Source organism: Quercus robur, chromosome 5 (genome assembly GCF_932294415.1).
Source record: "Quercus robur chromosome 5, dhQueRobu3.1, whole genome shotgun sequence".
Lineage (NCBI taxonomy): Eukaryota > Viridiplantae > Streptophyta > Magnoliopsida > Fagales > Fagaceae > Quercus > Quercus robur.
The window spans coordinates 68,963,138-69,107,316 of NC_065538.1; the positions used below are offsets into that span (position 1 = coordinate 68,963,138).

The 144,179-nt window shown below is 36.0% G+C and overlaps 9 protein-coding genes across 9 annotated transcripts; 3 read left to right on the forward strand and 6 right to left on the reverse strand.

The window, feature by feature from the left end:
- Positions 1–8,660: 8,660 nt before the first annotated feature.
- On the reverse strand, positions 8,661–10,716 carry LOC126728616 (uncharacterized). The gene is made up of 2 exons (XM_050434412.1): positions 10,279–10,716; positions 8,661–9,107 (listed from the first exon to the last, which is right to left on the reverse strand). The coding sequence occupies exons 1-2, from the start codon at positions 10,714–10,716 to the stop codon at positions 8,661–8,663; spliced, it is 885 nt and encodes a 294-aa protein (XP_050290369.1).
- A 12,621-nt stretch (positions 10,717–23,337) lies between these two features.
- LOC126726836 (chaperone protein dnaJ 11, chloroplastic-like) lies at positions 23,338–24,422 on the forward strand. The gene has a single exon (XM_050432224.1). It carries the CDS (start codon positions 23,499–23,501, stop codon positions 24,051–24,053), a length of 555 nt encoding a protein of 184 aa, XP_050288181.1. The 5' UTR covers positions 23,338–23,498; the 3' UTR covers positions 24,054–24,422.
- Positions 24,423–24,758: 336 nt separating this feature from the next.
- LOC126726835 (enhancer of mRNA-decapping protein 4-like) lies at positions 24,759–36,735 on the reverse strand. The gene is made up of 12 exons (XM_050432223.1): positions 35,934–36,735; positions 34,511–34,560; positions 34,275–34,431; positions 33,910–34,128; positions 33,064–33,192; positions 31,255–32,883; positions 30,182–30,541; positions 29,668–29,772; positions 28,214–28,384; positions 27,136–27,300; positions 26,920–27,045; positions 24,759–25,234 (listed from the first exon to the last, which is right to left on the reverse strand). Exons 1-12 carry the CDS (start codon positions 36,621–36,623, stop codon positions 24,926–24,928), a joined length of 4,110 nt encoding a protein of 1,369 aa, XP_050288180.1. The 5' UTR covers positions 36,624–36,735; the 3' UTR covers positions 24,759–24,925.
- A 1,434-nt stretch (positions 36,736–38,169) lies between these two features.
- Positions 38,170–41,357, reverse strand: LOC126726837 (ras-related protein RABB1c). The gene is made up of 6 exons (XM_050432225.1): positions 41,130–41,357; positions 40,386–40,525; positions 40,064–40,146; positions 39,345–39,549; positions 39,137–39,205; positions 38,170–38,599 (listed from the first exon to the last, which is right to left on the reverse strand). Exons 1-6 carry the CDS (start codon positions 41,173–41,175, stop codon positions 38,507–38,509), a joined length of 636 nt encoding a protein of 211 aa, XP_050288182.1. The 5' UTR covers positions 41,176–41,357; the 3' UTR covers positions 38,170–38,506.
- Positions 41,358–48,326: 6,969 nt separating this feature from the next.
- On the reverse strand, positions 48,327–54,860 carry LOC126726838 (probable galactinol--sucrose galactosyltransferase 2). The gene is made up of 14 exons (XM_050432226.1): positions 54,438–54,860; positions 53,510–53,754; positions 52,936–53,026; positions 52,647–52,695; positions 52,427–52,518; positions 51,613–51,720; positions 51,407–51,541; positions 50,751–51,161; positions 50,019–50,160; positions 49,874–49,941; positions 49,411–49,545; positions 49,117–49,331; positions 48,874–48,962; positions 48,327–48,802 (listed from the first exon to the last, which is right to left on the reverse strand). The coding sequence occupies exons 1-14, from the start codon at positions 54,791–54,793 to the stop codon at positions 48,521–48,523; spliced, it is 2,418 nt and encodes an 805-aa protein (XP_050288183.1). The 5' UTR covers positions 54,794–54,860; the 3' UTR covers positions 48,327–48,520.
- Positions 54,861–72,178: 17,318 nt separating this feature from the next.
- On the reverse strand, positions 72,179–76,453 carry LOC126728617 (subtilisin-like protease SBT5.4). The gene is made up of 11 exons (XM_050434413.1): positions 76,346–76,453; positions 75,993–76,102; positions 75,817–75,914; positions 75,557–75,727; positions 75,149–75,248; positions 74,134–74,668; positions 73,946–74,043; positions 73,572–73,817; positions 73,373–73,487; positions 73,057–73,270; positions 72,179–72,726 (listed from the first exon to the last, which is right to left on the reverse strand). Exons 1-11 carry the CDS (start codon positions 76,451–76,453, stop codon positions 72,179–72,181), a joined length of 2,343 nt encoding a protein of 780 aa, XP_050290370.1.
- Positions 76,454–87,038: 10,585 nt separating this feature from the next.
- Positions 87,039–94,464, forward strand: LOC126729161 (cyclin-D3-2-like). The gene is made up of 2 exons (XM_050434854.1): positions 87,039–87,657; positions 93,901–94,464. The coding sequence occupies exons 1-2, from the start codon at positions 87,178–87,180 to the stop codon at positions 94,300–94,302; spliced, it is 882 nt and encodes a 293-aa protein (XP_050290811.1). The 5' UTR covers positions 87,039–87,177; the 3' UTR covers positions 94,303–94,464.
- Positions 94,465–118,695: 24,231 nt separating this feature from the next.
- LOC126729162 (uncharacterized) lies at positions 118,696–120,509 on the reverse strand. Its single transcript, XM_050434855.1, has 2 exons — positions 119,491–120,509; positions 118,696–119,409 (listed from the first exon to the last, which is right to left on the reverse strand). Exons 1-2 carry the CDS (start codon positions 119,554–119,556, stop codon positions 118,711–118,713), a joined length of 765 nt encoding a protein of 254 aa, XP_050290812.1. The 5' UTR covers positions 119,557–120,509; the 3' UTR covers positions 118,696–118,710.
- A 15,828-nt stretch (positions 120,510–136,337) lies between these two features.
- Positions 136,338–142,744, forward strand: LOC126729163 (cyclin-D3-2-like). Its single transcript, XM_050434856.1, has 2 exons — positions 136,338–137,034; positions 142,127–142,744. The coding sequence occupies exons 1-2, from the start codon at positions 136,555–136,557 to the stop codon at positions 142,526–142,528; spliced, it is 882 nt and encodes a 293-aa protein (XP_050290813.1). The 5' UTR covers positions 136,338–136,554; the 3' UTR covers positions 142,529–142,744.
- Positions 142,745–144,179: the final 1,435 nt, after the last annotated feature.

Below are 144,179 nucleotides of genomic sequence, written 5' to 3' on the forward strand. Positions count from 1 at the left end.
AATCTGTTTTCCTTTGAAACAAATACAGTTATTTGGTTTGCAAGCTTTTTTCCTGAGTGTTCTTTGTGTTTTTCTCTATGTTCCGCTCTTTTTCTGCATGCTTTTCTTTCATGTTATATACCGCCCTCTTCATACCATCTTCACCACACACGTATAGGTTGGGTTCAGGGGATCTCTTTCTGTCCCATCTAACACCTTCTGGAACCTCCTTCTAGTAGCTGTAAGGTTACTTCATCACTGTTTAGGCATCACTTCCACATTAATGCGGTCAGAGAGTTGGTTGAGAGGCAATTAATGCGAAGGCAGCTGTTGCCATAGATATTTGTTTGCCTTCTCTCTCTTACCTTTGGCCCCTTATCCCATCTTTAGTGGTGACGTAGTTTCGAAGTATGTTTATAACAAGATGGCGTCTTGATCGTCCTCGGACTCATATTGCTGAGAAGGATTTTGTCCTCGGACGAATACTAAACTCACCTTTCGTAATATTCACTCTTCCTTTCATTTGGTTACCCCTTCAATCTGATATGGGTCTCCTCGGACAGGTTTGCATCCTTGGATGGGCCACAGGCCCAATTAACTTGACTTTAATAATTTTAGTGACCGATCGGCCTCCACAATAGCCCCTCAAAATCTTGTTGTTCGACTCCTCGGGAGAAAAGATGGATTTTGACGTCATAAGCCCATACCCACTCATGTTTTGGGGCATGCTTCTGACGCTTCAGCGTCCCGATCTTGGCAGCATTAAATTTTGGCGACGCCCTTGTCTCCCACGTTCGATGGTGAGATGCAAATCGAACGGTAGAGGGCCTATCCCGTTTAGCGAGCGGGAATTTTACCGCTCACAATTCCTGCATGACTACAAAGGCGTTCTCAAATCAATTCTCTTTCTTATCTTCGGTGACCACACAGTTCCAGAGCTCATACACTGAACCTGCCCTTCTCCTTTTCCATCATTTCCCTGGTGTCTACAAACAATTACATCTTGTCCGAGGTCCCTCTTTCAAACCTGTAAGTCTTCTCAAAATCTTTACCACTTTTATTTTAAACTCGTTACTTTTTTCTACTAAATCCTTTAGAAAGATGGGGAAAAAGAAGAGTCAATTTTGATGTCTAGTTGAGTCCGAGGAAGGTATCAGAAATTTCCGCTCTAAGTATAGGATCCCCTCTATGGTGGGTATGAGGTACGCCGCCCAAGGGGAATGGGTCGACGCTAGACAAACAGGGGAAGTGGTTATTCCCATGATTGCTTTCATAGAAGGTGGGATGACCATCCCTATGGGTATTATTACTAGGAGCTACCTTAATTTCTTTAGGTTATCCCCCACCCAGTGTGCCCCAAATATGTTTAGGGTCCTAGGAAGTATAGACGCTCTGAACGAGAGAATGGACCTAAAACTGACCCACCATGACGTGAATTGGGTGTACAATCTCCATCACTTGACCGGGCAGGGGTATTACCTCAGGTCGAGATATCCCGAGGTAAGGCTGATTCAGTGCCTTCCCACTTCGAACAAGAATCTAAAGGAGGATTTTCTTATCTTCTCTGGGGAATGGCACAATGGTCTGCCATGCCCCATGGTGGAAGGAGTATCGGGTGGGAGTGTAGTCATAGATTCATAACGTTTGGTTTACGCATACATTTTGTTTTTTTGTTTTTTTGTTTTTGTTTTTGTTTTTGTTTTGGTGTTCCTATCTCTAACAACGCTTCGCTTCAATTCAATGGTTTTGCAGATAGACGTTACACAAAGCCCAACATTAAGTTAGTCAATAAGGCGAGCCTGGACAAGGTATTGAAAGCTGAGATATACGTGAATGAAGCTGATGGCCAACTCCGTACAGCACATTTAATCCTCGGCTATACCCCTTTATCATTTGCTTTCCAAGCACCGAAGTGCGTGATTAGAGCCCGCGATCCTCGGCTTCACCTTATCAGTGTTGCCTACAAAGGGTTCGTTGTTCCAGAAGGTATTCCACTTCCCCAATACACATCCCGTACCGAGCCTCTTTTTGTGGCCAACGTCTCGACAGGAGCCTTTTCATCCCAGCTTACCCTCAGAGAAGAGGAAGCAGAAGGGAGAGAGGAAGAAGAAGAAGGAGAGGAAGAAGTTGTAGAAGTCTCTGACTCCTCGAACGACTTTGGGATTTTTGATCAGTCCATACACTCCAGAGAAGGTCTTGATCAGATGGGGATACAAAGGAAGCCCCAAAGAAGCTTGTTGGAGTTGATGGAAGGTCAGCCCGGGGAGAGTGTGCCGGCAAAATCAACACAATCCCAGGCTCCATCTCTTCCCACTAGGTCTCCTCCTCCTGCTCCTCGCTAGCCTTCTCGTTAACCTCCTCAGCTAGCCCATCCAAATGCTGCCGAATTAAAAAGGCGCAGGGAGTAGATGGGCAAGGAGGTGGTAGACGTTGGCAAGTCTCGTCCTGCTCGCGAGGAGGATGCCCAACGAGCTGCAAAGCAGCAAAAAACCAGGCACCAAGCTCCGCGGGGCCAGGAGAGGTCTGATTCCCAACTTTCTGAGCCACAAGCATGGTTGCCAGCACCTATGCACGGCGGGGAGCCCCTGCGAGATGATGCATCTATAAGGGACTTCAACGGCGGCATAGGGTGTCACATAACCTCGGCCATAGAGAAGGCTTTATTGCTCCCAAAAGATATGGCCGAAATAAAAAATATGAGGAAAAATGAACTCATCCTCGATAATAAAAGATACTTGGGCATGGTAAGAAGCTGACTCTTTTCTTCTTTCTTTTTACGATCATTACTCACCAATATGCACTTTTCACTGACTATAGTGTTAACCTCTTTCCTACAGATTATCCAAAATACTTTCAAGCTGGATGAGATGCTCAATATCTGCTCCAATCAGCTAGATGATGAAAGGAAGAGACGGGCAACGGCTGCGCAGACCTTGTCCAAATTTGAGCAAGACTTGGCTGATGTGAAGAAAAAGTTACTTACTGAGGAGCAAGCTCGCAAGAGCGCCGAGTCGGCCCTAGAAGGATATCAAAAGCAGGCCGAGGACTAGGGGAACCGCTTACGTGAGGCAAATGCCGAACTGAAGAAGGCTCAGGAACAAGTCCTAGTTCTTAGGAAGCATTCGGAGGAAACCCAAAAGCTGAGGGAGCAAGCTGAAAAGTCCAGGGAGGAAGCTGAGAAAGCAAAGACCGAGGCCGAACGGGTAATGAATGAAGCTGAGCAGAAAGGTTATGAGATCGGTATAGCTAAGACTGAGAAGGCTTTGAGAGCCGAGGTTCCAGTGGTGTGTCGTATTTACTGTGCAAAAACTTGGGATGAGGCCCTTAACCGAGCCAGGGTTGAGGCTTCATCTGAGTTACGGAGGCCAGAGAATGTATTCTATCCTGAGGCGATCCATCCCTCAGCTCCTCCACCCCCTCAAACTGAAGCCCCTCCTTCAATCGTTAATCCCAGTGCGGAGGTTTTGCCTCAAACTCTTCCTCCTTCTGGTTAGCCAGAACCAGCTAAAGGGGGTATTGCCTCTCCAGGAGCTTCCTCGGACAAGCCTGCAGCTGCTTCTGAGGTAGGGGTGGCCTCCCCAGGTTTTCAACAGGATCTGGCCTCCACAGTCTTGCCAGCTGGTGGAGCCACCAAGGATAAAGAGGAAGTCACTACCTTGGAGGCAGACAAATCAGCCAGCCAGGCCCCGAAGATCCAACTTAAATTGAAAAAGTAGGATTTGTTTTGTAATCTGACTATAAATTTTGTAAGGACTCTCATGTTTATTTTCTTACTGCCCTTGCTGCTTTATATTATCTTTGTACTTGTTCGCTGTGTTACCGCAATTTGGATGGGTTCATTTTGACTATTCTTTGTTTGCACTTTGCATGGGGAAGTTTTACTTATAAACATTACCAATTGGAAATTACAAATGGATGATAAGCATTAAGACTGCGAGGTCTTAGGGAGACATTTTAGATACGCACGTATTCTTTACAATCACTTGAAGCTTTATAAAAAAAATTCAAAAACTAAATAAAATTAGGTCTTCAGTACTTCGATTGTACATTAGACAACGTTCATAGATTCCTCTTTGATACTTCAATAGATGTTATAGGGTATTAATTTCCACTAAATTTGTGATCCGAGAACCTAACATAACTTAGTTTCAGTTTAACACTGCAATACACATCATAGGGTGCTAATTTCCACTAAGTTTGTGATCCGAGGACCTGACATAACTTAATTTATGTTCAACACTTCAATACACATCATAGGGTGTTAATTTCCACTAAGTTTGTGATACGAGGATCTGACATAACTTAGTTTCTATTCAACACTTTAATACACATCATAGGGTGTTAATTTCCACTAAGTTTGTGATCCGAGGATCTGACATAACCTAGTTTCTGTTTAACACTTCAATACATATCATAGGGTGTTAATTTCCACTAAATTTGTGATCCGAGGACCTGACATAACCTAATTTCTGTTTAACACTTCAATACATATCATAGGATGTTAATTTCTACTAAGTTTGTGATCCGAGGACCTGACATTACCTAGTTTCTGTTTAACACTTCAATACATATCATAGGGTGTTAATTTCCACTAAGTTTGTGATCCGAGGACCTAAGATAACTTAATTTCTGTTTAACACTTCAATACATATCATAGGGTGTTAATTTCCACTAAGTTTGTGATCCGAGGACCTGACATAACCTAGTTTCTGTTTAACACTTCAATACATATCATAGGGTGTTAATTTCCACTAAGTTTGTGATCCAATGACCTGACATAACTTAGTTTCTGTTTAACACTTCAATACATATCATAAGGTGTAGGAATGCAGGATGCATGGTTAACATAAACTAGAAGAAAAACTCAAATTGAACTACTTTTATTAATAATAATACCTCTTGAGATTATTTACATTCCAAGGATGAAGTACAGCTTTTTCATCTAGGTCTTCTAGATAATAGGCTCTTATTCCGGCTACTGATGTAATCCGATAAGGCCCTTCCCAATTAGGCCCCAGTTTTCCCCAATTTGGATTCTTGGTGGTCCCCAGAACTTTCCTCAACACCAGATCTCCTACAGCTAACGGTCTCAGTTTCACATTACTATCATAGCCTTGCTTGAGCTTATGCTGGTAGTAAGCCAATTGGACCATCGCGCTCTCCCTTCGCTCCTCGATCAAGTCCAAACTTTTCTCCAACATTGCATCATTATTGTCCGAGGAAATGTACTAGTCCTTAACGTTGGGAATCCAGTTTCCAGGGGGATGACGGCCTCGGCTCCATAGGTCATGGAAAAGGGAGTTTCCCCTGTTGAACGTCGGGGCATTGTTCGATACGTCCAGAGAACATGTGGCAATTCTTCTACCCATTTTCTTTTTGCATCATCCAGCCTCTTCTTAAGCCCATTGACTATTACTTTGTTAACAGTTTCAGCTTGCCCATTTCCTTGAGGATAAGCCGGAGTAGAATATCTGTTTTTTATACCAAAGTCTGAACAGTATTGCCTAAAGGCATTGCTATCAAATTGAAGTCCATTATTCGAGACAAAAGTGCGTGGAGTTTCGAATCGCATGAAAATATTCCTCCAAATGAACTTCTTAACATCTACGTCTCTGATATTGGCTAAGGGTTCAGCTTCGACCCATTTAGTGAAGTAATCTGTGCCAACCAACAGATACTTTTTGTTTCCTAGGGCTTTAGGAAAAGGGCCGACAATGTCTAGCCCCCACTGAACAAAAGGCCAAGGGCTGGAGAGCGGGTTAAGAATTCCTCCTGGTTGGTGGATATTTGGAGCAAATCTTTGACACTGGTCACACTTTCTAACATACTCCTGCGCTTCCTTCTGCATATTTGGCCACCAATATCCTTGTGTGATGGCTCGGTGTGATAGAGACCTTCCTCCTGTATGACTTCCGCAAATGCCTTCATGCAGCTCTTCTAGGATTAACTCTGACGTCTCAGGAGGTACACAGAGCAAGTACAGCCCAGAGAAGGACCGTTTGTATAAATTTTTGTCCTTAGATAACTGGTACCGAGGAGCCTTCCTTCGTATTTTCTCAGCTTCTACTTTCTCTTCGGGCAAGATGTCACTTTCAAGGAATTTCAATATGGGATCCATCCAGCTCGGTGCTAGACTGGTTTGATAGACTTGGCAAACGTCCTTTTTTGGTGAAGTGGGGGTACGCAAGTCTTCAACGATGATCAACTGGGGAAAATTCCGTACCGAGGAGGTGGCAAGGGTTGCCAAGGAGTCGGCGTGAGTATTTTTGCCTCGGGGAATATGTGATAAATCGAAAGACTCGAACTTCATTTGCATACGCCTAACTTGGCTCAAATACCCCTGTATCCTTAGATCCTGGGCCTCCAGCTCTCCTTTCACTTGGCCGACTACCAATCTCGAGTCCGAGAATACTTCTGCTATCTTTCCGCCCATTTTCTGGACCATACTCCTTCCCATCAACAAAGTTTCGTATTCCGCTTCGTTGTTAGTAGCCGAGAATCCTAACCTCAAGGACTTCTCGATGATGACCTCTTCGGGGGATATCAAAACTAATCCCAATCCTGCTCCCCGTTGGTTTGCTGCCCCATCCACATACACCCTCCAAGAGGATCCGCCTTGTGTGGATATTAGGCCAACCGATTTTTCATCCATGTTGTCTTGCTTCATATTAACCTCTTCTGGGCACTCGGCGAACTCGGCCACCAGATCGGCAAGGACTTGGTCTTTCACAGAGGTGTGAGGCATGTACTTGATATCGAAGGCACCCAGAATCGTGCCCCATTTAGCAATTCTTCTGGAGTAGTCTGTACTTCTTAGTATGGACTTGAGAGGTAGCTGGGTCAAGATAACCACAGTATGGGCCTGAAAGTAATGCGGAAGTTTGCGTGTTGCATGGACCACTGCCAAGATGGCCTTTTCTAATGACAAGTATCTCACCTCGGCCTCATGAAGGGACTTGCTTACATAGTAAACTGGCCTTTGGACGCCGCTGTCCTCTCGTATCAAGACGAAACTAACTGCATAAGGGGTAACTGCCAGATAAGCAAACAATACCTCATCCACCTCAGGACTAGACATGATAGGCGGCTTGGACAGGTATTCTCTCAACTGTTGGAATGCCACAGCACACTCCTCGGTCCATTCAAATCCTTGCCACTTATGCAATAGACGGAAAAAGGGACGACACCTCTCGGCTGACCTGGAGATAAACCGGTTCAAAGCAGCAATCATTCTAGTCAGTTTCTGCACTTCTTTTGGATTCTGAGGTGCTTGTAAATCGTTAATGGCCTTAATCTGATCTGGGTTCACTTCAATTCCTCTATGAGTCACCATGTACCCTAAGAACTTCCCGGAGCCTACACCAAAAGAGCACTTTGAAGCATTCAAGTGTAACTTATGTTCTCTCAGTATCCTAAAGATATTCGTGAGATCTTCCACATGCTCGGACGTCACTTTACTCTTCACAACCATATCATCGATATAAACTTCAATACTTCTACCAAGTTGTGGTTCAAACATTTTAGTCATCATGCATTGGTAGGTAGATCCGGCATTTTTCAAACCGAAGGGTATCACCTTGTAATGGTAGTTCCCTATTGGGGTGACAAAAGCAGTCTTTTCCTGATAGTCCGCGGCCAACAGTATTTGGTGATATCCTTAGAAGGCATCCAAGAAACTCATTCTAGGATGACCCACGGTGGCATCCACCAACTGGTCTATCTTCGGCATGGGAAATGGGTCCTTGGGGCAAGCCTTATTGAGGTCCTTGAAGTCCACGCACACCTGCCACTTTCCAGTCTTCTTTTTTACCACCACCATATTGGCCAACCATTGAGGATAAAAAACTTCCTTGATAGCCCCAGCCTGTTTGAGCTTGGCCATTTCACTCCTAACAGTCTTGGCATGCTCCTTCGATGGTTGCCGAAGAGGCTGTCTCTTGGGAATAACGGCGGGATTCACATTGAGAATAAAATTTGGGTCCACACCTGGGGCTTTATACGGGTTCCATGCAAACACGTCTACATTTGCTCGGAGGAATTCCAGCAACCTCTCCTTCTCTTGCAAAGGCAACTTAGCCCCAACCTGGAAGAATTTTTCCGGATCATCAGCAACAGTTACCCTCTCCAAATCTTCACACTCTACCTCATCGGCTGGTACATCCAAGCGTAATGCTGGGGGCTTTAATTGCTATAATTCATTATCGGCCGTAGCTGAGGTCTCTACCTCTGGCCGATGCTGTATAGCCGCTACTAGGCATTGCCGAGCGGCCGCCTGACTTCCTACTATCTCCAACACTTGGCCTCCGGAAGGATACTTCACTTTCTGATACAGAGTAGACGAGACCGCTTTCAAGGTATGAAGCTAAGGTCTGCCCATAATAGCCGTGTATGGAGAGAAAACGTCCACGACAATAAAGTCCACCTCCACCACATCCGTACTGGCCTGCACAGGCAGTCTGATCAATCCTTTGGGAGCGACCATCCTTCCCTCAAAACTTACTAGAGAGGAGTTGTAGGTTGTTAAATCCTCTAGCTTCAGACCTAGCCCCTTATACAAGTCTGGATACATTATATCCACAACGCTACCTTGATCTACCATCACCCTTCTGACATCGTACCCACCAATTCTCAGTGTGACCATCAAAGCATCATCATGGGGTTGTATGGTTCCAACCATGTCCTCATCCGAAAAGCCCAGAATTAGGGGGACAGTCACCCTGGCTCTCTTCGATGCTTGGGAATGATCCTCGGCCGGGGGTCAGAACACCGATAGTACCCTGGAGGGGCGATCCAGTCCTCCCTGGGGCAGCAAAAATAACGTTGATCGTACCCAGGGGAAGTCTTGAAGAAGCGTCCCCACGCATCTCTGAGCCTGCTTGACTTGCCCTACTGCTGGAGTGATGCAAGATTTGCTTTAATTTCCCTTCTCGGACCAACTGTTCCAGGTGGTCCCATAAATTCTTGCAATTTTCCATCGTGTGCCCATGATCTCGATGGTAGTGGCAATATAAGTTCGGGTTGCGTTTCCTAGGCTCTCCCGCCATCTTGTTCGGCCATTTGAAAAAGGGTTCATTCTTTATTTTCTCCAAAACCTGCTGCACCAGCTCTCGAAACACTACATTAACCACCTGGGTGTCCGCTCAGTGTCATCAAATAGCCCATGACCCATGGGCTGGCCCAGTAGCCCGCTAGCCCACTAGGCTAATGGGCAGCCCAGCCCGGTAATATTGAAGCCCGTGGGCAGCCCAGTAGCCCAATGGGACAGGCTATGGATTGGTTTCTTTACCCATGGGCACCTGATGGGCCAGTCCATTAGCCCAGCCCCGTAGCCCGACCCATTAGTCTGACTCATTGCCCAAAATTTATAACAAAATAATTTGGGGGTTAGGTGGGTGAGGGATTGAACTTTAGACATTATAAAAACTTTAAGACCACACACCTAACCACTAAATACTTGGAATGATTGTGATACAATATGCATAATAAATATATATTTTGGTATTAGTCTAGTAGCTTTGATTTTTAAAACAAAGTTACTAAGATGACTGTTGCCCTACCTCTGTGCCTCTGGAAAGAAAGTCATTCTTTCCTTTGATAAATTCCAATTCTTTCCTTACAAGTTACAATTATAGAAGAAATTCCTTAAAAAAAAAAAAAAAAAAAAAAAGCTTACCGTTGGTTGGAAGAAATTCTTTCCTTAATGAGTTGATATTTGATTCTTCAAATATTTCCTTTAAGAATTGATATTTTATTCTTCAAATATTTCCTTTAAGAGTTGATATTTAATTCAATGTACTTATTTATTCTTATCAATAAAAGTTAATTAATCTTATTTTAGTACCTTTCTAAGAGGTATGTCTTAGTATTTTTTTTTAATAGAATCTTTTTGGTAGATTTAATTGTTCAATTTGATAGTTTGTAATAATATATAATTATAATTTTTTTGGTTAAATTTTTATAACCCCATTGAAGACTTGTTAAAAATGCCCATGGGTAGCTCATTAAACCCACCTCACTAGCCCAGCCCGCTAAAGCCCAAATGGGCATTGCCCATGGGTAGGGCCATGGGCTAGGGTTTTTCCATCCAGCCCGGCCCGACCCAGCCCATTGACTAGTCAACAGCCCGTTAAGCCCAGCCCATTAGACCCATGGACCAAGTAAAAACAGGTTGGGCCGGCCCGGCCTGGCCCATTGACGAGGCTAAGTGTCCGCAGAACCCGACTGCCCGACGAAGTCCTTCCGGGGTCGGTTACTGTTATAACGATCCGGCCTGAAATCCCTCCTCTCCTGAGGGATTACCTTGGCCTTTCCTTTTCCCTGAAGTTGATCCTCCTCTACTCGTCTGTACTTATCAATCATATCCATCAACTGGTGTACACTAGTAACAGGTTTACCCGTCAGGGATTTCCTTAAATCGTGATCGGTTGGGAGGTCAGCTTTGAAAGTACTTATGGCGACATCATCGTTCTTTCCTTCTATTTCATTAAACATTTCCCAGTACCTGTCTGAATAAGTTTTGAGAGTCTCGCCCTCTCGCATAGACATAGTAAGCAAAGATCCCAAAGGCCGAGGAACCCTGCTGCACGTAACAAAACGAGCACCAAAAGCCCGAGTCAGCCTCTTGAAGGACTCAATAGAATTGGCCCTTAAGCCGTTGAACCATCTCATCGCCATCGGACCCAAACTCGACGGAAAAATCTTGCACATCAAAGTCTCATCCCTGGAGTAGATAGCCATTTTCTGGCTAAAATGGCTTACATGTTCTACTGGGTCCGACCGGCCATCATATAGGGAGAACGTAGGCTGGTGGAATCGCCGAGGAAGAACTGCATCTTCTGTATTCCTCGTGAAGGGTGATTTGAAAATTTGACTCAATGCTTTGTTCATGGCATTGTTACCCAAGCCCCTGCTAGGCGGACTTCTGTGCCTACGTCGATGGCCGTGCTCCTCTTCATAGGAGAAAGTCTCGCTAGGCGAGGTTCTTGATCTCCGCCTATAACTCGCTCCATCTGACTCCTCGGATGATGGTTCGGAGCAAGGTGGGGAGCGTTCTCGCCGGCATGACGCAACTCTCTCTTCAAATCGGCAATTTCACATTGTAGATTCCCGTCATGCTTTGCATGGGAGACGTGACTCTTCCCATGAGAGTGACTTTTAGCGGTATGAGTTGTGCGCACACTCCCCTCACGGCTTTCTCTCCGTTCAAGACTCCGATGGGGATCACCATGCTAGGAGCCCTTTGACTCTGCCTGGTGTGGGTTGGCATCTTCCTGATGTGGTCCTACCACGTAGTGATGTGGAGCTGCTTCCTCCATCATAAACGTTGCACGAGAGTTCTTTTATGTTAAAACAAGCTCTTCCCACAAACGGCGCCAATTGTAAGGACTCAATTTGTAACGATCTCAAACTGGTCTTGGGTTCATACGCTAAAAGGCTCAAACAATAAAATTTGTATAGCGTGGGTGTTCAAGAACTAGATTAACTTCTTTAAAAGTAATAAGATTCAACCTCACGTTTATAGATGGATTAGAACCGATATAACAATCTGTTTTCCTTTGAAACAAATACAGTTCTTTGGTTTGCAAGCTTTTTTCCTGAGTGTTCTTTGTGTTTTTCTCTATGTTTCGCTCTTTTTCTGCATGCTTTTCTTTCATGTTATATACCGCCCTCTTCATACCATCTTCACCACACACGTATAGGTTGGGTTCAGGGGATCTCTTTCTGTCCCATCTAACACCTTCTGGAACCTCCTTCTAGCAGCTGTAAGGCTGCTTCATCACTATTCAGGCATCACTTCCACATTAATGCGGTCAGAGAGTTGGTTGAGAGGCAATTAATGCGAAGGCAGCTGTTGCCATAGATATTTGTTTGCCTTCTCTCTCTTACCTTTGGCCCCTTATCCCACCTTTAGTGGTGACGTAGCTCCGAAGTATGTTTATAACAAGATGGCGTCTTGATCGTCCTCGGACTCATATTGCCGAGAAGGATTTTGTCCTCGGACGAATACTAAACTCACCTTTCGTAATATTCACTCTTCCTTTCGTTTGGTTACCCCTTCAATTTGATATGGGCCTCCTCAGACAGGTTTGCAACCTCGGATGGGCCACAGGCCCAATTAACTTGACTTTAATAATTTTAGTAACCGAACGGCCCCCACACTAATAATTTAAATATTTTTAAATAAAAGACAAACAATCATTCAAATTTCAATATATAAAAAAATAGCTATAACTACAACCAAATACATGTTATATTATTCTATATATAAATTAAATGATAAAAATAATATATTTTAATCATATACATTTATGATGTTATGATACATTGATTATTTTAATATTTTAAGAACAAATAAAAATATGAGAAAGTGAGAGTAGCCTATACAGCTGCACACCTGCTTTTGCAGGAAGTATTTTAACCACACACATGGTTATGCAGTGGAGGAAAATAATTTAAGTACTACCTCTACAATATTTTTACAACAATTTCACAATAAATCCTAAGTGGTAAGTTGTTATTAGTTCTAATTTTAATCCACAACTTAAATAACTTTTTTGTGCACATGTAACAGCTAATAATAACTTGTCATTTAAGATTTATTGTAAAAATATTGTGAATATAACATTTCTTTATTAAAATAACTCTACTATATATATATATATATATATGCTAATTTTTTCAAATATTTGGGGGGGCCAAGGCCCCCTTGGGTCCCAATGTGGCTCCGCCATTGTCTTCCTGAACTTGAGCTCTGGAACGCTAAGCATATACACACACCAAAAAAAAAAAAAAAAACCTTTTGTAGTCATGGCAATGATTGACAGTTGTTTTTAAAGAAGAATTGTAAGGCAGCAAGTGGTTCGTGAAGAAGATGATACAGATGAAGATTAAAGGCTGAGGCCAAAACGCACCGTATCATTTAGTCATCAAGTCCAATACGCAGCATTTTGGCATCACTTAATGTTTAAGTTCAAAAACACATCGTTTACTAAATTTTTGTTATTAGCACGTTTGTTTAGTAGTTAATCTGTTATAACAGATTTCCTTATCTTGCGCGGAGTCTCTCTCTCTCTCTCTCTCTCTCTCTCTCTCTCTCTTATGTTAGTATATAAACAAATCAAAGACTCTCAATGTAATTGTCACACATTTTATAAAAGATCTTTTCCTTTTAGATTTTCTTCTAGACTTTTCTCTTCATGGTATTACAGCTCTGCTTCCATGGCTTCCACTAGCTCAACTTCATCTTCTACCTCCACCACAGCCACAATGGCTAATCCACTCATACAGATTAATCCATCACTGCTCCTATTATCAAATATGTCTTCAATGGTGATAGTCAAGCTAGATTACTCCAACTACATTGTCTAGAAACACCAGATTAAAGTAATTCTAGAAACCTATTCAATGATTGATGCAATAGATGAGACTACTGTGGCACCAGATCAGTTTTTGAAAGATTCCTCTGGGAATGTTACTACTGAGATCAATCCAGCTTTTTTGAGTTGGAAGAATTGTGAGCAGGCTTTATTCACATTTCTTAACTCAACACTCTCTCCTTCTGTTCTTGCTCTCACTGTTGGACAGGAATCAGGTAGAGGTGTGTGGAAAGTTTTGGAAAAATGTTTTGCTTCTATGTCTAGGTCTAGTGTAATGAGTCTTAGAAATGATTTGAACAATGTGAAGAAGGGCACAGATTTAATTGATGTGTATTTTCAGAGAATTAAGCAGATCCGAGACAAATTGGCTGCTGTGTCAGTCATACTTGATGATGAAAAGCTTCTTCATGTGGCACTTGATGGTCTACCATCAGAATATGCCTCCTTTAGTCCTGCTATAAGGACTAGGAGTGATGTTCTCTTAGTGGAAGAGCTTAATACTCTCCTTAATGCAGAAGAGAGAGCAATCAAGAAGAGATCTGGTTTTGTTGATGTTAATACTATGGTAATGGTTGCAAATTTTCAATCTCAAGGGTTTGGTAGAGGAAGAGGCAGAAATAATAATCAAAGAGGTCGTGGTGGCAGAGGTTTCAATGGTGGTAATCATAATACCAGCACTAATATTTTCACTGGTGGGAATGTCTCTCAGTTTGGTCAATCTTGTCAGGCTAGACCTCCAGGATTTCAGGGGCAACCAAGTCAGAATCAAAGGCCACAATGCCAAATTTGTGGAAAGAATGGCCATACAGCTCTTTATTGCTATCATAGGATGGATTTTTCCTTCCAAGGTAGACATGCTCCATCAAAACTGGCAGCAATGGTGGCTAATTCATCTTAGATTCATGGGGCTAAAGGTTGGCTTATAGACACTGGTTGTTCTAATCATGTGACACCAGATTTAGCCAATCTTTCACTTCAACAGCAACCTACCTCTGGTTCAAAGACTGTCACTATAGGGAATGGTCAAGAGCTCCCTGTTACTCACATTGGTAGTGGTGAGTTATGTACTTCCTCTCATAATTTTAGGCTTGATGGTATACTTAGAGTTCCTAATCTTGCATCCAATTTACTCTTTGTTCATAAACTTTGCTTGCAAAACAATTCTTGTTGTTATTTTGATACTTATAGATTCTCCATTCAGGATTTACCTTCGGGGAAGATCCTCTACGAAGGATTGAGTAAAGATGGTGTCTACCCTATTCCATCACTCTCTTCTCTCAATCCTACTGCTTACACTACTTCTCAGGTTTCCAAATCATCCCAGGACTTTTGGTCTGTCAACTGGTAGTTCTACTCAAATTCTGCTTTGGCACCAAAGACTTGGACATCCAAGTGCAAAGCTTCTTCATCTTGCTATTCATTCTGTAAATCCAAAGTTTTCTTTTAATAATGTTGATGTCTGTTGTTCATCTTGTAAATTCTGTATAAGTGCTAAGATGTACAAACTTCCTTTGAACAAACATGAAATACAATCAACTTCTATACTTCAAATTGTGCATTCAAATGTTTGGGGTCCAGCACCTATCTCTTCCTTATTTGGTTATAATTACTATGTTGTGTTCATTGATGATTTTACATGTTTTACATGGTTCTTTCTTCTTAAACAAAACAATGAGGTGTTTCAAGCACTTTAAGAATCTTGTTGAGAATCAATACTCCACCAAAATTAAAGTTCTAAGATCTGATAATGGTGTATACTTCATCAAACCTCTTGCCCCCATACTTCTTCACAGAATGGTGTCTCTGAAAGAAAGCATAGACACCTTGTAGAAACTGGTCTAACCATGTTGTATCAGTCTCATCTACCTCTTAACTACTGGTCCTATATCTTTTCCACAACTTCTTTTCTCATAAATAGACTACCCTCTTCTGTTTTGGGTTTTATTTCTCCTTAGGAAAAGATAAATTCTGTTTCTCCACCACTTTCAGCCCTTAAGACTTTTGGTTGTACTTGTTATCCCTATCTTAGACCCTATAATAAGCATAAACTTCAACCTAGTTCAGTAGAGTGTGTGTTTCTTGGTTATCCTCCACTCTCAAAAGGATATTTGTGTTTGGATCCCACTGCTAATACTGTGTATACCACTTGCTCAAAAAGTTTAGTCTCACTAATCCACATATTCCTTTTTCTAATTCTAGTATTGATTCTGCTTGGTTTCTTTCTACATCTCCACCCACTGATTCCACTTCTGCATCTTCTTCTTCTCCACAAAAGTCATTTTATGAGTTCATTCCTTTTACATCAGCTTTTTCCTCTTCTGATACTATTTCATGTCTGCCTAGTTCATCTTCATCTTCTGCTCCTTCAATTCCTAGTGTTCCTATTTCTGATCCTATTTCATCTTCTTCATCTACTATACTTGCTCCTAATGCTTCTGCTTCTCATAATCCTTTACCTATTGTTAATCATCACCCTATGGTTACAAGATCAAAACTTGGTATTCATAAGCCTAAGGTTTTGAAGGTTGGTTCTGACTACACTTACCAAGAACCTCCCTCTTACCATGCTGCTATTAAATACCCTCAGTTGGTTGCTGCTATGGACTTAGAATTTCAGTCTCTCTTAAGACAGAATACATGGTCCCTTGTTCCTCCACCTGCAGACAAGAACATAGTTACTTGTAAATGGGTTTTTAAGCTAAAAAGGCACAGTGATGGGACTATAGCAAGGTATAAAGCTAGATTGGTGGCAAGGGTTATCTCCAATAGTATTGCTTGGATTATGATGAGACCTTTAGTCCTGTGGTAAAACCTGCTACTATGAGATTGCTTCTTGCTTTGGTAGTCAACTATGATTGGGATCTTAACCAATTGGATGTAAGTAATGCATTCCTTCATGGTTTGCTTAAAAAGGAGGTATATATAGCTCAACCTCAAGGTTATGCGGATCCATCATGTCCAAACCATGTTTGCCTTTGTTAAGGGTCATTTGTGAGAATCCAAGTAGGAAGAAGAAAGCCCAACGACAAGGGCAGCAAAGAATTGGCAAACAGATGGCAAAACGATTAGGCCCAAGCGGCAGAAATAATGGATTACAGGCCCATGAAATAAACAAATGGGCCTTGAAGAGGCAAGTGGGCTTAAAGAAGCCCAGAAAGAGAGAAATAGCATACCCATGGGCAGTATATGATGTAGAAAAGTGAGAAAGGACCACCGCAGGTCCAAAGTAATGCAAACAAAGAAAGTAAGGGGTTAATGGCAGGTCCATGAACCCCAAGGATGAGAATAAAGTAATTGGGTCAGGGAAGCCCAATGAAGTTAGTAAAAGCCCATGGGAATGTAGAGTTAGTAAAAGGGCCTAGGAAGCCCAAAGAAAGCAAGTGGGCCAAGGATGCCCAAAGGGACACAGGAGCCTATAAGTAGGAAAACCAATGGTCATACCAAGCCACTGGGGGAAAGAGTAAACGGCTGGCCTAAAGAGGCCCAGTAGGATTAAGTCATTACAGCAGGAGTGACAAAGTAATATGGCAGGAAATGAGGGTAATCAAGAAATAGGCCGAAAGAAATGTAAAACCCAGTATCAAATAAAGCCCAGCTCCTCTGGGGAGCGGGAAATCGAAAAGCAGCTCACATAAAAGGTCGAAAGGAACGAACGATAGACTATGCAGGCAAGCCTCCAGCCTACGGCAGGCGAATGACTAGCAGGCAGATTTTGGACACACATGGAAGGGAGGCACGCACAAGGCCCAAGCACCACCAGCCTGTACCCAGCCAATACAGGGCATGGTGAGGTCGTGGGTCAGAGATTCAGAGGGCATGGTTTGGTGGTAGGGAGAGGGGAAAAATCTATTTTTGAGGTTCCAGCTCAGGTTCTTTCAGGGAGGTGTCCTGCTGGGATGACTTACTACCCAAAAGAAGCAAGCTGAGTTGGAACCACTAGGTGCATGCCATGAGGGATAGGGAGAGAGAAAGAACCCAGACCGTAGCAGAAAAGAGTGCCACGGCAGACAAACAAACAAAATACCCTTCTTTGTCTGGTGATGGGGGGTGACACACAGACGAACCAGTGGTGGTCGGCCAGTACACCCAGACCAGACAAAGGAGGTTAAGGGCTAAAACAGTAAAATCCGGTCACGGCAGGAACTATAAAAAGAGAACCTTGTCGTGAACAAAAATAGGGTAACAACAGAAACCATAACTAAGAAATAGGGATTCGAAAAGAGATCCCAGAAAATAGAAAAGAAACGAGTGGGAGAGAAAGAAAGAAAACAACTAGAAAGAAAATAGAGAGAGAAATAGAACGGCAAGCATGCACCGGTAGATTAATTCCCTCTCTCCCTCACGAAATCCTGCTCTCTGTCAAAAAACCAAAAGGAGCCCTTGTACATTAACCATTCAGGTCCGTTTCCCTCAAGGCAGTTAATCTCCACGGCAGGATTTTCCTGAAAGATTAATTGCATTGAGAAGGAACGTTCTTTCCTCTCTGGTTTTGCTCCTGCAGACCAGATTTAAGTTGATTTCTTCATCTTCTGATTAACCCATACATATTACTGTTTGCTTCCTTTCATTCTTTCTTTTTTGTAAAAGTTATTATTATTGTTGTGATTGTGTTCGGGGATCATTTGGTCATTTCCTACTAAGTAGCCAGATATTTTATTTTTTTGTTATTATGTCTGTCTGTCACAACTTTTCTGAAACAGCTCTGTCTGCCGCAAGCACGTTTCTAGCAAACCAAGCATAGTTTGCGCACAAGCCGGACTAAATTGAGTTGCAGTTGGACCGGTCCCAACTCCCTTATCCAGAAAACTTGGGCCTAGTGCAACAGGAAGCAGCCCAACACTACTAGCACAACCCACCACTTTACAACCTTTTACATAAGGCCTTATATGGCTTGAAACTAGCCTCTCGGGCCTAGTTTGAGAGATTTAGCATTGAATTACTTCATGTTAGGTTTGTGGCTTCAGGTGCTGATGGTAACTTGTTTATTTCTTCTTCTATATGTAGATGACATCATTATTACTGGTAACCATCCTTCCTTTATTTCTTCTTTGATTTATTCCTTAAGCCAAGAGTTTGATCTTAAAGACTTGGGTAGACTACACTACTTCTTGGGGCTTCAAATTAATTATACCTCTGCTGGTTTGTTTGTTCATCAATCTAAATATGCTTTTGATCTTTTTCACAAGTTTTCCATGTCAGAATGTAAACCTTGCAAGACTCACTGCTCTCCTAATACTCATCTTGTGCCTCATAATAGTCCCTTACTACCTGATCCTACCTTGTATAGAAGCATGGTAGGTGCTTTACAATATCTTATCTTCATACGGCCTAATTTATCCTTTGCTGTTCAACAGGCTTGTCGGTTTATGGCCAATCCCACTTCTAATCATCTTTAAGCTGCTAAGAGAATCTTGCGTTATCTTCAAGCGACTATTCATCAAGGCTTGGCTTTTACCCCTGGTCCTCTTGTTCTCTCTGCTTATAGTGATTTAGATTGGGTAGGTGATCCTTTGGACAGGAAATCCATCTCTAGTATCTTAGTTTTCTTGGCAATTCTCCCATTACATGGTCTGCTAAGAAGCAGCCCACAGTCTCTCGTTCTTCAACTGCAGTTGAATATAGAGCTTTAGCTTTTCCAGCTGCTGAACTTTGTTGGATCCGTATGCTTCTCAAGGATTTGGGGGTTTTTCTTCGTGCTGCTCCTATTCTATGGTGTGGTAATGTGTCTACTCTTGCCATTGCCTCTAATCCTATGTTCCATGCTTGTACAAAGCACATTGAAGTTGACTATCATTTTGTTAGGGAACGTGTTCTTAGGCATGATCTTCAAGTTAAATTTGTTGCTTCTCAGGATCAGTTGGTTGATCTCTTGACTAAAGGTCTTGCTTCCCACGTTTTCATCTATTGAGTTCCAAACTCATGTGGTCATCTCCTCTGAGTTTGAGGGGGGATGTAAGGCAGCAAGTGGTTCGTGAAGAAGATGATATAGATGAAGATTAGACTGAGGCCAAAACGCACTGTATCATTTAGTCATCAAGTCCAATACGCAGCGTTTTGGCATCACTTAATGTCTAAGTTCAAAACGCATCGTTTACTAAATGTTTGTTATTAGAGCGTGTATTTAGTAGTTAATCTATTATAATAGATTTCCTTATCTTGCGCTGAGTCTCTCTCTCTCTCTCTTCTGTTAGTATATAAACAAATCAAAGACTCTCAATGTAATTGTCACACATTTTATAAAAGATCTTTTCCCTTTAGATTTTCTTCTAGACTTTTCTCTTCAAAAAAGGCCACACATTTGACCTTGTTTTGTGTGCAATTCATGAATTCTCAACTTTGCGTGGCTTTTCCCTCCCGTGAGCCATTACATATGGGTGTCAAAGTCAGTTGTCCTTGTGGATGCTTCAAAGGGTTCCTTGGCCTTTACAAACAAATAATATAAGCCAAAAAAAATAATGCTCTTCCTAATTCAATTTTTGTATTTTATCTCATCAAGAATTTGGTACAGCCAAGTTAAAACCTAAGAAGTACTAACATTTTGTTTAGAGTGTTATACTTGTGTCGAATATGAGATATGCTTAAGATATTTTTGCACTTGTATCCCAGGCATGTCTTTTTTTTCTTTGAAAAATTGCCGGATATAGGAGGGACATTTATCTTTGATTTCATTTTAGTTTTAACCTTGAAAACTTATGTTAATTACTCTTTCATTTTTTTTTTTTTTTGGGAGAATGTACTCTTTTAGATCTTGTTCTTCATTTGTATTCTAATTTTTAAACATCATATATGATTTATGAATTTATTTTATTGTCCTTTATCTCTCTTAATTTGATATGTGTTTAACATTATATGAAAAAATGAATGCTTAACAACATTTAAAAATAAATTTAATAATTAATTAATATATGTATCTCTGTTATACCCATGTCCAAATTTTTCAAAAATTGTTGTATCACAGTATCATACCCTACCTGTACTCGTACTTGTGCTTTATATGTTAAAACTTAAAACTTAAAACTTAATAATTCATTGCTATGCCTATGCCAACTCAAACCTTGAAGAGCTAGAAGTTGGTGACTTTGAGGCTTTTTAGAACAAGCACCAAGCAATGCTTTCCAGACTAATATTGTGGGTTCAATGGGCATTTTCTCTTGCTCTCTTTCTTTGATCTCTCCCTTTCCCAAATGGGTGCATTTGTTTTGGAACTTGTTGTGTAGAGTATGGTCAACTTCAAGAGAACTGTAACTAGGGGTGTAATCGGTTCGATTTCGGTCGGTTTTCTAAGTGTTGGCCAACCGAAATTGAAATTTTTGGTTTGTGAAATTCTCAACCGAAACTGACCGAAGTAATTGGAAATCAATCGGTTTCGGTTGGATTTCAATTTCGGTGGGTTTTTTCGGTTTCGTTATCATTATTTTCTAAGAAAAAAAAAAGTTAGAGTAAATTGAAAAAATAAACAAACCTAGAATATAAACAACCAAGCACCTAGGTTTTTTCAAAATCCTAACTTTAGTTGCACATAAAAATTGAAAAAATAGCATTATTATGGAGAGAGAGAGAGGGTCACCGTGAGAATGAAAAGATTAGGTCGGCGTAGGGAGGTCGACGTATGGAGACTGGTGTAGGAAGGCCGACGTGTGGAGGCGGCATGTGGAGCGATGAGAGAAGAGGAGGGTTGAACTCTGAAGAGTGGAGGTTGTGAGAATGAAAGTAAAATATGTAGGCTGTGGGTAGGGTTTTTAACTTTTGTTTTTATAGTTAAATTAGATTAAGTTTAATTAGGTTAATTAGATATCTAATTAGTAATTAGTTTAATTATACTTACTTATTCTAAAAATAAAATGAAAACATGGAAAAGGGAAAAGGGCTGGATCTAATTCCTATAATTCATTGATTCCTATCAAAAACAAGAAAGGGCCAGATCATATAAAAGAAAAAAAAAATAAAAAAAGGCCGAAATGGTTTTAAAAAAAATGAAAAGGCCAAACATGTATGGCAGACCCAAATATGTATATGAGGCCTGATGCCCAAATATTATATATTATATATTTTATGTAAAATATATTATAATATATTCAATTCGGTTTCGGTCGGTTCGGTGTATTCAAACCTAAAACCAAAACCGAATCGAAATTTTCGGTTTTTAAAAATTAAAAACCAAAACCGAACCGAAATAATTGTAACCACACGCATAGAAAATGAGGCTATGTAGAGGAATGCAGGGTCTGGCTCTTGTGGAGATGCAACTGGTCTAGAGAATTGAAAGTTTTTCTCCCAAGAAGCTTCTCTTTCTTGGAGATTTTCTTAGCACAGTTGGGAAATGTTTCACTTAGATAATTTGCTTTCTTTGAAATTTCAAGAAGAGATTGGTTTTCCAGCTTTCTTGAGGTGAACATAATTTCGGATTTTTTAATTTTATTTTTTGAGACTTTGTTTTTATTGAATGAGGAAGTATCATGAAGGTATCCATGTTGAATTCTTTGTTGTTCATAATTAGGCGTGGACGAAGATTTGGAAAGGTTGAACAATTGCATCAACATGGGCTTTTTGTTCAATGATCTGATCTGTCTAGACTTGAGAAATTAGGTGAAGGAACTGTGACTCTGTAAATGGGTAGGTACAGGTTAACAAATGGGACCGGGTTGAGAAGGCACTAGGATCCATTGGATTGGGCCCAATGAGACACTGAATGTGTATCTGCAAAACAAAACAAGAGGTCCAACTTAGTAGCTTGGGCCAACCTAGTGGGGGTTGGCCGAAGACAGTCTGATGAATAAGTCAGAAAAATATTGTTCTTCTTTTGGGCTGAAAATATCACATACCATCTCAATGGATGAGCATAGCTCATATAAAGAGGTTTTACCATCCTTTTTAGCGTGAGTTAAACCCCTAGATCAAGTTTTTCAATGTGTTTGAAGCCAGTTTCCTCATCTATTGATTGGGTGTATTTTTATTTTAAAATTGTGTCTCTGAGCAGAGAAAATGGGACAAGTCCAATTGCATTAAATGTGACTGAAAGTAGGTGAGACACAATAAATACTAATGTGAGACTGGTTTATTGAAAGCTCAAACAACATTTCTATTGTGAAAATCTGATCACGAGACCAATCGAAGTGCCGAATTTAGATTGCTATTGAAATTCAAATGTTCACGAGACCAATCGAAGTGCCAACTTTAGATTGCTATTGAAACTCAAATATGTCACTAACTAATGACGAATAAAAGAACTTATAGGTCTAGGGTGGTGGTGTGAACAATCAAGATAGACAAGGTTGAAATATAATGTCTAAATCAATCATGGCTAGGAGTTCACTGTTCTTGCTTAAGTGACCAGGAAATTAGTGGTACTGGTAGGGGGTGATTTGTGTACTGTTATTTCATAATAATATGGTTGACCCATGTTGAAAAAAGATAATACTTTTACTTTTTACCTTTTGTTTTTTCAACAGCTTGCTCTAAGGTAACCTCAAGACTTTGTAACTACAAGTCCATGTTTCAATTTAACAGGGGAGAATAATGTGTAAAATGCCCTCTTCGAGACAGACTAAGGAGGTTTTCATGTTACTTATTCTAATTGATATTTGTGGAAGAATGTCAAATTATATACACACTGTGAAAGATCCTGTGTTTTTAATAATATTAAAATTGAAAAAAAAAGTACCAATAAGTTTCTTATTTTAATGCTACAGTCAATGCAAGAACGTGAAGTAGAGCATCTTCTGGAAGATCAAACTCAAGACACCATGGGTGTATGAAGTGCAAGCACATGACTGAGTTGTGTTCGGTGAACGTTACCTACTAAGAATCTCTGACACACCCTTTGGTTGGATGGTTGGTACGTGTACCTCCACAATCTTTAACAGCACAGTGTGCTGTAAGCTAAAAACTGTCAAAGCAAAAACGTAGGCGCCCACTGCCTCACTCTCTCCCTCAAAAGGCCTCATAATATTAATAATTAGCTATACTTATATGCACTGTCCAAAACCAAACCCAGAAGCTAGATTCTCCAGTCCCCACCCCAATATACTCCTCCATTTCCACTTATATTCCATTACATAAGCTTTCTACATTCACGTTGGATTTTGTCATCAGTTTCCTTCTACTTAACACATTTAGAGTCAGTAGCAAGAACTGAGGAAGGACATGTTAGGAAACTCCACCCTTGTCACACCAAAATCCTCACTTGGTTTCAAAATATCACACCCAAACCATGAAAATGATCAGGGAATATGGCCTTCAAAGTCTTGTATTAGATTCAGAAGAACCCAATTTAAGACCATTATCACACTATCTGATGCCACTGCAACTGAAAGTACAGTAGCTGGTTCTGAGAGGACAATGAAATCATCATCATCATTATTGTCAGCCATAACTGGCACTGCTACTACTACTACTACTACTACATTGTACCAATTGCTACGTGTGAAACAAACTGCTTCACAAGCTGAGATCAAAGCTGCATACCGTGGTTTGGCAAAGCAGTACCACCCAGACGCTATGAGTTACTCCAATCCCAATGGCCAAGACTTCATAGAGATTCACAAGGCGTATGCAACACTTTCTAACCCCATTGCCAGGGCTCGCTACGATTTGTCAATTGGTGTCACTACTACTACTGCTGCACGTCGAGGATATAGGTACACAGCAGCAGGATTCCCAACTCCCACAAGGAGGTGGGAAACCGATCAGTGCTGGTAGAACCTGCAAAGAACAAGTTGAGGGTTGCACGGCTAAGGCAAATTAAGGTCTAGAGCAATGAGTCATTTCCTTTTTTTTTCTTTTTTTTCTTTTTTTTCAATTTCCTCCGGATCATTGTTTTTCAAGTTCAGCAATCAAAGCTGACAGACAATCCAAATGCCAGAATGTATCACTACTAAAAATCAGCAGCTGGGTTTCTCTCAATCATTTTCCACAATTCATGAGACCTAAAACTTTAATTTTTTTTCTTCCAAGTTTGTGCATAGACACGATGGAACACGGGATATATCCCCTTTTCTAGGCTTCACTACAATTAATAATAAAAGAAAGCACACACTCTTAAAACAGCTATTTGAACTTGATGACTCTAGAGATGCAACACATTTCACAATTTTTTTCACAAAGGTTGAAGTAACAAGTTATATGATGTCACATTATTCAAATGTCATACATATTAAAACTTGTGTATGTAATATTGTTCAAGCTATAAGTAAAACATTTTAACTACTCATTTCTGCTGTCTCCACGTGCACTCAACGACACACCATCGTGTGTTGGCTAAGAATTTCAGGAGGGTAGAAGTGAACAAAAGGTAACAAGATAAAAAATAAATTAAAAAATGAAAAGTGCAGCTCTTTCATATGATGTATTTAAAAAGTGAAAAAAATAGTAATAAAATGAGAGAGATGCAGGACTGCAAACATATACCAAAAATTTAAAGGGACTAAAAAAAACTATTTCACACTTGTCATCAAAATACTAACTTGTTACATAAACTATGCTTTCTTTCCTGGACCTTCCTAGATTTCTATACAACCCAATGTTCCACTTACAACTTGGCACAGATTACAGAAGAGACAAAGTGGGAAGAATCATTTACAGCTCATTAACACAGAGTTAATAACATGCATAAGAAGGCGGAGGCTGTTTGCTTCAGAAGCAGAGGTTGTTGGTAGGTTCCGATGATGACCCAGTAACTGATATACCTGCTCAAAGATAGGACGAACGTGCACTGCAATCATCGGATCTGCTGGGTTTATGGCAACAGCTACGTCCGTCATCCATGCCAATTTTCTAGATGTTTCATTGCTAATATCACAAGCAAGTTGCTGGAGAAGAGCCAGCAGAACTCCTTGGCTTAGAGGGAGTGGCATTGTCGACAAAATTCTTTGTAAATCAACCTGGCGGAAGAGCATAAAATATATGAATGTCGTTGACTTCATACTATATAAGCCTTGTCATTGCATAGCAAAAGCCAGTAATTAGCGTACACAATACAACTCAAATCCTTCAAACACCAAATGGACTCCATATACACACACAAAGGACCACTCCCTCACCCACCCCAGGTCCTGGAGCATTCATACATACACCAGACCAGAATATTTCGAGAAATTTTAGGCCTAATCATATACCAACTATTGATTTTCAAGTAATAAGTCTAAGAGACTCTCCACATTCATAACTTTCTTAACTATGCATTATGCTAGACATGTAAATCTATATCTACATGTATCTGTACTATACTATTCTATATATAATAATCGAAGCTTAGCAATTAATTTCACTCATATCTCATTACGCCACATCAGCCACCTCTTTCCAAACCTTTCTCTCCCCTTTTTGGCTCTTTTCCTCCCTATTATTCCCCATCTTACCGTTACACTTCCGCCAACCTTTTGTTCCCCATTTTCTTTCTATAAATCTACTATTCTCTTTCTCGTTTAGTATTAACATATCCTTTTTTTTTGGAAGTGAGTTTAATTCTTTTAAAGACAACTAAACTTAATATATTATCTTCAGTAAATTTTAGAGAACGAATTATACATGATATCACATTAACAAATAATTATATATTTCCTGCACAATGCGTGAATCTGCGACTACAACAACAACAAACAAAGCCTTAGTCCCAAAATTTAGGGGTCAACTATGGATCCTTAAAAGGTTAGCTAGGGTTTTTTTTTTTTTTTTTTTTTTTTTTCATTCTACTCTATTTATAGTCATACTCTATTACTCCATTAATCGCCATTTCGTTTTTTATAACATGCATAATTTGTGACTAGTTTAACTAAATTTGCAGATAGTTTTTCTTTGTTCAAAAGTAATAAATTTATTAGAGAACAAAAATGTGCATCATAACCCTAGTACATAGGAAGTATACAAGACTACCCCAAGAAAAATAAACTCAGATTAATATTTAAGTTTAGCAACTCTAGAAGATCCATCATATTTGACATTTTTTTTTCTTACTTTTTATCCTCTATTAACTTTTTAATTGTGGCAAGAGAGGGAGGGACGGTTGTTCATGTTGCACTTGCAAGTCACAATTTCAATACTTTTAAAAAAAAAAAAAAAAAAAAATTGCAAATCCAAAGCCATATCTAACTCAATGATACATAGCAAGAACAGTACTTAAAATCATGGTAGTAAGGAGTGGCATGGTTCAACATGGTATTATTGAAAGTATAAGGGAAAACCCAATAACTGTATATTATAGGCATGTCCTACCCTCTACCCGTCAAGTTCTAGATATTAGAGATTGGTGGAACTTAAAGGACTTGTGCGGTAGAACCAAATAAATAAGAAAAATCTCTGTTTTACAGTGCTTATTCATATCAACTCCTCACTCAGAACACATTAATATGGATGTTGGTCTTTGATGAGGAATATTCAGTCCCATATTGCAAATATTGCTCATATTCAAACTAAAAGGCATTTGTTGGGTCCTGAGGGACTTGAGAAAAGAGACTTGCATGCAACAAATGTTTAACACTATATGCAGCACATTTAATCTTCCACTAGCAATCTTCAGCTTTGAAATGAGAGTAACAATATGCGGTGGTGTGTGCAGAGCAGAACATACCTGAGAACATAACCATGAAACTATTGAGACATCACTTCTCTGCAGGGCTCCAGTGAACGCTTCCTCAAATTTGCACTCAGCTATCAATCTAGATAGTTCTTTAGTTGGATCCACAGGTGCCTCAGCCTACAGACATGACCCTCTAAATGTTATAAAGCCCAAAGAAGGGTAAATGGACAAAAATGCAGATTAAGAAGGAAGCTTATATGCAGGTACCATCTCATGAAGACCAGCCAAAGGTCCATTGCTCAACTGTGTTACCAAGGGATTTACTGCTTTTGGGTTAGCACCTGCAACTGCAATGGCTAACAGCTTTCGCTGGCCATCAGCCAATTCTCCGCTCAAGGTTTGAGTGATTGCTGATGCTGAAGTTATTGCATCCTTTGAATCCATACATAGCATCATACTATCAGTATATATAGTTTTACAGGTACATAGCGACAATCAAAGCTTAAAACAAATGCCCATGCCCATAATCACAAAATAAAATCTCTGACTCTACTTTTGTTACTTGTTGGAATTTGCATCAACTATCCCCCAGAATTACTCTACACTATTATATCAGTTTTTTTTTTTTTAAACAACAACAAAACAAAACAAACCAAAAAGGAGCATTGATAATAACATGAAGCACACTCAAATGATCAAAACATCCAAATACTGTTAAAGGAGCAATAGCCTACATTCAAGATACACCATGAACCAGATTAGGAATTAGCTGTTGCAACAGAAATTTTGATAAAATATGGTTGAAGTTTATTATAGAGAACGTCCATCACATTTTTTTCTTAGTTCTTACATGGATCACTCATATTATACCACAAAATTAATATTTTAAAAGCATACTGATGACAAGAAAAAGTTCAAGAATAGAAGGACGTAAGCATGGATGAGAGTGAGACCACTGTTCATGCAGTAAACTTCAAGATTATCTATTAAATGAATCATATGGGTTACGTCCTTCACACGTTTCAATTTCAAAATGCATATCATTATTATAAATTACACACTATTTCTAACTAAATAATACAGAATTCCACCCCCCCCCCCCCCACCCCCGCAGCCCCGCCTGCGGAGAAGGAGCAAATCAAAGTCTTCTGAACACATATAATTCAGAAGATGAAGATTAGGTGCTGTTGAGAGATTTGTTTCACATCCAATAAATATGCCATCCAGTGAGAAATATTCCCAATTACTCCAGCACAATTTGCAAGAATGAATGGTGATCAAGAAAATAAAAATAAAGAAAAAAACACCTGCTTCCTACTAAATCATCATGTTAAGCTATATTTACCCTTAAAGCAACGGCTAATGGAGAATGTGTGGACTCAAACTGCTGCTGAGTAGCAGATGTATGTTTGACAAGCCCTTTCTGGAATGTGGTATCAACTTGCTCAAACATAGTTTTGCATGACATCTCAAATGCAGGGATTATTGAAGCTTCCAGACTAGACCTCAGTGCATCCTGCAATGTACAAACCATTATCAATCATCAGAACCAACCTGAATCCACACACACAAAATACGGGTATGTGACCATTCATTTCACAAAATCAACAAAACAACCAAGCTAAAGAGAAAAAAACAAAATAAGAAAAATGTTAATTCAGTAAACCCAAAATAACACCATAAGGAAAAGCAAGGCTTTTACAGATCCTCCTAACTAATCATATCCAACATTAGTTGAGATATTACATATGAGATATGAATAGACTAGTATATATACAGTTAACTCAAACAAGCTCTGAATGAATGAGCTACTAAAGGGTGAAAGGCTTGATTCGATGGAGACTCAGGTGACTTGAAAGAAAAATCCACTGATGCTATGGTCGATCTAATTATCCAGAACCAGGGTATGCTTAGTATAACCCATAGAGCACAGGCAATGAAATTGGAGTCTATACTAAGGCAGAAAGAGTGAAAGTTCTTCATGATTTATGAATGGCAAGTCCAATGAGTTAGGACTAAAGAAGATGACAAAAAAAGAAAGCCATGTAAATGAATCCAGACTTTTGACAAGACCAATCAAGATATGCACTTCTTAGAGAACTGTATCAATTAGATCTTTATATTTATTTTTTAGAAATTATTTTAGATATAAATTGATTCTCTAAAGTAGTCATATCTGCATAAAATTGATTAGTGATGAGTTGTATTTTTTTTTTTTCAGTAAAACTAGACAAATTATCTAAATTTTCACCCATGCTTCAACAATCATAGGGTTTTGAATTGATTAATGATGGGTTCTACTGCCCTATTGCTACAGAATTTTGGTCTATGGTGTTGGGTTTATTTGGAGTTTGTTGAGTGATTCTGAAGATTGTTGTTGAGTCTATGCCTAATCTCAAATTACTTTTCTTTATAACTTTTTTGGATTGGATGTCAGTTTTGCATAATCAGTCCTTATGGTTTGTTATTGATTTGATAGATTTATGTAATTTGTGTGATTGATTTTTTGGTCCCTAGTCATATACTCCCTGTATATTTGGGCAACTCTATTTATTAATATCAATAAAACTTATCAAAAAAAAAAAAAATTAATCATCACTACATCCTGCTCAATGGTTCTAGCTTTCCAACACATGAACATCCATGCCTTGGATAATTTACAAAAACACAATCATGAGCATAATTGTAAGATTCTTAACATGTACAGTGAGCTATATTAGAAGGTTCAGGTGAAGAAGATAGAGTTCACATTATAGCTCTAGGGGATACTATTTATATATATACCAAACTTAAAATTACCTGAAGAGCTTGCTTCCCAGAAGTTTGAAACTGTGCTTGAATTTGCCTAGTCATGCTACCTTCAAGTTTTGAACTAACTGATCTTTCAAGTTGGTTCACACCTTTCTGCATGGTACGCAATATAAAGCTTATTCAGCCACATTCGTTTTTCAGACAAATTAAGTTGTGTTAGTGCAGCCTATTGTTAATTTAGAGGCTATATTGTGCTGCATTATTTGAAGCAAATCCATTGTTCAGAATGAGCCCATTTAGCAATTACTGTCATAGCAATTTATAAAGCATGCTCCATCAGAGACTTTTATCTACTGATTTATAACAATAATTAGTATAAATGAAGGGTGTCACGACTTCAATCCTTATGCCATTTTCTATTATTTGTGACACTTACTATATTTCATGTAATGGTTCCATTCATAAAGGCAGATTCCTCCAATAAAAACAACAGAAACATAAAACATGAACATTCAAAAAGCCAATAAGACATCCAAATTTTGACAAATGTAAAAATTAGAACCTGGAATGACTCCATAATAGCCGATGACATAGTTTTATCCACAATTGGAGTAATTGCACGAGCTACAGCTGGTCCAACCAAAGCTATTTCCTTCTTTAAAGTTTTCTCGAGCATGGTTGGCAAGTCCTTGTTCATATAATTTGTGATTAAGTTTGTTATCTGCTGCATACGGTCTTGTTCTAGCTTCTCATGCTTTGCATTTTCTTCCTGGAAACGAGCCCACAAAGCTTCAGTGTTAGCCTTGACAACTTTCTCCATGCTCCGGCCCAAGGATCCCTCTAGTCTTTTACCTTCTTTGGTAACTGAGCCAGAAACAATCACATTCATCTGCTTCTGCATTTCTTTTTGCGTGCTCATTAACTATGACATATGAAAAATCATTAGTCCAAGAGTATATAACATGTGAGAAATATCTACGGAAGACAAATTATCTGTCAAAATTATAATGTGATCAGTATATAATCTAATATCATAAATCTTATAAGTATCCAGTTCATTGCGTTATAAAATGACATCCTTAACTACTAATATTTGTTACATGAAAGGAAGCATCCAAAGCAAGCATACCATATGATATAAAACATCATGACTTTCTCTCTTTTTTTTAACTTACCAAAAAATGATATTCAACATCAAAACTGATAGTAGGAGAAAAACACAGAGATATCATAAATATCAAGAAGTGGAAGTAAAGGATCTGTCTGCAGTTTGCATGACAAGTCATCTGTTTCAGGTTGTAATATGATTAATATAAGAAGCAATCTGGCATTTTTATTATAAAAATAAATAAATAAATAAAAATAAAAACTTCTGAAAAAGCTACAGTATTTAACATGGAAAAAAATGTCTACAGATGAGGTTAAATGCCAAAATCAACATGAATTCTAACATACACAGGAATAAAAAATAATCTCCCAACAACATGAGACTAACCAAGTTACATGATTTAAGCAGAACTCTTCAAAGTCAACCCAGAAAAAGACATGGCCAAAAATATCATACTGGTTAAACGATCTCAGTGAATTAAACTCACCAAATATTACTTACCATACATAAAAATTTAAAGCAATCACCTGTTCAAGCATCTCCTGCATAGCCAGTAACTGGGGCAAAGCAGTTTCTAAAGATGGGGAACCTGAATCACCACTTGGTTCATTTAACGAATCTGTAGAGTTAAAAGGACTTGGAGAAGGAGAAGATGCACCAGACACTTGAGAATTTTTCCCCTTCTGTCTTTTTCCCTTCAGCACTGGGGCTGGAGACTGCAAAACTCCCATAGGAGTTTCTGATTCGCCAACCTTTGCAGTTATATCTTTCATCATATCTTGAGCTTCTTCAGCACAAGGGTTAGGAGGTTGGTTTGGTGCTTCAGTAATACTAACATCATTAGCTTGCCGAAATTTATCCACACCATAATTTCCCACACAACAATCTCTGGCCATCTGAATGCCAAGATCTGATGCCTGGGAATAGAAGGATTTCTCCTTTTTCTGAGCAACCATAATGTGAGAATCTCTCTGACTGTCAAACTCATTATTTTGACTGGTTCCTGTCTCACCAATAACTTTGACCTCTACTTCAGTGCTTTCTGCATCATTGCTGACAACCACATCTTGAACTTTTGCCTCTACCACATTCACACCAAGATTAATTTGAGAATTCTCAGATGATGATGGAGCTGAAGATAACAACTCTGATGGAGTAACCAGATGTGTTGGTTGTTTAAATACCATAGGAGGACTGGGAACATTGGAAACGTCACTGTGTACAGCATTTTTATCACCCTTACTCAAATTGTCAACCGAGGGAGGCACATTAGTCATGCTATCTTTCCCAGTGTCCATTCTCCGATCAGACGTATATTCAAGAGGTGATTGATCACCCCCATAATCAGTAAGAGGTGGACTAGTCTCAGAGCTATTTGATGGACTTCTAAAACCACGAAATTCACGAGATAAACCTGGACTCAAAGGAAGAGGTGGCAATGCAGCATGGATATTTTCGGCACTACTATGAGAAGGCAAATCACTTGCAACTGTTTCCATGCCAGAAATAGCAACTTCTGGCAAGTTGGTAACCTCAGAAGAAGCTAAGTTTTCAGGACGGCTTGCTTCTGGGGCATTTTCAGAGCTGCTTGAAAGAATAGGTGCTATGGTGGTTGCATTAACCTCGGGTATCTCAGTGGGTTTAGTTCCAGGAGGTGATTCAAAAGTTGCAGAACCATCAGAAGCATCAAAAGCTCGAGAAACATTGGAGTCTGATTTCTCCAACCCCACATTGTCTAGGGGCGGTGGCAGGCACTGAGATAGGTCCAATGCATACTGCTGAATGGCTTGTGTTTGGACGCAGTAGACCTGTACAATATGTTCTCCATCTGGTAAACTGTCACTAGTTCCAGTAAGAGACAGAATAGGCATTGTGACTGTAAACTCAGCAATGTAATCCATGCGGGTTGAAGCTGGATTAGGCCCATACTCTATATGTATAGCATATATAGCATTTTTCTTTGCATTTGCAAGTAGAAATAAGCCTGCACGAGGCAATGCTATGACTTGATTAAAGAATGCTTCCTCAACCTTACGTTCAGAGGAACTCTTTACATCCAAAGTCTGAGTACACCGCCATGATTCAGTATCACTAGGCAACAACCAGCCCTCCTCACTCATAGAGGCCCATATCTTCACTTCCCGATTAAGTGGCCCCTGGAAAAAGGAAAAAAAAAATACAGATGATTATACATCTATTTTTAAGTGGATCTTCAATACCAGACTAACAAGAAGTGAATGCTAAAGGAGCTACATAGCAAATACTCCAAAGACACCTGAAAGTCTAGTATAATAATGCACCCATGTCAAATAATGGGAAAGATTAGGAGTAGATACCGCTGTAACAAGAACAATGTGGTCCGGACGGTGAGGGGCAGTCAAAAATGTCACAGAATTAACAGGATTGCCATCATGTGGTTTCAATACTGCAAGTGGCGATGCCTTACGGTCCTCCCAAATCTTCACCTGTTGCAGAAGAGGAATAATTAATAAATAAAAATAAATAAAGAAACTATGAAAAATGAAATTCCAAGCCCACATAAATCAATGATTCCCAATACCAGACTAACTGGCTCATGAATCACATTCTACTTAAAAGGGTAACCTTTAGGCTCTATGAGGCATTGTACAACAGCAACAAGACTGCCACTCATTAGAAAATGGGTCTTCATTATTGTCATTGTTAAATTATTGATTGTCCCAAAAACTTAAGCTATTATGAAATGGTGAATTCAATTACCTAACCATAATTCTAACACTTCACCTCACATGTGAGCCGAAACTACCCCTTAATAAATGGAGCCCAACATGTGAGATTTTTAACATTTTAAATGGGAGGTAGAGTGAAGACAAGGATCAAACTTAAAATCTCCTACTCTGATACTATGTTAAATAACCAATTGTCTCAAAAGCTTAAGCTACTAGGAAATGGTGAATTTAATCACTTAACCATGATTCTAACAATCATAAATTGCCATGTAATGAAAAATATCACATAGAGTGAGACAAGTGCCCAATTTTAGGGCACTTCCCCCTTCTATGTCATCCTATGAGTAATATGGGTGAATAAGCATGTGACAAGCACACTTTTTTTCATTAACGTTAAATTTCCTTATGGAAGGCACCAAAAGAGGAAAGATAAAAACTGGAAGACCACAAAGCCAATCGGGAGAGAATACAGACCGTGCCATCCATTGATGCTGAAGCTAAACGGCTGGTCATCCATTGGCACATTGACAACTCAGTAACCTCACCATCATGTTTACCAACAGATTGGACCCCGTCAATTAGTTTATCAATGAGACATTTAAGAGGTTCCTCTGCTGAGAACACTACACCCTTTCCAACTTTTGTGGTGTCGATTTTAAGGACATGGTTTCCAATTGCAACCATCAAAATTTCCTGTAAAGCAATTCTTGTTAATCAACTATGAAGACCAATAAAACTAAAAACCTAGAAAAACAAGGAGAAAATGCACAATTTAAAACAACTTTAGAACACTTTAGGGGATAAATATTTGATGAAATAAAACACAAATTCATGATTACTTGTTTGTGAGGATGCCAACACACTCGTGGGTGGACTGACTCCCCTGCTCCCTCTATCTGAATAGAAAGAACAATTTTTCCTGTGATTTGAGGTTTGTCATCCTCATCTGAACCTTCATTGATCTTCCAAATGAAAATCCGTCCATCAACGCTAGCACTGCAGAAAATGGAAATTAGAACTTTCCAGAAGAAGAGTAAATGAAAGGGCCAAATGAAAAATCAGGACAAAGATCTACCTAGCCAAAAGGTGAACATCTTCAGCGAAGAAAGCCATATCAGTTACTCTCTGCATAATAAATACTAATATACATAAACGAGAGATGAGGGAGGAGTTTTAAAATATGACTGAATATTGAATGGTGCATCAGTAATGTATACATAACAAGTAAGAGAGTAATATTGATAGGAAAAAATTATATATAAGATCCAAATTCCATACAATCATAGGGAAATAAAAATAATAATAAAAAATCAAGTTTAGCCCCAAAATTTTGGAGTCAGCTATGGATCCTCAAAACAAATTAATCAGGGTCAGAAATGTGTATTCTTTTTCGCCATTCCATCCTATCTAAAATCATACTCTCTATCAACCCTTAATTGACAACTCCTTTTTACTACTGCCACTATTGTTATTTTAGGTCTTCCTCCAATTTTTGGTTCACTCGATTTGAATCAACTTACTCTTACTCATTGGTACATTAATTATTCTCCTCTGCACTTAACCAAACCATCTCAAGCAAGTTTCTCTCATCTTTACATCAATAGGGGCCATAGCTACCTTTACTTTCGAATCCTATTTTTACTTGTATTTCCACTTATACATCTTAACATTTTCATTTAAGCTACACTCATTTCATGAATAGGTTGTTTCTAAATAGTCCAACGTTTAGTATCATAGAGCATAGTTAGTCTTACAATAGTCTTATACAATTTTCCTTTTAACTTGATATGTATTCTACAATCACACGATACTTCTAATGCGCTCCACTTCACCACCTACTCTTATCCTAGGATTCACGTCCTCTTCAATCTCTCAATCCTTACGAATTGTTGATACAAGATATTGAAAGCACTCACTATTTGGTATCTCTTGATCATCAAGTCTTACAACCCCTTTATCCCCTTCATCTTTGTTTCTACTTTTACAGAGCATACAATTTATAAACTCTATACTCAAATTTAGGCCTACCTAAAGGAAAAATATAAATAGGCTACCCAAATTTAAGGAACACCAGTCAATTTTTGAAATTTAAATTAAAAGTTTCACCCATGTAATACAACTGCATCTTACAGGCAATGCCACTTGAATTCTTTTTACTTGTGCCTTAAAAATGTGAATTGATAATAAAAGTCGAACATTTCTACAATAATGTATAAAGAGAAGTTCTAAATACAAATAGTGGTAAACCCAATTGCTGCACTACATAAGATAAAAGTTGGAGATTTGACCAATAAAAATGTGACCTTTGAACAAAAATTAATAATGAGAAGTTGTAATATCTAAATCCCAGGTTCTATTATCAATGCCTGGCATGCAGTTACAATCTATGAACATGAAAGATTCAAACTTGCAATAGCATTGAATGAAATGATGGACACTGAAATAGCAGCAATAATTCAAAAACAAATGAAAAAACGAAGAGTCATATCAGACCGTACCTGGCTGTGGCCTCGGAGCAAAGATCTTAGGGCAGTGTTAATGTTAAGGACACGGATATTACCCATCTTGAGGCCATAGCAAATATAAGATCTATTAACAGCAATCTGACGGCCAAGCACAAGGCCAGGATCAGAGGCATACTTAGTGATAGGAGTGACTTCAAGCTGTGGCTGAGCCTCATCTTCCAAGCGAACATCAATGTCATAGACAAGTTTATCACCTATTAAATGGCGACCCCTTGGGAGTTTTGTGCTGAGAAGCCTCGTGGGAGGCGTGGAAGGCGTAATGGTCAAATGGGTCATTGAGAAATCAGTGGCACTAGTTGTTGTTGTTGTTGCTGTAGTGGTACTAGTTGTTGGAGTTGGGGAGATGGGTCTGAGAGGGGCATGGAGGTTAGGTTGAGGAAACTGGTGGACAAAGTGGTCGAGGGGCGTTGGTGGAGGAGGGTATGGAAGAAAGTGAGGGTGGTGGAAAGGGTATGAAGGACCAGTTGGTGGAGGATAAGAAGAAGAAGGTAAGAGATATGGAGGTGATGAAGAGGATGGAGAAGAAGCCGGAGTTGGGAAAGATGGAGAGGTGTTTAGATTACCAGGATTTGATGAGGGTTTGAAGAGCTTTTGCAAATCAAATTGTGTTCCTTGTTGATTTTGATTTTGGTTTTGGAGGTTGGGATTTACAGGGGAAGCCATGAGAGAGAGAGAGACAGAGACAGACGGAGAGAGAGGGGGTAAAAGAAGAGAGCTTGCCTTTCTTATGGCTTTTGACGAGGCTGATGATGAAACATATACAGATATAGGAATATAGTATTATTAGTCAAAATATTTATAATTGATATATAGAAAGAATATACATATATTATATACAGCAGTTAGTTTTTTGTGAAAGATGGATCATCAACTCATTAAGATCTATCTAGTTATTGTCTTTAGCAGAAGGAAAAGATTGTATTATTGATGATTGATCAAGATTTATCTCTTATCTTCTTCTTTGATCCATTTATATGATAATCTAAATTAACAAGACTCTCTTAAAAAAAAATTTTAATAAATACTAGACGATAATAATTAATTATTGTTAATAAAACCAGCACGTCAATGGGGCAGGATTGCACCAAATGAAATGCCCCACTAGTCCAAAAACCGAAACCCTATGTGACAGAAATTATTATTAAAATCTCAATTTAATACCAGTTCTTTTGCAACAGAGACGGCTTGCCAGATTGAAAAGATTAAATTAATTAAATTGAAATTAGCGATTTTGTAGTTTTCTTTTGTATTTTTTTTTATTATAAAAAAACTAAGATAAAACGTATAAATTGATGTGATATTTACTATTAGCATCTCGTCATCCATCACTCTTTCTTTCTGTAATTGGCGGAGATGGATGTTTTTGTTTTCATTGGCACAGGTTCACCACTTAGCTGCTCACTTGCGTTACTGTTTGCACACCTTTCGTTTTAAAAGGATCTACAAGTTTTCAATGCAATTTGAAAACAGTAATCAACCACTGCTTTCCTGTTCAATTAAAAAAGTGGGGTAGTGTATTCAGATTTCTTACATTGGGTGTACGTATGAGTAGGGATTAAAAATTAAAATTATTTTATTATTCAGTTTATTTTTACTACTATTTATGAACTTCATTGTATTTTTTAACATTATTTATGGATCTCATTATACTATTTCAACTAACTTTTACCTTTATTTACAGTAATTTTAATAATAATTTTCAGTTTCAGCAAAATAAATGGTATCCAAACACACTTAAATCAATCAATTTTGTGTTTTGTGTAACATCACTCTGATAGACTAAACTCGCACACATGTTAGCTTGCACAATGAACTTAAGGGAATGGTGCACAGACGCTTCCACCAGTTCCCATACCGCCAGGGAGGTAATCGAGGTTTGATCAAGAACAATTTTAAAAAAAAATGAACCCTATTGGTGCTTAAGATAAATTAGCTGCTCCAATTCCAAAGACCAAAAAGTGATGAATTTCAATACACCAAGGCTAGGCTGCAATGTGTCAAAATGAATCTCAAATGCTATGAAAGACATTTTTCAAAACGAACCATTATAGCACAAGACCACCAACAAAATCAATTGACTGCTAAACAATTTTCTTTCATAGTCAAGCCACCAGTTGAATGAATTTTTCACAAACTCTTGACAGGACCAAAACAGATTAACCATCTATACTAGCACCTAAGTTGCCCTTTCATAGAACACATGAGAGAATGTGTAAATGCAACCCAACATACATATATAGATCATCAGACAAGAACAATACTCACTACTTACAGTTATCACAATTTGTAATCCTCTTCAACACAACTAATGACGAATGAAATAACTGTTAAATTTACAATCAAATACCCAAGACTTCAGAAAGGATTATACAAATATCTCATATTTTGAGCATGGATGTATTATAGGACAAGTTGCAAAGGAGCAGGGGGGGAAGTCGTAACATTCAGACCCATAAAAAGGAAAAAACAAGAAAAAGGGAAGAATGAGAAAGAACAAGTAGACACTAGACAGGATGCTTTCAGTTTAGCAGGTGAGATCTCAGACTTCAACTGCAACAGCCTCCACCTTGAGCAGAACCACCATCTCTGCCTCCTGATGGTCCTGGTATGCCACCATATCCAACCTTTATTCCATAAGACTGCAAAATAAGACCAGGACAAGAGCATCAGCAACACCATCTATACCTCTCATCAATTCAACAAAACTATATTTCTGTGTAATATGTACCATTTCCAATGCTTTCAAGTTTGAACCACATCATTGGAAAAGGTAAACTTAATCTCAATACAAGTCAGAATATCACAAAAAAATATTATATACAAACAACAATGTGTCTCAAATAGGAATTAACGTATCATCGCTTCAATATCTTTTATGATAAAAATCTGAAAATGCACCAATGCTAAGTGAAACTGGATAAACATGCATTTCTCATCCAAAGGAACTACTCACTGCTATATAATGTAAAAACTACAGTGTGTTTTGATGAGCTTACTTTCATAGCTTATTTTGTTTATTGTGCAAAAATACAGTTGTACCTTGAAAAGGGCGACACTTTAAAAAGTTATTTATTGCTGTTTTAAGATGAAAATAAGCTCATCCAAACAATCCAATGAAATTCCTGAATTGGAAAAAACAGTAAGGGATGGGGGAGAACAAAAGAACAAAAGCTAACCTCATTTGACACATCAAATACTCCATCCTGAATCTTCTTGTAAATGGTAGCAGCTGTTTTTATGAATGCCTGCACAAAAAATTATTTACTACTTAAAACTGAGAAAGGTAATGGCAAAAAACCAAACCTCAATTCACATATATAGTTGAAGAATCTGAGGATTTTGTTACAAGGCACTTTCCAACATATCAGCAATATTTATTCTTACCTCCTCAACATTCTGAGCAGTTTTAGCAGAGGCCTCCATAAAAATCAGACCATGCTCCTTGGCAAACTGTTCCCCTTCCTCTGTGCTCACAGCCCTTCTGTGGGCCAAATCACACTTATTACCAATAAGCATTATTGTCATGTTTGCATTTGCGTGTTGCCTTGCATCTTCCAGCCAGCTAGCCAAATGATTAAAAGTTTCCCTCCTACAAATACAAAATCGAAATTGTCATCCTAATGACTTTCTCAACTAAATGGAACAAAATGATACCAGATAACTAAAAAATATAAATAATTCCCAATAAGTACATTCATTAGAAAAATTCAAAGCTCCTTTTATGTATGCTTCTACAGATAACATATAGTCAGCCACTAAAATCTGCCAGAGGCAAGAACCTTTTAGTTTCCACTAAATTGTGGAATTTTTGTTCAACTTTCTTTGGCAATACCGATTTTGTTTTCACTAGACATTGATTTGTAGAGTCTTTCGAAATGCAATGTAAAAGTTCCGATGATTTACTAGATCAGAAATGATTACTGGAATGTTATAAGGGTACCACACAATGATGCGTTCCTAATGATGGTAAGGTGTACAACAAGATAAAATAAATTCTCTGGTTATGAGTGAAAATCCCGCTTTATAGAACAAAATCATACAAGTAATTTTTTCTGTATAAGACTATAAGCAAACGAATGATCAAATTTAAATGAAAAAAGTACCTGGTTATATCATAGACAAGCAATGCACCAGCAGCCCCTCTGTAATAGGACCTCGTAATAGATCTGAAGGATTCTTGACCCGCCTGGAATATTTCCAAGGAAACTTTAGCATCTACAACTTTAGTCACTTAAGGTACAAAATAGAATTCCTCCACAAGCTCACAGAAATTTAAGGAAATGCACTTGATAAACAAGCAACCCATTTCATAATAATCATCAAGCCATATTCTGATGACGAACTAATTAAAGTTATATTGTGCTTGTTCTCAAAATAGAATTCAGTGTAAATTGCAATACAGAAAGGAAAGAAAGCGAAAATTACAGTATCCCAGATTTGAAGCTTAATGGGTTTGTTGTCGATGGTGATCATCCGAGCCCCAAACTCGACACCGATGGTGAGGTCATGGACTGGCTGGAACCGCTTGTCCGTGAACTGAAGAAGAAGACATGACTTCCCAACTCCTGCACAACCATAAACCATAAATTCACTCACTCACTCACATCAAACTCATAATAACAAAACCCTTTCCTAGAAGCCAATCAAGTACAAAACCCCATTTGATTCCAACCAATATGTTCAAGTGTTAAAGTAAATAACTACAGAGTCCACAACTTTTGCCACAACGAGGAACAGAGAAAAAAGTGGTGGATCCATCATTGTCCAAGACTCACAGTGACTACTCGTTATTTTATTAAACTCAATAGTCTCAATTAGTTAGCTACAATTTCAATTCAATTCAAAATTCAGGGATTTCGTTTTCTCGTAAAATTAATAAAAAAAGTCATGGTAAAAGAATTCCATTTCCACTTGAAAATATGTCCGCCACGGTGGAATATAAAATAAAGCCGAGAATCACATCCAAAAAAAAACATAGAGAATAAGTACAAAGTCAGAAATCCTATCAGAGTTGGTGATTGGATAAAATTAAACAGAGAGAATTGAGAAAAGATCAACAACGAAAGTAATTTCGATGCGATTGCAAGGTAATAATTATTGAGATCTGAATTCAAAAAACAAAAAACAAATTCGAATTTAACAAAGAGAGAGAGAGAGAGAGAGAAGTACCAGTATCGCCGATGATGATGTACTTGAAGAGATAAGCGTATGACATTCCCAAATACTAAAATCTACGAATGAATGAAACCAAACAAAAGGCAGCTTATAGTTTTGAATTGAATTTCCGAAGGAAGCAGAAAAAAGTAACGAATGGAATTGAATAGAATTGAAGTGAAAGTGAAAGAGAGAGAAAGAAGAAAAGAAAAACCAAGACGAAGGAAGTTACAGCAAGGCAGACGCGTTCCTCTCTTCTCTGCTATTTATATTTTCTTTATAATATAATACAGTATTTGTTTTTGTATTGTGTACGTATTGCGTAAAATAAACATTCAAGTTTAATTATATTATCCTCTCCCAAAAAAAAAAATATATATATATATATATATATTTTAATTGTATTAAAATATAAAATTATGATAGATTAATTATAATAGTAACTACTACTATTAAATTTATGATAAATATCTTGAAATTTTGTGTGATAAAATTTTATTTTGAAACTATTTTTTAAGAAACAAGTTTTTTGAAACTGTTTTTTTTTTTAGATACAAACACATAGAAGGGAGAGAGAAAGAGGTTATAACACAAAGGTACACTATAAACTCCACTAAAAAACTATGGTAACTTTTAAATTATAAATTTTTACCTAAATTAAATTATCTTAATTTTAGGGTTACAGTTTAAGGCTTAATCCCAAAATGTATGGAGTCTTGGTCCAATAAGCCCAATACAATGAATTTGTAGAGAATGGTCAAAGAACTAGGTCTTAATGAGTTGGATAATGCTAGTATTGAATTGCATGGTGATCAAACACAAATAAAGGATGATAGTATCAATAAACTCTCAGTCCGAAGAGGTTAAATCTGTATATAATGATCACTCTAGGATATCAAAATAATTTAGATTGATATACTATTTTTTTTTCTCTCTCTTTTCTGATCCCCCTACCATGAAGAGTTTTTCACCTTATATATCCTTTTTTGAATCATCTTCACTCTTCACTTGTTGATCATTTGAACCCTTACTTAAGTACTGTTGAGGGCCATTTGTGGAAGCCCAGGTAGACAGAAAGAAAACCCAATAATGAGAGCTACAAAAAATTGACAAAATAGATAGCAAAAACTCATTAGGCCCAAGCGGCAGGAATAATGGATCACAGGCCCAACAAATAAATAAATGGGTCTTGAAGAGGCAAGCGGGCTCAAAGAAGCCAGGAAAGAAAGAAATAGCATCTCATGGGCAGTATATGAGGTAGAAAAGTGAGAAAGGGCCACCGCAGGTCCAAGGCAATGAAAACTAAGAGAGTAAGGGGTTTATGGCAGGCCCATGAACCCCAAAGATAAGAATAAGGTTATTGGGTCGGGGAAGCCCAATGAAGTTAGTAAAATGCCCATGGGAGTGTGGAATTAGCAAACGGGTCGAGGAAGCCCAAAGAAAGCAATCGGGCCGTGAATGCCCAAAGGGACATAGGAGCCCATAAGTAAAAGTAAAACAGTGCCCATGACAGACCACTGAGAAAAGGGATAAACGAATGGCCCAAAAGAGGTCCAGCAGGATTAAGTTATTGCGGCAGGAATAACAATCCAACGTTGCAAGAAATAAAGAAAATCAAGAGTGGACCAAAGAAATGTAAGGCCCATCATCAGACAAAGCCCAGCTCTTGAATGGAGCGGGAAACCAAAGAAAAGCCCACATGAAAGGTCAAAAAACACAGATGAAGAGCCTCCAGATCACGGCAGACGCATGAGCAGCAGGCAGACTCTTGGACATATCTGAAAGGAAAGCACGCGCAAGGCCCAGGCACTACCAGCCTGTATCCAGCCAATATAGGACGTGGTGGGGCCATGGACCAGAGGTAAGAGGTAAAGGGGGTATGGTTTGGTGGTGGGGAGAGGGGAAAAGATCTATTTTGCGGCTCCTACCCAAGCCCTTTTGGGGGGTACGTCCTGCTGAGATGACAAACCACCCAAAAGAAGCAAGTTTGAGGGGGAACCGTTGGGTGCATGCCTTGAGAGTAAAGAGAGAAAACATTTATACCCTGGCAGGAAAGAAGTGTTACGGTAGACTGAGGAATGAAACAAACCTGCCTCTATTTGGCAAGGGTGAATGTCGCACAGACTTGGTGGTCGACAAGTACGCCCAGACCAGACAGAGGCGATTAAGGGGCAAAATGGTAAAAGATTGGTCACGGCAGGCACTATAAAAGGGCCCTTGCCGTGCCCTGAAAAAAGGATAAAAAAACAGAGCATTTACGGAGTAGAAAGAAAAACAGAGTAAAAAAAGAAGAGAAAAAAGATATGAAAGAAAACAGAGAAAGAAAATAGAGAAAATTAAGGAAGAATGAGAGGTAATACGGTGGGCATGCACCGGTAGATCGGTTTCCCTCTCTCCCCCTTCAAATCTTGCTCTCTTCCAAAACGTAAACAATGACTCCTTTTTTGGGCAATAACCATTCAGGTTTGGCTCCCTCAAAGCCATTAATCCCCACAGTAAGATCTTTTTCCTGAGAGATTATTTGCATTGAGAAGAGGTGTTCTCCCCTCTTTGGCTTTGCTTCGGCAGACTAAACTTAAAACTCGATTTATGCCCATTTGATTAGTTCGTATTATTTTCTTTACTTTTCTGTGATTGACATCATCATGACTGTAATCATGCTTTATAAGTAGGGATTACATAGCCATTTATTTAAATAATCAGATACTCTGTTTTGGTTATTATTATTATATCTGTCTGCCGTAACTCGTCTACAACAGTGCCGCTTGCCGTAAGTTTACTCCTAGTAGATAAGGCATAAGCTTGTGCACAAATCGGCCCAAGTTGAGTTACAATTAGACCAGTCCCAACTCCCTTACTCAGAAACATTCGGGCCCATCACCACAGGAAGCAGCCCAGCAGGAAGCAGCCCAGCCCAATACACCATACACAAAAAAAAGGCCCCTACAAGTACTTGTCCCATCAGACACCCTCTCTAACTCTCTGTGAGTTGCGGTAGCTAAGGTAACACTGTTCAGAGGTCTTTTTCACATAAATGCGGCTAGAAAAGTAGTTACAGTGCATTTAATGCGGTGGTGTCAGCCTTCCTTTAGATATTTTTAGGTTTTCTTCCTTCTCATATGTCCATGAAATGTCCATGAAGCACGTCCCTATCATTGAACCTTCCTAGAAGGTCACTTTAATTGCTGGATTATATACTTTGAACCATATTCATTAAGTCCGAGGAGGATATACTCCTTGGACAACCTTTTGTTTGCTCTCTACTTATGGAACTTGGTCTGGGGATATTTAATAATTATTTTCTTCTCCTCGGACCCATTTATATCCTCGGATAAAGCCTAAGACCCAATATACGATCTTGGGCCCTTTCCCCTACATTAATAATTAGCATATGATTAATAGAATTTTAGTTGGAGTAGAATTTTTATTTTTATTTTTATTTTTTGCAATTTAGTTGAGTTATATAATAACTAATTTTATTTTGGGATAAATATAAGGACAAGTTTAGCTACAAAACTGATTAATAAAAAAAAAACATTACTACATAATTTTAAAAATCTAACAGTTGAATTGCATGTTCTTTAAGCTCTTAATACACATGTCAAATTTTGTGTCAATTAGATATTATTTACTATATGATTTATAAGTTTATATTTTATGCATAATTTTAAACTACAAAAACTTAAAATCTAAACAATTTATTGATGACATAGCTATTGATATTTAATTTTTTAAAAATTTTGCAAGCATGGAGGATATAAGAAGAAAATGTAATCCAATTATAGATTTAAAAATCTAATAGTTGATTTGCATGTTCTTTAAGCTCTTAATACACATGTCAAATTTTGTGTCAATTAGATATTATTTACTATATGATTTATAAACTTATATTTTATGCATAATTTTAAACTACAAAAATTTACAATTTAAACAATTTATTAATGGCATAGCTATTGAACTTTAATTTTCTAAAGATTTTGCAAGTATGGAGGATATAAGAAGAAAATGTAATCCAATTATGGATTTATCAAAATTTACCTTCAATAAAAAGATATTGAGTAAAGTTGTAATTTTAGTCTATAATAAATTTTGTAGTTAAACTTTATCTAAGAGCATTCTCATCAACAATTGTAAAATTTTTAGCATTTACAATCTCAAAACACTACTTTTACAATTTTAACACCTCATTTTAGTTTACAATACACCAAACATCAAACATTCTTTTTTTTTTTCTTTTTTTTTTCTTTTTACAATTTCATTTAAATATTCTTTCTTTAATATTTTTATTTTATTTTTTAAAATTATTTCTTACTCTCCCTCTGTCTCTCTCTCCCACTGTCTCTCCATCTTTCTTAACCCACGGCACAACCCGCACCCAAGGCTAGCCACTGCCAGCCACCACCGTAGCTTAGCCTCACCCCAATACCAGCAGCCACCACAAAACCCACCACCCACCCACTCCGATCTTAACCCCAACCAAAACCCACCACCCTGATCTCAACCCCAACCAAAACCCAACACCACCCACCCACCCATCTCGTTCTCAACCCCAACCAAAACCCACCACCCCAATCTTAACCCCAGCCAAAACCCACCACCCTAATCTCAACCCCATCAAAATCGTTGCTGAGCACCACTGATACCCACCAAATCATGACCACAATCGCTGACTACAAACCCTTGAAGCTTAACGAAGAGCAGATGAGTTTCAGAATGGAGGCAGAGTGATGAAAAGGGAAGGGAGATTATGCTTGGATTGTGAGGGAGAACCAAAGAACGAAAGGGAGAGTTTGAGAGTCTGAGGGAGAATTTGAGAGTTTGAGGAGAGAGAAAATTAGAAATAATAAAATATTATACAATCTTGCTACAATGCGCTCTCAAAAATAAGAGTGCATTGTAGCAAGATTGCAAATTTTATAGCATATACAAGTTTTGATGGAGTGGGTTTTTTGGGTTTCAGATGCTAAAAAATAACATTTATAGCATTTACAATTGTTGACGAAAATGCTCTAAGTATAATAACTAAATTAAACTCATTTCCATGTAGCAATATTTTTTTTCCCCAAAGCCCATCCAATGGATTATTGGGCCTTGCCTCGCCTTGCTTGTCCTTTTTTCTAACCATCACTTGACATAACATTTTTTTTTTTTTGGTCCCTGAACTCTCACTATAAGAGGCCAAATCGGCCGTAATTACCTCTATGAATTTTGATGTAACATCTTTCATCCACACTAATTTGAAGTTTAGAAGTATGTTTGGGAATAGTTAAAAAAAATTTACTTTTTGTTTTTTGTCTTAACTTTTTGCAAATAGTCAAACTTTTAGATTTTTATAAATAAGCTAATTTTTTGTCATAAATTTAACACAAAAGTTATTAAAAACTATATTTTCTTAATAAATATTAAATACTATATAAATAAGCTACCAGAAACTACGGATACTTGTGTCCATCATAGGGATCACTTGACTTAACATAATTTATTATTTTTCACATGTATTTGTCACTCAAAACTTTTCTTAACTAATCTTTCGTGTTTTTCATGTTATTTGAAGACTATCCATTGACTAATGGAGGAATATGTACTATGCTATTTTTTCTTCCACAAAAAATATTGTCAAGTTACATGTTGTAATTGACCCTCATAATAAAAAAAAAAAAAAAAGCTACATGGTTGTAATTAATATCTTTTTATTTTATTTTATTATATTAGTAAGTTACAATAATGGATCTTGAATCCCCTTTCTTTATGCAGTTAAACGAGGTAATGTGCAGAATAGCTGTGTAAAGGGGTTGTATATAGTTAGTTAGGCAACATTTGAAATAATAAAGGAAAGTAGCATATCGAGTTTTAGAAACTCGAGATCCATATTAGAACTCGAGTCCAAAAGACTCGCTTTGCAAGTGTGAAAATGCCACGTAGATCTCGAGTCTTTAAGACTCGAGTTTTATGCAAAAAAATTTCACCTATAGTAGCGTTTTTAAGCCTTACAGTGATGTTTTAAAGCCCTATAGCGGCGTTTTTCTGCAAAATTTTTTTTTAGTACCAGGTTTAGGGAGCCCTATAGTGGCATTTTTAAGCCCTATAATGACGTTTTAAAGACCTATAGCGGCGTTTCTTTGCAATTTATGTAAATCGAGTCTTTAAAACTCGATTTTCAAGTCAATTTTTTCTCACTTTAAACGCATCCTCTTACAAATCAAGACTTAAAAACTCGAGTTTTATCTTGGAACTCGAGTTTTAGACACTCGAGATGCTAGTTTTCAACATTATTTTAAAACGTGACAACTAACTAAAATTTTTAATATTTATTGTTATTTAGAAAAAAAATTCCAGTTAAACAGGGAGAAGGTGTCAATTGAACTAGAGCTTATAGTTATGAGAAATGATATGTCTACAATATTTTTACAACAAATTTTAAGTGCCAGGTTGTTATTGATTATTATTGATGGGGCAAAAAAGTAATCTTAATGTTAGGTTCAAATTTGAACCAATAACAACTAACCAATTATGATTTGTTGTGAAAATATTGTAAAAATATTGTGGACGTAGCACGTAGCACCTCTCGTTAGTTATAGGTAGCTAGATGTAATTACTATTTTAAAGCTCTTTTTTTCAAAATGCTTTTTCCACCTAAACTTATCATTTCATTTCATTATGGCTTCACATTTGAAAAAAAGAACAAGCCACTTTAAAAAAGAAAAAAAAAAAGAAAAAGCCACACGATTGTTCACTTGATGTAATCATCAATTGTCATTTTTTAATATATTTCACTTAATGAGAAGTTATAAGAATTATATTGTAAGGGTCCAGAGCATCCTCAAAATAAGGTTATAAATATTAGAAAAACACAACTTCCATTTTGAGAGTCATTTGTTAATAAATAATAAAAAAAATTGAGGAAAATTTCCACACCCCAAGTACACACCATTAGAACAAGAACAACATAAAATACACAAAACTTAATGCCTGAAATTAGACGACACAGTCTAACTAGCAATAATAAATAAGCCAAAAAAAAAAAAAATGCAACACAGCAACAGTGTTTAGAAAGTCTCTCATGGTGCAGCCAAGTTACACCTCAAGCTGGATATCTAAACCAGAAACAAAAATCTGTCACCATCCACCATCTTGTAACATGTCTCATGTGCAAGCAAATTCTATTCTTTCTTTATTTTCAGGCTAAACAATTAGAACAACTCCACATCAAACTTTTCTAATAATTCTTTTTTAAATGTTCTTCAACTCAAACAAAAATCTGTCACCATTTTCTCAAATGTTGCAGAAGAAAACATTTAGTTCAAGAATTACATTTTCGTTTATTGACTATTTCTCTCTTTTGTTTATTATAAATTTTTAGAATAGTAATAATACTGAAGTGAGAGATTGCATAAAAAAATAAGGCCTCAATAACATATAGCAATGTCCCAAGAACTGGTTCTGTCAGGAACTATTAATGTCAAAAGATTGTCTTCATCTCTGAAGTCGAAGTCCTCAATCTTTGAGTTTATCGAGCATGACTTCGGCTTTGTGCTGGAATATGCTCCAAAATTACCTGATCCTCTCCCCTTGACATGTATTTCACAACTAGAAGAATCACTAAAGAAGTCAATTGCTTCAATGGCTCCACCAGAATTGTACATATTTATCAATCCAACTGGTGCAAACTGAATCTTTTTATTGTAGACCTGCACAAAACCCAAAAAGATTTCATATTTCATATCTCATAAATAATGATGAGCCAGTAAAAGAAGCTAACCTTAATTGGAGATACAGTAAAGACATCACATTGCAGAACTTTCAATGTGACATCAAACTTTTCTTCCTTTGGTAATCGCAGCAAAGACCCTGAAATTGTAACAGATGTATAGGAAATAGACAGACTGATGAGAAATTGTTCTATCCCTGTATGTACTCTCTGTGTTTGTTATCTCCTATCTAAGAAAACTAAGAATGGTATGAGTTGCATGTATAAAAATGTTGTTTGGAAAAATGAAAGAACCTGTGCTGGAGGAAAATACTGCACAATCTCCAGTCCAAAGATTCCCAGAGACCTCTTCAAAATACTCTATATCTGTAGGAGAGACCTTGACAGATAACTCAGAGCTAAGATCTCCTTGAGCATTACTTTTTGAGCAGGGCCAGATTCCTGCTCCTTGGCAGTTGAATACGCCTAAAACTCCAGTGCATTTGTTTAAATTCCAAATCTTCAGAAGACTGATCAGAATTCACACAAGCTGGTCAGGAGGAATGATATATTATCAAATATTATACAACTTAAGTGGAAGGTAAATACCTTTTCCCGTCCATAACTGGGTCATCGAATAAACAATCACGTGTTGGCCTACCGGGGTATTTAGCTCTGAGCACCGACCCATTAGGAAGTACCAGCCTTTTGAGTACCTTGAAATCATGCTGACCAGGTTTGTCACTGTTATCAAATTTCAAATGTAGTAAATTAGTTGTTGCAAAACCATTTCAAAGGAAGAGCACAGATAAAAATACACTTCACCCCAATAATACATGCATCAATACAATGTAAAGAGACATGCATATTACATATATAAATAACAGAGTAGGGTTTGACTGTGGGTTTCTCTTTGTGCATTATATGTAGTGATTGGCTAGAAATGACATTCATAAATCCTTTACAATAAAAAGTTGGAAAAAAGGAGGGTGGGAGGTGGTTGTTCTCATATAGAGGTGCCTTGTATATTTCAACAAGCATCTGAATCTCCATGGTAATCTTTCTTACTTACCTAACATAGACTCCGCAACCTCCCACAGCCCTAGCAACTGCATGAAACTCGGCTGCATCGTGTTTGCTCTGATAGTTGAAAGATAAAGTCATTAAAAACTGGATAATAAAGCAGTAGATAAAATGATGTGAAGGCTAGGCCATACATAGAACATGTCCCAATCTGGGACAACAATTTCACCAAGAAAAATGCTGTTGAAAGCCACAGAAGCTATGTGTAGTGTCTGAGTGGTTGGGTTGCTTGGGTAGTAATCATCGGATGCTCTTGTAATAGCACTTCTTTTTGAACTACATTAGCAAATGCGGAGAAGAAATTATGTTGTATGCAGAAATATTGGCATATAAAATAATCTCCTAAAGTAGCACTCATAAGATGGCATAATATTTATAAAGAAGTGATATGCCAAGATGACTGAAAGGTTCACTTGGTCCAATTGGAACATAAATTACATTATATTGGTTAAAATACCTACACTAAGATGAAATTCAAGGTGTCACATGTGCGGATGCTTGAGGAAATCTTACCAAAACCCTTTCAGGTTAAGTTGCACACTTGTAATGATTGATATCCCATTATTTAATTGTCAATGCTGGAAAAATATCTCCCAATGCAAAATTTCATTGGCTCATATGATTGTAGTAATCTACTCTCAAGTCTTAAATTGCTTTATACATATAGTCTCCTAAATTTTATGGACGTGTGTAACTTGTTAGATTGCTATAGGAGAGGCCTATTAAATGATTTGCATAGTCCCTCTTATTTGGTCCATGCATTTTGCAATTCATGAAATTTAATGTGCACGAGAAATTTTCAGACTGCACTTTGGTTTGTTTAAAAAATAAATTTGGCAGGACATTGTAGAGAAATAGTTATATACTGGTAAATGGAGTCTGTGCTCTGACCCATGCAGCAGATAATGCTGTTGTCTTGAAAGTTGGCGGCTATAGACTTCTCAAGTGCTTGTTGGAAACGTCTGGTAAGAGAAACTCGACCTCCTAAACCACTTGAAACAGTTTCCAGTATGTTCTGAACATCAACCTTAACTCCATCCACATCCTGTGAAACAAGATATTTGTGTAGATCATCATAAAACTGAGATATCTTAGCAGGATCTATTGTACCAACGCCATACTTCTCCATTGCATCCATAGATCCATCCCTCATGTTTGCCAAATTCCCTGGCGACTGTACTGGGTATCTTAATTTTGGATTATACTTTTTGGTTCCTAATGCATTTGGCTGAAGCCCTCCCCAGTATCCCATCAGGGCATGCCATACATATACATACCTGAGAATTTCAAGAAAGATAAAGAAAATGAAATGTCCAGAACTAAAAAAAAATGTATAGAAGAAATTAAGATACTTGTAAGGAAGACAATCAAATATGGAGACCACACTGGTAGTTTTACACCTGGTATTTGTAGATGGAGTTGAGGATGAGCTACTCTTCAACAACCTTATGCTACAATCTTACTTATTGAAGATTTCCATCATAATTAAAAAGGGGGGAAAAAGTCAGTCTTGGAACCTTACTTAAGGCCAAAAGTTCTCTTAATATCTGTAACAAAATCCTTTAGACCACTTGGTGCCTGTGCCTCACTTTGAGGCTCATTTTCTGATCTCCGAAACTTATTATTTTCTTCAATGCTGAGTAATCTGCCACCATGCCTGCAATTTCAAGCAATACGGAAGGTAAATATGCACTCTGTCATGCGCAAGAGAATAATGAGTAAACTTACTGTGACCCTTCAACAAATGGCTCCCCTTCTTTTTGGAATTCATTAATTGTATCTTGCCAGCCATCATCTATTATCAAAAACTTTGCTGGAGTGCCTCCCTGGGATAAACTGGGAGATACAGATATAAAATTAAATAAAAATAGTTTCCAAGCAACCCACGGAGGTAAGTGGAAAAGAAAAAAGAAAATATGAAACAGCTAATCCAAAAAAGTACTTCTTAAGGGCAAAACAAGCTTCCGCGCAAGCTCATAGAAGCAACTTTTGATATATGGAGAAATAAGTGAATCATGGACTGCAATGCTAATGTGAGAATCAGATATCATCACTTCCTCCTTATATTTGTGTGGCAAACAAAGATGATATATAATAGACACATCTCACTTAAGAGATACGTGAATACATTATAAGCAACATCCTTATGATAGCATATCAGTAGTTTCCTTTTGTAAGGCGCAAAACCATCCAAAATGCTTATTTTACTTGATTTTTCCATTCAACCTTACATATATGGGAATATTTAAATCCTACACAGGATCCCCAAAAATGATGATTAATAATTTATTTAGAGTTCAATTTCATCCCCCTCAAAATTTTTCATCATAACTCAATTCCACACCTGGGAGGCTGGGATAATCAAGTATTATTTCATTACAACTCAATTCCTCACCAATAGGCATATGTCAACATCCCTGACTATGTAAGTGAACAATCCTGACATACATATAATGAAAGAACTTGTAATAAAGAGCTTTGTTTTGCATATCATTGTAAATCCCTGAATATAAAGAGAAAATGTATGAGAAACTGAACTAACCTTTTAAGGCCATCTTTGATTCCTCGAGGATGAACTTCCTGGTAGAAGGCGTCCCAGGTACACCAACCAAACCAGTCTAACATTCCAGGCAACTGCATCATAAAATCATAACAAAGAAACGAAAGTTATAGAGGACTCTACTTTTCTTCTTTTGTTTCTTGCAAGCACAAGTTGACTAAATTTACTTGGTCTGCTACACAAAATTGGTTGGCTGACTTGCCTGTTTGGTTTCCCTAAGTGAAAAGGTTCCAAACTGCTGCTCCAAAATCCTGCATATGGTCCAAAGTGCATATGAGAAGAGTGATGATAAATAGATTACCAGCTACTAACGAAAACATACAAACTTAGATTTCACAATCTCATATGGTTTATGTCCTCTGTCTGCTGCTTGAATTCATAAAAGTCAGGAGCTGCCATGCTACAAAGCTAACATTAAGTGCCATAGTCCTAAGTAATTTCAGAAATTTACTTAACTTGAAACCTAAAGCTTTCTTGGAGGGCTAACCTACTTCATAGATTCCTTGACCAAATCAAATGGATGGTTTCCATAATTCACAAAAACTGCTTTTAGGGATTCTGATGTAACTATTTCCGGGTCACCTGTCAAAATACATATAACGTTCTAGTCATTAGAATAATAGAATATGAGAAACTTGAGAAGACAATTGGTGAGTAGGAAAAAATTGGTTTTCTTTTTTTCTTTTGTCTCCTCTTAGAAGGGACAAAATGTTCGTCCTTATCAACCTTCAGACATAATATACCCGTGGCTGCATACTGTTTTTCTTCAAACCCAACTGAGTGCAAAGCCTTAACCTAGCTCAGCTGAATTAGATGGTCCTATAACATAATCTATTGGTTTTTGGTACATTATACATAGTGAGATTAGTGCAAATGATAAGTCAGACTTATCCAGTAGCATCAACTTCTCTAATAAATTTTCTCAGTAAGTTTATTTGACATTATATGGCACAACGAGTGCTGGACGCAAAAAAAAATTTACACCAGATTTCCATTATGCTTCATATCAATAACAAATGTGATAAAAATTAAAAAAAGGGGATAAGCAAAACTTTGAAATATTACCACTTTCAACACAGAACTGGAGCTCATTTAATGAATTCCCCTGCAAGCTACTTCTAAATTCACCATCTAGCACAGGCAAGAAAATGATATAAGAAGTTGCTTTATTTTTTGCATCAATTTCTGGTCCTTCCCTTGCTTCCAGGAGCAACATCTGAGTTTCAATAGGAATGTCACTGCCTGAATTCCCCACTCGAGGTATCATCCACCATATTTTAAATCTAAATATACACAATAACCTCACATCCCTGCATCAAGAAAATATCATTAGGAATTAATTCTAATTGGATCTTCAATGGACATGATTGAATGTGAGATAAAAGACATTTCCGTGGCCAAACACAGTATAATATTTAGTGAACCCTTGCTGATATCATTTCTGATTAAACAGAGGATTAAGAAATGAACCGGTTAAAGTTTAAAGCTTGAGACACAAATTAAAGACCAATTTCAAAACTAAGAAAACACTAAGAGCATCAAAAGACTAATTATCCAATTGTATGCCATAAAGCTGTGTTTTGGTATCCACAATTATCAATAGATGTAAAAGATGGAACACTTATTGATGGCATTTTTTATTGTAGGTGGGATTCAAACGCAGGTCACTTATTCGACTATAAGAGTAGAATTATTTTGCTGTATCCAGACTAACACCAATCCAACCCATTTCATGAATAAAATGTGATCAATTAACCCACCAACAAAACTACTTAATGAGTCAAGGTAACTGCAATGCACAACTAACTTTGATGTTTAGAACGAAAATAATATGTCTCACTTTGATTTGATTGAAATAAAAATAAGCACATACTAGAATACAACACTATATTTTCCAAATGGGTGAAACTAGATAAAGTAAAACAATCCGATTGTAAAGTTAAAAAGCTACAAATAAAAAACAAAAATAAAAGGAAATAAAGAACATGCTTACTCGATGACTCCAAGCTTGAAAACAAGTCGGGAACTAGCATCACCAGTGGAAGTGGCACCAACAAATGCTGATGAATCCGTCAATGGCGTGATAACCACATTGTCAGGCACACCCGTCAATGCTTCCTTACCTTTGATATTAAGAGTACCATCTTTAAGGACAGGTTTTGTATTGAGAAACATGGAATGTCTACATGTCTGAAGCCGACCAAGGCGGCGACCGCTGTGGCCATGATAGAGAACCCTTTGGTTTGAAGGTAGTAAGAAGGAGGAGAATGGAGAGTTGAGTTGTAGAAACCTCGTAGTCGTAGGTGGAGAAAACATGGTGTTGGTGTTGGTGTTTGTGTTTGCTAGCATAGCAAATAGCTCTAGCAAGCACTGTTTGATATGTGAATTCGACCGTTATAAGGAAACCATAATAATATGTGAAGGAGAACTGTAGAAGTATATGTGGATGTGGGTTGGTTCCAAGTTGATGGGGTGATGAGGTTAGCCTTTAAGCCTTTGCTTATTGACCACATTTTTAAATTTGGTAGTGACCTTTTTCTCGTTTTGTCATTTGCAATCTTGTATCGATCGATTCAATTTCAAACTAAGATAATGAGATATATCAAACTTTATTCAATTGGACAAGATTATTTATCGGTCCTTTTTTTTTTTTTTTTTTTTGAGAATCTTATCAAATGAGTCTTTTATTTTTAACTTTTTAACACCCCCTAGTCCCTTCTAAACCATAGTTCCTTAACCTTGAACCAATTAGCCTTTTAACGTTGCTTAAGGTCTAATTAGGGATAGCTATGAGCTGGGTTTGGAATTTGGATCCAGTGTACCTGAACCTGACCCAAAATCTTTATTTGTGGAAGCCCGGACCTTGAAACCCAATTATTGCTTATACCTTATCCCTGCTTGAAATTTTTGCATGCGGATACCCAGGCTTGACCTGAATGGCCGGACCTTTCTTCTTCTTCTTCTTCTTTTAAAAAAAAAAAAAAAAAATTTAATTAATTAATTTAATGTTAAGACATTTTTTTTTTTTTGAGAAATAATTTAATGTTAAGACATGATTTTGCATATAAACCATTTTAGACTAAAAACCTAATATTTTCAGTTTTTTATTTATTTATTTTATTTTAAATAGATGTATGGATTAAAAATCTTGTTTGCTAGACCTCACAAGAGAGCAAGTACATCTATTTCATATAAAAAAGATGATGAAAAGTTGATTCCTTTTTGTTTTGTTTTTTTTTTTGTTTTTTGTTTTTGTTTTTTTTTTCAAAAAGTAGTTTCAGCTATCTTTCTGCCTCTCCAATCCATAATAAACCATATCCTATCCGAATAAGCAAACCTCACTCTTAAAATCCTACTCCCTGCAAAGAAGTCTGCTTTGATAGTGCAACACAACAGAGGACCAAAATAACATGAAGGAAAATCATCTACTATTCATTAAGAAAAATCAATATTGATTAAATGACTTAAGTGATTGATGTCTTGATCTAATGATAAAGAGCTATCATCAGAAGCGGATGCCATAGATTGAAATTCTCTCTATATATAAAAAAAGTGAATTAATAAACTCAGTTTTTTATCCATTGACATTGGTTTATTTATTCATTTTAAAATTGAAAATAAAATACAAGTAATAATATCTTTAAATAGTATTAATTATTTGAAAATATCTTAAATATGCAAAATGTCTCAAAGACGCATTAGATACAATCTTATTAGTTTTTCTCAAAAAAAGAAAAAAGAAAAAAAAATATAATCTGTGGGGCCCGAGAATTTATGGGCCCGACCCACTTCATAATAGGGCTCAGGATCCAAGCCAAGGAGAATAATTTCCGAGGACGCAAAGTATAAATCCGGACAAGGCCCAAATATATGGCCGAGGACGATTTTATGCTCGGCACCTCACAAAACGCCTGAAGGAAAGGACAAACTCAGTATAGGGGCAGGGCAAGGGAAAAAGCTACCAATATCGTAGTACAGAACCCTGCATCTGACAGGCCCATACTCCAAACCATGCTATTTAACTTTTCTAGCCACCTCCAACCACTCTATGTACAGATTGATATGACAGGTCTATACCCCAAAAAAGTGAAACTGACAAGTGGACACTAAAAGAAAAGTGAACACTAGTATAAAAGGGGAAGAGAGCCAAGGGGAAGGGGGTCGGGGCAGAAGGATAAAATCCTACAAAAGGGAGAAGGGAAAGGATACTATGCTCCTCGGACATAGTCCGAGGACTTAAACCCTACAATCCGCACCAATGGAAGGCTTAGCTAGTCAAGCCAAGTCCACGCATATATAAGCTTCCATCAAAACCATGACTAAACCGCTGACCTGTGACCAAGGTCCTGCCTTTCAAGCTCACTTTCTACAAATCATATTGTTAGGGCCCTTTATATACGAGCTCAATGTCATTCTTGGGTCGTTAAATAATCGTGTCCCTACACAATCTTATTAGTTGGCGAATTCAATGCTAATTGATTAGCATTTTTTTTTTTCAAACATTGGTGATTTTTTTAAACTATCAATTGATACCACCGCAAACCCTTGGTGCGATGGTCACTCCACAAGTATAAGTGCTTGTGGAGTGTAGGCCCTGTGGGGGGTAAGGATCGGGGTTCAAGTTTTCAAAAGAGAGGTTCACACACATATAAACTTAGATTATACTAGAGTAGAATTCTATCTTATATCAAAAAGAAAAAAAAAAAAAAACTATCAATTGATATCTTTCCTTATTTGACATTTTCCATGCCAAACACTTTAAAAAAATTTCCATGTCAAATGCTTTAAAAAAATGCGAATATCAATGACATTACTATATGTTGCACAAAGAAATCAATGACAATTAGTGATTAATAGGAAGATTCATGTAATATGTGCTTGTTTAACATGTTCCCTCGGATTCTTAAGGAAATTTTGTGAGCAAATTAAGTCAATTTGGCCCTTTTTGGGAAGTAATGATACCAATGACATTAATATTTTCCATTCAAGTGAAAGTTAGAATGATGATATAAGAGATTTTTATTTTTTATTTTTTGAGAATGATGATATAAGAGATTTGACTTTACAAAATGGAAAATTCTTAGGTACTTCCGGAATATGAAAAAATTGTGCTCCATCTTCTCACATTCATGATGAACTCTATCATGAATTTAATAAGTGAATTCCACTATGAATATGAGATGATGAAACATCATTCTTTGTACTCCAAGAGTACCAAAGAATTACTCTTTCAAAATTACAAACCAAAATTCAAAAAAATAAAATAAAAGAACAAAAATTCAATATGCAGTAATTCCTTTGGGTGGTTTATCTCCTTTGCTTAATTTTTTTTTTTTTTTTTTTGAAAAACAAACAAACTGTTAAACACATATACACATACATAATTACACTCTCTTACTAAACTCAAACACATTACTTAACCCAAAGTATTGCTACAAAAGACCACTTCTTTGCTTAAATTAAAATATCTAAGTTACTGCTAAAAAAAAAAAAAAAATCTAAGTTACGTTGACCTAAGCAACGACGATTTCCAAGGGATTCACATCCCAAATATGATAGTCCAATCCATCGTGGATGTGTTGGACTTGGGTTATTCTACCATTTACAAACAGGTTTTAACCCTTAGGCCATCTATATCAGATTGGACCTTGTAGCGTAGGGCCCAATTATGAGCAGGATTTCTAATTTTGTAATCTAAATGACCCAACTGCACATTCAGTCTTTCTAATTGTGTTCAAGCCTGAATGTTGGTTATTACCTAGACTGCCTTGATCACCATTTGGACCAGCCCATGTATAATGGGTGAATGTGTCCTTTGATTAGTTGAATTTTGTCCCCTTCCATTCCTTGAGTACTAAAACTAAGAGCATCTCTAACAGAACATGCATATCTAAAATATATAGAGTGAAATTGGAAAAAAAAGAAAAACTGTGCTCCAACAACCTTTCTAAAACCCTTTTTTTTTTTTTTTTTTTTTTTGCTCATGACCAGTAGCTCATCAAGTCTGATGAGCTATTGTTCATTCTTCAAATCCCTTTTTTTTCTATTATAATAATTAGGTGTTGAATAAAAAAATGTTGGAAGATGTGTAGTTGTTAGAAAAAGAATAAATAATGAATGAATAAATAATATTTAAATGAGATAAAGAATGAGATAGAGAGTTTGTTGGAAAGTGTAGTTGAAAAAGTAGGTAGATAAAGGTAAAAGTCACTGTTCATTCTCCAAACAGTACAAAAATTTACTAATTCTCCAAACAATACAAAAATTTGCTAATTCTGCTAGAGATGCTCTAAAGGTCTATTTTCAAGCATTCAACTATTTTCTTTGAGATTCAATCTAAGATAGTTTGGAAACCTCACTCCAACTTATATATTCCAAGACATCCAGCGTGGAATTGGTTTATTGAAGGAGCTCCAATCGGTTCTCTTCTCGATTTATTTTTTAATAGTTAATGGTGAATTATTAAGACGAAGGACAAACGGTGATCACCAATGTGAATTTAATGGCTTAAAATGACAACAATATAACTTAAAGAACCAAAATATGACAACAGAAAAAACGTAAGGGATGCAATTTTTTATTTTATGTCTTTTCTTTTCTCAAGTTGGTTTTTTCTAAAGTTATAAAATACGTGTTGACTTTTTAGTGTTGACTTTTTATTGTTTCCTTCCAACTCAATTTCAACCCTCCCCAGGTGATATTAATAAAGTTGTGTTTAAGGATGATGATTGATGAGTTTGAAAACAACCTCTCTTTTCTTTTTCTTTTTCTTTTTTTCTTTTTTTTTTTTTGGTTGAGAAATGGTTTAAAAATAACCTTAAAATAAAGACAAATCATAACGGAAATATGTGGATTTTTACGCCTGCATGAGTGTGTGAATTGTGCTTATTTAATTTTTTATATAAGATAGAAATTATACTCTAGTCTAATCTTCTAAGTGTATATGTGTGTAAAGCTCCCTTTGGGATATTTGAACTTTGGTCCTTACCCCTCTTCCATCCTATAAAAACTTTGTACTTGTGGAGTGAACATTACGCTAAGGGTGCACGGTGATAATTGTGCTTATATAATTGATTTGTCTTTTAATAAAATCTATAACAGCCATTAATTGGTATTATTTAGAAAATAAACTCTATGGTTGCACGCATGTATGATCATTAATTAATTTACTTATGAAATAAGTTGTTTATTCATGGTAGGAAAGGAAAAACAATTGACTTTTATAAAATAAGTTGTGTATTCAGAGGATAGGAAAGGAGAAACAATTGATTGGTAGTGAATAGAAAATGAACTCTATGGTTGCATGATCCATGTTGAAAGACCACAATTTGACTTCCTACAACCACTCTAAAAAAGCATGTGTGGCGTGATGTTGAATGTTATAAAAGATTTGAATATGTCTTTCTCATCACCAACTGGTTTTGAGGTAGAATGACATAGCTCACTGTCTGACAAATAGTATCAGAACCAAGGTCATGAGTTCGAGTCAATAGAGTGTCATTGTGAGGGAGGGATTGTCCACAATTTGACTTCCTAAAACCACACTAAAAATAGGCTCATGGTCTGACAATGCACAATTGATCTTTAATTTGTTCATAAAATAAGTTGTGTATCAAGGCAGAAAAGGAAAAACAATTGTACAATGTTAGGGATATTATACAAAGTAATAATGGAAGAACAAAGTTAACATAAAAGACAACAGAAAATAGATAACTTAGAGGCACAATATCGTTTTCCTTAGACAATATTTGCCCCCCACACTATTGTTGCTAAAGGGTTATCACAAATTTGTTCTCAAAATACAATTAAGATGTTGGGTTATACATATAGCAATTCTAGAGAATAACCACAGGATTTCAAGTGAATATAAGCCTCTATTTATACTCATAGGGATATATTTCATCAAAAGACACGTATAGAGGGTTAAAATGTTTCATAAAACCATTCACAATGCTTGAAACCTCTTTAACCTTTCCGAACAGTCACTAGAAAAATTCTGCAAAAAATTTAGTTTTCGAGTTTCGATTGATCGAAAGGTTTTTTCGATCGATCAAATGTTCTTTTCGACCGATCGAATAGGATTCGAATAGCAATCAAACTATCTAGAAACTCCAGGATTTTTTCTTTAACATTTCAATCGATCAAGGCAAAGCTTCGACCGATCAAAAATACTTAACTTCGAATTTTCACTTAGAAAATTTTAGAACTTGAATTTTCACTTTAACAACTTTATGAAACAATATTTTCAAAACTCAAACAACAATATTACAACCTATTCTTGTATATACCTATATATACAACATGCAATAAGAGTCAAAGTTATTGGTGTAGAACTACATGTCTACATATAACATGCAATGTGTTCCCCCATTGACTTTGAGATATTCAGATTAATCAACAGAGTATGTTTGAATTAGGTAAAACATTGGCAAAATAACTCAACAACTTATTCAAAATTGTAAAGTAATGTTGCCAACCATATGATTATGCAATCTAAAACTTTTTGTTCAATTATTTCTAAAAACAAAATAAATTATGTTATTTTATAAAAAATAATGCAAACTATGAACGCTTTCAAATAGCAAATATGTTTAACCTACCAAATACATATTATACTCCATTACAAATTATTTCTATTGACCTGTGCATTGTGCTGATTTGCAACTAGTATTGTAAAGAACGTTGTATAGTCTTCAGTAGACATGGCAAAACGGGCGGGTCGGGTCGGGTTCGGGTCGGGTCAATCGGGTCACGGGTCAAACGGGTCACGGGTCAAAAACGGGTCATTTTAAGCGGGTTGAAATCGGGTTCGGGTCAATCGGGTTGCGGGTCGGGTCGGGTTGGGTCGGGTTGACCCGTATTTTTCACATGAAATTTTTTATTTTTTTTATTTTTTATTTTTAAATTTTTTTTATAAAGAAAACAATATGTATTTGCCATTTGGATAGTTATGCAACATATTACTTGATGTAAAATGCATTATTTTGCATTCACTACTTATATCAAGAATAAACTCAGTTAAACTTATTAACATTTATTCAATAATTTTAAAATTATACAAATCCTAACATTGCTATCTAAAACAAAACAACACAAAGATAAGTAAAATAAATATACAAGTTTTATTTTTACACAATATCAACATTCCAAAAAAAAAAAAAAAAAAATACAAATGACTTATTGGATAACTCATTTGATAAAGAATAAAAACATATAAGAAAGTTACAATTTTAAAAATTAATTTTATAATCTATTATCAATTGTGGTTGACACTCTATTTCAATTTGAGATATACATTAAAGTTTGATTGTTTACTTATTTATACCTAGTCTTTTTTATGAAGATCATATCATTGTTAAGCAGCACACACTTTAGGAAATATCATAATTTATTTTGAAAAGCCATTTATTTTGAACATAAATTGTTAAAAAATAGATCTAAGCATTCATAATTTATACTAATTTGATACTTTGGCTTTACTATTTTCACACTCGTGAATGTGTCTCACACATATCTATAATTTTAAATCTGTTTTTAACTTTACTGTAACCAGATTATCTTGGCATGTACTTTGCTATTTAATATCTAAAAATCTTTACTCATTACAGAATGCTCAACCATTTATTTTTCAATTAATTTGCATACAGTTATGTAAATGTATCAATTGTTTCCTTAAAGCTCACAATAAACAATTAAACCAATATTGTCTTAATTTCACTATTTTTTTTACCCAAAAAAAAAAGTTTTAAAAAAATGGTTCGGGTTCGGGTCGGGTCGCGGGTCGGGTCGGGTTGACCCGCACAAAACACGGGTCGGGTCACGGGTCAACCCGTTTTTGCTTCGGGTCAAAAAAATCGGGTTCGGGTTGGGTATTTTTCGGGTCGGGTCGGGTCGGGTCAGAAAATTCTGACCCGTTTTGCCATGTCTAGTCTTCAGTCTTCAATCTTCACTAACATCCTCAACTCACCACTGGCGACGCCCAGTGTGCGACCACCCTAATTTTTTTAAATATAACTTAAAAATTTTGAGTTTTAAATTAATATGGGTTTTTTGACCACTATAGAAAAAAAAAAAAAAACACACACACACACACACACACACACACTTGAACACCCTTAATAACAATTGAGCCCATTAAAAATAAAATTCATCATCTCCAAAATTTTAGTTCGTTGAATGTTGAAAAAACAATTGTATGAAATGCTATGTTTACAACATTTTCGCAATATTTTCGTAACAAATCCTAAATAACAAGTTGTTACGGATGAATAGAAAATAATTTCAGTAGTAAGTTCAAATTAGAACCAGTAAAAACTTACAACTTAGGTTTTGTTGTGAAAGTATTGCAAAAATATTGTGGACCTAACACTCCTCAAAAATTGCTCAAACAAACATATTAGCCTTAAATCTCAAATCAAACATTTAATTGCGATTTTTAAATTATGTTTCAACTGGCATTTTTAAATTTGCTATTTTTTATATAAAAAAAATGCACACTTTTCAAATAGCTAGTCTGTTAGTATTTGCTTTAGTTTTTAACTGAATTTGTTGGATTTATGTGATATAATTTTTCAAAAAAGGTAATGTATTTTGTTTATATTTGTACTTTTTTAGGCAATATGTTAGTAATTGAATAGGAGATCAGTAGCTTAAAAATTGCTTGGTTGTGTATATTGAAAAAGATGTAGTTGATAATATTAATAATGAAAAATTATTATATCATACAACAATTTTAAAATATGAAAACTTGTGAAAGAAAATTTTAACACTTTATGTATTGGAATATGTTTTTATTTTGTGATGTTAATATATTCAAGTTTTATTATTAATAAATTTTTTAAAACTAAGTGTTTTTAATGATCATCCTAAAAACACTTTCTAAAGCCGCCATTGCAACTCACTAGAATTTGTAGAAGAAATTATGAAAGCCAGAGAGGTCACATTCAACACTAGACCTCACTAGTGCTGCATTTTCTAAAAAATGATTTGTGAAGGGTGTTCTTATGATTGTTCATATGAATGTTCATAAAGAACGGGTTTTGTCTTGCGATCAATCATTTAGACTGTTGGATTGTCATCAAATGGTTTTTGTTTTATTATTTTCAACAAGAAAGAAAGAAAGTTATACAATTAGTTTCAATCTTATTTGTTCAAGAATATCAATATTCATCACATACCATCTAATGCTCTTCTCACACTTATGACGCATATTTTTTTAATTTGAACTACAAACTTGACTAATGGTGATCACCAATGTGAATTTAATAGCTAAAAATGACAACAATATAACTTAGAGAACCAAAGTATGACAACAAAACAAACATAAGGGATTTTTTTTTTTTTTTTTTTTTTTTTTTTTGTCTTTTCTTTTCTCAGGTTGTTTTTTCCTAAAGTTATAAAATATATGTTGAATTTTTATTGTTTCCTTCCAACTCAATTTCAACCCTCCCCAGGTGATACTAATAAAGTTGTGTTTAAGGATGATGATTGATGAGTTTGAAAACAACCTCTCTCTCTCTCTCTCTCTCTCTCTCTCTCTTTTTCTAGGGTTGAGAAACAATTTAAAAACAATCTTAAAATAAAGACAAATCACAACGGAAATGTGTGGATTTTTACGCCTGCATGAGTGTGTGTATTGTGCTTATTTAATTTTTTATTTTTTACAAGATAAAAAATTTACTCTATCTTAATCTTTTAAGTGTATATGTGTGTGAAGCTCCTTTTTGGGGACTTGAATTTTGACCCTAACACATTCTCCATCCTACAAGAACTTTGTATTTGTGGAGCGAACATCACACTAAGGATGCGTGGTGATGATAAAATCTATGACATCCATTAATTGGTACTATTTAGAAAATAAACTCTATGGTTGCACACATGTATGATCTTTAATTGATTTATTTATGAAATAAGTTGTTTATTCGTGGTAGGAAAGGAAAAACAATTGATTTGTAGCCATTGATTGATAATAAATAGAAAATGAACTCTATGATTGCATGATGCATGTTGGAGGACCACAATTTGACTCCCTACAACCACTCTAAAAACAAGCTTGTGTGGCATGATGTCGAATGTCATAAAAGATTTGACTGTATCTTCCTCATTACCAATTGGTTTTGAGGTAGAATGACACAACTTACGATTTGACAAATTGTATCAAAGCCAAGGTCATGGGTTCGAGTCAAGAGAATATCATTGTGAGGGAGGGATTGTTGAGGGGACCACAATTTGACTCCCTACAACCACTTTAAAAATAGGCCCGCATGGCATGAAGTCAAATGTCATAAAAGATTTGAATGTGTCTTCTTCATCACCAATTGATTTTGAGGTGGAACGACACAACTCATGGTCCGAAAATGCACATATGATCTTTAATTTATTCATAAAATAAGTTGTGTATTAAGGCAGAAAAGGAAAAAACAATTGTACAATAGGAGTCAAAGCAATTGGCAAAGAACTACACATCTACATGTAACATGCAATGTGTTCCCCCATTGACTTCGAGATGTTCAAATTAATCAACTGATTATTTTTGAATTAGGTAAGGCATTCACAAAATAACTCAACAACTTATTTAAATATGTAAAGTAATGTTGCCAACCATATGATTATGCAGTCTAAAACTTTTTATTAAATTATTTCTAAAAACAAAAAACATTATGTTGTTTGATAAAAAATAATGCAAACTAAGAACACTTTCAAATAGCAAATATGTTTAACCTACCAAATACATATTATACTCCACTACAAATTATTTCCATTTTCTTGTGCATCGTGCTGATTTGTAACTAGTATTGTAAAGAATGTTTTATAGTCTTCAGTCTTCACTAACATCCTCAACTCACTAGAATTTGCAGAGGAAATCATGAAAGCCAGAGAGCTCACATTCAGCATTGGATCTCACTAGTGCTGCACCTGCATTTTCTAAAAAATGATTTGTTAAGGGTGTTCTTATGAATGTTCATAAAGTAAGGGTTTTGTCTTGCGGTCAATCATTTAGACTGTTGGATTGTCATAAAATGGTTTTTGTTTTATACTTTTCAATAAGAAAGAAAGAAATTTATGCAATTAGTTTCAATCTTATTTGTTCAAGAATATCAATATTCATCGCATACTATCTAATGCTCTTCTCATACTTATGAATTAATGCTCTTCTCACACTTATAACTCATATATATATATATATATATATATATATTTTTTTTTTTTAATTTAACTATAAACTTGTCCACTTGCAGAAGCCCGCCTCCCCAAATTATGTTCTATGATAACCTTGGGAGCAATGAAATATATGCCTCTACATTCCACTGGTATATCTTGAACATCTTTCACAAATATGTATAGGAAAATTCATATAACAATAAACTTGATCATTAGTTAAGATCACCTAATTAACCAAACAAATGAATCATAAAAAATGAAACTTGCAGTTTAACATCTACTGCATTGTTGGCGCTCTTGAACTAAAATTCAGCCCTTGGTCTGATCTACCAATTGAATGAAATAGTGTACCATTTTCTTCTATGATATTGGACTGCCATGGTAGATTAACTTTTGAGTATAAAGATTAAAACAACCCTAGTATTGGTTGATTTCAACTATACAATGCATATTACAATTGCAATCAGCTTTTTTGGATAACTTTTGGCTTTTATGTTCAGCTCAACTTTCTAAAACTTCATTTTTTCTCACATTTGAACAATTTCAGCAAAAAGCAATTAGAAATAAGCTAAATAAACTAATGACAAACATAGAAGAAATATGAAAGGATCTTGGCTTTTTGATTGTCTGGGCAATAAGAATACAGTTATTCCAGAAAATATTTGCCGGAGTAGACTTACATTATTACAACATTGATTAATATAGTGATGCAGGAATTTCAGGAGCATCTGAACGAATTTTTTGATATGAATATCCATTATTCTGAGATCTTTTGTTATATCTGGTGCTCAAGTGGAGGAGTATAAGGCTTGGCCACCAAATATCATTATTCTTTGAAAAAAAGTATTGATTGATGTTTGATTTTTCCAAGCTTAGTATTTGTTGCTTGCCACTCGTCTTTCATGAGAGAATGGCGAAATCATAACTGGACGGGAGCCGCACCCATCTATCTTCTCCGGTAATGGCGTTGGTGTTAAAATGTTGTAGGGGCAGAGAATTTTGCTATGCACTATCGTGGGTGGTGGCCCTGTGATTTTTTTGGGTGTACCGAAGTAGGAGTTGGTGGTTGACGAGGATAAATCCAGTGGTGGTTGTATATTTTGATGGTGGTGCTATGATTTTTTTTTTTTTTTTTTGGGTAGTTGGGAGATTGACTCCGTTTAACCCTTCTGTTTGTGCTTAATAAGTAATGTTCACGTGGCTTGATTTGTTTGGTTGAGTATAGAGTGGAGTATATAAGTTGGAGAAAGTATATAGTGTTTTTGAAACTCCAACTCAACACACATGTGGTGTTTCTAAGACCAATACAAAATTGACACATGGATTAAAAATTACAACTCAGGTTACTTAAAATAAAAAGACACAAATACCCTCTAAATTTTCACTATCCCGCCACTCTTCCTTTTCTTCTTCTCCAAAACAAAAAATTTCATCTTTCTCTCTCACTCTCTCTTTGTTTCTCTCACACCAACACCTCCATCTGTCACCAGCACCTCCATCTTCCTTTCTTAACTCCAAACCTTGATAGCTACTGCCTAGCATCGTTGGTTATCATTAGTTCCAATGAGATTGACCTTTGTCTCGTAGAAAAATGCCCAAAATTGTCTCTCCGTTGTTTCCAACCACGACGCCGAAAGTTTTCTCGCTGCTTTCAACTCCTGATTTTGCAAGAAGGTTTCTCCTCACTCTTTTTTCATCTTATTTTCTGGATTTTTTTGCTTATATATGTGCACAAACTAGCCTAAAGAATGAATGGTTAAATGAACAAAGAAAGGCAATTGGGCCACACCCCAAAAGCCCGAAAAGTAAGCAAATATGGCCCAAGCAATGGCCCAAACAGGGAAAACAACCTGGAAAATAAAGAATAAAGTCCACAGCGAGCCCGTTGGCTCTCTTTAAGGTAAGGGTAGTGCATAGGAGTCAGCCACTGTAGAATGTCCCTCCTTAAAGAGTAAGAATGGGTCTTGAAAAGGCCTAAGAATGAAAGAATAAGATAAGGCCTAGAAGGGTCACCTAGTAGAAACCAATAAGAAGTAAGGGAAATGGCACAAAGAGTTAATGGGCTCAGCCCAACAAGATAAAATGTGGCAGGCCCAAGTAGCCCATGTTGCTCTTATGCAAGGGACATAGATAAACTATAGATCCCATAAGAACATAAAGCAATGAAACAAAACTAGACAAGAGTGGCCAGAGTATCACCAACCTATAACCTAGCCAATGCAAGGAAGGTGGGACCCGTGGCCAGAGAGATTACATAGGGCATGGTTTGGTAGAGGGGGGAAAAAAGTCTAGTTTTGGAATCCTTCTTGAACCTCTTTTGAGAGATACTTTGTTGGAAAAGCATCTTTACCAAAATGGGTAATAAGTTAGTTAAGACCATCTAATACATGCCATAGGGAGAACACAAGAAGGGATTTATGGGGTAAGGAGAGAGGTATTCACAGCAGATTAGGTTTGACCTAAAATAAGAAGGAACTTGTCGTGGAGTGTAAGTAGTGGAAGAGAGAGAAAACCCCTGCCAGTGGTTAGGAATTGGTGGGATTGAACAAATTCACATGCGGCCAGAAGGTAGTGGGCACTCTCCTAGCGTGGTGAGTGTCTACAATAGACAAGAGTGGTTGGTGAGGAACAAGGGTAAAAATGGGAAAACACATAAACTTGATTTCAAATATAAATAGGAACGGTACCTATAGGGAAAATAACATAGTAACCTAGGAAATCTAAATAGGGAATTGAAAGTGAAAGAAGAGAGAAAAGGGAAACACAAAGTGAAACTTAAGAGAAAGAAGAGAGTGATTACGACATGCATCACTTGGCAATCTTCGCCCTCCCCCACGTTACAAAACCAAACTCTTTTTAATCTCATTTGAAAAGGTAGATATTCTGACCTATCCTCCTAAGGATACAACTTTATAGCCTCCTAGGGTGATAAGGTTGTGTAAGTTGGAGTTTGGGCTCTTTTTAGTTTACATTTTGCAGAGATTCTTCCATTATTTGCATCATTATTTCTACCATTCTAACAATGCATAACTGCTAACAAAATATTTGCACTAACAATCATTCTGTTGCTCTTTCTCTCTTTCTCTCTATACACACACACACACACACACACACACACACACATCTTGCTTTGGAGTGTTTGTCTTGTGCGCAGACTGAAACATACACACACACACCCACTGTAGAAACCTTAGCCCAAAAGCACAAAAAGGCACCTACAATAATCTAAATGTAATTTGAGGATGACCAATTTAACCAAAAGTAAGTGTAGAATTTTAAATGACAAGCTATGCTAATTCATTTGCAGCTAATGAAGACAGTAAATTACTAAATGGCATACATAAATAGATCAAATGTAAATTTGAGACAATGATCCACTCTTGGCTAAATCAAGAAAATAATGAAATGTCTTTGATGATCATTGTTATTTCTTGTTTGATCAAGTTATAAGTTAAATTGATATATTTTTGTTGATTACTTGATCATTTGGTACTTGAGTTTATGTATCTATCTATTTTCCATGCATATGATACTGAAAATTTCATGCTTTCTTTTTCGGCTATAGATTTAAGTGTGATTGAGTTGTATCATGTGTTCCCAACTCATGTCTAGATCTTAAGTCTGTATACAGTGTATACAGATTTTCGTCAAGAAATTGCCAAAGAGGAAGATTGTTAGGAACTTTGAGTGTCGACATATTCATTGTCAAATTTCATTGTATTTGCAATTGTTTACTATATTTTTCTTTATCGAGTTTTGTTGCACATGAGAGTAGAGGATCATATTTTGAAAATTGGAGCCGTTGTTTGAAGAATTCTGGTTGAGCAAAAATTGCATGTCAGGCAAAAATGACAACTTTAAAAATTGGTTGGACAAAGTGTTAACTCAGTCCAGTCGAATGAAATTTATAACCTAAGAGAAAGTTGTTATTTTCATTCTCTGTAGTTCCTATCCAATTTACCCTCTCATATATCTGTTTATGCCCATGAAATTACACCCAATTCTCAAATTTAAGAGTAAGAGAGCTACCCATTTCCTTAGAGGAGACACAAGCCATATACTATAGATACCTTGTGTGATCTTGGATTGAAACTTGGTGTTGGGAACCACAATAGCAATCTCTAGAAATTTTTAAGTGGCATTGAAGTGCTGAAGAGCATAGACTTGTGGTTTGTGCCTCAACTTGCAAATCTAAAGTGGTGAAGAGGAATGATTGGTGCAATTGGTTGCTATCAAGAGTGGGGAGCTCGAATGCATCTACTCTTTAGAACTTGGAGGGTTTCTAAGTATAATATATCGCAACTATCTTTACTAGTAGATTGATTCAATGCTATAAGCCTTGAAGAGTTTTTACCCATTGTAGGGTTTTTTCTCATTGTAAAAACTTTGTGGTGTTAAGGAGTGTGTATTGTGGATTTGTTATTTGTTGTGTGTTTATTTGTGCAATTAATCAATTGGAAAATTAATTAATTGGACTTAATTGTGTAATTTGCTTTAAATTGATAATTTTATTTTTCATGTTTCATATATATTGATAAACAGTTGGATTCATCCATATGTAGATGGCATTCTCTTATGCATGATTTTGAAATCTAGACCGGACTAAATGATCATACTAGGTTAACCCAAAATTGGCCATCAATCAGGTTTTTTAAACATAAAAACCCGAATCTCCCTGGTCAAACTATCCAGTTTGTGGAACCAAGCACGAGTTTTCCTGTTTTCTTCCCTTACATAATTTTGCTAAAAATCTCCAGCTTTAATCTCATTTGTCCAACACCAAAAGTTCCACCATTACTAGATCTCACCGTTTAATTTGTTTGTTTAGGGATGAGAGAGAGAGAGAGAGAGAGAGAGAGAGAGAGAGAGAGAGAGAAAGATCAAAGAGAATAAAGAAATAAAATAATGGAGAGAAACATTACATTGGCATGAAAGTTTTGTGAATAGAAGTCGAATCATTCATTTTCAAAGAGAAATTTTGTAGGCATTCTTGGAGCTGACTAAAACATAGCAAGAGAAGAAGAGAGAGAGAAAAAGGACTAGAGTATCAGATTATTAGGAAGAAAGAAGATTGAAAACTAAAGAAATAATTTTGAATTGACGGTGAGGATGAAATTTTGGATGTGAGAATACTGGGATTTGGTAATTGATAACACTTGAGAGAATAAAACAAGATAAGGGAAGACATTAGAGAGATAAGAATGAGAAGATGAGTAATGCTAGGAGCACATAAAATTGCACAAATTGTGAGTGGTAGAGGTATCACATCATATGCTACATGACTATGTATTTGAATGTGCCTATCAATTATTTGAGTAATATCAAATCTCATGTTTAGATCTATGCTTCGGACCCATGAAAAAACACAAATGAGCCCAAGGGCAAACCAGACAAGATGATCCATCCATGAAAGTGGCCAATACAGGGTCAGATTTTGCAAGTGACCCCAACCCACTTAGCAAAATCTATGCTTCGGACCCATGAAAAAACACAGATGAGCCCAATCTTATCCACCATACCACACTCCCTTAAATCCTCATTTAAATTGCATGAGCTTGGGCCACACATGAAAGAGTAAAATTTGCTACAAAATATGTGTAACAATCCCAAAAGGATCTGGGTTTTGCTTTGCATTGGGATTATAGGACTCTGGCAAAAATAGCCATCAATAATGTCTATATAAATTTCGTCAAAAAAAAAAAAATGTCCATGTAAAAAATATAGGAAAATTAAAAAAAAAAATTCATCTTAAAAAGTTTTCCAAAGAATATATAAGAATACAACCAAACACCGAAACCAAGTATTTTTCTCTAAAAATACTTTTGTCTTATAGAAAAATATTTTACCTTGGAATAGATGAACTTTACAAGTTTAGCAATTTTAAGGCAATAACTAGTCCATTTAATATTTTTGGGATATAATCGGTTATTTGATTTTGAAAAAATAATTGTTTCTACATAAACGACTAATAATACTGAAAAAAATAATTGTTTCTACATAAACGACTAAGTATTATTAGTAAAATTTTATAAATGATACCTTTATTGGGAAAAAATGATAATAAGAGAGAGAAAGAGAGATTGTTTGGTGTGTAGTTGTGTGAGAGATTAAGTGGCTAATATTGGTAATCTACATACTGTGTGAAAATTGGTTCACAAAAATTACAGCCTCAAATCATTAGTGGAATTAATTGTTAATGATGATTCAACTCACTAACAACATTTTTTTAAACAATTTAAAATTTTAATTGAATTAGGTTTCTATTAAACCAATATTCTATGCCATTTTTAGAGGTGTGAAAAAGAGTACACAGCCTATTTAATTCTTTTTTTTCTTACACTAGTTATTATATTATTATTATTACAAGTCATTATGTAGAAGTGAGCAATGCCAAGAGATTCAATCACAGCTTTCTCTCTTTTTCTTAGTCAAAAATCACATTTACTAATCCAAAAAATGACACAAAGAACAAGAATATTAAAACAATTGAAGAGAGCAAATCCAATGAATCTATTACTGTGCTACTAACCAGAGGTTGACTCCTAATTACTAATCACTAGCCTATCTTGCTAATCAGTGGCCAAGAGGCATACCAACTACTATTGGACTCCTTACATAGTGATTGCCATCTGACCAAATTATCACTCCAAATACATAGTCTTCAGTTCCCATTCCAGCAGTTTTCTTGGTCACAGTTAACTTGAAACTCTTCTCTTCTCCAATACCCTCAAATTTCAAAATTTTAGGCTCAACATGAACTGAAATTCCAATGGGTTCTCGGACACGAGCTACATAGGTGCCTGGTGAGCCAACATTCTTGAGCTTTCGAGTCACATTTACTGACCGAGATAGATTAGTGACTGTTATGGATGGATAGTTGAAGTCCAAAAGACTAGCTGACTTGGGACATTTATAAGGAGCCTCGGTGAAGAGTTCAAGTAAAGTTTGGTTATAGCCAGAAGCGCAAAGAAAGTCCAAGTAATCATTGACAGTTAAGTCATAGACCAAACCAGGATCCATGGCACGGTTTGGTCGTATGTGGCCAGCACCATAACTGAATGGCGTTGCCTTGATAAAAGATCCATCCAGGATTGGACTCTTAGTGTTGTCCCTTCTTCTAGCTGTAGAAAACATTCATACACACCAAAAAGTAGGTACAAGATATAGTTAAAAAGTGGATACACCAAAGAGAAATTTAGTAACAAAAGCAGAGTCATATCCCATGCATACGAATCATTTCTTTCACAATGCACGTAAGAGAATTTGTTATTTTGGGTCATAGACTCATAGTTGTATGCAACATCTCTCTCAGATGGGGATGAACTCCACAAGTGAATGACATATCCCCATAAGAGAGATTCGCACTCGCACACAATACCACATCCGATAAAGGAGAAGATACATATATATCTGATGTTTAGAGCCGAATCAAATTCAATTAATGGTCTTACCGGTTGTCATGAGTGCGGATTTTATGGCAGATGGGCTCCAGTCAGGATGGAGTTTCTTAAGAAGACCAACAACTCCAGAAACATGAGGGCAGGACATAGATGTGCCAGACATGGTGATAAAAGGAATTCTACGCTTATCAAAATTTTCTTCTGAAGGGCTTGCTTCTCCAGTGTAGGCAGCTATGATGTTCACTCCAGGAGCAGTAACATCCGGCTGAACATTAAGAAAAGCAAATAATTGGTTACTTGGTAGTGAAATGTAATAAAAATATTACTTCAGCCAACACAGAAAACAAGATTAGACTCATAGCCAAACCTTAAGAATCTCGGGTGTAACTTGGCTAGGACCTACGGACGAGAATGAGGCCATGAATGGGGCAGGCCTTTTGTTAATTTTTGCTGTCGGGGCCGTAATATATCCCAATGGATCACTGTTAATTTAAAAAACTAATAAGTAAATTGACAAAAGTGTATGTTGTTGGAGAGAGAAATATACAAAGAGAAAGAGAAACTACTTAGTAGAATTGATGTAGGCAAAGACTGCTACACCATCTTTATAGTTAATCTGTGTTGCTGGTAGTACGTGAGGATCGGCAATAATTTCATTACCATCGAGCTTATCATTGCAAAGAATCATCCCAACTGCCCCAGCAAGAGCTGCTTGTTCACCTTTGTCTACTCTTGCGGTTTCCCCTCTCAAACAGGCCAGAATTTTACCCTTAGCCTTTTTCGGATCCAATGTACCTGGTTTACAGAGCATACTGCATAGCACAAACATAATAACAATTACACGAACAATTAATACTAAGTCACTACACATACAAGCTTCTATTAGGAGGCCTTTAATTGAAATTTCGAAGAGGAAATCTGCCAAAAAATTTGTTCTTACGCGTCTTTGGCAGATGCATTAGCAGCTTTAGCATGTGCAGCACTAATAAGTGGGTAGAATTTATCCCCAGCTGGCATAGGTTTAGACATGCTTGCGCCCTAGTATTAAATGAGCACATAAAGTCTTAAAACAAATGATAGAATTAAGAAGTTTTTTGCATAAAAAGAGGGAAGGAATAGAAAGATAACCTTGAATTGCTTCCCATTTCGAAGTTTAACAAAAGATTCGAATTCTCTGTCCAAGGTGCTAGCTCCAACAGTTATCATCCAAGGTGCAACATTTGTTACAGTTCCAGATTTTGGTCCAGAATTTCCAGCTGAGCTTATTACAACAATACCATTCTTAACAGCATGGAATGCCCCGATTGACATACCATCATTGAAGTAATCAGTTGGATTGCCACCAAGTGACATAGAAAGCACATCAACCCCATCATGTATGGCCATATCAAAGGCTGCCATTATATCATTGTCAAAGCATTCACTCCCATTAATTGGTTTCCAACAGACCTTGTAGGCCGCAACTCTGGCTTTTGGGGAACCACCTTTGGCAGTTCCATTGCCCACACCAAGTACACTTGCCCCAGGAACAAAGTTCCCTCCTGCAGTTGATAGTGTGTGAGAACCATGGCCTTCATGGTCAAGTGCATTATTAAGTGCAGAGTTGAGTGGCCCAGTAAAATTAGTATAGCCTTGGTTGAAGTATCTTGCTCCAATTAGTTTCCTGCATAAATCAACCAGGAAAAAAAAGGGTTTAAGTTTTTAGGAATGCTTGCACTTCATTGGAGAATGAATATTGGACCTTTGAGCTTATTGTTGTGCATTTGAATGTACAATTTTAAGCAAATGATGCTAGTGCTAGTACAAGATTACAGCCATCCCAACATATATATATATGACAGTAAGAAAGTGAAACTGAATTTATGCCAAAGTAACCAGCATAATGGTAATGGTATAAGATCATGTTTTGTTAAATAATGGAATTTGAACTAATGGTTTCTTTGATAATTTACTGTTTTACCAATTTGACTTCCAAGAAATATTCAAATTTATTCATTGGAAACGAAGTTAAGAGAAATTGTGTGATGTAAAAAACATATAAAAGTAAAATTTCTTGAGTAGCAGAGTAGGATTAATTTCAAACAATCAGTAGTCAGTACTAAGCCAATATGGCAAAGATACTGAATCATTAAGTAGAGCAGACCTGTTGCAAGGGACTGTATCATTTTGACAGATTCCTTTCCACTTTGATGGTATGGGTCCATAACCTGTGCCGCTGAAGCTCTTTGATTTTGGCCATACACCTACAATACCACCAAATCCGGGACTTAATAGATTGAAAATTTGAGTTTGACACAACTTCTCTCACACTTTTTTAAGAAGATAATTTGTCAATGATTTTCACATTAACAATTAACTTGCCAACAGTTTGTGAAAAATATTGTAGGGGTAGACTTATTATATTTCAAAAGATCAAAATTTGAAAGGACATTGTCCCATGCCAAGATTTATGGGACCTAGTAGGACCTACAGGCTACAGTAAATGCTGACATTGGGTGGCAAAACAAATACTAGTAATGAGGAACAAAGCAAAGCCCGGAAAAGAAATTACCTGTGTCAAGATTTCCAATAATTATGTCTTCACCAAAATTGGCCTTTTCCCACAAGGAACTGGGGTGTATCACACCCCCGATCTCTTTTTTCATTAACATAAATTCCCATGAATGGGTTGTGTGTAACTGTCTTCCTTGGTTCAAAAAAACCGACACAACTTTTGGATGCTCTGCATGGCAGTTAATATATACCTCTTTAGCACGATATATACATACATATATAGAGAATGAAATTGCTTACATGTTTCTATAAACTCACTTGCGATTTCAGCTGCCATTTCCTCTTCAAGGTTGGCAGAAAAACCATTGATATGTCTTTGATACGAGTAGATAATTGCATCCTTTGCAATCTCTTTACTGCATGAAAACAAATGAAAAATAAAAAATAAAAGTAATTTTTTTCTAAACACAAAAATTAGGTACCACGTTGCTTACCTTCCCAAGAATGATCCAAGGAAGTCATAATGAGAATCAGTCACACGATCAAAATCAGCCTCAGAAACTTCTGGACCGTGTGCATGTGATCCTAAGTACACTATATAAGACTATTTCAGAATGAAGAAAATGAAAACAGATTAGTTTTTGTACTTTGTAAATTGTAAAAATGCATGCAGAAGAGTAAAATTTTCAGAATGAAGAAAAAGAAAACAGATTAGTTTTTGTACTTCGTTAATTGTGAAAATGCATGCAAATATATATATATATATATATATATATATATAAATATAGAAAAGAAAGCTTTTAACAGGTAAATGCATGGAGATTGAGATATAATGCTTATTAATTACCTGTTTGATCGCCAAAGTAGGTGCTTGCAACAGAGACCAAATAACATACAGAAGTAAGAAAAGTGAAAGCTTTGAAAACCATGTTTTGTTTTTCATTGTTAGCATCATAAGCTTTGGAGGAAATCAAGGAAGAGGAATATATTATATATTTTACGCACAACTCTATGCTTTATATCAGGAAAATCTCTGTTGGTATGGGATATGATTTTGAAGTGGTCAAGTAAAACCGTAGTTTACTTATAGTTGAGATCTGGACGTGAGAGAGGTATATATCCAGTTATTAATTATGATATTTTTTTATGCGGTGTTTATTATGATTAATAATAATAATAATGCAAATAAGAGGTATATATCCACTATTTCGCTTTTTTTTTTTTTTTTTTTTTTAAGCAAATAAAAATAACAAGCATATGCTGGAATGCAAAACATGTAGGAAAGCATCAAATCATATATATATATATACACCATAATACAAGTGTACGTCTACACGTTATTAATTAGTTTTTTTTTTTTTTGAAAAGTCATTATTAATTAGCTATTAAGATAGTTTACAATAGATTAAATTCTATGGCCAACAGTTTACTCTAATATATAAAACTCTCATTAATTAGTTTTTAGTTATTATAAGATAGTTTACAGTAGATTAAATTCTCTTTCTCAAAAAAAAAAAAAAAAACATTAGATTTTTTTTTTGAAGGCACGGTAGATTAAATTCTATTGCCAGTAGTTAACTCTATTACCTAAATTTCCAGAAATTTAAAATTCTACTTTAACCAAAAGTTTCAAGTCTCATTGATCATAATCGTATAATTGTTCTTATCAACTCCTTATCAACTTTTATATGTATATATATAATCCGTTGTTATCACTTATCAGAGTTGCTATAATCTCTAAATTTTCTTCAATTTTTATTTTTTAAGAAACCTAAACTTTTTTATTCTATACACGGTTCTTACATTTTTTTTTCACGTTTTGTTGCCACCTGCAAGAATCCTAATGAAAAGAAATTCTAGATGATTTTAATCTTGATTACAACAAGAATTCTTGATGATCTTCATTTCCTAAGCGGGTAAATTCTAGATAATCTTTTTCTTTACCCGATAAGTATAAATCAAGTTTGGAGTCCACAAAAAAGTAAATTTTCCTTAATTCCCTATGAAACAAAATTATACTTTGTCCCGGGTTCATTGGATAGCAAATATCCAGCCCTTACTCTACTATCAAAGTGACGGGATGGTTGTTGTTGCAACTTACAATTTTTTTTTTTTTTTGAGAATCTGTTGCAACTTACAATTACGTAGACCAAAGATCAAAGTATTTCATTTTCTCCATGGCCATAAAAAAATAAAAATAAAAGCATTTCATATAAATAATAAAAAAAGTAATTCTATTACAAAATATATTATTATTATTATCCATCTTCAGATTTTTATATAAATAAGAAATTTGAAAATTATAATAGTTATTAGCAGATATTAAAAAAAATTGACTTTTTTTTTTTATATGGAAATATTAAATATATAATTATAGAAAAGATTCTAATTGAGGGTTTAAATATATAATTAAATTTAAATTAAACTAAATATATGTGTGTGTGCACACAAAATTAAGAGGACTCAAAAGTTTATGTGGCAAAATATTATGAAGACAACCAATTTTTTTTATAAATATTTTTAATTTGGGTCAATCAAAAATCAAATATCCTCAATTTTATATTATTTTTTTATCTAAAAGAAAATGATTTTATCTCTCTTTTGTTCTGTATATAAATATGAATTTTGATAATTATGATATTTATTACTCCAAATGAAATTTACTTTGATTGTCTTTATATATTTAATATTAAATTAAATATGAAAATTGATAATTCTAAGAAAAAATAAAATTTGAAAATTATGATAGTTATTAATAATTTTTTATAGATTACACACACAAACGACATTGAAGTTGAATACTGTACTGGCAAAGCCGCAAAGGAACAAATGTGATGTGAATCAAGTAAGTTTTTGTAGCAATTGTACTTGAGCTGGAGTGGGTAGATGCCGCGAGCCTAAAGCCCAATCCGAAGAGCCCACCAGCATGGGCTAGGCCGAAGAAGAAGACAGTAAAGAAGGTAAACACTCCGATACATTGTTACTCTATAATTTTTCTTTTAAGAATTCTTCTCAATTCTTTAATGGACTTAAGGCCTGCACTGCTCGAGGCTTAGGCCTGAGGCCTCCATGGCTCCACTACAAAAAGATCTCTCTACCCCTTTATTAAAAATGTTCCACCCCCATTGGCCATTACATAGACCCAAATGAGTGACGTCGTGAATACTTTAAATTTATAGTTCATAATTTTTTTTTTTTCAAATTTTACTATATACCATTTACAAATTAATGTGTCCCAAATAATAAAAATGTAAATTATTGATTTAATATTTATCTTTTTGAAATCCACCAATCAAATTCATTGTCACATCAGTTTATAAAGATTATATTGTAAAATTTGCAGTAACTTTAGCATTTTTCTAAATTTTACTACATATGGCTTATAGATTAATATGTCACCAAATATAAAAAAGTCATTCAAGCATTCATTATTTAAATTGTTGAAGTTCACCAACCATATTCATTGCTAGATAAGTTCGTAAATGTTTTGTAGTAAAAGCTTTAGCATTTTCTTTTGAGCGGTGCTATATCTATAATATTTTCACAACAAATCATATGCGATTAGTTGTTATTGGCTCTAGTTTGAACCTTCCATTGAAATTACTTTTCTGCCCCTTTAATAACAACTCGTAACAACCTACCACATAAGATTTGTTGTGAAAATGTTGTGGACATAGCATTTCTATTTTCTTTTTCTCATCATTAGCAAGACCTCCAAAATACTAGACTAATAGAAACCTAACCCAATTGAAACCCTAAATAATTTGGGAAAAAATTTGTAAGTGTTAAATCATCAATGATAATTAATTTTCCCTAATAACTTGATATTTTAATTTTTATAAACCAATATCCTACATGACCTACTTTATAGATTTTCAACATTAGCCGCATACCAAAAAATCTCTATCTCTCTTTTAACACCAAAATATAAAATTTGGTCCAATTTAGTCCTATTTGGTCTTATTCAGTCCATTTTGTCCACTTTGGTCCTATTTAGTCCACTTTGGTCCTTTGCAGTCAACTTCGGTCCTTTTCTATCAACAATGGTCCTACTCGGTCTCATTCAGTTCACATTGGTGCTATTCGATCCATTCTATTTCGGTCCACTTTGGTTCTATTTGGTCTTATTCTATCCACTTTGGTCCTATTCGGTCCACTTTGGTATTATACGGTCTACTTTGATCCTATTCAGTCTATTTGGTCCTATTCTGTCCACTTCGGTCTATTCAATATTTCGTCCAATTCGATCCATTTGTGTCCACTTCGGTCCATTTTTGTGCACTTACATATTTGATCCCGTTTTAACCAAAAAAGATTTGACTGTCTAATCTAGATAATTTAGTAGATAATTTAGAAGCTGTTTGGTTTAGGTGTTTTAATCACCCATTACTCCCTTTTGGTGGGACCCATGCCTAAGAAGCATGTTTGGCCAAGTTTTCATTTTCAAATTTCATTACCCATAACTCAACAAAATGAGTGATGACTGATGAGTTGCTGAAAATGAAAACACATTTTGGGCGTTTTTGAGTTGGAAAATGAGTTAGAATGGTACTATTGTAATTTCACTCATCTTATGGGACCCACGGCTGTGTCTTGTCTTAACATGCCAACCCACAATTAACATAACCCCAATGGCTCTCTCTCAAAGAACTCTCATCTCTTCCAAGAATTGAAGAATAGCAAGTCTTGGTGGTAATGATTTGAAAAAACAACCCGAATCTCCACTGAATCTACCCTCTATCTCCACTGATTCTCCCTGCACCTCTCTCCTTCCATTAGAGAATTCATACATCCCTTATTAATATATGGGTAGCTATCTCTAAAACTGGTTTAGGTTCGACCTCAATGGGAAAAATAAAATGGAACACCTAATAAAACGAAGCACCAATCACATTCATTATCTGATAAGTTTGTAAATTTTTTTTTTTTTAGAAGAAGTTTGTAAACATTTTGTAGTAAAAACTTTAGCATTTTCTTTTTTTCATCTCTATCAAGGACTCCAAATACTAGACCAATAGAAACCTAACCCAATTGAAACCCTAAACAATCTGGGGAAAAATATTGTAAACATGCTAGATCATCAATGATAATTAATTTCTCCGAATAGCTTGAGACTTTAATTTTTATAAACCAATATTCTACAAGACCTACATTGTAGATTGTCAATGTTAACCACATACCAAAAAATCTCTATCTCTATCTTAACAGCAGAATATAAAATTAAAATTAGATTACAATTTTACTTAACCATGTATCTCATTATATCGAAGATAAAGTAATAAACCTCTTTTTTTTTTTTTTTTTTTTTTTTTTTTTTTTTAAATATATATATGTAAGGACACGATTCTCAAACGGCCCAACAATGACGTTAGGCTCGCACGTGAAGGATCCTTCACAATAAGATTTGTAGAGAGTGGGCTTGAAAGGCTAGCGTTTGGTCACAGGGCGTTGGTCCAAACCGGACTTTAGGGAAACTCAGATAAGAAAAGGTTTCAGCCTGGATATCCAAGCCCTACAGCTTTGTAACTTGAGGGATTGGACTCCTCGGATCATGTCCGAGGAGTACTAATGTTTTTCTCCGGTTACCCGGCGGTGGGTTTTTCGTGGTGGTGTACATATATTGTCCGGGCATTCTCATCCCTGGAGTTTTTCCCAGGAAGTGAGATGGGGATCCCCTTCTGATTAGTTTATCTTCTCTTTTATACTAGCCTACGTTCGCTGTTCCTCGTCCACGTGTAGGGTCAACTTTTTTAGGACTGCTATTTGTCCCGTCAGTCTAATCCCAGAATTGTTGGGGATGGTTTGATAAAGCCTAAGAATCTGGTTCTGTTAGGTACAGAGTCTTATCTGGGGAGGGTAATAAGGGTAACTTACCTAAGATATTTTAGATCTTCTTACCAATTTTCCTTTACCTCTTTTTTACCCCTCTTCTTAAGGGAGCTTTGGGTCGACCGAGGACTAAACCATCCTCGGCTGCGTCTCTGGGCCATCTTTGGCCTTATATTTTTTTAAGCTTTGGGCCATAACTTTTTTCGGCTTGGGCTTGTGGACTTTCCATGAGCAAGTTGGCCTGGCCCATAAATTATTGGGCCCCACAATATAAATTTTCTTTCTTTTTGTTTTATTTTATACTTGAACTATAATATTTAGTTCTCTATATGAAATCAACAATTGTTTAGTTAGTATTATTTTAACAAATTATATATATATATATATATATATAAAATTTATTAAATTAACCTTAATTTGGTTAGTATTAAATAAATTCATTTAATCAATATTTAAATATAAAATATCCCACTTAAATTTATCAACCTAAACCCAACCGGTTAATCTCTAACACATTTAGTAAGTCTTTCTCTTCTAGTACTAACTATGAGTTCTTGGATGGAAAAATTCTTAGGTACTTTTGGAGCATGGATAAATGATGCTCTATTCTCTTACATTTACAATGGACTCTACCATGAATTTAATGAGTAGACCACACCATGAATGTAAGAGGAAAGAGCATAATTCTTCGTGCTCTAGAAGTATCTAAGTGTTACTCCCTTGGACGACACCTGGCCAAAGATTTTATTGTAGTTCATGTTCTCAAATCTACCAGCGACAGTATCAATAAAATTTTGGTCCTATCAAAAAAATAAAATAATATTTTGACCAAAAGAGAAATTGTCATGGATTGTCAAATAATAGTTCTTTTAGATTTTGCGTCTTCTATCAAGCTAAAGTTCACACATTATTAATGCCCCAATATCGACATTTTAATTTTGATCAAAATAAAACTTTAGGTGTTATATTATGTATTATTGTCAAAAGTAAAAGAGATTGATTCAAACTACATATAATATCCTGTAAAAAAAAATTAAAATTTTTTTTTTAATACAAGATAGAATTTTTACTCTATCCTAATCTAAGTATATATGTGTGTGAAACTCCCTTCTAAAAACTTGAATCCCGACCCTTGCCCCTCACACCTCACAAGCATTTATACTTGTGGAGTGACCACTGCACTAAAGATGCACGATGATTACACTTAATACGGTAATGAATGTATTTGGCATCACATTAACAACATAATAATTAATTTGTAAGCATTATGTAGGGGTGACAATTCGTGTTCACGTGTTGGGTTCGTGTCAGTGTCAACGTCAACTCATGAGTATCTAACTATATAGGTCAACACTAACCCGATATGTTTATTAAACGGGTCAAGATTCTTCAATTCTAACATGACTCATTTATTAAATGGGCCAGTCTTAACCTATTTATCATATTTTATCAAAATGAAGAAAAAAAATTATGAAAAAACAAACAAATAGATATTTTTAATATAAAATTCAGAACTAACGAGTAACTGCATCACAAATAACCATTCAAAACTAAAGTATATCCCAATATTATAGATAAGCAATCACAATATGTCAGAGAAATAAACCACAACAACTAATAAGTTTATATACATAGAGTTTGAATGGTATATTGGTATAATGTCGTTTAATTAAACGACTCAAATGGGTCAAATGGGTTCTATGTGTTAAACAGTAACCCAACCCGTTTATTAAATGAGTCAGTCGTGTCAACCTAAATATGAACCGAATCGATTAAGTTTCAACTCATAACCTGTTAATTTCATGTTGTTCGGGTTTGTGGGTCGTGTCCAATTTTTCTATCCCTAGCATTATGCAGTAAAATTTGTAAATATTAGTAACATCACTCTTAAAAAGGAAGAAGAATATATCTTATTGTTACCATTGTCATAATGTCCTCAAATACTACTTTTTTTTTTTTTTTTTTTAATATATATTTTTTAAACTTTGCCTAACTTTATGGCTTGAACCCGTCCCCCCTAATTTCCAAACATTTCGTGCATGGAAATATACCAATTGAGTTGCAAAATTCTTGATAGATTTTGAATAATTAAATGAAAAAAAAAAAAAAAACTCCAAACCCACATGAAAGGTATACCCATAGAGTTTCAAATTTTATAGGATAAAAATGAGAAATTTTGGAATCTAGGAGAAAAATATAGGAGAAAACTCTATCAAATTTTATTAAGGAGAAAAATGAATTGCCTTAGAGGCTACAGTATAGTTAAATAGGAATAAAAGTGCAGGACTATTAGGAGGCTCTTAGAAAACCTCAAAGTACCTATAGGACAACTAAAAGATGCCTATACACCTTAATTTGTGTTAAGCACAAATTTAGGCCAGAAAATAGGGAAAATTATATAAAAAAAAGACAAAATTGAGAAAATTACCAAATCAAATCCTACATGCTCTAAGAGATGTCCTAAAACAAACGAAACTGGCCTTATTCTCAAATTTAAATTGAAAGTTATAATAAAAAGAAAAATGACCATAAATAGAAAAAAAAAATTACTAATTAAAGCCCTAAGCGATTGCATTTTCCCAAAAAAAAAAATAATAATAATAATAAAAAAGATGTAGGTCATGGCCATAAAGCAATGACTTTTACTCACGAGTAGGTCATCAAATTTCATGCGCTTATATCATAAACTCCAATGATTTTTGTTAATAATTTTCTACTTTTTAAATTTCTTACCTGTTAACTTCTGATAATCTTTTTGTCATCTCCTTTCTACTTAACTTTTTATATTAAAATTTTAAAATAATAAATAAATAAATAAATAAACCTATGGAAACCACCTCCTCCTTAGTGATTTTTTAGATCCTTGCATAATCATCACTGCAGTCGCAACGCTTATGTCATGAAGCAGAGTATATTTTTCTGTGTCAAGAATAAATTCCATGGTTTTCTTTAATTTGACAAAAACAAAAAATTAAGTCCTCTTATTGATACTGATTTCTAACATCTGTATCAAATGGTAGACACATACAATATTGCAATGTAAATGTAACCCCAAATTTCACATAGCATTAGTTTGATCTTACCTAATATTCATCAGACGTTAAAAGCTCTTCATAAATACTGACTCAGAAATTATGGAATTGAAAAGTATGAAACGGTGTAGAGAATTATAAGACTCAGCCACTGTGGCCATACTAATAATAAATGTGGGTTTGTTATTCCAATAAATTAATGTCAATACTAAATAGGCAGAGAGCCTAGTACATATTCTCGTGGTTTTTAACATTAAATTCCGTCATGCATATGATGTAACATGGTACGTAATATCAAACATCACACAGACATTAGATTCCCGTAGATGTAGTACATGCTCTAATTTCCATTGCTTAAAAAAAATACAAAAGAAGATCTCGTTCTCATTTGCATTGCTTGAATCTGAAAATGATCTGCCTATATATATATATATATATATATATATATATATGGGTTAGGTTTAAGTTATATAAGGTGTAACTCTAAGCAAAATTATACCACTTAATATTTTTTAATTGGATGCGATTTTTAAAAAATTCACCGTTAGATTACATTATTTTCGTATATTATTTATGCTTGTAAAATTTCAAAGTGATCGAATATTAATAGTCATGTCATCAATCAATTATTTAAATTCAAGTTTTTATAGTTTAAAATAATACATGAAAGATAAGTTTATTGATCGAAAGGTAAATAACATCCAATTGATATGAAAATTGGTACGAGTGTTAAGAATATACAGATCATATAATTCAATGGTGGGATTTTCAAAATATAAATTTTATAATAAATTATTAAATGATGTAACATCATTTAGAATTATATCTAGTGTAACTTGAATCCAACTTTATATATAAAACTTATCTCCAAAAGTTTGCTATTATTTTGTCCAGAAAAGTTGCTGGCTTATGCTATCTCTTCATTAATTCTCTCATGTGGTCCACATGCTACAGTTTTTTTAAACCTACTTTGTCTTCTTTATTAAAAGTTAGAAATTGTAACCTACTTTTAACCAGGGACGTAGCTAGCTTTGGATTCCCACTAAATTTTTGTAAAAAAATATTATTATTATTATTATTATTATATATATATATATATATATATATACTAATTTTAGCAATTTTATTTTATAAAATTACATTTTTTCTCTTAAATAATATCATTGATTCTTTTAAAAGTAATGTTATACTCACAAACTTTTTTATAACATTTTTACAAACTTTTTTGGTAGCAAATTCTTATTGGTTCGCACATGAACCCATTACTCACAACATTTTTTTCTTACTATTAACCACTTTTTACATTAATAATTTATAAAAAAATTTGTAGCGCTAGTATTTTCCTCATTTTAGTGACTATAAAAAAATTTATAGATCTAAAATCTAAAAAAAAAAAAATATATACAAGCCCTAAAAAAATAGCCCAACAACAAAAATTACCAATAGTAAAAATTAAAAAAAAATTAAGCTCAATTAACCAATTTTATTTAAAATAAACAACTCTGTCATTTAAAAAATTCTAAACAAAAATAATTTTGTTCTTATTGACAAAAAAAAAAAAAAAAAAACTCAGCAGCTAAGTAGTAGTAGAGTTAAAGGTTGAAACTGCTGTACACAGTCAATAGTAAAGTCGCCTCTCTTAACTCAAAGTTCTGACTCCGTCCCTGCTTTTAACTAAGATGTTTAGATGAATAGAGTTGGTGGCTACCGTGGGAATCCATTATTTTAGTTTGAGGGACTTGGATTGAAAGATATATAGAGTTAGAAATATATTGATTAAAATTTTTGATCAACTTATTTTTTTTTTTATCTAAAATTTTTTGTTTAGATCAAAAATACACATGACATAACCATATTGTCATTTCATTTTATTTTTTATTTTTCCTCCTTAAATCAACTAATAATTTATGAGTGGCAATTTGTGTTAGCAGATCGTATTCTTGTCGTGTTAATGGAAGAGTATTCAAATACATAGTTCAAATTTAGCACAATCTAAAATCATATCAATAAAACTTTTCAACCTTAATTTGACCTGTTTATTAAGTGAGTTAACGCAATAAAACTCATTTAATAGAAACCATAAAGTGAAAGAGTTTTTTTTTTTTTTTCATTGTTTTTGGCAAAAGGGTTAGAGACTTTAGAGTTTTAATGAATAATTTATCAATATAACCATTAAAATTACTCCATTGTATTTCGAATTCAAATTTATGTTAAGTAAAAATTTACATTTATTTATATTAGTCGAATCATTTCGAGTTGATTGAGGTTAAACAGGTCAACACGGTCAATCCATTTTGACACAGATCTATTTACACTAAGCACCAATCCACAAACAAAAATTGTATTTTGTAGGTGTTGTGTCATACACATGATACCTTACAATAAATCACCTGGGAGAATGTAGCTACCCTCTTCTTTTTTAATTTTAAATGAATCCTACAATTGAAAATGGAAATTATAACATGTGACTCAATTCTCTCTTGACTTGGATAGGTTGGTGAAGTTAGCCAAGCTCCAAGTCAACAATGAAGTCTTTTTTTTTTGGTTTCCATCCTTCTACGAAGGAGGTAGTAAAATGATTTTTTAGGAGCACTTGCCAACAAACTGAAACAAAAGAGAAGATCTAGACAAATCACATGCACGATGCATCTTGATCCCACATAATGATTTATTAATGAATATGCTGTGCAACAGTGCATGAGACCTCTCTTTCAAGGTTGAAGACTTTAACCTTAGAGTTCAAGGTGAGTGGGAACGCAAAACAAAAAACAAAACAGGTGGCTGTTCTCTCTTCTTGTTACGCTGACAAATTAAAGTTATGGCTGAAGAAGAAGAAAAGTCTCATCATCACTTGGTTTGTCTCAATGACCTTTCCTGCAACGAAGATAACATGAGTACTATTGAACAGCCACTGAGTAATAATCATTTGCCACAATTTATAGTGGAACTGGATGAGCAGCTTGACAAGCAATATTGTTGGCTACATATTCTGTTATCTAAGGAAGACGAGACCCATACCAAGCTCTCTACCTGCTTTCTAAAAGCCGATATGTCTCTCATCATCATTTCAGCTCGTCAAGAGGCCGTAAAGTGGATTTTGGCTGTCAATTCTTACCATGATTTCTCTGCCTTCACTGCAGTTTTGTCAGTTAACTATCTTGATCAATTTCTACTCAGTTTTCAGTCAAGGAGTGACATGCCCATGAAGCCTTGGATGGTGCAGTTAGCTGCTGTAGCTTGTCTTTCTTTAGCAGCTAAAGTTGTGGAGATCCACGTTCCTCTTCTCCTTGATCTCCAAGTAAGTTTAATTTGATCCCTATCTCTCTTTCATATGTGGTAGAAAAATCATGATGGTAAAAGTATACAATAAAGAAATGACTGGTACATATCCCCTAATGCACACAGCACACATACTATCCACAATTTCCAAAAAACGAGAGAAATTGTGATTTCACAATTTGAACTTCCTTAACTTGAAGTCACGATTTCCATTATTTTAGAGATTGTGGTAGAAAAATCATAGGGGGTAAAGTATACAAAAGGGAAATTTTTAGTGTACACTCCTTAATGCACGCATAAAAAAATTCCAGTCACAGTTTTGAACCTTCGTAAAGGCACAGGCTCACAGTTTTCTCTTGTTTTTAGAGATTATGGGTACTATGTGTACAACTGTGTGTAACAGAGACTCCCCCCTGTATAAAATCCTTACAGTTTCTCCGCAAAATACAGAACCTTTTGAGGGTAACACTTAACCCTTTTGTATTGATTTGTTTTTTCATTTGTTTGTTGTTGTTGTTGTTTTTTTTTTTACATGATGTATTAGTAATTTCATTTCAAAAGAACAACAGTGAAAATAGTTTAGAAACACAACTCAACCAATCAAGACCACCGATACAGTAGCCACAACTACAGCACCAAAACAGCTACAATACCAAGCATGGTTGTCAAAATCACGATCTAGATCGTAGGATCGTACGATTTTACGATCTCACCTCACCTAAATGTTTAGGATTGCATTAGAATCGTAAAATTGGTAGAATTGTATGTAGGATCGTGTCGGACCGTAGGATCGTATGGGATCCTACCGATCCTACCAAAACATCAAGTTTTTTTTTTTTTTTTTTCCCTATGTTGTGATGCTATGACTTTTTATTTATTTATATATAATTATATTAATTTAAGCAAATGTTTTCTAGTTTCTAGTTCACTTGTTGTAATCAAAATGAATGAATGCTTCATCATTTTTAAATGAAGAATTTATATTGGCTTTGCTACATTTTAAGCTATAATATTGTTAAATTTGTTTGGTTAATATACTAATTTGTGTTCTAATATTACAAAAATGTTTGTCTTATATATAATTTTATTATTATGCTTGTATTTGTATATTGATTCATTGATTTTTTTGAGCATGCTCTATAATTGTTGCTAAGTAGTATAACTTGAATAGTTGAGTGTGAAATTGTATCTTGATCTCTTTTGCAGTTCTAGTATACAAATACACAATTTCTACATAGATGATGAATTAGATGATGATGATGATTAGGACGTAGTTATAAGAACCCTAGAATGAGAATAATTAAATGTTCACTTCACCTTAATATTCATCTTGTTTTTGGATTTCATATTTTAGTTAGCTAGTTTCCTTTTGATAACTTATTTTGAATTTTAAACTTGGAACTTGGAAAATATTTCCATATATGTTGATAAATATTTTGGTATTTGGTTGCTAATTAAACATTTATTGAATTTTGTAGATACATTGGCTCAAAACTTAAATATATTTGTTTCGTTAGTACAGATGTAGCAATTTATGACATGCAAATTGTATCATATGATGCAAATCTTTATTTGTTTTATGGATAAAATTACAATTTACGTGATTATTCAACATTCAAAGTTATTGTCAACGTGTTTTTTAGTTTAAATTTGAAAATATGTAGGATCTTACGATTTACGATCTGATCCTACGATCCACGATCTCACTTACTCCTACGTAGGATCCTGATTTTGATAACCTTGATACCAAGACAGTTTCAAGAAACATTGCACAAAGAGCTGAAGCTCAAAAAACGACAATAAAAAACTTCTAGCTGTGGGAAAATACTATTTTCACACTAACAAATAAATAATTAAAAAAAAGGGGGAAAACGTGACTTGAAGAAAGACCTGCACTCCTTTTTTTTGTCAAATTTCTAGAAATTAAAGGCAGTCCAAGGTATTTAACAAAAAGCTTCCCTTCTTTAAATTGGAGTAAGCCCAATGTTTGCTGTTTTAGGCTTGGAGGAGTAGCTGCAATGAAAATTACTCTTAGGAAATGTTTAGCATGTTGTAATAGTTCTTGTAATCAAACAATTATTCTTGTGTAATAGTTCCGGTTATTTGATTACATTTTTATTATGAAAAATAACTATTTCTTAAAATGAAGAATAGTTATACATTTCTAAAATGGTTATGATAACCATTCTTTAGTGCATGCAATAGTTTTTTAAATTAACATATTTTAAAAAGTACAAATTTTCCTTATGCATCATCTTTACGAGCTTTTCATATGTAACATCCAAACTTATACTATCGCGCACCCTTAGTCTGATGGTCACTTCATAAGTACAAGTTCTTATGGGATGGAGGGGTAAGGGCTAAGGTTCAAGGAAGAAGTTTCACATACATATACTTAGATTAGTTTAGAGTATAATTTCTTTCTCAGATAATTAAAAAAAAAAAAAAACTTATGAATAAGAATAATACTTATTTCATTACAATTTCTTTTATTTTTAGTAATAAAGATTACTATTTTTAATTAATCTTTATTCAGTATATCAAACGTGCCCTTAATAATGTTTGCTCTCAAACCCGATAGCTTTGTGGACTTGTTCCAAGCTTCAAGGGTCACTTGAATTAATTGTAGATAAGCTCCCTAAAACACCATCAAATCATTAGCAAAACATAGATGAGTGAGCTTCAATGCAACATACTTTGGATGAAATTTAAACTCAGCACATTCTCCCACTCCTCTCTACAAAATCTTGGAAAAAACTTTGCATGGCTAGAACGAATATGTAAGGGGAGAGGCAATCCCTTGCCTTAATCCTCTTCCCTTTTGCAATAACCCACTAAGCTACCATTGAAGGCAATTGAAAATATTGAGTTGTTATGCACTCCATCACCCAATGGATACAACCAAGCAATCATTCATCAATTAATCTCCCATTTGATTGATTTTATTTCAAATTTATTAATATCTAAATGAGTTTTTTATAAGGTTTAAGATTAAAAAATTTCTACTTTTATTGTTGGACTAATTAATTTTTTTCCCAATTTTATATCAAATTGGTTTTTTTTTTTTTTTGGTGTTTAAAAAGACCAAGATAGTGTTAAGAGAATCATATTCAAGCTTATTTTAGTTGGGTTTAAAACAAAATTAGGATTAAGATGTTCAAATTTTTATTTTAGGGGTCAAAACTAAAAAAAAGTAAAACACATTATATATATATATATATATATATATATATATATTGTAAAGTTGTGATTTATAACTATGTTTTATGTTGGTTTTATTCCATGACAAAAAGTGTTGTAATTGCATTAATTTATTTCCTTGTATTTTGTGGGATTTTATTGTATTGGGTTTAGTATTAAGTTGGTGAAGAATTGAGCATAAAATGAAGAATTAGTGGATTTCACGAGTGTCTCGCTAGAAGCTTACCCGCGAAATTGCCACGTGAGAAGCAAAATCTGGAAGCTGAAGAGTCATGCCAAGTTTTCGTTTTTGCTAGTGTCTCGCAGGTAAGACCTTCCCGCGAAATACTGGCAAAACATTCTGTCTAGAAGATTTTTAAGTGTGACTTTCTTACTCTTCAACCATACTATATATACCCTCATTACCCACAAAAGTATGAGAGACCATTCAGAGAGAAAAACCCTAGATAGGTTTTCTAGAACACACATACCCATCTTTTAGAGAGAGCTACTTATCCTTAGTGAGAAATCATTCTAGCCTCTTCTTCTTCCCTCTCCTATTATCATACCTTGAGAGGAGATTTGTACCCAAACACAATCCACATCTATTCAGAGTGTAGAGAGTGTTTTGGAGCTTGGGAAGCTTTGGGGATTTACCAAAAGAAGTTGGTGAGGCTTGGCGGATGCAATCGAATGTATTGCGGGATTCAGAAAGCTAGAGAAGATATGACTCTGAGAAGTCCGTTAGTAGCAGGAGTTTGGAGGGCTCAAGTACATTGGGTAGACTAGGGTTGGAGGGTTTTTTGTTATTCGTGTACTCCAACTTTATTCTCTAGTGGATCGATTTCGACTTAGAGGGTCGCGGAGAGGTTTTTCATTGAGTTCTTCGGTTCTCTCTTCGATAACACGTCTTGGTGTTATCTTATGTTGCATCTCTCTTCCCTTACTTTTGTGCTTTACTTTTATTGTTTGTTGTTCATGTTTATGCACTAGAGTAGTATCGGTTCATTGCGCACATTTACTTTTGTTCGCACTTTGATTAAGTAAGAGTAAAAGCAATCTAGTCGTAATTTTTAATTGAGGGTCTGAACAAGCTCTTGTGTTTTCACATAAATTCAAGCTTTCATATATATATATATATATATATATATATATATATATATTTGTTTCAGTGCAGGGGGTTCATTTGAACCTCCTGGGCTCCACACCCCTAAAGATAGTGTAGTACAATATCTCATTCAACAATATTGTAAGCTCCTTCATGAGATCCACTTTATGAGTGCATCTAGGCTGGTCTTTATTTTTGTGGTAGATTTTCACTATTTCCTGTGTTAGCAAAATATTCTTTGCAATATTCCTTCTAGGGACAATGGGGGTTTGTTATTATTGTTGGGTTACACATATGAGTGAAATTTCACATTGAATAATGATGAGAAAAATTAGTAGTTAATAACATAATCGAGTACATACCCATAGGATTTAGGCATTTTGGGTTAAAATGTGTGTTTATATGTTATATTAATTATTCAAAGAATCTCTCCAAGGTGTTCATATTCCCAACAAGTGGTATCAGAGCCCATGGTGTTGTAGGACAAAGATGGTAAGGTTATCGAGGTTCCTTTTGCAGTTGGAGTGGGAATGGGGTGTGTGTACTTAAAGCCCTTTCACAAATGGAGTGGGGACAGTATATTGCACCAACTAAGCCTATAAAGCCCACATAAACGATCTTGGAAAAAGGCCAACAAAGGAGTATTATTGCCAATGATGCTAGACAATGATGAGGTGCGAGGTTCCCATAGAGGATAAAAGACAAGTGGGGTTGATACGTGAAGGCCTATGAATGATGCACTCATGAAGGGAAATGCCCATTACGCAAGGGGGAGCGAGTAGGACTTGTTCATGGCCTACAGAGAGGTCATGAAGCCTACAAAGAGGCAAACACTCAGATGTGAGGGAGAGATTGTTGGGTTATTCATGTGAGTAAAGTTCCACATTGAATAATGTTGAGAAGAATGAGTAGTTAAAATAACATAATTCAGCACATACCACACCACTTAGACAAGGCTTCAATCTATTTACTGAAATTGAAGTAATACATTTGTAGATTATGTTACAACATGAGATAATTTGTTTGAAATCACCCATCTTAGAAGGGTTAGGGGTTTTGGGAATCAAAGACAAGATTGTTGCAATTACCTCACCAAGGAGTTTACCTAATTGAAAAAGGACACAATAGCAGCTATAAGATCTTCATGAACGATGCCTTCATAAAAAATTGGGAAGTAAAACCATTGGATGCATGAGCTTTATCTCCATTAACACTAAACAAATCATTCTGAATTTTTGATCTTGAAACCTCAGCTTGCAAGGCAGATTTCTATTGCTCAGAGATTTTATTAGTGAGAAACTAAGAGATCAATGCTACATCACTATGATTTAAGCTGATGCTTAAAATACCAAAAATTAAAGATACTCATAAAATTCCATTGCCATGTCTTATAAGAGAATAGGGTTTGCAAAATTCTGCCCACTATTGTCAACTAGGCATTTGATAGTGCTCCTTGATTTTCTAATGGAAACAATTTTGGGAATAGGAAGTATTTTGATTTTGATCCCCTAGTGACAACCACTTCACTTCACTCCAGCTTTTTTATTTAAAAAAACTCTCCCTAGCTTGCACAAGGAACTGATAAAGATGCATACTTAATTTCCCTCTCCCTCACAATCAAGTGAGCTGTCCCAGGAGTCTGGAATATTGTTTTGGACCTGCTCAAGTTCCATTTTAGCCTTGAGACCTTCAGAGAAATGCAGCCAGATACTTCTCTATTCTTACTCTTCAAAAATCTCTTGTGCTATTGTTTCATGTGGAAACCATACACTCAACCTCTGTAGCCATGGTTTTTTTTTAATATTAAAATCTAGAACTGCATGTATTTTCACAAAAATAGCTGAGGTTTGTGTATTTTTTTTCCACAATCATGGAACTGTCTTTTATGTCTTTTTGAGTTTTTCCTGTTAGTATTGCATTTACAAGTTGCAACTCAATACAAAGGCTAACGAGAATCAACTTATATGGTTCCAGGTTGAGAAATCGGAATATGTGTTTAGGCCAAAGTCAATCCAAAAAATGGAATTGTTGGTGCTCTCGCTGCTAGATTGGAAGATGAACCCGGTCACCCCACTTTCTTTCATGAACCACATTATCAAAATGGTTCCCATGGGAGATCACCGGCATTTGGAGTTCTCTGCATTATTTAAGCATCGTGTTCTTTCTCTGCTCAGTGATTTTAAACTAGTGCATTATCGGCCATCTGTAATTTCTGCGGCCGTAACACTTCATGTGATGAAGCATATGGATTTTGGAGGTGAGAATTTGGATTCCTGCAAGGATGAACTCTGTGGTATTCTTCAGTTCAACAAAGAGAAACTCGACGCATGTTATCAACTCATCCGGACATCTTTAGCAAATGGCAATAACTACTAGATCCTTTTTCCTTTCATTTTTTTTTTTTTTTATAGATGTGGTCCTCTACATATAATACAACATATCAGATGTATCTCTTCTAGTCTTTCCATAGAAAACCGATAAAATTGAACGGTATAGAGAAGATTACAACAGGTAGCTTCACCTCTCTCATTATGTACTTTTTCCTAATTTTATTTATCACTTTCTAAAAGAAAGTTAGATTACATAATAGCTTGGTTATTCCAGCCATACGAAAGTTTGGGACTGTGCACTTTCTGCCCACAATTCTAAATCTATAAAATTAGAAACCAAGTTAGGGAGCATGATTCTTTTCATCTTATAATATGAAATGGAAAGGGTCTAGTTCATAGTTAAAAAAGTTTATTTCCACACTATTCTTCTGCCTGGAAAAAGAATATCTTCATTTCAAATCATGTTCATCTCGTCTATTTTATGATTCAAATTAATTTTTATAAATCTAAAAATGTACCGATTGTTATGCCATTTAAAATTTTAAATAACCTATACATTATTAGATTTGGCATATAAAATGTGACGTGTGAAATGGAGAAAATGGATAACAACTTAAAAATTAAAATTGAGGGGATCTTATTCCTTCTTGGATGGACGCAAGTAGTAGCTTCACAATTTTTATGGATCTTGTAACCATATTGCAAGTAAATGTTGGGATTTTTGTTTTGTCATGGAATAACCTTTTTTTTTTCGGGTAGCAAAATGAGCCTTTGCTTATAATGCAGATGGGTCTATTCTCGATAGACTATAGTGTGGATAAATAAAACACGCAAATGCCCATTTGCCAATTCATTATTAGCTTTTTCTTTTTATGTTTTTGTTTTTATATATGATAGAATTTTAATTTACAGTGTTCATCCCATGATAATTATTCTTATCTTTTGATTAAGATATCAATCAGTTTTTTTTTGTGTAGACAAAGTTTAAACCCCAAATTTATTATTCGATGATAAAAGACCTTATTAGTTGAGCTAATCTACCACCCCTTTTGAGAAATTAAAGCATAACAACACTTTTCTTATGAAAGTTTGTTTATTCAATAAAATCATTTAGGCCTTTGCTAGGTCAACATTTCACTATATTTCTGTCATATTGATATAAAATAAAAACATTTTCATAACACTTTCATGACAAATCTTAGGTGGTTAGTTGTTACGTATACTTGTTGTTATCAGTAAGAAAAAAGTAATTTAAATAGTGGATTCAGATTAAAAACCTATAACAACTTCTCATTCAAGATTTGTTATAAAAGTGTTACAAAATACTGTAGATATACATTTTCTCCAATACAGATGTCTCAGAAGTCAAGTGGAAACTATGAGAAGTAAAAACTAAAGTCCCTGCCCGTGTTATTATCAACTACAGGCCCACAACTTGTCTGCCTCTTGGTTGAGACTTAAGAGGCCTTGAATGAGATTCCAAATGGGGCCCAAGGCAAGCCAATTATCAAACTAAAAATTTGTAGTTTTATTGTTTCTGTAATGGGTTACGTATTTTTTCCATAATACACTCAAGTCCATTAATTATCTTATTCCTAATTCAATCTCCAATTCCTTGCTTTGGAGTTAAAGATATTTTTGGCAATATTTGACATAGCATGTGAAAATGGTGCCAATAGTGTTTCATATAATTGGGTTTGTATCGAAGTGGATCAACCCACTTTGACTATTAATAGATGAGTTAATTCTGTGTTAACCTGCTTGATCAGCAATCAACCCAAAATAAACTAGGTCATTATTCGTATTAGGAATTGGAGGTTGAATTAGGAATGAGATATTTACTGGGCTTGAGTGTTATGGAAAAAATAGGTAACGCATTACAGAAACAACTCTACTAGAAGCCATGGGCTCCCTTGCTCCAGTACTTGGGTTGCATGTGTAAAAGCTGGATCCAAATTCAGTAATGGGCTGAGATGGGCAGTAAACGATGGTCAGCTTTATGGACTTGCCTTGGGCCCCCATTTGGAATCTCATTCAAAGCCTTTAAGTCTCAACCATAAACAGATTGCTAATTAAATCGCAGATATTGTAAAAAAGTAGAACAAAAAGTGCAAAACTGTGACTCTGTTGATAAATTGTTGTTTTCATGAAATGTGGGTCCTAGTCCTAATGATCATATTTCTAGAGCGCATGATAAATCATTCTGATCCATATTACTTACTCTTAAAAGATTTGGTGATCCCAACTGCCTTATCCTTCATTGTAACCTTCGGCATAGACTTTGTATGCTACAAATAAAACCATTCATGGAAGAGGTCATGAGATAGGCATTTTGTAAAGAGTCTGATCCAGATTAACTGGTGTCTTTAAAGCATTTATCTTAATGAGAAATATAAAAAACAATTACGAGGTGGCCATTTTGTAAATATATCCAGTGAGATCTTGTTGAGAACCTTGGAGTTTGGGCTAGATCTAGCGAAATCCTGTTGAGATCTAGCGAGATCTAGTCGAGATCCATTGGGATTTAAACCAGATTTGGTGATATCTCGTTCATCACCGCCTCCATTAGTATAGTCCGAAATTGACTTGATTCAAATGAAGAACTGTTTGATCCAACCTGATAGTGCTCACAGTCGATGGCAGGTCCTCCGCTTTGCCACTTCCATAAATCAGGTCAAGTTCAGGTGGAGCCCAAACCCAAATCATGGATAGCCCTACTTCAAGTCATAAATTTCATTCAATTCCACCATTGGATCCAATGATTTCTATTAATACTTTTCTATTTCTTAAATTTTTTGAATATTAAAAAAACTAATTAAATTTTTTGCCTTAGACATCCAAATGTGTGTTAAGTCAAACCTAGAGTTAGTGCCCTCCTTTCCAAGGAGTTGAATTTTCCTCAAGTCTTAAGCATGCTGTCTGGATAATCATTTAATATGGTTCTGTTTGGCTTTTCTGTAGGGCTAAAAAGCAACATATTTGTTTGACATGTCAAAGACATTTTCTCTAATATTGACAAGGAACAACAAAACAACCAATTAGACTAGACCTATAACAAATGCCCTATTTTTCAAGGCACAAAAATATATTGGGACTTAGCCACTAATTAGGTATTAAAAACTTATCGATTATCTATATTTCCATTACGTTGTACAATTGGATTGTGAAAAACAAGTAACAAATATGTTTTGTATTGAAGCTTAAATGACTATTTTAGTGACATGCATGGTTACTTTCAATACTACATATGACATCATTAAAGATTTTTGGCCTTTAAATGTGTTCCCTAGTATTAAATGTTAATCGCCTTCAAGAAATAATTATTTTTGGGGTTACTTATGTATGATGATATTGCAAAATTATTAAAGTGTATTTTTGGAAGCTTTTAAAATGCACATATGAATAAAAAACTCAAATCTATTTCCATTGAACGAGATATTGCAATGACAAAAGTATAAGTTGAGATGATGCTAAAAATGATGCAAAATGACATCAAGAAAATTTTTGGAAGCTTTTTTTATTTTATTTAAAAAACTTGTATGTTTGTGTACAAAGATAAAAACGTTTAAAATTATTGATTGAAGATAAAATTTGATTAAAAGCACCTTAACCATAAACGTAAACATAAACATAAATTGAAACGGAGAATATATATATTTTTCTTATTTTGTACCAAAAACATGTGTTTTTTAATCATATATACATATGGAATATGTAACTATTCAATCCATATTTCAATTAGTTATACAATTAACAAATCAATTTTTGACTATAAATGTAAGAGATGTTTTAACTTTCAGTCTTTAGACTCTAAGAAATTTTTAGTGTCTCTCCTATAGCATTTGGTGAGGAAAACAATGATCACCATCCCTAATAGATGATTCACAATTCTAATATTGGGTATTAATTTTTCAATAAATTTTAGGCCATATTCACAAAACAGAATGAAGTATTTTCAAACTTCATTTGAAATAGTTTTGAGAAATGTTCGGGAATAAAATATTTTCAAGATGTGTTCAAAAGACTAGTTATGTATGGTGTTTTGTCCTTTCTTGTAGCAGCAATTCATATCTATCAACAAATGCATCCACTTTATTTCGTTGCAAACTTTCGTTGTAAATTTGATTGATATCATGTCCTTCATATCCAAGTTAACAACAATTCTTATATTTATTTCGTGCTTTTGCCATTGGATTATGATATTCTATATTTTTCTCCACCATAATTATTAAATTTTGCCAACTATTTGTAGCATTATTTCAATTTTATCAACAAATGCATCACCTTGACTTCGTTACAAATATCAATTGTAAACTAGTTTCCTTAACATCATATGTACTATTTCCCTCTGCTTTATTTTTTCTTCATCAAATACTTATTTATTACTTCTCCCATTGAGTTATGATTTTTTATATATTTTTTTTCTCCACCACAATTATTGTATTTTGCAAACTAAAAGGAATTGACCTTTCACACTAATATACCATAAGCAGTTTTATTAGTATTTAGTGGGGAGAAAAGGTAAAAAAGTAGTAGAATTTGAAATTAATAGTATAAAGTATAAAATAAAACAACTTTAGAATTATCTTTCAAATCTAATTAAATTTGTTCTTTTCTTGTGAATTTTTTTATATAAACAATAAAATGTATGTTAATATTTATGTTAATGTTGGCATTTCTTTTATGAGAAAATTACACTTTACCATCCTAAACTATACCCCTGAATACACTTTGCACGCTAAACTTTTCAAATGCACTCTAAACTAAGATCTCTGTTACACTTTACACCCCGATATCAAATTTGCTGTTAACTTGGATGGAAAAGTATGGCACTACGTGAAAAGAACTAAATGTCCATCTTCTTAATCTCTTAAAAACAAATGAGAAATTACAGTTTACTAGCTTAAACTATACTCTTTATTATACTTTGTACCCTATGTTAGGTTCTAAAGTTTAGGATTTTATGTATTTAGAACTCTAATTTGTATTGTTGGCAAACCATGATCAAAACAATGTGTTTATAAGTGTTTAAGTCTAGCTCAAAGTTGTGCATCTATGTAAAGTTGGAATCGAGTTAAAGCAGGAAAGGATTGTGCCTTTCGGCTTGGCTCGATCGATCGAAAGACAGGCTCAATCGATTGAAGCTCGGGCAGAATGTTTTTCTGCAGATTCGTCCAACTCAGCCCTAAGTGTTTTAAACGTTTTTAGGGTTTCTTATTTGTCCTAAGTATAAAAGGCAAATCCTAGCCACGTTTTAGTGTTGCTCATATTTGCGGTTTGTGTAAATCTCTTGTGAGATCTAGAGGAGTTTTCCTTTACACAAACTTAGGGTTTTCAAGGAGAAGATTTATCTACACCTTGATGATCAATTCAGTTGCTGCCATTGAAACTTAAAGAAAACACAAGCGGGTGTGCTTGTAGCTGGTGGTGAATCCAAGAAAGAAGGAGTCCGTGGATTCGAAGTTTGCACGTGGTCGTGTCAGTAAGTTCTACTAGTTAGTAGTAATAAGAAGTCGAGCGTGGGGGCTTGTAAGTCTTATTGTATGAACTTCGATTCTTTCAAGATAGTGGATTCAAGTTTACCTTGAAGATAGCTAGGTCAAATCCTCCCTAGGTTTTTACCGATTTGGTTTCTTGGGTGATCATATCTTGTGTTATTTATTTTCCGCTACTTTGCATAATTTGATTTTTTATATTGTGATAACCTAGACTTGTTTAATTGGACTAAGTAACAACTTGGCTAATTACCTAGGTTTAATCAATTGTTTAAGGGGTCTAAAAACTATCACCCTAAACTTTGAATTCCCATCAAAGTTAATATCAAACTTAACATTGAAGTGCAAAGTGTAACAAATGTCATGGTTTAGAGTACAAAACGTGCATTCAAAAAGTTTAGGATGTAAAGTGTAATATAGAGTATAGTTTAATGTCGTAAAGTGTAATTTTCTTTTCTTTTAAACCGGAAGCAAAAGACCACCCACTTGACCATCACCATGAGAGTATTGGGTCATGTTTGGATTTTTTGGACCTCACTTGTATATGATGAGAGTGAAAGATCTAAAGAGGAGAATTTATTAGTGTCACTTGACCAGCACCACTCCTACATTGTTACTCCATAATTTTTATTACGAATTCTTCTAAATTCATTAATTGACTTAAGCCTTAAAGTGCCTTTGACCAATCCTACCAGTCAATCTCCAAGCCCGAACCAAGGTCTTCATGGCTCTGCTACAAAAAGATCCCACCCGTTCAATTAAAATATTCCACCTCCATTATATATAAGCCCAAATGAGTGATGTCAGAACCCAGGATAATTCAAATTTTACTACATACCATTTACAAATATTAATGGGCAAAAAATAAGTACAGTATTTAGGTATTCTTCTTTAGGTTCCTCACTTCAAATTCAGCCATGTGATTTTTTTCTCATAAGATGGAAGTGTATTTTTAGTTAAGTACAATCACATAGTTGAATCTTCAGAGAGGAATCTAAGAAACAGTACCTAAGTACCATGCCTAAATTTTGTCCATTAAAAATTGACGTGTCCCAAATAACAAAAAAAGTAATTTATTGACTCTTTTTTTTTTTAAATCCAATAATCATATTTATTATCACATCAATTTGTAAATATTATGTAGTAAAAATTTCAGCATTTTTCTAAATTTCACTACATATGGCTTACAAATTAATGTGTCACTAAAAACAAAAAGGTAATTCAAACATTCATTATTTAGATCGTTGAAGTTCACCAAGTACATTCATTGTATGATAAGTTTGTAAACATTTTGTAGTAAAAACTTTAGCATTTTCTTTTTCTCATCTCTAGCAAGGCCTCCAAATACTTGACCAATAGAAACCTAACCTAATTAAAACCCTAAACAATCTGGGAAAAAAAATATTGTAAACATGCTAGACCATCAATGATAATTAATTTCTACAAATAACTTGAGACTTTTATTTTAATAAACCAATATCCCACAATACCTACACTATAGATTGTCAAAAAGATATGGTAAAAAGTACAAGAACAAAAGTGGATAACTCCGTCTCTGTTGATATATAATTGTTTTGAATGTTATTAGTAGTGTTAAATATCATAATTTTAGAGCACATGATGGAGCTCTCTAATCTTTAAGACCAACCCTTTGCTTCCTTCTTTTTTTTTTTTTTTTTACTACAATGTTGAGTGCATTCATCATCGTCTGATGTTTTTTACTACGCATTGTAACCTTCAGCACAATGCTTTGTTGGAAATAAACCATATATAGGATAAAAGCTACTCCGTATTACACACGTGTTGTTACTCACATAAAAAAATCAACTAAAATTATAACTTCAAGTCAAGGTTTGAATTACTTTTTTATATGCGTGTAAAAATATGGAAGAGATCATGAAATAGGCATTTTGAAAATATAAATGCAAAAAAAATAAAATAAAATAAAATTAGATAGTTACAATATGTTGCTAACTCTACAATTCGAAACCTTTCTCCTTAGACCACCAAATACTTTGTGTATGGGAAGATGTTAATTAAGCTACTAAGCTCTTGAAAAAAAAAAATGAAACTATATCTAATTACAAGTAATACAATCATATTAATAATTTTATTGGAAAACGAAAAGGATTTTTCTCCAATTTCACGTGTTGCTTCACTTTCAGTAACATTAATAACATATAATGTAAGTAGCAATTTTTTTTTTCTTTTTTTTTTTTTTTGAGAAAAATGTAAGTTGCAATTAACCCCTGTACTTGGTCAGTTTAGTTCGTGTCCGTTTGGGTACTCTACAGTTTTTGTTATTTATTTGCATAATACGTATCGAAAGACAGTTTTTGGGAAATTTTACGTTATTTGTGTGACAAAAAGCTACAAGTAATCTAAACTTTGTATCTTTTGTAACTTAGATGAGCATCTCTGTGCACAACTAAGCAAGTGAGATTTGTGACTTGTGTTTGTGATGAGTAAGATTAAGTGACCTCTTGTACTTAACACTTGTATCACTCTTTTTGACGGGAAGGACTAGAAAATCCTAAGAGAAAGGCATAAATAACTATCTCACCACTATTGCCCGCCAATCATGAAATGACATTTGTATGCTTCGGCATATATAGCAAAGTGGAATGTCAAATGCTTAACATAATTGGGTATTTTTTTCTCTCTCTCTTATATGCCCATGCATGGTTTGCTTAAAAGAAAAATATGCAAAGAAAAATAAAAGCAAAAAGATCAAAATGCTTTATATATGATTGCAAGCGTATATTTTAGGAGAAGTGGGAGTTATAAGATGTACCTCGAACGTGATAGTCCCCATCAAACAGGTATGATTATGTGTGAGTTAAAATGATTTTCTCATATCTCAAATTTTCATAACATGTATGAAAGTTCAAAAACGTGTACAAAACACCTTTGAACATTTAGACCCCCAAATTACAACTTAACCAATACAAGCAATATGTCAAACAACTAGTGTGCGGAAACTTAACACATGCTATAATACGAAATTGGTTAAAGACTATCTAAGCCATAACAAAATAAAACCACAGCAGATAATAAAAAGGCAAAGATAGAGAGGAAGGAAGATGCAAACACAAAGATAACACGCGATGTGTTATCGAAGAGGAAACTGAAGTCCTCGGCGAAAAACCTCTCCGCCGCCCTCCAAGCGGTAAACAATCCACTAGAAAATACAGTTGGGATACAAGGACAGCAATAGACCCTCCAAGCCTAATCTACCCAGTGCACCAAAGCCCTCCAAGCTTCTTGCTTCAACGAGGTTGCGCCGAACCTTTTTCTTTTCTAGCTTCCCGTATTCCGCTACTAGACTGTAGCATCAACCAATGAAGATTGGTTCCTTCCTAACTGCTTCCCAGAAATCCAAACAACTGTCTCACAGTGATGATGATGGTGAGAACCAGGTTTGGTATAATACCTCTCAAGGATTTGACAATGGAGAGGAAGAGAGTAGAGGAATTTGAAGAGACTCTAAGGTATATATTGTGGGTGAAACAATTTTTTTTTTCTTTAGGGTTTCTCTCTCAAAATTCTCTCTAGAAGCTGTCTTTCAATCGTGGGTAAAAGGGGTATTTATACTGGAGTGGGAGAGGAATGTGAAACGTCAGATTTTACAAAACAGGGGTGGCTCGCGGCTTGACTAAGTCGCAAGATCCAGTCGCGAGTTAACCGTATGGCCAGTTGTCCTGTTTTGTCCTGTAGTGCTCCAGCTAGCATGACTGTTCATCTTCCAGCATGCTTGGCACGTGTGCTGCTTCTGGCGGCTTGCAGCCGCGAGTCCCAGCCGCGAGTCTTTGTTTTCTTGCACACTCTTGAGCAATCTTCACTCTATCTCACTCACTACCCTTACAACAAGCCCACCTAAATACAGGGTTACTAAATGCTGAATTACAAGCAAATTTGGCACGGAATAAAGCCAATTAGATGGTTGAATAAATTCAACCTTACAATGTAGACACTTATGCAATCTTGTGATATTTTTCACATACAACACGTAATATTCTTTGCTACTCTTGATATATGTGCAGGTACAATGTGATTTGGCCATCACAAGGAATACATGTGTTAATGCATGCTCACTAAATTGTTTTAACTTATTTTGAAATATAAAATTGGTTAGACTTGTTTAGTGTGTGTGTGTGTGTGTGTGTGTTTTGGGATCTATGTGCTTAACATTATCTTTCTTAATTGAGAGATGTTTTTGAGAGGTTAAAATGTTGTTTGGGTCCTTGGTTGAGTTGCATGTTTGATTGCATTCATGTATGTATTTTTCTCTTCTTGAAAAACTATTTTTAAGCAATCTCGACAGCTTCTCGACACCTCTTGACACCTGGCTTATCTATCGAGCTCTTCAGCTTCTTTTTATTGCAATCTCGATAGTTTCTCGATAGCTCCTCAATCCATCGAGAAAGTTTATGTCTCCTCAATAGCTGCTTGATAGCTCCTTGATCCATCGAGCTTGTTTTTGATGTGGACACCTCTAGACAGCTGCTCGATAGTTGTATCTCTTCATGCCTTCTCTTCAATCTCTCTCGATAGACAAACTTCTCTCTCACTCCCAAACTCTTCTCGCTCAACCTCTTCATCTTCCCTACTCATTCTTTGGTCTTTTCATTGCATATTTCACAGGTATGATCTCTTTTCAAGCCTTTAATCATATATTTCATGCATTCTGACCTAGCCTTTGGGATTTGTTGAAAATTTTGGGGTTTTTCAAAATCAAAGAGGTTTTTGAAAAATTTTTGGGATGGGCTTTGTGAAAATGGTTCTAAATCATCATGCATTGCATCTCATTTGCATTATAACAATGTTTCATGCATGATAGTTATGTGTTTACTTTGTAGAACTGATTGTGTGCTGGTAGGATTGGATTGGGTAGAGCCCATGCTGTTTTTACTATTGCATATCACATGCTCATGCATTTTCATGCATACGTACCTTACTTTCTCTATATTCTTATATGTTAATTGTATTTGGTGCTTTTCTGCGTGTTTCTCTCTCTCTTTCTCTCTCTCTTGTTTGTAAGGTTGAATTTATTCATCCATCTAATTGGCTTTATTCCGTGCCAAATTTGCTTGTAATTCAGCATTTAGTAACCCTGTATTTAGGTGGGATTGTTGTAAGGGTAGTGAGTGAGATAGAGTGAAGATTGCTCAAGAGTGTGCAAGAAAACAGAGTGTCGCGGCTGGGACTCGCGGGTGGACTCGCGGCTGCAAGTCGCCAGAAGCTGCACACGTGCCAAGCATGCTGGAAGATGAACAGTCATGCTAGCTGGAGCACTACAGGACAACTGGCCATACGGTTAACTCGCGACTGGATCTCGCGACTTGGTCAAGCCGCGAGGTCAAGCCGCGAGCCACCCCTGTTTTGGAAAAACCTGACGTTTCACATTCCTCTTCACTCCAGTATAAATACCCTTTTAACCCACGATTGAAAGAGAGCTTCCAGAGAGAATTTTGAGAGAGAAACCCTAAAGAAAAACAAGATTGTTTCACACACAATCCCTACCTTAGAGTCTCATCAAATTCCCTCACTCTCTTCCTTTCCATTGTCAAATCCTTGAGAGGCATTATACCAAACCTGGTTCTCACCATTATCATCTCTGTGAGACAGTCGTTTGGAGTTCTGGGAAGCAGTTAGGAAGGAGCCAATCTACATTGGTTGATGCTACGGTCTAGTAGCGGAATCCGGAAAGCTAGAAAAGAAAAAGGTTCGGCGCAACCTCGTTGGAGCAAGAAGCTTGGAGGGCTTAGGTGCACTGGGTAGATTAGGCTTGGAGGGTCTATTGCTGTCCTTGTATCCCAACTGTATTTTCTAGTGGATTGATTACCGCTTGGAGGGCGGCGGAGAGGTTTTTCGCCGAGGTCTTCGGTTTCCTCTTCGATAACACATCGGGTGTTATCTCTGTGTTTGCATCTTCCTTCCTCTCTATCTCTGCCTTTACATTATCTGCTGTGATTTTATTATGTTATGGCTTAGATAGTATTTAACCTATTTCACATTATAGCATATGTTAGGTTTCCGCACACTTGTTGTTTAACATATTGCTTGTGTTGGTTAAGTTAATTTTTGGGGGTCTAAACGTTCAAAAGTGTTTTGTACACGTTTTTTGAACTTTCATTGTTTACGTTAGTTGCATCATGACACTTAAACATAAATCTACTCCATCTTGGAACCCTCTTCGTTCCAGAGCATCTACTTCTTCTGATCCCACTCCTTCTTCCGTTCGGTTCCGTGATGAGAAGGCTAAATCGGACTTCTTTGAGAACTTCTCTAGACAAGGCAATCATTCGGAATGCCAAGTCATTTTGTCGGACTTCTTTGACACTGACCTAGCCATTATCATTCACAGTAGGGGTTGGGAGTCACTGTGTGGCGTCCTGGTCACTTGTCAATCCATGCTTATCCAGGAGTTCTACTCTAACTTGCATGGATTTGATTATTCAGTACTTCTCTTTGTTACTCGTGTTTGAGGTACACGCATTGTGGTCACACCATATATTGTATTTGACGTGCTCCATGTCCCCAGGGTAGCGCATCCTAACTACCCTGGTTGTGAACGTCTTAAGACTGTGTCTAAAGACAAGCTTATGTCAACTTTTTGTAAGCGTCCTTCTGATTGGGGTGATCGTCAGTTCACTCCTTGTTTGGCCTTTGCTAAAGGTCCTCGTTTTCTTAACGTGGTTATGAATTTTGTTTTAAATCATTTATCTTATTATAACTCTATTACCAAGCCCCGCGCTCAATTTTTACTTTCTCTTTTAGAGTATCTTACTATAGATTTTCCTTCTCATTTTATTCTTTCTATTATAGATGTATATAGGGATACGGTGACCCATGTTAAGCTCATCTTCCCTTCGGCTATCACGAGGATTTTACGCCATTTTTCTGTTCCCTTTCCCGTTTCTGACCACTTCCATATTATGTGTGTCATAGATGCCACTACCGTTAAATGGAGCGAGGCGTAGCTACGTTCAAGGCGGTCCGGGTCAGCTACTCCTCCCACTCCTTCAGCTCCGTCCATCTCCACTCCTTCTTCTGTAGGAGGTATGACTCTTAATGCGATCATGGTGCAGTTTCAGTGCATGGATGCTCGTATTGACACTCTCAGTGATGAGTTGTGTCAGGTGAACACCCGTGTCAGCCGTATTGCCAGATGGCAGGCTTACCTTGGTGGCTTTGTGGAGTCTCCCTCTCCTTTTCCAAAAGCATCCGAGGACGATGATGACTCCGATGACGATGATGATGATGATGATGATGAGGATGGAGATGCTAGCTTTTCCAGTGCTGACGAGATGTCTACTTGATACTCTTACCCTTTGTCACTTATGACAAAAAGGGGAAGTAGTTTTGGATATGAGAGTAGTTATACTTATAGGGGGAGGGTTAGTATATGAGATTTTTGTTAGGGGGAGTGTATATTGAGGGATGTAGTGAGGATTTGATGTATTTTTTTCTTTTCTCTCTATTTCAGATACATTACATCTTGTATATTGGTCTTGTGACCATTTTGACATACATTGTACTTATATTTGCTTTATATATTATTGATGTATATTCTTTCACCTATCTCTCCATATGTTGTTTCTTTTCTATCTTTATACACATGTTTCTTATATAATGTATGCAATTTATTATTTCTGTTTCACACTAAGATACCGTAATGAGTTATATGTTTGAAGTGTTTCAGAAATACAGGTTGTTAAAGTCTACTTGCCATAAACTCTCTTCTTGCAAAGTTTTTCAAGAGTTTTGTTAGGATAGATTTTATTGTATTCAACAAGTGAATATGAGTTGAGTAATTTATGACTTCTCTCATATCTCATTTGTTTGTTGTGGTTTTATCATGGATTACCAAATGAGGAGATTGTTAGGACATATGTGATTCAATGTTAGGAACATATGTCAACATTTTATGTAATTGGCTAATCTTTTGACAAAACGCACTTTACTTATAATTGGGTAGATCTAGGATGTGTTTAATGTTTCAAGAAATAAGGTTTCAAGTTCAAGTGTTAAAACCATGCAAGTCTGTCAAAGAATCAAGTCAGAAAGTGCAGGATTTTAAGGCTCGACAGCTAGTACTATCGAGATTTAAAAGCTGCTGAAGCCCGTGGCTCAATAGCTAGCTCGATAGATGGCTATCTATCGAGGTTTATGAAACTCAGTTTTTCAGGATTGTTTTTCATCCAATCCGTGAATATATGTTTGAGCTTTCTTTTCTCACAACCCTAAACATATATAAGGATTATTTTGAGGGCCATGAAAGGTTACATAAGTTGCACAAGAGCAAATTTCATAAGTGTGAAGAAATGTGTGATCGGAAACCTAGTTTGCCCTAGTTCTTGAAGAAGCTGCTATGTTTGTACACCATAGGGTTTTGTGACCAAGCAAATTTATGATCTTCATCGTGTGATAAACAAAAGACCTTTGCAGCCAACATCCTTCTCTAGTTGGTGATCAAGTCGTGTATTGAGATCCGCGTATCTATTGGTTAGTCATGTACTGGGAGCTATTCATTGAAAGGAGAGATTGTCACTACAGAACAAGTCCAATTGGGTATTGGAGTAATGGTTCAATTGTAGGTTGGTATAAGGTATTGGGATATCTTTACTTGTAACCGCTTGTTTTGATAATAGTGGATTCTCGAGAATGGTGACCTTAAAATCACTCGGTGGGGTTTTTGCCATGTAGGTTTTCCCCATTCGTAAACAAATCACCGTGTCAATTTAATTTTCACTGCATACTTAGTTATTTGGTGATTTGTTTGTACTGCCAGATACATTGCACGTTAATTTGATTAATTAAATAACTTAGCTAATTAATCAATTAATTCATCACAAGGGGTCAATTCGTCTTTGGCCTATTACTTCAATTTCCTATTAATCTGATAAGATTTTTTAATGTTCCTACTGCCTATGTCTTAGCTTATGTATTATGTCTTTATATTAACTAATGATATGCATTTCTATTTGTCTCTATTTAATCATTAGTTTGATAGGCTTTTTTAACCATTAGTTTGATAGGTATATCCAATAGGGGGTTTATGCACAGAGTTTCTGACCATGGAGTGGGACTCTGCAGCTTAAAGATTTCTTTTTTGGAACATGAATAGAGAAACTCTTACTATATTGCTTCTTTTAAGGATTGTGATTGTGCCGATAAATTCTTTTTCTACTAGAGTCTTATTTGTCTTTCTAGATCTGGGTGATTCGGTGCTAACATTGTTCCTTTACCAATGAAGGTAAACAGCACATCCCCTCCTACGCATGTAAAACAATATTTTTGTGGCTGAACCAAGTATATGAGAAGATAAAATCATGAAATTCATTGTTCAAAATGTTCCACCTATATCATACATTTTTTTTAAAAAAAATTCACCATCTCCAATGTGCAATTTCTTGGGGTTTGTAACATCCTTTGGAAGTCTCTCTGTCTAGAACAACATCGAACTCATTTGACTAAGGCAAATAAAATTCGAGCTGACGTTTTTTCTTTTCATGTTTCCTTCATTAGACGCATCTATTAGGCCTTTTTAGTTGCCCATGAATTGGAATCATTCATATTTTGTATAATACTACATTCACATATCCAACATCTTGGATGATGCTTTAGAATTTGAAGTTGTCATTGTAGTGGATAGAATGACTCATTTGTACAAAGTTATGAAATCTCACTCCTTCAATTGTTCATTGAAGTAAGTTGTCTAAGCCTTTTGTTGTAAAATTAGTAGTACATTTAGCATTTTCTTTATTTTCATACTCTTTCATGCTTTGATTGGAAAGTTGTGCTAATGAAGTTCCTTATCAGTTTCTATTGTATTTGATCTATGTTTGTTTTTAAATATATTTTGCTAATAAAGTTTTAATTTTTTTTTTCACATCGTTTGTAGTCATATTTGATTTTCTTTAGTTGTGAAAAGTTTTTGAATTAAAAGTTTCTAGCATGTGTTGGATAGAATTCTTGAAAAATGTAATGTTTAATGAAAGTCACATATAGGTTCTTGCATTGATGTTCAATATTTTCAAAACATATTGGATCATCATCCCTAAGCCATCCATATTGCTTGCTTTTCGATTCATTATGATTATTCTTTTTTTTTTTTTTTTTTGGGTGTGTTGAAATAAATGGTATCTTTCATAATTGCTTTATCTCCTAAGTATAAGCAATTCATGGATTTATGTAAATTATTCTTCCCATTGTTTCAGATGAGTGGTAAAAGGAGGGAAGTGCATACTAATTGGAAGCCTCCATTAACAGTAGAAAATATGTATTGATTCCTTTTATTTCCTTCTAAACAAATTATTTTTTAGGTATGAATTCTCTTATTTTGCAGATAATATTTTCAAGTGGAGATTAGGAGTTGTACACTGGAGATTTGTTTTGCCTTTGTGTATAAAGACCTTTGGAATTTCAAAATATATATGTGAAAGCTATTTTGGTAGTTTTTGTATCTTTATTTACTTATGCTTGAATGGTAGTTGTGGGGACCGGCCCAGAATAACAGTTTGGCTGGGCCTTGGGCCCGTCCGAGGACCATTCTGTCCGAGGAGACGTCGCGGCCCAGAATCCTTGCTCAGGCCCACTGGAGCAAGGAGAACACGTCCGAGGAGTAATTCCTCCTCGGATGTTCCAAAGTCCAGGTCAATGATGCATCCCAGCTACTGTAGCCCTCACTCCAAACACGTAAAAAGAAAGGAGACCCAAAATATCCCAGCAAAGGCTGTCACCACCACATTAAATGCACCACAACTACTCTCCTGGCTGCATTAATGAAGAGAAGACCCCTGAACAGTGCTACCTTGGTCACTGCAACTCACAAAGAATTGGTAAGGGTGTCTGATGGGACAGGTGCTCAAGTAGGAGTTTGGATGATCAACAAGTGTAAGGTCCAGATGATAAAAAAGTGCCTATATAATATGTAAGAGTCCCTCAAGAGAAGGGGACGGAGGAAAAACGAAGAGAGAGTGAACAGAGGAGCAAAGGTTCATTGTACGCATACATGCCCATGAATAAAATTCCCCCCTTCACATCCACTTTCTTGATTCGTGTTTCTATATCTCCTGAGCCCATGCAACGAACTGTTTAATCCAACTGGAACCGAGTTCTTCAACCCACACTCTATAAAAATTCATTGTGTGGGACCTTTTGGGCCAAGGCCTGACCGTCCAGGACCGGGTCAACTAAAATCGTGTCCCTACAACTGGCGTCGTCAGTGGGAAGAACTAAAGTATCAGTAAGCGCAACGGTCGAGCATGGTAGAGCTAGGTCCACACCAGGAGAATCCTCACCAGGCTAACCCTCAACAGACAGAACCCATTGAGTCCCAGCGACAAAATAACCCTGCCAACCCAGGCGGCAGTGGGAATCGTGAGGGAAGCGTGCATACTACCCAGACGAGCCAGAGTCACACCCAGATAGGTAGTCACGTATCCCAGAGGCGAAACAGTCATCAGGCCATGCAGCGAGAGATTAATGACCTGAAAAGGAAGTTATGATGTGTACAGCGAAAGCGATCTCCCTCTAGCTTAGATGAGTCCTCTAATGGGGAGGACGCGAGTTATCGACGGAGGTCGAGAACCCCCCCAAGTGAAACCTTTTCTTACGAGAGGGAACCACGCCCTATACGAAAATATGAGAGCCCGTCCAGCAAGGGTTCAGGAAATGATGCTATGAATAAGGCGCTAGACCAGATTTCAAGATCACCCTTCATGCACAGAATTGAAGGGGCTAAGTTGTCTCGACGCTTTAATCAACCAGCATTCGCCATCTATAACGGCCGAGCAGACCCGGTAGAGCACGTAAGTCAGTTTAACCAGAAAATGGCTATCTACTTGCAAAATGAAGCCCTAATGTGCAAAGTCTTCCCATCCAGCTTGGGACCAATGGCGATGAGGTGGTTCAATAGCCTGAAGACAAATTCCATAGGCTCATACAAGCAGCTCATTCAGGCTTTCTGCTCCTGCTTTATTACAAATAGCAGAGTCCCTCGACCCCTCAGTTCGCTATTGTCCTTATCCATGCACGAGGGAGAGACCCTGAAAGCATATTTGGATAGATATTGGGAGATGTATAACGAGTTAGATGAGAACCATGATGATGTTGCTATCAGCAGATTCAAAAGCGGTCTCCCCACCGAGCATGGCTTAAGGAAATCTCTCACTGGTAAACCAGTTGCCAACGTTCATCAGTTGATGGATAGGATTGACAAATACAAAAGGGTGGAAGAAGATCAACTACAAGGAAAGGGAAAGGAGATCATTCCCCCCAAAGCGAATGATTTCAAGTTGGAACGACATAACCATAACCAGCTGAGGAGGGATTTTTCGAGACAGGCTGGACAGAGTAACATGCAAACGGTGAATGCCGTGTTCAGGGAGCCAGTGCAACAAGTGCTGGAGAAAGTAAGGAACGAACCCTTCTTCAGATGGCCGAGAAAGATGGCTGGAGACCCTTCAAAACGTAACCAGAACCTGTACTACCACTATCATCAGGACCATGGGCATACCACTGAGGATTGCAGGAATCTGTGGAATCACCTAGATCAGTTGGTCCGAGAAGGCAAGTTATGTCACCTTTTGCACCCCTCGAGCTGCCATCCGGGTCAGGCAATGCAAGAGCCTCGAAAGGATGTGTCATTAAGACCCCCCACCAAGACGATACGCGTCATCCTCGCCGCACCAGGAAGAACTGGGCCATCTCCTTCCAGGGTACTGGCTGTTGGTCGGTTCCCTTCCGAGGACAGGCAGAGGGAACCTAAAAGGTCTAAAAAAGGGAAGCTCTTTGATACTAGGATTCTCGGACGAGGATAAGAGGGGAACTATCCAACCTCACGACGATGCCTTAGTGGTTACACTGAGAATCGGAGGCTTCGATGTGAGAAGGGTGTTGGTAGACCCAGGAAGCGCAGTAGAGGTTGTAAGGTTGAATTTATTAAACCATCTAATTGGCTTTATTCCGTGCCAAATTTGCTTGTAATTCAGCATTTAGTAACCCTGTATTTAGGTGGGTTTGTTGTAAGGGTAGTGAGTGAGATAGAGTGAAGATTGCTCAAGAGTGTGCAAGAAAACAGAGTGTCGCGGCTGGGACTCGCGGGTGGACTCGCGGCTGCAAGCCACCAGAAGCTGCACACGTGCCAAGCATGCTGGAAGATGAACAGTCATGCTAGCTGGAGCACTACAGGACAAAACAGGACAACTGGCCATACGGTTAACTCGCGACTGGATCTCGCGACTTGGTCAAGCCGTGAGGTCAAGCCGCGAGCCACCCCTGTTTTGCCCAAAACCTGACGTTTCACATTCCTCTCCACTCCAGTATAAATACCCCTTTAACCCACGATTGAAAGAGAGCTTCCAGAGAGAATTTTGAGAGAGAAACCCTAAAGAAAAATCAGATTGTTTCACCCACAATCTATACCTTAGAGTCTCTTCAAATTCCCTTACTCTCTTCCTCTCCATTGTAAAATCCTTGAGAGGCATTATACCAAACCTGGTTCTCACCATTATCACCTCTGTGAGACAGTCGTTTGGAGTTCTGGGAAGCAGTTAGGAAGTAGCCAATCTTCATTGGTTGATGCTACGGTGTAGTAGCGGAATCCGGGAAGCTAGAAAAGAAAAAGATTCGGCGCAACCTCGTTGGAGCAAGAAGCTTGGAGGGCTTAGGTGCACTGGGTAGATTAGGCTTGGAGGGTCTATTGCTGTCCTTGTATCCCAACTGTATTTTCTAGTGGATTGATTACCGCTTGGAGGGCGGCGGAGAGGTTTTTCGCCAAGGACTTCGGTTTCCTCTTCGATAACACATCGCGTGTTGTCTTTGTGTTTGCATCTTCCTTCCTCTCTATCTTTGCTTTTATATTATCTGCTGTTATTCTGTTATGGCTTAGATAGTATTTAACCTATTTCACATTATAGCATATGTTAAGTTTCCGCACACTTGTTGTTTGACATATTGCTTGTGTTGGTTAAGTTAATTTTTGGGGGTCTAAACGTTCAAAAGTGTATTGGTACACGTTTTTGAACTTTCAGAGGTAATGTACCCTAATCTATACAAGGGGCTGAATCTGAGGCCGGAGGATTTGACGGCTTATGACTCTCCCCTTATCAGCTTCGAAGGGAAGACTGTTATGCCAAAAGGGCAGATCAGACTACCCATACAGACTGGATCGGAAGTGGTGGAGGTGAACTTTATCGTGGTCGATGCCTACTCACCCTACACAGCGATAGTAGCCAGGCCATGGATCCATGCCCTAGAAGTCATATCCTCCACACTTCACCAAAAAGTAAAATACTCATCCAGAGGCCAAGTAGAAGAGATTCGTGGAGATCAGGCTATGGCCAGGCAGTGTATGGTGGCCGCCATCTCACATCGGTCCCATGCCGAGTCCTCAGCCCCAGGGAACTTATAGCAACCAACCACCTCGGCAGGGCAAGACAACGAGCCTACCGAGGAGATAAGGTGTGAAAGTTTAGAAAAGTTTATCGTCGACGACGACTTGGAGAGATTTTTCCAAGTCGGCTCCGAGTTGCCTCCTGAAAAAAAAGATGAGCTGGTCGGATTCCTAAGAAGAAATGTTGATGTGTTTGCATGGGACGCTTACGACGCCCCAGGGGTTGACCCTAGCCTTATTTGTCACCACTTGAATGTTAACCCATCTTCTATTCCAAAGAAACAACCACCCCGACGTCCCTCACAGGAGCACGCCAGTGTCGTTAGAGACGAAGTGATGAAACGGAAGAAGGCAGGAGCTATTAAAGAAGTTTTCTACCTTGAATGGCTGGCAAATACGGTTGTAGTGAAGAAGAAAACGGGGAAGTGGAGAGTCTGCGTGGACTTCACGGACCTAAATAAGGCGTGCCTGAAGGATCCGTTTCCCTTACCTTGAATTGACTGATTGGTGGATGCAACCATAGGCCACCCTCGAATGAGTTTCCTGGATGCCTTCTAGGGCTATCATCAGATACCCCTTGCATTAGAGGATCAGGAGAAGACAACTTTCATGACACCTATCAGAAACTATCATTACAAGGTGATGCCGTTCGAACTAAAGAACGCAGGGTCAACCTACTAAAGGATGATGACCGGGATGTTCGAGCCATAACTGGGCAAAGTCATTGAGGTTTACATAGACAATATGGTTGTAAAAAGTAAAATGGTGTCCGAGCACGTGAAAGACCTTGAAATCCTCTTTACTATCTTAAAGGAGCACAAGTTGCGACTCAATGCTTCCAAGTGTTCATTCGGGGTCGGATCTGGGAAATTCTTAGGTTATATGGTAACCCACAGGGGAATAGAAGTAAGTCCCGATCAAATCAAAGCAATTAACAGCCTACAGGCTCCTCGGAATCCAAAAGAAGTACAGAAGCTCACTGGCATGATCGCAGCATTAAACCGGTTCATATCACGATCTGCAGATTGATGTCGACCTTTCTACCTCTTGATAAATAAGTGGAAAGGGTTTGAATGGTCGGAGGATTGTGTCTAGGCCTTCCAGTAACTTAAGGAATACTTGTCGCGACCACCCATCATGTCCAGCCTTGAGACAAACGAGGTACTATTTGCGTACATAGCCGTAACTCCCCATGCTGTAAGCCCGGTACTGATACGGGATGATAATGGGGTGCAGCGATCGGTTTACTATGTAAGCAAATCATTACATGAGGCTGAAGTGCGATACTTACCTTTGGAAAAAGCAATTCTGGCGAAAGTGCACGCCACACAGAAGCTCCCTCACTACTTTCAGGCGCATACGGTCATCGTTCTAACCTAGCTTCCCCTTCGAGCGGTGCTTCGAAGCGCCGACTACACAGGAAGGATTGCCATGTGGAGTGCGCTTTTGGGGGCCTTTGATATTAATATGCCCAGATCCTCCATCAAAGGTCAAGTCCTCGCAGACTTAGTCGCAGAATTCGCTGAACCCTCTGTAGAAACAATAACCGAGAAGAAAGACATGGATGGAAAATCGGTTGGTACAATTTTAGCAGGGGGGACCTCGCGTTGGAAGGTCTACGTGGATGGCGCGGCCAACCAAAGAGGATCTGGAGTTGGGATAGTTTTAATATCGCCGGATGGTGTTGCCGTTGAGAAATCACTGAGACTCGGGTTCTCGGCTACGAACAATGAGGCTGAGTACGAAGTCTTACTTCAAGGGATGACGATGGTTCAAAGATTGGGCGGAAGGGTAATGGAAGCATTCTCGGACTCTAAATTGGTCGTTGGCCAAGCGATGGGTGAATTGGAAGCTAGAGATGCTAGAATGCAAGAGTATCTCGGACGAGTCAAACGCCTGCAATCGAGTTTTGAATCCTTCAATCTGACGCACGTTTCCAGGAGTGCGAACACCCATGCAGACTCGCTGGCCACTCTCGCCACGTCCTCGGCGCATGATCTGCCGCGAATGATCCTTGTCGAAGATCTAGTCCAAGCGAGTCCCATTAGAAGAGACCCGGCTCAGGTCCATCAGATTAGAAAGAATCCCAGCTGGATGGATCCTATAAAGAACTTCCTCAAAGACGACACCCTGCCAGAGGGAAAATTGGAGGCCGAGAAGATACGGAGGAATGCTCCTCGGCTCTGGTTATCGGAAGACCACAAACTATATTGGCGCTCCTACTCTGGGCCGTACCTACTTTGCATACATCCAGAAGAATCCAAGTCCTTACTTGAAGAGTTACACGAGGGGATTTGTGGAAGTCACACCGGAGGGAGGTCGCTAGCACACAGGGCGCTCACCCAAGGGTACTGGTGGCCGAACATGCAAAGAGAGGCCCAAGAATACATAAAGAAGTGTGATCAGTGCCAGAGATTCGCCCCAAATATCCACCAACCTAGAGGGGTCCTCAACCCCCTCTCCAACCCCTGGCCATTCGCTCAGTGGGGTCTTGATATTGTTGGTCCTTTCCCCAAAGCTGCAGGGAACAAGCGATACATAATAGTTGGAACCGATTACTTCATCAAATAGGTGGAGGCTAAACCTTTGGCCAACATTAGGGACGTGGATGCCTAGAAATTCATCTGGAAGAACATTATTACCCGCTTCGGAACTCCACACACACTCATCTCGGACAACAGTCTCCAATTTGATAGCAAGAACTTCAGGGAGTATTGCCACGAGTTTGGGATCACTAACCGATACTCCACTCCCGCCTACCCCCAAGGAAATGGACAAGTCGAGGCCGTGAAAAAGGTCATAGTGAATGGACTGAAAAAGAGGCTGGATGAGGCAAAGGGGAGATGGGTGGAAGAGCTCCTACACGTTTTATGGACCTATCGGACAATGCCACGACGGTCAACCGGTGAAACCCACTTTTCGATGACCTATGGGGCTGAGGCCGTGCTCCCAATCGAGAACAGCTTTCCCACACTGAGGTCTAACTCCTTTACCCCAAACAACAACGACGAGTTATTGGGGAGAAGTCTAGACTTAGCTGTGGAAAGAAGGGAAAAAGCAATGATCCATATGGCCTATTACCATCAGAAGCTGAGACAAGGATATGATGCTAATGTTAAACTGCTACCTTTAGGTCCAGGTGATCTCGTGATGAGAAAGATTCTTGGCAGCGCAAAAAACCCCTCTTGGGGCAAGCTGGGGCCCAATTGGGAAGGACTGTATCGCATCATATCTGTAGCCGGAATAGGTGCTTATTATCTAGAAGATTTAGATGAAAAAACTGTACCTCGCCTGTGGAATGTAAATAACCTAAGAAGATATTATTATTAATGAAAACGGCTTTGCCCGTGTTTTGTTCCGTGATCATCGTGTACCCACCGGTCCATTCTCATCTATTCAAAGTTTTAAACAGAACCTAAGTCCTGCACGGCTCCTCGGATCACAGACTTAGGGGAAATTATTACTTATGCAATTTATCCAAGTTTTAAACAGAACTTAAGTCCTGCATGGCTCCTCGGACCACAGACTTAGGGGAAATTATTACTTATGGCAACTATTCAAAGTTTTAAATAGAACATAAGTCCTGCATGGCTCCTCGGACCACAGACTTAGGGGAAATTATTACTTATGGCAACTATTCAAAGTTTTAAACATAACCTAAGTCCTGCATGGCTCCTCGGACCATAGACTTAGGGGAAATTATTACTTATGCAATTTATCCAAGTTTTAAACAGAACCTAAGTCCTGCATGACTCCTCGGACCACAGACTTAGGGGAAATTATTACTTATGCAATTTATCCAAGTTTTAAACAGAACCTAAGTCCTGCATGGCTCCTCGGACCACAAACTTAGGGGAAATTATTACTTATGGCAACTATTCAAAGTTTTAAACAGAACCTAGGTCCTGCATAACTCCTCGGACAACAGACTTAGGGGAAATTATTACTTATGCAATTTATCCAAGTTTTAAACAGAAACTAAGTCCTGCATGGCTCCTCGGACCACAGACTTAGGGGAAATTATTACTTATGGCAACTATCCAAGTTTTAAACAGAATCTAAGTCCTGCATGGCTCTTCGGATCACAGACTTAGGGGAAATTATTACTTATGACAACTATTCAAAGTTTTAAACAGAACCTAAGTCCTGCATGGCTCCTCAGAACACAGATTTGGGGGAAATTATTACTTATGGCAACTATTCAAGTTTTAAACAGAACCTAAGTCCTGCATGGCTCCTCGGATCATAGACTTAGGGGAAATTATTACTTAGAACTCTTGTGCAATTTCAAGGTACGTGCGTAGTCTAGCATCATTACAACCATTATTCAAATTCGCTGTACGGCATTCTTCTTTCTCATTCGTTTATATTTATTTATATCATTGCGAATGTTAAATAGAGGGATAGTATTAGTAAACATCCATAGAAAACAAAGAAAGCATTCTATATTAATATTCCAAAGTCAATACAAAGAGAGGTCTTTACAAAAGAACAAAAATAAGACAACTCTCATTCAAAAAAAAAAAAAAGAAGAGTACAAAAATTAAAACCCTAAAAGCTAAGCCTCAGCAGGAGGATCCTTTTTCTGCTCTGGTTGAGGAGGAGGAGCCTCGGAGATGGAGTCCTTGGCAGGATCCTTGGCTTTATCAAGCAGAGGGATGGCGTCAGGCACAGCCAAGCCCTGCTCAGAAGCTGCTTGAGCACCATCAGGATTCTCTCGGATCTCCTGAGGGTAGAAGACCTTCTCAGGCAATCTCAGCACCGAATTTGCAGGAATTCCTGCAGCATCAAGGGCATGAGCCCATGAGATGCTGCAGTAGTCCTTGCACACCTCGGGAATTTCCTCGGAGAGCCTGGCCTCCGTTTCTTGAATCCTGAGCTGATGAGCAGCTTTCTTTTCAGCCTCTGCATCCTCCCGAATCAGCTGAGCCTCTTCTTTAACCCGCCGTATCTCGTCCTCAACTTTCTGTAGAGCGGCCTTAAAATCCAGTACATTCTGCTTCTCAGTAGCAAGGCTGGTCTCGGTTACGAACAACTTCTGGCGCTGGTCCTCCGCTTGGGTTTCAGCACTCTTCAGGCCAGCCTCCGCTCTCCGGCGCTGTTTCTCCGACTCTTTGAACTTCTCCACAAGTTCAAGGTTCTCTTGCTTGAGGGACCCCACGGTTTTCTCCACCTTTGTCCGAGACTGGACCTCAGCTTCAGCCAAGCTGCGGTTGTTGCGACAGAACTCCTCAGCCACAAACACCTGCTGAGTGATCTGCCAACAAAATGAAACCAAAATTGTGTTAGAATGCAACAGTGTTTGATGACTTAACGAAAGGGTAGAAGAATGACTTACCATCGTAAGGTCCCTCTTAAGGGACAGAAAAAGCTCGGGCTGGGAGAATCGCCTGTAGGCCTCCATGTCCCGAGGAAGAAGCACTGGCTGCTCCAGGGCCTTAGCTATGTAACCTGCTCTACCCCTGTTGTATTCTCGAACCGAGGCAATATAGGGGATAGCAACCTCGTCTAACTCTAACTTCGGACTCCATACGCGTGGATTAACGCGCACTTCAGCCCGATTCTCCTCATCTTGGCTTTCCACGGAGTTAGCCCTTTTATTCCTCTGCCCCCGAGTGGCTTTTTACTGCTTGGCCGAGCGGGGGGCTACTTCACCTTCCTTAGGAACGTCAACCGGCCTTTTCTTTTTTAGGTCCGGGTTAACCTTGAGGCCAAGGTCGGAAGGAACCTGAGGGGCGGTTGGGGGAGGGTCCTGGGCCTGCGACTTAGCAGGCGCTTTCGAAGATTGGCCCTTTCCTTGGTTGGACATCAATTCTCGTAAAGTTTTTCCCTTGCCAGCCATGTTGTCTACTTCCTCATCCGAAGAGTCGTCCGAGCAGGCTATAATAATCGGAGCGCCAGCCACGGAGTTTCGATCCTGCTCTCCTTCAGGGTTCAAGAGCTCAATTAAGGGGGCTTTATCAACCTCCTCTTCAAAATAGAACTCGTCTATTTCCTCCTCAAGGGAAAGACGAGATGATTCGGTCTCTCCTTCAGCTGGCGTAGCAACTTCAAGGTTGTTTGGTGGAGACAGTTGCACGGCCGGTGGAGGATCCCGAACACCTGGTAGCACGACTGGCTTAAGATCTTCTCGGGCCAGAAACTTAGGCTTGGACACGTCAATCCTAGCCAACCTGGGACTACTAGCTCTGATGGCGTGGCCAATGGCTTGGAAAGAATGAGTTAGTGGTCGATAGCCCAAAACCAAATGACACGCGCGTAGCTACCCGTCCTCGGCAACGTAGATTTCTGACCTTAGAAGATAGTTCAGGGCCGGAACGTTCACGTGGCTCAGCCTGGGAGCAACCAAAGCTCTATCTGTAATACAACCGAGAAGGAAATTAGAATTAAACTACAAAATTTATGACAAGCAAAAAAGAGAGTAAATCCGAGGAGCTAAGCCCTTTCCCTAAAGGATTGGGCCTAAAGGCGCCGCACCTGGATTTCCTGCCCGAGTTGGACAATGAAAACTATCGCTCCATTCTCCTGAGGCAATGAGGAAGTCATCCTTCATAGTCTTATTGGATATGGGGAGACAGGAGATTAGCCTAACCACCTCGGATCGAGATTTAAGGTAATACCCTCCCTTCTCGACGTAGTGGCACTCGTACATGTGTACCACATCATGCCAGGTCAGGCCTAGACCCATTCGCTCGTTCAAGACATCTATGCAGCCTAATACCCTGAACATGTTTGGAGCGCACTGGTGTGGTGTCAACCTATGGTGGAACAAATAGTCCCGAGTAATCCTACGCATGGGAAGTGTCATTCCCCCTTGTATAAAGGCAATCATAGGAATGACCACTTCACCCATGTCTCTATCTAACAGTACTCCTTCTGGGGGACAGTACCGCAGAACCACTCCTTGCGGGATATGGTATTTTGCCCTAAAGGCCTCCATGGCAGCCGGAGTGTCTACTAGGTCTTTGAATCTACCCATCTAAGCTGAACTGGAGGGACGAAAAGTAAAACCGAGGAGAAAAGTAAAATCCGAGGAGAAAGTCGAAGCAACGAAATGAACGAAACTTACGGGTATCTTCACAAATGACCGGTGAGATGGTTGAAAATCTCTTTTAGGAGGAACGCTTCGCGGAAACGATTATGGAAATTTGAAGAACGGAGGAGCTCGTGGACTTCTGGGCACTGGAGTTCTCTGGAGTTCTCTGAACTTCTGACGTGCAGATAAAAAAGAAAAAATGAGCCTCTCTGGCGCTTTATATAGTAGGAGGGAGAGAGAAAAAATCCCTCCCGCTCAAAAATTCAAGGAACAATGCTGGCCGTCAGATCTACATCTCGCTGTTGGATAAAGGAGACATAAAGCTGCCTGGAGTAAATGGTCGCGCCTCGTAAATTGTGGCGCATCAAAAGTAACCGCCTACACGCGCGGACCAAGACCTCATTAATTCCATCCTTTGTAAATGTCAAAACCTCGCTTTTCTCCTCGGAAGGAGATCAAAACCGGAGTTTTGAGGGGCTATTGTGGGGACCGGCCCAGAATAACAGTTTGGCTTGGCCTTGGGCCCGTCCGAGGAGACGTCGCGGCCCAGAATCGTTGCTCAGGCCCACTGGAGCAAGGAGAACACGTCCGAGGAGTAATTCCTCTTCGAACGTTCCAAAGTCCAGGTCAACGATACATCCCAGCTACTGTAGCCCTCACTCCAAACATGTAAAAAGAAAGGAGACCCAAAATATCCCAGCAAAGGCTGTCACCACCACATTAAATGCACCACAACTACTCTCCTAGCCGCATTAATGAAGAGAAGACCCTTGAACAGTGTTACCTTGGTCACTGCAACTCACAAAGAACTGGTAAGGGCGTCTGATGGGATAGATGCTCAAGAAGGGGTTTGGATGATCAACAAGTGTAAGGCCCAGATGATAAAAAAGGGCCTATATAATATGTAAGAGTCCCTCAAGAGAAGGGGACAGAGGAAAAATGGAGAGAGAGTGAACAGAGGAGCAAAGGTTCATTGTACGCATGCATGCCCATGAATAAAATTCCCCCCTTCACATCCACTTTCTTGATTCGTGTTTCTATATCTCCTGAGCCCGTGTAACGAACCGTTTAATCCAACTGGAACCGAGTTCTTCAACCCACACTCTACAAAAATTCATTGTGTGGGACCTTTTGAGCCAAGGCCTGGCCGTCTAGGACCGGGTCAACTAAAATCGTGTCCCTACAGTAGTTTTTAAAGTTTTCTAGAGAGGGAGTGTTTATAACTTATTTGTATGAATTTAGTTATAAAATTATCTCTAAAAATAGTTAAATCATTAAATTATTATCCCTAAAGTTTATTATGAGTTTCTTCCTTTATATTGTGCTCATGTAGAATATGAGTATCATCTACTCTTCTGGATTACAAAGTATAAGGAATATATTTTTTAAATAAGTCAAAAGATGAATAAACAAAAAATATTAAATGGAATATTTGCCTAAGCATTCATTTATTATATATTTTTTGTTCATCTTGATATTTTGCAATAATTGATATACAATTGTTTAGTTTACTTTAATGTTTGATTACATTTCAAATAAAATTATACTTACATAGTAGGTTTTAAGCCATAGTAAGTAGAGGTGAATTCTTATTTGTTTCAAGAGATTATTCTTCTAAGCAAAGTAAATATATATGCTTTTAAAAAACTATCCCGTGCATCGCACGGTTTAACGACTAGTAATAATAATAATAATAATAATAATAATAATAATAGCAATGAAGGTCATGCCCATAAAGCAATGACTTTTACTCATGAGTAGTTCATCAAATTTCATGCAATTATATCATAAACTCCAATAGTTTCTACTAATACTTTTCTACTTTTTAAATTTTTTTACCTGTTGACTTCTAATAATCTTTTTATCATCTTCTTTCTACTTAACTCTTTATATTAAAATTTTAAAATAATAAATAAATAAATAAACCTATGGGAACCACCCCCTTCTCAATGATTTTTTAGATCCTTGCATAATCATCACTGCAGTCGCAACTCGCCAGGCTTATGTCATGAAGTAGAGTAGAATATTCTGTGTCAAGAATGAATTCCATGGTTTTCTTTAATTTGACAAAAAAAAAAAAAAAAGGACCTCTTATTTATTTTTGTATCAAATGGTAGCAGTGGCGGAGCCACGTTGGGGCTGAAGGGGGCCTCGGCCCCCCCAAATTTTTTATAAAAAAATTAGTAGATATATTCATAAATAGTGATCCCAGCAAGTTTATCCCTCTTAAAGAAAATATATGCTTTTAATGGTATCAGAGTCATGGGTGGTAATTGTCTGAGTTTTATTTCTTTGCAATTAAGAAGTTACTAGGAATTTTATTACTGCATAGCCACTACTTGCACCTTGTTAGCGTTGGTCAGCCTAAAGACTCGTTGGCAAACCATAGTTTCGCGTTAGTCAGCTTGTGATGTTAAGCCGACGGACATGCGTTGTTTGGGCGGTCCCGCAATGGAGTTTCCCAGGGAGGTGGTCTTGATAGCAAGGATACCAGTGGTTAGTAATAATTCCGTTAGTAATTATTAATTGCTTAGAAATAGAATGAATATGTTTAGTTGCTCATTATCTGTTGCTAGGACACACTTAGGACAAGTACACACTAATCTGAACATGGAAAGTGATAAGATAGTTAATTCTGAAGAATATAGCATGCAAGATATAGACAGAAATTTACTAGAATGGAATAAATGGAATATACCAACTGAAAGAACTGATAAAATCTACAGACATACTACTTTTTCTAAATTATCTTTCTTGACACATTACACTATAAAGACTGTTGAAAGAACTTACTCTTTATTTAATGAATATGAAACAATTCAGTTATTTTCAATAGACTCAATTAACAGACATAGAGAAAAAAAATGCATTTTTACATGTTGGCTTGGTTCAAGTAGCTGTTAAACCATTAACAAGAGAAGCCTTAAATGCAAGTGTTTTACTTTGTTTAAAAGATGACAGACATTTAAGATTTAATGACTCACTCTTAGGAATGATGGAAACAAGTTTACATAAAGGACCAATATATTTTAATTGTTATCCTAACTTTGCTTTAAGCCTATCTGATAGAAATATTATGGATGCTTTAACTTTGAATATAAAAACAAACGGTTATTACATGAAAGAAGGCTCAGAACCTTTAGCTGTTATTTATAGGATTTATTATAAACTGATGAAAACCACTTTAGACCCTCAATCAATAGTTGATCCTTCCCTTAAAGGTCAGACTCTCCTTCTGCAAGCCTCAACCCGAAACACTAGATTGCGGGTACCTTAACAAATACAATGGAAAGATATAGCCCTTCCACATAGATGGCAACTTGATGCCATTGTCCCTACACCAAATATAGAAAACACTGAACCAAACTTCATAGCCCAAAATATAGATGGTACAGTTATTATTTCTTTTAATAATAATGACAGACACACTGATAGTCTCATAAGACCTAGTAGTTCTACAGGCAGAAAGACCCCTATGATGTTTACCCCTAGAAGCTCCCTTTCCTCTAGGACACCTTTCTCTGATTCCAGACCTTTACCTCCTCAGAATCTTCCTCCAGTTATACACCTTCCCCTTATAAACACTAAGAAAACCCCTGTCCAGACAGAAACAGCTTATTATCCGACAGATACCACACAACCTACCCCTAATGTTCACCAACCTCTTTATCAGCCTCAACCTCAACCTGATTCTCCTACCCACACAAATATTTTAGGATTTACAGATGATAGACAAATTAATGTTTTATCTAAAGAATTTGTTTTAGATAAAGAACTACTAAAATATGATTACTTAAAACTCAAAAATAATGACAGAAAAAACCAATTCTTTGAAGAATACAATGAACAAGAAAGAAATAATTTAAGAACTAAGTATTATGAAATGATGACAGATTTACAGACACATTTCAGTTTCTTTGACTTTTTGGACTATCATAACAAAAAGATAAGTGTAATAGAGAAAATATTGTCATGGACAAAGATAGAAAATCATGAGAAAGTGTATCAGACTTATCCACCCTTTGAATCAATTATATTAAGTCAAAATAGTGGAGTCCAAGTGTTGGCTACTCCTATCAAAAGACCTAGTCTAAGTGATGCTAATAAGAACCTAGATAATATGATTCAACAGAACAATTACACTAATACCTACCTAAAAACAATTGGTCAAAAACTACAAGACATAGAGGACAGAATGACACCCCCTTCTACTTCTATAAAGAAAGAAAATACGTCCAATACCCCTTTGTTTATCCCTCATGAAATACCTCCTCACCTTAGAACACCTTTAAAGAAACCCATGACAGAAAAAACTGATAATTTACTTAATGAAATAAATAAATAACTGGACTTAATGAAACTAGAATCATTAAAGGATATGGAGCCATTAAAAAACAAGAATATTATAACGTTAAATACAACAGGACGAACTGATTCTTCGGAGGATGAAGAATCAGAAGACAATCAATTGACAGATTTGATAGATTTATCTGACATAAATAATTTGGAATCACAATTCACAGATAAATTACAAGTTAATGAATTAACTTTAGCATCTTCATCGCAAGATCGTAAAAAAGGAAGAATTGAATATTTATACCCCAGAAAGAATTGGTATCCTAAACCTACTCCCCCTGATTTACAATTGAAGAAAGACATACTTATGTTAATTCGTCTTATTCGCCAGATTTAATTTATGAATGGGATATTGATGGAATGTCAGAATATGAAATATAAACCTTTTACATGAAATAACTTTGCTCAATAATGTTTATAAGAATCATGGAAAACAGGACCATCAGATAGCTCATTTAATTGTCACTAGTTTTATTGGCCAGTTGAAAGGCTGGTGGGATCATTATTTAAATAATGATGATAGAAATGGAATATTAACAGCTGTTAAAAGAGAAACTGGTGGAAGTGTTATAATGACAGATAGACAGCCTTCACAAGATGCAGTTAATACTTTAATTTTTACCATAACTAAACATTTTATTGGTGATCCCAATCAATATAAAGAAAGAGCTTCAGATGTTTTAATTAATTTAAGATGTCCACAAATTTCAGATTTTCGATTGTATAAAGATGTTTTTATTTCAAAAGTCTTAAGTAGGAATGATTGTCAACAATCCTACTGGAAAGAAAAATTCATTGCTAGTTTACCTTATTTCTTTGCTCAAAAAGTTAGACTTGATATAGTTAATAATGACAGAACTATAGACTATCCTGGCCTAACATATGGAGACATAATATCTTCAATTAATAAAACAGGTCTATGGCTATGTAATGACTTAAGGCAAAAAAGATATGCTAAAAAAGAGCTAGGAACTTTTTGTGAGCAATATGGTTTTGATCCATTAATTGCTCCCTCTAGGAGAAGAAGAAAAGAAAAGAAAGATGATAGAAGCGATAGATACAAGAACAATAATAGAAGATATTATAAAGGTAAGTCTAAAGACAAGAAGGAAGAATCCAAAAGAAAGAAACATGATAGACGTAGGGAAAGTGACATTACTTGTTTCAAATGTGGGAAAAAGGGACACATTAGCAGATATTGTAACTTTCAAAGAAAGATAAATAAACTTGATATATCAGGAAAACTAAAGGATAAACTAATGAGTATAATAGAATTGATAGATAGTGATGAAACAGATAATGAAATTCACTGGATAGATAATAGTAACATCACCTCATCGTCATCTACAAATGTTTCTTCACATGATGAAAATGTTAAATTATGTAACTGTAATAATCCTGATAATTGTTATTGTAAAAGAAAATTAAAAATAAACGTCTTTACAAAACAAGAAGACATAATAATGGATTTAATAGATAAACTTCCATATCTACAGTCTAAGAAAGATTATTTATCTAAATTAAAAGAATCTTTAACTGAAATTGATAGATTTGAAATAGATCTAAAAGATTATAAGTCAACTTATAATTTTACAGAAATTACTGATAGATTTAAACCCAATAAACCTATAACTGTGACAGACCTACAAATAGATATTAATAACCTAAAAAATGAACTGAAAAAATTAAAATCAGAAAATTTCATATTAAAAGGCATGGTTGAATAGATAATTGCGCAAGTAATTAGCATAAAAGAAGTAATTAGCATAAAAGATAGAATTAAATATTGTAATGAACCTCTGACAGATTCCCCTTTTCTTGACAGACATAATTATATTGGTGAAAGTTCTCATAAAGAGGATGATAAAGATGAAATTTTAAATATAATTAACAAAATGATATTCCAGAAATGGTACACGGAGATAACTTTGGTAGTTCATAAAGAATTTTCATTAACAGTTATTGCCCTTGTTGATTCAGGTGCTGGCATGAATTGCATACAAGAAGGATTAATACCCTCTAAGTATTATGAATCAACAACAGACAGATTAACTCAGGCTAATGGTGATAGACTTAAAATAAGTAAGAAACTAACTAAGGCATACATATATAATAATGGAATCAAGTTCAAAACACCTTTCTTCCTAACAAAAAAGTTGTCCTCTAAAGTTATATTAGGAAATCCTTTTTGGCTTTATCTACCCTTTCTTCACGACAGATAATGGAATATGTACTAATATTTTGGAAACAGAAGTATTCTTTAAGTTCCTCCTATCCCCATTCCCCAAGGATATACACTTACTGAAAGAAATTTCCATCTCAAAGGATAGAAGTACTGACAATAGTGACTTAGTGATAGATAATGATGAGATTCCTACAATGGTAGATAATACTATTCTACCCAGTAGCAGTAGTACTTAAGTATATATATACTTAAGTATGTATATATATAAAAGGTTTTATGAAAACAAAATATTTTTCCTACTTTTGTTGACTATTCTAGTCTTTCTTTTGTTCCTACGTATCTTTCCATTATTTCTCCTATCTCTATGCCAGGATCTTTGTCTAGTACTATACGATCATGACTTTTAGTTCTTTCTTGTCCTTTCTCAACATATATTTATTCCCATCTCGTTGTCACTTCCATAATGGCCTTTAATTAGTTAATTTTAAAATTAACGGTCAATTGCCTGGCAAGCAAGATAGCCATTCTAAGGCTAAAATCTTAGACCAAATTCTGCCAAAATAGAAATCTTTAATACAGATTTCAGTTAAAGCATGAAGGCGTCTCAATAGAGACAATATCCCTTCAGAATACAAGGTCAAAAATGACAGTGTATTCAAGTGGTGATCAGAAAGGTTTAACTACTATAACTACCAATCAGACAAAATAACAGACAAGATAGACAACTGTGCCAGGTCACTATCCCCTTGCACCAGGTCATTTTGATTTCTAATAGATACAGACAGATGTCCCCGAGTCATTTCTACTATTCACGAGCATGCGTAAAAAGAGTTTAGACAAGGACAAAATAGATTTTAAAAGGCATTGCTATTCCAGCGTTCCAAAGTTATTGCCAGTTCGTATGAAGATTCTCAGATAGACCCAACAAAGTCTAGACAAAAATGGACATAAAGTATAGACAGACATTTAAAGTTACTACTGTTCACTAGCATGCGTACTCGGACAGAGTGCCAGATAGACTACTGTTCATAAAACTTTTACTGTTCAAGATTCTACCGACAGATTAACTTGAGTTCACTTTACTTAACCCAGGTTACTTTCAAAGACTTACCATGGTTCACTCCATCTATAAAAGGACAAATTCCGAAGACAGAAGGCAGGTCACAATTTTAAGGTTCAATTCTCAGGTTCAAAGCTTAGGTCTAAGATAGCTCTCCCTCTCCCTCAGAAAGACTCTTGTAATCCTTTCTCTTTTGTAATCCTGTCTCTTTTGTAATCTTGTAACCCTTTCCTTTTAGATAGATATAATCTTGTAACCCTTTATAGATTTTACTTTGTAATCTTGTAACTCTTTAGACAGTGTTTCATTTTCAAGCTTGTATCAAAGACTGTTTGTTTTCAAGTTTAATCAAAGACAGAAGTTTTATTCAAGTAAGATTTTATTAGTTTCCTAAAGATTGGACCTGAAAATTTGGACCTATCTTCTGTCTTCGGAGTTTGTCCTTTTATAGATAGAGTGAACCATGGTAAGTCTTTAAAAGTAACCTGAGTTAAGTAAAGTGAACTCAAGTTAATCTGTCAGTAGAATCTTTTAGAATTCTGAATAATAAAAGTTTTACTATTCATGAATAGTACTGTCTGAGATTTTGTCAGGGAACACATGCTAGTGAACAGTAGTGACTTAAAATTTGTCTGTATTTGTAATGGATCTGTCTAAAAGCTATTCATGCATGTTGGTGAATAGTGATCTGTCGCCAGTGAATAGTGATCTGTCGCCGTTGTTTGTTCGGAAGAGCATTCTGTCTGTCTATGCATTCTGTCTGTCTATGCATTCTGTCTATCTGTCTATCAATCTGTATCCTCGTAGTTATCATAATCTAGCAGATCAAAGTTGTCCTCATACTGCTCATGCTCGTGAAGCACTCCATAATCATTACATAGAGCACAATATGAAATAAGAAGGAAAATAGGAACATGATCCTTAGCTGTCATCAATCTGGGATCCTTAACAATCCTTCTTTTCCCAATAAGCCTTCTTATTGAAGGTCTTGGACCATACACAGCTATCCTGTCGGTGTAGCCATATAAATGCTGTCTAATTCTTTCTGTACTTTATAAATCTTGTTACACATGAAATTAGACCATTCTTGAGCTAGAGCACTTGGATCATCAAGTAATAAATAAGTATCTCCTGTATACCAGTTATATTCAAGGATACAACCCCAATCATGGATAAGGACTAAAATGTGTGCTGGCTGAGCTTCCATATAATAGTTAGTGTCCCAAACTGGAAGAGTACTCCAGATTTCCATCTTCATATAATTAAGTCCTCCAATCTGTGCTGCTGCTTCTTGGATGACTTTGGGGAATGAACTAATCTGAGTTGCAGAAGTTATAATTAATTTGCTAATAAACCTTGCTTCTAGCATTTCAGATAACCATAAAGGATCACAGATTACTGGATCCTCTATCTCTGTGTTGATAAGTAATCCCGAGTAGGGATTATATCTATCTCCTGTTCTTTCATAAACTCTGTCTGAATTTCCAAAGCTCTCATACCATGTAGCCTTATGAGATAACCATATATCACCTATCATGTCTTCTGTTCTGATAAATGCTGTAGAGACTAATACTTTAAAAAGATATATCCATCTATCATAAGAACTTGTTATAGCTTTATGAGTTAATATATTCTGTTGGATTTCAGGGGGTAAGGTTCTAATAGCAAGTCTCGTTTTTTGCTGAATCTTAGGGTGGAGTTTTGAAAAGCTTGTTCCCATAAGATAGCTTTTTAGAGACTGTAGTTCTGTCTTTGTGGAGCTTGAATCTCCATCCTCCTTGCCAGGGAGTTGACAATCGAGTGCTTCAATAAATGCCCCGGTGCTCACAAGATGTAATTCCAAAGCCTGAAGGGTCATTTGGAATAAGGGTTTCTATCTGAGGGTGAAGGTTGCCTGTAACTTATCAAGAAGTAGTTTAATATGAAGAGGAAGGTCTGTAAATTCTCCGTCCTGAAACATGAGATCAGTGCGGAGCACTTTTTGCAGAATTACATTGTTTTCATCACATGAATACATTGCCTCTGCTAGCAACGTATCCTGAAGGGATATTGTCTCCATCAAGACGCCTTCATGCATATCCGAAATTTTTACTGAAGGCTTTCGGATACCTTTGGGTTGCACCGCTAGTGCCTTGCCCTTGTCTTTCTGAGAGGATCTTTTATTCATAGTAGTCTGCAATTGGGTTTTGGGAAAAGGATTACGGCTTGAAAAATAATTTTGAAAATAAACATTTTCTTGTAAAGCTTCTATAAAATTTATTTTAAAAACTTTTTTGTCAATATCCTTTTGTAAAGTCTTTTCAAAATGATTTATGAAAAAAAGCAAGAAAAGCATTTATAAAACAAACTTTTCTTTGTACACTTTTGTGCTCTTGCTGAGTAGCAATGGTATTAGAATAGTCATGATGGGGTCTGTTAAAGTAAGTGAGACGCAGAATATTTCTAAAATCTAGTATGATTATATTCATATATGTACTACTATATATCTCATCTTGTGAGAATATGTGAAATAAAGTTTCTTCGTAAAGTCTTTTATTAATAGGAGAATATAGCAAGGGATTATAGTTAATTCTGTCTGTTGGGAAATTAAATATGTCATTATTCAAGAAATTATCACAATTAATGTTTTCTTTAATGATCAATACAAGAGAGTCTGTCAAAGCTTCTTTTATTAAAATATCTGTTATATTAATATTTAAGGATACTATAAAGGGTGTAAATATGTCATTTATTATAATTTTGTTTGGTACTTCTATCATACTGTCAGTCCCTATACTGTCAGTCCATGCATGTTGATTAAAAAAGATTGTATCCATATTTTCGTCTTTTATGCCTTTTCTACTAAGTTTTTCTGTAGATTGGACTTTATGTTGGTACTTATGCAAAGAAGCAATAGGAGAATAAGAACATATCTCTGCCTCTTTGTCTTGTTTAACTTTCTTTTTGTCATTTTCTGTCAATTGATTAACAAGTAATATTTCTGTCTTTAAAGATGACAAACTTCTTTTAGCTATATAGATTCCTCTTTCATTGATATCTGTTAAAATAGTAACCTTTTTGGAAGAGTGTTTTTCTTTCAAGACAGGTGGTACAATGAATCTAAAGAATATATCTTTTCCCAATATATTAGTTTTAATTCCTTCATCTGTCACTAAAAAGGGATAAATTAAAGCCATAAAAGGAGTTCCTAAAATAATTTTAGAAGGAAGGTCTTTAATTAAAACAAAGGCTGTTTCAAAATATATTCCATCATGGCATATAAACATTAGGTAAATTTAGTTGTGCACTCGTGTTTCATGCTTTTTTTTTGCTGTTAAACGTGGAGGACAGCCAGAGACCATATAACAGAAATGAAATGTCAATTGTTTACTACATATTTGGAAAAATACCAAATCATAAGACGACATGTATGTATGCATAATTGCATATACAAAGATACAGTTGATTACTGACACGAGTAGAATCTACCGACAAATTTGAATGGCCAAATGTGGGATACGTGATCATAAATACGTGATTATACTAATTACACGTGAATACGTTATCATGAATGAGCTGGTTAAATAATACTAGCCTCGAGATGAGACTTTTTTTTTTTGGGTTTTAGAGTCATAATTTTTTGTCTATCTCAATTTGGAATATTTCTCTCTTTTATCTAATTAAACTACACGAATAATAATTTTATTTTGAACTTAGAAATTACATTCATTAAAATGGAAAAAGAAAATGCAGTACAAATAGATGTGAAGAGAGAACAATTCAAACACCAACATAAATAAATAAATAAATCATTAAAAAAAAAAAGAGGGAGTACATTAAAAATCACATTTTTTAATAATTCAAAAATAAAGAAAAAGTTAGATTACAGTTTACTACAGGTCCTACACGTGGGACCCCAGATGTGATTTTTCTTACCTTTGTTATTAGTCATTAAATTAATTAATCTATTATATGATATATAAATATAATAAACTATTATTAAAACTGATACAAATATACTTTGTCTAAATTTTTTTTATTTATATAAAAAGGAAAATTATTGATAATTTTATTTCTAATTCGCTACTTGACAGTTCCCTCTTAAAAAGTATAGATTACAATATTGAATAAAAATATTTAATTTTTTATATTACTACTTGTTTTTGGCATATTTTGATTACACATAAGTTAATAATGTCAATCTTACCTCATGAATTATTTAAATTTAATAAATACAATTTTTGTAGTATGTGTTTGTAGTACTATTTTAATTATTATACTTAGCATGAATGATGCATGTGGTACTACAGATAGGGGAAAATTTTAATCTTTTCATTTTTTTTGGGCCCCCAAAGACAAATTTTTGGCTCTGCCACTTAATGGTAGCGTAGGCACAGACACAATATTGCAATGTGAATGTAAACCCAAATTTCACATAGCATTAGTTTGACCTTACCTAATATCCGTCAGATGTTAAAAGCTCTCATAAATACTGACTCATAGAAATTATGGAATTGAAAAGTATGAACAGGTGTAGAGAATTCTAAAGATTCTCATTCTTTCACACCCCAGCTACCTACTCAACCACTGAAGCAATGCTAATAATAAATGTGGGTGGGTTTCCCATAAGGCCATAAATGTAATACCAAATAGGCAGAGCAGAGCCTAGTATATATCATCGTGGTTTTTAACATTAGATTCCGTCATGCATACCATGTAACCATGGTACATACGTAATATCAAACGTCACACACATTTTTTTTTTTTAGGAAAAAAAAAAATAGAAAAGAAGATCCCGTTCTCATTTCCATTACTCGAATCTGAAATGATCTGCCAATATATATATAAAACTTTTCGAGAACAGTTGCTGGCTTATGCTCCCTCGTCATTAATTGTATCATGTGTATCTAAATAATGTAACATCGAGGAACTAAACGCCCCTTTGGTCCACATGCTACAGCCTACAGCCTTTTTTTTTTTTTTTTTTTTTTTTTTTCATAGGAATGCTAAAGCTTTTTTAACCTACTTTGTCTTGTTCTTTATTAAAAGTTAGAAATTGTAACCTACTTTTAAATTAAGATTTTAGATGAATAGAGTTGGTGGCTACCATGGGAATCCATTATTTTAGTTTGAGGGACTTAGAGCATCCGTAGCAGATGTTCCAAAAATTATACAATTTTACCATATCAAATGCCTATTATAACATCCCATTTATCAGATATTTTATAATTCAATTCTATACATTAAAATAATATTTACTACTTATCAACACAATAAACAAACAACAAATAATATACCACATATCTTCCGTACCATGGCAAATTTGCCACGATACTGTTCAATGTTGCAAAAAAAAAAAAAAAATAATATCCCACATCTATTAAATGAGCTAAAATTGGGTTTGGTGTGGGATATGTGCCAAATATTTAGCATTTGGCACATATCCCACATCTAGTGTGGGTGCTCTAAAGCATTAACATCCGGAATGCAAAAAAGTTTTTATTTTACACCTTCAAAATCTATTTTATTTATTATATTATTTCATTTTACAACTCACCCAACATCATAATTTCTATTTTTATATATAACTCATTAAAATAATATAAATTTTATTCTTTCCCTCTCTTCCTTTTTATCTATTTTTTTTTTTTTTCCAATCTGCTATTGCCTACCAAAGTCTTCCTCAACTCTCAGTGCTCCCAGCACCGCTAACAAATACCTACAACTGAAACCCAACCACCACTAAAACACCAATATCAACCAACAAAACCAATTGTTGATCCACACCACCGAAACACAAAACCAACCAAAAACCCAACCACACCATCGAAACCCAAGCCAAAATACCCAATCTCCACACCGATTCAACTGATTCAACCCAAGCCACCACACCCACGCCTGCAGCAACCCACAACCACTGAGAAAGCCACTGATTTAAACCCACCGAAATTGCCGCCAACCCACGCTGCTTGATTTCAACCCAAGCCACCATACCCACGTCGCTCGCCACCGATTCAGGTCCCAGACTCAAAACCAAAGCCCAACGCCACCGATTCAAGACCCCGCCTCGAAACCAAAGCCCAACGCTGCCAAAACCACCGAGAGGAAACCCAAGGCGTAGCCACTGATTCAAAACCCGGCCACCGATTCAAACCTCAGCCACCAAAATCTATGCCCAGTACCACCAAATCCACTGAGAGAGAGAGAGAGAGAGAGAGAGAGAAACAGAAACAGAGAAGAGAGAGTGAGAACAGACGAGAGAGAGGAATAAAATAACATTATTATTATTATTATTATTTTTACATCTTATGCTCCAGTTGGTAAAATTTATAAAAACCCATACCCAGATGGAGCATTATTTTTGAGGATTTGGTTGTAAAATGGCAACTAGGGGTGTTTACCCTCCCAATGCTAGTGTTCTTAGATTGAAAGATATATAGAGTCAAAACTATAATTGATTAAAAATTTTAATTAACTTATTTTGTTTGATCTAAAATTTTTGTTTAGATAAAAAATACATATGACATAACCATACATGTCATTTTATTTTCTTTTCAGTTTTTCCCATGAATCAACTAATAAATTACTAGTGGCAATTTGTGTTAGTGGATCATGTTCGTTCGTGTTGATGGAAGAGTATTCAAATTCGCAATTCAAATCTAGCCTAACCCATTTAATAGTCATGTCAATAAAACTTTTCAAGCATAACATTACATGTTTATTAAGCGAGTTGACACAACACAACCCATTTCAACTCGTTTAATAGAAAATCTAAGAACAATAGAGTGAAATGCGTTTTTTTTTTTTCGTTGTTTTTGGTAAAAGGGTTAGAGAATTTGGAGTTTTAATAAATAATTTATCAATATAATCAGTAAAATTACTCCATTTTTTAGAATTCAAATTTATATTAGATAAAAAATATTACATTTATTTATATTAATCAAATTATTTCGAGTTGATTGAGGTTAAGTAGATCAACACAAAATTGACCCATTTATTAATCACGTGAAGATGTTTGATCCATTTCAACACAAATCTATTTACACTAAACACCAATTTGCAAAAAACTGTATCATGTTTGTACTTTGGTGCAGTTTGGATTGCGCGTCTACGTCTGACGTATGGTGTTTTGCTTCTCCTATTTTTTTTTTTTTTTCTTCAAGCCGCTTATGTTGACTTTCAAAGACAATTTACTGTTCATGAACTGTGCATACACTGTTTATGACACTGTTCACGTATTTAAAAATATTAAAAATGTCTCACGGTACTATTCACACATTTAAAAATTATTTTGTTATAGTTTTCAGTTTCAGCAAAAATAAATTTAATCCAAACGGACCATTTCTATTGTGTTTGCAAGTCGTGTCACCCCTATAATAAATCACTGGGGACCATATAGCTACCCTCTTCTATTTTTTAATTTTAAATGAATCCTACAATTGAAAGTGGAAATTACGACACGTGACACAATTTTTTCTTGACTTGGACAGGTTGTTGAAAGGTCCAATCGTTCAGGTCAACAATGAAGTCTTTTTTTTTTTTTAAGGGAGGTGGTAAAATGATTTTTTTAGGAGCACTTGCCACTAAAAAAGAGAGAAGATTTAGACAAGACACATGCACAATGCATCTCGATCCCACATTATGATTTGTTAATGAATATACTATGCATGGGAGTTCTCTCTTCCAAGGTTGAAGACTTTAACCTTAGTGTTCAAGGTGAGTGGGAACTCAAAAAATAAACCCAGTTGGCTGTTCTCTATTTTTGTTACGCCGACAAATTACAGTTATGGCTGAAGAAGAAGCAAAGACTCATGATCACTTCTCTTGTCTCAATGACCTTTCCTGCAACGAAGATAACGTGAGTGCTATTGAACAGCCACTGATTAATAATCATTGGCCACAATTTTTAGTGGAACTGGATGAGCAGCTTGACAAGCAATATTGTTGGCTACATATTCTGTTATCTAAGGAAGACGAGACCCATGCCAAGCTCTCTTCCTGCTTTCTAAAAGCCGATATGTCTCTCATCATCATTTCAGCTCGTCAAGAGGCCGTAAAGTGGATTTTGGCTGTCAATTCTTACCATGATTTCTCTGCCTTCACTGCAGTTTTGTCAGTTAACTATCTTGATCAATTTCTACTCAGTTTTCAGTCAAGGAGTGACATGCCCATGAAGCCTTGGATGGTGCAGTTAGCTGCTGTAGCTTGTCTTTCTTTAGCAGCTAAAGTTGTGGAGATCCACGTTCCTCTTCTCTTTGATCTCCAAGTAAGTTTAATTTGATCCCTATCTCTCTTTCATATGTGGTAGAAAAATCATGATGATAAAGTATACAATAAGAAATGACTGGTACATATCCCTTACTGCACACAATTTCCAAAAACGAGAAAAACTGTGATTTCACAATTTGAACTTCCTTAACTTGAAGTCACGATTTCCATTATTTTAGACATTGTGGTAGAAAAATCATGGGGGTAAAGTTTAGTAGTGTACACCCCTTAATGCGCACATAAAAAAAAAATCCCAATCACAGTTTTGAACTTTCGTAATTAAAGCCACAGGCCCACAGTTTTCTTTTGTTTTTAGAGATTATGGGTACTATGTGTACAATTGTGTGTGTAATAGAGACACCCTGTATAAAATCCTTATAGTTTCTCCACAAAATACAGAACCTTTTGAGGGTAACACTTAACCCTTTTGTATTAAGTGTGAGTTTGGATGTTGCTAAAAACTGAAAGTTAGTGTGTTTGGCGTGTTTCTGTGGGTCCTGTGCACTGTTCACAAGACCTACAAATATGAAATTCAGCAAATTTTAAATTAAAATTAGGTCACATAATACTATTCATATATTTAAAAATTATTTTGCTATAGTATTTTCAGTTTTCGATTTTCAGTAATAAGCGATATTCAAACAAATCCTAATTTTTTTTCTTTTTTTACATTATGTATTAGTAATTTCATTTCAAAAGAACAACAGTGAAAATAGTTTAGAAACTCAACTCAACCGATCAAGCCCACCAAAACATTTTTTTTTTTTTTTTTTTTTTTTTTTTTTAAGGAAAGACCACCAGTACAGTTGCTACAACTACAGCACCAAAACAGCTACAATACCAAGACAGTTTCAAGAAACATTGCACAAAGAGCTCAAGCTCAAAAAATGACAAAAAAAAATTTCTAGCTGTGGGAAAATGCTATTTACACACACTAACAAATAAAAATTAAAAAAAAAAAAATGGAAAACGTGACTTGAAGAAAGACCTGCACTCCTTTTTTGTCAAATTTCTAGAAATTAAAGGCAGTCCAAGGTATTTAACAAGAAGCTTCCCTTCTTTAAATTGGAGTAAGCCCAATGTTTGCTGTTTTAGGCTTGAAGGAGTAGCAGCAATGAAAATTATACTAAGGAAATGTTTAGCATGTTGTAATAGTTAATGTAATCGAACTGTTATTCATGTCTATTAGTTATGTATAATAGTTATTCTGTTATTTGATTACATTTTTACTATGAAAAATAACTATTTCTTAAAATGAAGAATAGTTATACATTTCTAAAATGGTTGTAATAACAATCCTTTAGTGCATGCAATAGTTTTTTAAGTTAATATAATTTAAAAAATACAAATTTTCCCTATACATCATCTTTACAAGCTTTCCATATGTAATAACCAAACTTATACTATCACGCACCTTTGGCTTGATAGTTGCTCCATAATTACAAGTTCTTATGGGATGGAGGGGTAAGTGCTAAGATTCAAGTTTCTAGGAAGGAGTTTCACATACATATACTTATATTAGTTTAGAGTATGATTTTTATCTCAGATAATTATATATATATATAAAAAAAAAATAAAAAAAAAACTAAACTAAACTTATGAATAAGAATAATACTTATTTCATTACAATTTCTTTTATTTCTAGTAATAAAGATTACTATTTTTAATTAATCTTTATTTAGTATATCAAACGTTCCCTTAACAATGTTTGGTCTCAAACCCGATAGCTTTGTGGACTCATTCAAAGCTTCAAGGACCACTTGAATAAATTATAGATAAGCTCCCCAAAACACCATCAAATCATTAGCAAAACATAGATGAGTGAGCTTCAATGCAACATACTTTGGATGAAATTTAAACTTAGCACATTTTCCCACTCCTCTCTACAAAATCTTGGAAAAAATCTCAATGGCTAGAACGAATATGTAAAGGGAGAGGCGATCCCTTGCCTTAATCCTCTTCCCTTTTTACAGTAACCCACCAGGCTACCATTGAAGGCAATTGAAAATTTTGGAGTTGTTATGCACTCCTTCACCCAATGGACAAAGGTTGGTGATACACTAGCAGCTAGAAGATAGTGTAGTACAATATCTCATTCAACGATATTGTAAGCCCCCTTCATGAGATCCACTTCATGAGTGCATCTAGGCCTGTCTTTATTTTTGTGGTAGATTTTCACTATTTCCTGCATTAGCAAAACATTCCTTGCAATATTCCTTCTGTTGTATATATAGGTATATACATGGATAGGTTGTAATAATGATGTTTGAGTTTGGAGAATATAGTTTCATGAAGTGAAAATTCAAGTTCTGGAATTTTCTAAGTGAAAATTCAAAATACAGTATTTTTGATCAATTGAAATTTTGGCTCGATCAATCGAAAATGTTAAAGAAAAACTCCTGGAGTTTCTAGATGTCTTGATCCTGTTTGATTCCTGTTCGACCGATCGAAAATCGTGAAACAGGATTTTTTGCAAAATTTTCTGTTAACTATTCAGAAAGGTTGAAGAGGTTTCAAGCCTTGTTAATAGTTTTATGAAGCATTTTAACACTTTATAGGTGTCTTTTGATGAAATATAACCCTATAAGTATAAATGAAGGCTTATGTTCACAAAATAGTAAGTTTGAGATAAACACAAGAAATCCTGTGGTTATTCTCCAGAATTGCTATCTGAACATCTTGGTTGTATCTTGGGGACAAATTTGTGATAACTCTTTAGTAACAATAGTATGGGGGGCAAATATTATCTAAGGAAAACAATATAGTGCCTTCAAGTTATTTATTTTCTGTTTATCTTTTATATTAATCTTGTTCTTCTATTATTACTTTGTATAATATCCATAACACCTTCTAGGGACAATGGGGGTTTGTTATTGTTGTTGGGTTATACATGTGAGTTAAGTTTCACATTGAATAATGATAAGATGAATGAGTAGTTAATATAACGTAATTGAGTACATACCCATAGGATTTAGACCTTTTAGGTTAAAATGTGTCTTTATATGTTATATTAATTATTCAAAGAATCTCTCTAAGGTGTTTATATCCCCAACGAGTGGTATTAGAGCCCATGGTGTTGTAGGGCAAAGTTGGCAAGGTTATCAAGGTTCCTTTCGCAGTTGGAGTGGGAATAAGATATGTGCACTTAAAGCTCTTTCACAAATGGAGCAAGGCAGGTCCCTTTTCCTATTGGAGCAAGGACAGTATATTATACCAAGTAAGCCCATAAAGCTCTCATAAATGATCTAGGAAAGGCCAACAAAAGAGTATTATTGCCTATGATGCTAGATAACAATGAGGTGCGAGGTTCCCATGAAGGATAAAAGACATGTGGGGTTGATATGTGAAGGCTTATAAATGATGCACTAATGAAGGGAAACACTCATTGTGCAAGGAAGAGAGAGTAGAACTTGTTCATGGCCTATAGAGAGGTCATGAAGCCTACAAAGGGGCAAACTCTCACACATGAGAGGGAGATTGTTGGGTTACACATGTGAGTAAATGTCCTACATTGAATAATGCTGAGAAGAATGAGTAGTTAACATAACATAATTGAGTACATACCACACTACTTAGACAAGGCTTCAATCTATTTACTAAAATTAAAGTAATACATTTGTAGATTATGTTACAGTATGAGGTAAATTGTTTGAAATCTCCCATCTTAGAAGGGTTAGGGGTTTTGGGAATCAAAGACAAGATTATTGCAATTACCTCACCAAGGAGTTTACCCAATTGAAAAGGACACACTAGCGGCTCTAACGTCTTCATGATCAATGCCTTCATAAAAAATTGGGAAGTAAAACCATAGAATGCATAAGCTTTATCTCCATTAACTAAACAAATCATTCTGAATTTTTGAGCTTGAAACCTCAGCTTGCAAGGCAGATTTCTATTGCTCAGAGATTTTATTAGTGAGAATCTAAGAGCTCAATGCTACATCACTATGATTTAAGCTGATGCTTAAAATACCAAAAATTAAAGATACTCATAAAATTCCTTTGCCATGTCTTATAAGAGCGTAGGGTTTGCAAAATTCTGCCCACTATTGTCAACTAGGCATTTGATAGTACTCATTGATTTTCCAATGGAAACAATTTTGGGAATAGTAAGGGTACGTTTGGTACACTTAATGAGGATTATAATAGGAATTGTAATATTTATTATTAGGAATAAAATGTATTGTAATGTAATAACTAAACCTAGTCATTAGTTTGGTTGTGAGTTATAACATTAGAATGAAACTTAGCATTTATTTTAAGAAATTTCTTACTCATACAATTATATCTCTTTAAAAATTGTTATTTTTAAATTTAAGAGAGATATGTATTATTTTTTATGATTTTTTATTTTTATAATTATTAGATGTATATGGAAAGTTTGTTTATTTGAAAATATATTAAGTTTTGAAATTATTGCTCTTACTAAGGAATAGCTAATACAACCTTTTAAAGATGAATAGTTATTCCTCATTTTGAAGAATAACTATTCATAACGAATGATTATTCCTTGTAATAAAAACATAACCAAACTAAATAATAACTAAATAATAAGAATAATTATTACATTACAGTGTCTATTACAGTCTACCAAATATGTTCTAAGTATTTCGATTTTGATCCCCTAGTGACAACCACTTTACTTCACTCCAGCTTCTTTCTTTAGAAAACTCTCCCCAGCTTGCACAAGGAACTGATAAAGATGCTTACTTTCCCTCTCCCTCACAATCAAGTGAGCTTTCCCAGGAGTCTGGAATATTGTTTTGGACCTGCTCAAGTTCCATTTTAGCCTTGAGACCTTCAGAGAAATGCAGCCAGATACTTCTATATTCTAACTCTTCAAAAATCTCTTGTGCTATTGCTTCATGTGGAAACCATACACTTAACCTCTGTACCTATGGGTTTTTTTATTATTAAAATCTAGAACTGCACGCATTTTCACAAAAATAGCTGAGATTTTTTTTTTTTTTTTTTTTTTTCCACAATCATGGAACTGTCTTTTATGTTTTTTTGAGTTTTTCCTGTTAGTATTGCATTTACAAGTTGCAACTCAATACAAAGGCTAACGAGAATCAACTTATATGGTTCCAGGTTGAGAAATCGGAATATTTGTTTAGGCCAAAGTCAATCCAAAAAATGGAACTGTTGGTGCTCTCGCTGCTAGATTGGAAGATGAACCCAGCCATCCCACTTTCTTTCATGAACCACATTATCAAAATGGTTCCCTTGGGAGATCACCAGCATTTGGAGTTCTCTGCATTATTTAATCATCGTGTTCTTTCTCTGCTCAGTGATTTTAAACTAGTGCATTATCGGCCATCTGTAATTTCTGCAGCCGTAACACTTCATGTGATGAAGCATATGGATGTTGGAGGTTCGAATTTGGATTCCTGCATGAATGAACTCTGTGGTACTCTTCAGTTCAACAAAGAGAAACTCGAGGCATGTTATCAACTCATCCGGACTTCTTTAGCAAATGGCAATAACTACTAGATCCTTTTTCCTTTCATTTTTTTCATAGATGTGGTCGACTCCATATAATACAACATATCAGATGTATCTCTTCTAGTCTTTCCATAGAAAACCGATAAAATTGAACGGTATAGAGAAGAGTACAACAGGTAGCTTCACCTCTCTCATTATGTACTTTTTCCTAATTTTTATTTATCACTTTCTAAAAGTAAGTTAGATTACATAATAGCTTGGTTATTCCAGCCATACGAAAGTTTGGGACTGTGCACTTTCTGCCCACAATTCTAAATCTATAAAATTAGAAACCAAGTTAGGGAACATGATTCTTTTCATCTAATTTGAAATGGAAAGGGTCCATTCCATAATTAAAAATTTTTATTTCCACACTATTCTTCCACCTGGAAAAAGAATATCTTAATTTCAAACTATGTTCATCTCGTCTATTTTATGATTCAAATTAATTTTTATAAATCTAAAGATGTACGGAATGTTATGACATTTAAAATTTTAATTAACCTAATAACCTCTACATTATTAGATTTGTCATATAAAATGTGACGTGTGAAATGGAGAAAATGGATAGAAACTTGAAATTGAGGCAATCCAATTCCTTCTTGGATGGACGCAAGAAGTAGCTTTACAATTTTTATGGATCTTATAACCATATTGCAAGTAAATGTTGGGATTTTTGTTTTGTCATTGAATAACCCCCCCTTTTTTTTGGTGGGAAAATGAGCCTTTGCTTATAACGCGGATGGGTCTATTCTCAATAGACTCTAATGTGGATAAATAAAACATGCCAATGCCCTTTTGCCAATTCATTATCGGCTTTTTCTTTTTTGTTTTTGTTTTTATATATGATAGAATTTTAATTTATAGTGTTCATCTCATGATAATTACTCTTATTTTCTGACTAAGATATCAATCGATTTTTTGTATATGCAGAGTTTAAACTCCAAATTTATTATTCGACAATAAAAAAAACCTTACTAATTAAGCTAATCTATCATCTCTTACGAGAAATTAAAGTATAACAGCACTTTTCTTATGAAGGTTTGTTTATTCAATAAAATCATATAGTCCTTAGCTAGGTCTACGTTCCACTAGGTTTTCCATCATATTGACATAAAATAAAAACATTTTCATAATATTATCATGACAAATCTTAAGTAATTGTTTATTACGTATATTTCTTGTTATTAGTGAGCAAAAAAGTAATTTTAATGATAAATTCAAATTAAAAACCTATAACAACTTCCCACCAAAAATTTGGTATAAAAGTGTAGCAAAAATATTACAGATGTATCTTTTCTCCGACACAAATGTCTCATAAGTCAAGTGGAAACTATGGTAAGTAAAAACTAAAGTCCCTGCCCGTGTTATCTTGAAGTAAACTACAGGCTCACAACCTCTCTGCCTCTTGGTTGAGACTTAAGAGGCCTTGAATGAGATTCCAAATGGAACCCAAGGCAAGCCAATTATCAAACTAAAAATTTGTAGTCTTATTGTTTCTGTAATGGGTTACGTATTTTTTCCATAATACTCTCAAGTCCATTAATTATCCCATTCATAATTCAATCTCCAATTCCTTGCTTTGGAGTTAAAGATATGGGTGGCAATATTTGAGATAGCATGTGAAAATGGTGCCTATAGTGTTTCATATAATTGGATT

What these genes read in the sequence shown, in the direction of transcription:
- LOC126728616 (XM_050434412.1), bottom strand. Translation starts at nt 10,716, where the DNA reads ATGGCTATCTACTCCAGGGATGAGACTTTGATGTGCAAGATTTTTCCG. An exon ending in AGGGAAAAGGAAAGGCCAAG is followed by an intron (nt 9,108 to 10,278) that starts GTAATCCCTCAG and finishes GCGGACACCCAG; the next exon opens with GTGGTTAATGTAGTGTTTCG.
- LOC126726836 (XM_050432224.1), top strand. Translation starts at nt 23,499, where the DNA reads ATGTTAGGAAACTCCACCCTTGTCACACCAAAATCCTCACTTGGTTTC.
- LOC126729162 (XM_050434855.1), bottom strand. Translation starts at nt 119,556, where the DNA reads ATGGAGGCCTACAGGCGATTCTCCCAGCCCGAGCTTTTTCTGTCCCTT. An exon ending in TTAAGAGGGACCTTACGATG is followed by an intron (nt 119,410 to 119,490) that starts GTAAGTCATTCT and finishes TTTTGTTGGCAG; the next exon opens with ATCACTCAGCAGGTGTTTGT.
- LOC126726835 (XM_050432223.1), bottom strand. Translation starts at nt 36,623, where the DNA reads ATGGCTTCCCCTGTAAATCCCAACCTCCAAAACCAAAATCAAAATCAA. An exon ending in CATTAGCCGTTGCTTTAAGG is followed by an intron (nt 27,301 to 28,213) that starts GTAAATATAGCT and finishes ATGGATTCAAAG; the next exon opens with GATGCAATAACTTCAGCATC. An exon ending in TGGCTGGTCTTCATGAGATG is followed by an intron (nt 27,046 to 27,135) that starts GTACCTGCATAT and finishes TCATGTCTGTAG; the next exon opens with GCTGAGGCACCTGTGGATCC.
- LOC126729161 (XM_050434854.1), top strand. Translation starts at nt 87,178, where the DNA reads ATGGCTGAAGAAGAAGAAAAGTCTCATCATCACTTGGTTTGTCTCAAT. An exon ending in CTCTTCTCCTTGATCTCCAA is followed by an intron (nt 87,658 to 93,900) that starts GTAAGTTTAATT and finishes ATATGGTTCCAG; the next exon opens with GTTGAGAAATCGGAATATGT.
- LOC126726838 (XM_050432226.1), bottom strand. Translation starts at nt 54,793, where the DNA reads ATGCTAGCAAACACAAACACCAACACCAACACCATGTTTTCTCCACCT. An exon ending in TTCAAGCTTGGAGTCATCGA is followed by an intron (nt 53,755 to 54,437) that starts GTAAGCATGTTC and finishes TTCTTGATGCAG; the next exon opens with GGATGTGAGGTTATTGTGTA. An exon ending in CCATTTGTTGAAGGGTCACA is followed by an intron (nt 51,542 to 51,612) that starts GTAAGTTTACTC and finishes TTGAAATTGCAG; the next exon opens with GCATGGTGGCAGATTACTCA.
- LOC126726837 (XM_050432225.1), bottom strand. Translation starts at nt 41,175, where the DNA reads ATGTCATACGCTTATCTCTTCAAGTACATCATCATCGGCGATACTG. An exon ending in AGCTTCAAATCTGGGATACT is followed by an intron (nt 40,147 to 40,385) that starts GTAATTTTCGCT and finishes GAAATATTCCAG; the next exon opens with GCGGGTCAAGAATCCTTCAG. An exon ending in CTGCTCAGAATGTTGAGGAG is followed by an intron (nt 39,206 to 39,344) that starts GTAAGAATAAAT and finishes TTTTTTGTGCAG; the next exon opens with GCATTCATAAAAACAGCTGC.
- LOC126729163 (XM_050434856.1), top strand. Translation starts at nt 136,555, where the DNA reads ATGGCTGAAGAAGAAGCAAAGACTCATGATCACTTCTCTTGTCTCAAT. An exon ending in CTCTTCTCTTTGATCTCCAA is followed by an intron (nt 137,035 to 142,126) that starts GTAAGTTTAATT and finishes ATATGGTTCCAG; the next exon opens with GTTGAGAAATCGGAATATTT.
- LOC126728617 (XM_050434413.1), bottom strand. Translation starts at nt 76,453, where the DNA reads ATGATGCTAACAATGAAAAACAAAACATGGTTTTCAAAGCTTTCACTT. An exon ending in CTTGGATCATTCTTGGGAAG is followed by an intron (nt 75,915 to 75,992) that starts GTAAGCAACGTG and finishes GTTTTCATGCAG; the next exon opens with TAAAGAGATTGCAAAGGATG. An exon ending in GAAATGGGAAGCAATTCAAG is followed by an intron (nt 74,044 to 74,133) that starts GTTATCTTTCTA and finishes ATTTAATACTAG; the next exon opens with GGCGCAAGCATGTCTAAACC.